The following is a 144,179-nucleotide window of genomic DNA, read 5'->3' as shown; positions in this document are numbered from 1 at the left end:
CCTGCGAGACTATGGTTGCTTGAGCCCATGGCAGCCGCGTTTGAAGGGCGGATTAAGTCTGCCCAACTCCGATGCCCCCTCAGGTCTTAATGGGAGACAAAGGGAAATCCGAGACAGGGTGATAACAAGGGGCCCTCTGACTAAACAACCAGGCCAGGGGCTACAAGCTAACTGACAAAACCTAAAGTATGTGCGGAAACCCGCCAGGGAAAAGGACAACCAAAATCCACTTGTCCAATACTCCTACCCGGCACCGCCGGATACCAGAGTGGACCTGTGGAAGCGGAACCCTCCGCAAAAAGCACCAAAACATAAATAAATAATAAAGCGGACAAGCCGCAACACATGGCAAGGCCGTGACTCACGAACACCACTGGATGTTATAAGGTGATTAGTCAGGACTCCAGGAATAAGATGACAAACTTCCGAGTTCAGAGCTTCCAATACTGGAATGACCGTATACAGCAAGACTGGAACAGACTCTCAGCAAACAAAGACAGGCATGCAGGAAGCTATTACCGGCGTCTGTGAGAAGCCCTGGGAGTGTATTTAACCAGGAGTCCTCTAATCAGCTGCCAAAAGGCTGATTAGAATAAATGCCGTGCAGCTGCCTTGCTACCCGGCCAGAGAGCAGGAGAAAACATTAACCCTTAAAGCCTAGCAACGGGGAACACGGTCCGCCAGTGGCGTCACCGTTGCTAGGGTCCGTGCGGCTCAGCGCGCCCGGCGTCCAGCGTTGCCAGGGAGCCGGCGGCTGTTCGCGTACGGCGTCCCTGGTTGCTAGGCGCCGGGCCGCACCGACGAGCGGACCCTGGCGCCTAACAGTACCCCCCCCTTGAGGAGGAGTCAAGGAGCCCCTAAAGCCAGGCTTCCAAGGAAACTCCCGAAAAAATGCCCTCTTGAGCCTTGGGGCATGAAGATCCTTATCCAGGACCCAGGACCTTTCCTCTGGACCATAACCTCTCCAGTGAACCAGAAAATAGAGCCGGCCCCTGGACAACTTGGAATCGAGAACCTTCTCCACCAGGAACTCCTGTTGCCCCTGTACATCCACTGGAGATCTTCCCTGAGAGATCTTCCGAGGAAATTTATTGGAAGAAATGTATGGCTTCAACAGGGAGCAATGAAACGTATTACCAATCCGAAGAGATTTTGGTAAACGTAACCGGAAAGCAACTGGGTTAACTTTTTTAATGATATGAAATGGTCCAATAAATTTGGGTCCCAACCTAGCTGAAGATTGTCGAAGTCTAATGTTACGAGTCGACAACCATACCCTATCTCCCACCTTAAAACTGCAAGGACGTCGGAGCCGGTCAGAAAAATTTTTCTCTCGAAAGGCCGCTTTTCTGAGAGCAAGGTGCACTTTTTTCCAAATGGCTCTGAGATGGGAGGTTAAGGTTAGCGAGGAAACTGAGGAATGTTGAAAAAAAGAATTAGCTCTGGGGTGAAAACCAAAAACTGAGAAGAATGGAGACACGTTGGTGGAGGAATGACAAGAATTATTGTAAGCAAACTCCGCCAATGGAAGAAACTCGGACCAATCATTCTGGAGTTTAGCTGAATACAAACGCAAATACTGTTTCAATGATTGGTTAACTCGCTCGGTTTGCCCGTTGGACTGTGGGTGGTAACCAGATGTTAATGATAATCTCATCTTTAATGAAGCACAGAAACACTTCCAGAATTGTGCAATGAATTGTGGACCCCGATCAGAAACAATATCAGTGGGCAACCCATGAAGTCTGAAAACATGGCGGAGAAACAACACTGCCAATCCTTGGGCAGATGGCAGTCGGGGAAGGGCAATGAAATGAGCCATCTTGCTAAAACGGTCTACTACCACCCAAATGACTCTGCATCCAGCTGAAAGGGGAAGGTCCACCACAAAATCCATGGAAATATGAGACCATGGCCTGAGAGGGACATTCAAGGGCATAAGTTGCCCGATAGGCAAGGAACGGGGAACCTTATGCTGTGCACAAACCTGACATGAAGAAACAAACTCCTTAACGTCTTTAGAAAGACCAGGCCACCATACTGAGCGGGAGACTAACTCCAATGTCTTAGAGATCCCCGGATGCCCGGAAACTTTGTTATCATGGAACTCATTCAAAACAGTAGCTCTCAAGAACTCAGGGACGTAAAGACGACCAGCAGGAGTATTTCCAGGAGCTTGGTGTTGAAGCTGTTTTAACTGGGTAAATAAATCTTGTGTGAGGCCTGCCCAAATGACTGAAGATGGAAGTATGGGAGTAACAGGACTGTTATCATGAACCGGAAGAAAACTGCGTGACAGAGCATCTGCCTTGGTATTCTTGGAACCTGGCCTGAAAGTTATAATAAATTTGAAACGAGTAAAGAACAAAGCCCAACGAGCCTGCCGGGCATTCAGCCGCTTAGCTGATTCGATGTATTGCAGATTCTTATGGTCAGTCAATACTGAAATGGTATGTGTTGCTCCCTCAAGCCAATGCCTCCACTCCTCGAAAGCCCATTTAATAGCCAGTAACTCCCGGTTACCAACATCGTAGTTGGATTCAGCGGATGAGAATTTCCTGGACATAAAAGGCACAAGGATGTAGTTCCAGAGTGTCCGGATCCTTCTGAGATAGGATAGCCCCCACTCCAACCTCCGAGGCATCAACCTCAACAATGAAGGGCAATTCTGGGTTGGGATGTCTGAGGACTGGAGCTGAGACAAAAGCTTGTTTCAAGGCCTGAAAGGATAACTCGGCTTCATGTGACCAGTTGGTAGGATCCGCTCCCTTCTTAGTCAGTGCAACAATGGGAGCAACCTGGTCGGAAAAAGAATGAATAAATCTTCTATAATAATTTGCAAACCCTAAAAAGCGCTGAATTGCTTTTAAGTTGGTGGGTTGCGCCCAGCTAAGGATGGCTTGGAGCTTCTTAGGTTCCATGCAGAATCCCCGAGGGGAAATAATGTACCCTAAAAAGGATACCTCCGTGACATGAAACTCACACTTCTCCAGCTTGGCATATAGATGATTTTCACGTAATTTTTGAAGAACCTGACGCACCTGGGTAACATGTTGTTCAATTGATTCAGAATAGATCAGGATGTCGTCTAAGTAAACGACCACGAATCTTCCTAGAAAATCACGGAGCACATCGTTAATGAGATCCTGGAATACTGCCGGAGCGTTAGACAAGCCGAACGGCATCACCAGATACTCGTAGTGACCCGACTGAGTACTGAAAGCCGTCTTCCACTCATCTCCCGACTTGATTCGGATGAGGTTATACGCTCCCCTCTGGTCAATTTTAGAAAAAATCACAGCCGAACGCAGCTGATCAAAGAGGACAGAAATCAGCGGCAGAGGGTAAGTATTTTTAACTGAGATCTTATTCAGGGCTCTAAAGTCAATGCAAGGTCTGAGTGATCCGTCTTTTTTCTCCACAAAGAAGAAGCCTGCACTTAAAGGGGATTTAGATGGCCTGATAAATCCTTTCCCTAGGCTCTCCTTAACATACTCATTCATGGCCGCAGTTTCTGGCCCGGATAATGCATATAACCTTCCCTTTGGCAATGTGGCACCAGGAATTAGCTCAATAGCACAATCATAAGGCCGATGGGGAGGCAGAATGTCTGCATTGCCCTTGGAAAACACATCAACAAAGTCCTGGTATTCCACGGGAATGAGTTCGGGAATGGCAGCAGCTATTCTGACGGGAAACGTAATACATTTGTTAGGCGCCGGGGTCCGCTCGGCGGTGCGGCCCGGCGCCTAGCAACCAGGGACGCCGTGCGCGTTCAGCCGCCGGCTCCCTGGCAACGCTAGACGCCGGGCGCACTGAGCCGCTCTGACCTTAGCAACGGGGACGCCACGTTCAGCCGCGTTCCCCGTTGCTGGGTCTGTTTTGATTACCTGATTATGTGCTGGCCGTGCAGCATACAAGCTGCACGGCATGTCAATAGATTACCCTGTCTGGATCTTGATTGGAGGGTCCCTGAATAAAGGCACCCTCAGGACTTCCTACAGACGCCGGTGATAGCTTCCTGTTTGCCTGTGTCTGCTACAGAGAGTTTCCAGTCCTGCTCATCCGGTTGTTCCTGTCCTCAGAGATCCTGTACTCGGAAGTTTGCCATCTATTCCTGGAGTCTGACCGAGCACCTTTAACATCCTGTGGTGTTCGTGAGTCGCGGCTTAGCCGTGTGTTGCGGCGTGTCCGCTTATTGTTTATTATTTAGTTTATTTGTGTTCTGGAGCTTTTGCGGAGGATTCCGCTCCCACAGATCCACTCTGGTATCCAGCGGTGCTGGATAGGAGTAACGGATCAGTGGATCTTTGGTTGTCCTTTTCCCTGGCGGCTAGTCCGCACATACCTTTGGTTTAAGTTAGTTAGTTTGTAACCCCTGGCCTGGTTGCTTAGTCAGAGGGCCCCTTGTTATCACCCTGTCTCGGATTTCCCTTTGTCTCCCATTAAGACCTGCGGGGGCATCGGGGTTGGGCAGACATAATCCGCCCTTCGAACGCGGCTGCCATGGGCTCAAGCAACCATAGTCTCGCAAGGGATCTCTGATAACACGGGCGAGACAACGGAGTTAGGGCGCCAGGGGTTACTAGGCTCTCCTGCTCCCACAACCAGCATATATTCCCAGTACTCAGACCTCTGTCATAAGATCTCTCCTGGTCTGGAGTACGGGAATCATAACAACATTCCTTATTACAGATGGTACCCCATTGTGAAATCTCCCCTGACTGCCAATCAATGGTGGGATTATGAAAGGCCAGCCAAGGGTGACCCAGAACCACTGGAACTGCTGGGCAATGGGTAAGGAAAAACTCGATCTTTTCGGAATGAAGAGCTCCTACCGTAAGTAGTACAGGGGGTGTACAGAGGGAAATAACCCCATTGGACAAGGGACTCCCATCTAAACCATGCATGGTGATACACCTACCCAAGGCTAACTGAGGAATACCTAAGGCCTTGGCCCACGTTAAGTCCATAAAGTTCCCTGCAGCTCCACTGTCAACAAAAGCCGACACAGAGGAACAGAGGCTGCCAAAGGAAACTTTAGCTGGGACTAAAAGGGAGTTCTTCGAGGAGATAAGTTGCAGACCAAAGTGAACCCCCTCACAATTCACTTGGTCGAGGCGTTTTCCTGACTTGATCGGACAATTACGGGCAAAATGTCCCTTACCCCCACAGTACAAACAAAGACCAGAGTTTTGCCTTCTGGCTCTTTCTTCTGGAGACAGCCGGGAGAGACCCATCTGCATGGGCTTCTCTACGTCCTCAGGAATGGAAAATACACATGGAGTAGACATGACAGGTGCTCCTTTTTCAGCCCTCCGCTCTCTGAGACGACGATCAATCTTAATAGAAAGCTCCATGAGTTTATCGAGAGTCTCAGGAGCGGGATACTGAAGGAGACTGTCTTTTATAGACTCTGATAAGCCGAGGCGAAACTGACTGCGCAGGGCTGGGTCATTCCAGCCACAGTCGTTCGACCAACGGCGAAACTCTGTACAAAAAACTTCTGCAGGATTTCTACCCTGTCTGAGAGTGCGTAACTGACTCTCAGCGGATGCCTTTCTATCAGGGTCATCATACAAAAGCCCTAAAGACCCAAAAAAGGCGTCTACTGACAACAACGCCGGATCCTCTACTTTTAAACCGAATGCCCAGGTCTGAGGATCTCGCTGGAGCAAAGAAATAATAATTCCGACCCGCTGAGATTCAGTACCTGAGGAGATCGGTCTTAACCGAAAATAAAGTTTACAGGATTCTTTAAAATTAAAAAACTCCTTCCTATCACCAGAAAAACGGTCAGGCAAGTGCATTTTTGGTTCAGGGACTACCCTCGGGGAAGTTCGTAAAAGATCTTCCTGCGACTTCACCCGAAGGGAAAGATCCTGAAACATCTGAGTAAGTTCTTGAATCTGGCTGACTAGGAGCAGACCAGGATTTGGCCCTAAACCTGTGGGATTCATGAGGCCGATAACTCTTACAAAACATAATAAGGAAAAAATTAAACCCAGTTTAATTTTAGGTTTTGGTATGGCCGGTAATAATGTTATGATTCCAGTACTCCTGACCGGAGGAGATCTCATGGCAATGGTCAGAGTACTGGAAGGGAATGCTGGTTATGGGAGCGGGAATAGAAAATAGCCCCTGGCGCCCTAACTCCGTTGTCTCGCCCGTGCTGTCAGAAATCCCCTGCGAGACTATGGTTGCTTGAGCCCATGGCAGCCGCGTTTGAAGGGCGGATTAAGTCTGCCCAACTCCGATGCCCCCTCAGGTCTTTAATGGGAGACAAAGGGAAATCCGAGACAGGGTAATAACAAGGGGCCCTCTGACTAAACAACCAGGCCAGGGGCTACAAGCTAACTGACAAAACCTAAAGTATGTGCGGAAACCCGCCAGGGAAAAGGACAACCAAAATCCACTTGTCCAATACTCCTACCCGGCACCGCCGGATACCAGAGTGGACCTGTGGAAGCGGAACCCTCCGCAAAAAGCACCAAAACATAAATAATAAATAATAAAGCGGACAAGCCGCAACACACGGCAAGGCCGTGACTCACGAACACCACTGGATGTTATAAGGTGATTAGTCAGGACTCCAGGAATAAGATGACAAACTTCCGAGTTCAGAGCTTCCAATACTGGAATGACCGTATACAGCAAGACTGGAACAGACTCTCAGCAAACAAAGACAGGCATGCAGGAAGCTATTACCGGCGTCTGTGAGAAGCCCTGGGAGTGTATTTAACCAGGAGTCCTCTAATCAGCTGCCAAAAGGCTGATTAGAATAAATGCCGTGCAGCTGCCTTGCTACCCGGCCAGAGAGCAGGAGAAAACATTAACCCTTAAAGCCTAGCAACGGGGAACACGGTCCGCCAGTGGCGTCCCCGTTGCTAGGGTCCGTGCGGCTCAGCGCGCCCGGCGTCCAGCGTTGCCAGGGAGCCGGCGGCTGTTCGCGTACGGCGTCCCTGGTTGCTAGGCGCCGGGCCGCACCGACGAGCGGACCCCGGCGCCTAACAGTGCCACTTCATCAAGGGCACTCTATAGAGTCTGGTTCAGGTGGGATACAGCAGTCTCATGAGAGGAAAATGTGGAAATTGGTGAGAGCAGTTGTTGCAGAGAGGTGGAAAGTTGTTGAAAATGACTAGTGTAAGTATTTCTGCAGGTTAGAGGAGGCTTGCTTGGTTTCAGTGTCATAGGGTTTGGAGTAATGGAAGAGATTGAGAAGGTGATCAGGTTGTGATCAGTGAGAGGGAAAGGAGTGTTAATGAATTCAGAAATTGTATCCACATATGCTTGGCAGCCATAAAATATTGTCCTATGTTAATAACGCACCAATGAAATTTATGCAGCGCTGTACATTCATTTTCTACGCACTTTCCTATGCAGCTGCCATTTTTTTAGGCTACATGTTAGCAAGTAAAGATGCCACCCCGAAATGAGAAGAGACACCCACCGGATCCATTGCAACCTCGTTTACACCTGCGTACACATTCGCAGCCTACATGCAAGAATGAGGAACATCGTAATGGTAGACCTGCGGCAGCGCAGACTGGCCGCAGCAGTAGCGACGCTGGCACAATGTCTCTCTGTGTACATGATCCCAGCTGAAGGCAGATACAGACCCCACAAATGGCCTTGATGCACCGGGGTTGTTGCCGCTGCTCCCCGTTACCTCCCCCAAACGTCCCTTCCTGACAATCACTCTGCGTTGAAGTGCTCACAGCGATCTCGGCACATGCTCAGTCTGCCGATAGTCGCTCTGTTGCGTGAAAATCAGAAAACATGAATCAGGCCCTCACACAAGTCACTGTCACATTGGAGCTTACAATCTAAATTATTAACCATATTAATATTTACATGGTTCCACTTTTACAAAGCCAATTATCCCACAAGGACTGTATGCTTTTGAAATGTGAAAGTAACCCTCACACGTGGAGAGAACATACAAACTAAAGGAAGAACTATCTATGCTTAGATTTGGGCAAAGTGATGTGACGCAGCAATGCTGACTATTCTGCTACTGTGTTGTACATTTCCAATTCTAGGATTATGTCCATTATGATTTCTGTATACCCAGTAGGAAGTTCACACTTGCCTGAGATGTACTAACTGCATGTACAGAATACGTGGTAGTCATATTCCTTGCAGCGGTTCATTGGATGGACCATTGTTTGTGTACATGTGTTATTATTCAATCAGTTTCTATTATAGCATGCTCTGCTCCCAATGGTGGTAACCAACACACACACAGGGAAATCAGGTACTGAGCAGATTTGCATGTCTCCCCTGCTCCGTCCTCCCTCTGCCTGGCATGTAATCATTACACCACTGACACGTTTTCATATCTGTTGTCATTATATTACTAAGAGACACAAGACAAGTTGTCTACATACAGAGAATGCTGCTGCCTGTGCAGATTGTGGAGGCCATCATTATAGCTATAATCGGGGTAAATGGAATCATCATAAACTCCGCCATCCTCTCTATGTACATCAGATACTGGAGAAAGACCACGAGTCTGGCCGCCAGTGACCCAATCCTGCTCTCTATGGCTCTCACCAATCTCCTCCTGCAATGCTCATTGTTGCTCAACAGTTGCTTGCTTGCTTTCCAGACACAAAGAGAAATGAACACACAAACAATCTCAGTTGTTGTTTATGTCCTGCTTGTCCTGTACAATATGAGTTTTTGGAACACCGCCTGGCTCTCCATCTGCTACTGTGTGAAACTCGTCACCGTTACCCACCGGATCTTCCTCTGGGTGAAAATGTGGTTTCCCTCTTCCATCACCAAACTCCTCATAGGATCAGCAATATGGTCAGTTCTGGTGACTTTGCCCTTTTTCTGGACATCACAGATGATGTTTCTACAGAAAACAAATATTACTGATGGGTCAATAGGTTTTGCAATGACGGTAAATGTCCTTTACACTGTGACTAATATGCTGCTCAGTTACATCCTGCCCTTTACCCTGACTGCCATCTGTATTGGGCTCAGTGTGACGTCTCTCCTGCACCATGTCTGGAGGATCAGGCAGAACGTGTCCCAGGACAGCTCATCCCCTCAGCTCCAGGCTCTTGTTCGGGCGGCTGTGACAATGATGCTGCATGTGCTGTTGGACCTGACCTTCCTTATTATTCTTCTTTATACATTTGCTGTGTCTTTCCACCTAGAACCTGTAGTAGGATTCATCTTCTGGTTGTTTCTTATGTCATATCCATCTGTACAATCTTTCATACTAATCTTTGGAAACCCTAAATTGAAGAGAAGACTCTTGAGGCATCAGTCCACCTAGTCATATAATGTGATGAATTGTTATTGAGCAGAAGACATTAGTTCTAGAACACCTTCTTAGTAGCAAAAGGGATCAGATACAGTAGGTGGCGTCAATTTATTAAGATGAAAAAAAAAATAGAAATCCACATTGAGAAGTAGTATTTACTACCATTGTAATTATTTGAGGGTCTTGATAAATCCTTTCCGGAGAACCCAAGTGTCTAAACTAAGGCTTGGAGGGAGACAGGAATATGAAATGTAATATACTGAGCAGACCTCACACCCACCAGAGTAAAGGTTGTGATGGAGAAAAGAGAAAATAAATATAAATTTTTGCACATAAAGGGGGACACACACACACACACACTCTCTCTCTCTCTCTCTCTCTCTCTCTCTCTCTCTCTCTCTCTCTCTCTCACTGCAGCATAGTAACAGTAGGGCAATTCACAAGGGCTGGATTAAGGTGTGTGGGGTCCCCTGGGGAACAAATTTTTTCATAGCAATAAAATTGTCAAAATTATATATTTATATATATGATGAAATAAAAAGCCAGCAACATCCAATGAAAAGCAGGTAATAGTTTGTATTCATTTAATGTGCATATTTAATAAAAAATGCAAAACAGCTGAAGCCGGAGACTTGTAAATTTGAGTTTAAGCAACATGGAGTACTTTATGGGCAGGTCCCAAGTGCATGGTGCCCTCCATCTTGACCCTCTAAGCATACAATGGTAATTATTCTATATGTTCCAAGGGCGGCACTCTGACGATTAATATAATTATTTAAAGAACCATCTTTTTATTATCAATGTTTCAGAAGTATTTATTTTTTTCTCATCAGGACACAAAAATTAAATGACAGAGCTTACCGTATATGCACTTTAACACTAGAAAGTGAACACACTATGTCCAGTTCAGATACAGGTGTATAGACATATATTTAAATTAAATAAATATCACTGTGCTGTTTATTGTTATTTTAGAACATGGAAAGAAAATATATAGCCTTCTGTGATGCAGAACTGTATAAAACACAACTGTATCGATGTGTCCCTCTTTATAAATGTATCCAAGAGGATTCTCTATAATGCAACACTGTATCAGTTAAAACTATACAATATGCCGTGGTAAACGCAGGATTTCTAGAGGGGGTTTCCAAATTCACCCTACAATCTCCCACTATGCGGAACATTGGAGCAAGTGCGGGAGTCTGGGGGAGTGGTAGAAGAACCTAGTAATGACTATGGAATACAGTATTAATAATTAACACTATAGATGATCTTTAGTATAGGCTGTATCAAATATATTTAAATAATATAAATAAGATAAGTGGTCAGGAAAAGGTTAAACATACCATAAAAAATACACAAACATAATAGAACCAGTACTGCACTTTCTAAGCACACATTCTCCCACCTCATAGTAAGGTTCCTGTCTCTTCTTCCTGTTAGATACTCTCTGGTCCAGTTTACTGATTGAGGTAGAAGAAGCAACATACCACTGGGCATGTGCAGCATCTCTGCTCTGTTCCTTAAATTGCAGCTCTAGTAATACTATTACATACCATTGCTATTGTTGTTATAATTTGAGCCACTTTTCAAGATGAGGGGGGTTTATGGGCAACCAGAAACCCCCCGTGCGTTTGCCTATGATATGTCCCGCTATAAAAATGTGTCCCACAGAGCTTTCATACTGCATGTGAAGAATTAAAAAATGTTTATTCCAAAAGATTACTAGTAGTCACATTGGAGGTTCCCGTACAGATTAACAGCAGATTAATTAAAGAGGAGCTCACCAAACCTCTGGAAGTCTTATACACACAGGGTATTCCACACTTCAGGAAGATCTTATTCCCAAGATTCCTGCTCAATTACACTGCTGGTTTCCAGATTTCAGTTGTTTAGCGCACAGTTGTGCTTCCAGCTGCTCTATCACCACAGTTGTGTAACCTAGCTATGCCGCTGGCTGATGGCTCTCACCGCAGATAGTGGACACAGCTGTGCCACCTGCTGATGGCTCCTTGTGCATCTATGTGATCATCTGCTCTCTCACCGCAGTTTATAGAGGTGACTGTACTGTTGGATAATGCATCTCCGCATGGCTATACTGTCGGCTGCTCAATTGCAACAGCTTCCAAGAGTCCCGTGCTGCCAATCTCCCACACTGCCCCAAATAGACCCAGAGATCTGTCTTTATTCTTAGTGACCGCTGCACCAGCTGCTTGGGGGGTGCTACTATCTCCAGACCGAAGGAACCACTATGGGCAGTAACAGTGCACCATCCTATGCAAACCTGCATATGGATGCATCTGAGAGCACCTATTTTGTACCATGATTTGGAGAAAATAAATTGAGTTAAAGCCAATTTATTGATGATATCGTCATGATATGGTGAGGCTTTTATGAGTCTCTTATACCCTTTTCACATTGCACAAATAACCCGGTATCGACCCGCTATATTGCCGGGTTGACATGGGTTAGTATGCGATGTAAAAGGGGCCATAGAATATTCCCGGGTCGGCTGACCTGGTAATTCAACCTGGGTTAGAAGAAGGGTTATTCCGGGTCAGTGGCAGTGTAAATGGGTTCCTAGGTCGATGGCGACCTGGGACCCGTTCCCTACATAGGGAGAGTTGGTGCGCAGATGAGCTCATCTCCCAGTACCGCATCTGCCCCTGCTGCTGGATCCACCCACCGCTGCTGTGGCAACCGAGTCGGGAAGCCTGACGAAGTTGGGAAGCCTGCCGGGTCAGGAAGCCTGCTGAAGCCTGCTGATAGGGTCCAATGCCAGATCCCACCCAGGAAAGACCTGTTTCCAATTCCCATTGGGATTCGGCATTGGAGATGTGAAAGGGGTATTAATGACATGTTGTTTTATCTCTACAGAATGGAGACACCAACTAGGTTGACTATGAATGCTAATGTTGAACAAATTTAATTTATGGATGCTCCACAAGAGGGGCATCATTTTAACATTTGTACCCGCTAACCCCACCATTCTGCGCAACTGGCTATATAGAAAACTGACTGACCGCAACACCCTACTCTTGTTTGATAGTAATCGTCCAGAAGGTTTAAACAACAATCATCCAGTCTCAAAATTCCTTAGGGTCCTACATAATAACTCAGATCTAAACAGAGCTGAAGAACAATTAGCGGTCATAACGGAGCGGTTTACGCAGATGGAATATGAGAACTTAGTTGTCAGATCATGTCTCATGAAAGCATGAAAAATATACAAAAATGGTAATATGAAGAGATGGACCACTACAGAAGATCCTTTTGTCATTACCAGTACCTATGATACGGCAGGTTCACTGGCGCATAGTAGAATCAGACACCGGTGGTCGATTCTCACAACTAGCTCAATTTTACAAGGTAAAGTACCACAAAAACCACTTATTGGCTATAAGAGAGTTTGGAAATTAAAGGACCTACTGATGTTTCCAGAGCTCTATCCGAAGCCAACAGTCCAGACATGGTTGAAAATGCAAAACTAGGGGTGCTATATATGTGCTGGGTGCATCACATGCAGAAGTATACTCACGGATGACACATTCACCATCCGTATTCTGGACGTAGGCTGAAAATCTAATACTGATTGACCTGTACTGCTGACCATGTTATTTACATTCTAAGCTGTCCAGGCTCCTTATTCTATGTCGGTAACGCCATTCGGCCCTTTCGTGTATGCATGGCCAAGCATACAGCAATGGAGTATTGCAAAATGTCAGGTGTGTGAAATTAGTTACTCCGTGTAGAGCATGTTATAAGAATAAAGAGTATGTGAAAAAATACATAGAAAAACTCACAAAGGTAGCGATATAAAATGTGAACATAAGTGTTAAGGTTTGATGCCCTGGAGTGGCCCAGACAGAACAGCTCAGGGGGGCCCCACACCCCAATGTTCACCCCAAAAACACTGACACTATATGAACATAAATAGGATTTACTTTGGATTATGATTTTGGATTATGCATTCTCTGCCTGACTCCCAGCCTACAGCCAGACAGTGAATGTCTGTCAGTATGCTGATTGGTGGATGGCTGGAACTATTCTCCAATCAGAGTGCAGCATTCTCTGTCTGCCTCCCAGCATGCAGCCAGACAGTGAATGTCTGTCAGTATGCTGATTGGTGGATGGCTGGAACTATCCACCAATCAGAGTACAACATTCTCTGTCTACCTCCCAGCCTGCAGTCAGACAGTGCATGCAGAGCCGGCCCTAACCATTATGATGCCCTAGGCAAAATTTTGGCTGGTGCCCCTTAGCACCACCGCTAGTTCCGCCTCTGACCTTGCACCTCTTTCCCAGCTTCATCACCCCTCACTCATAGCAGTCCTTATTTTTGGTTTGTACCCCCTATATTTTAAATAGGAACAGTTTGCACATTTGGCGCACAGACCAAAAAGGAGTGTGTTTTTGGTGGCAAGGGGCATGGCTACACAATAGTAACCACAATTCCAATTACGCCACACAGTACTGCAACATAGTGTCCATAATTCATATTACATCCCACAGTAGTATCACTTTACCTTATAAACGTTACTCCTCACAATAGAGCCCCTTATTCACATTACATGACACTGAATTGCTCCTTATTCACATTACACCACACCCTATTGCTATTTATTCACATTAGACGACACAGTGGTGTCCTTTTTATACGCAACGCCACATAGTAGAGCACCGTATACACATAATGCCACACATTAGTAATGTATTTATATACATAATTCCACACAGTAATGCCCCTTACACATATTCTTTACACTACTGCACAACCAACCCACTCACATGCACACAGCACTCACACTGCCACTAACACTGTGACCTCTGCCTCTGCTTGGATACAGATGTGTCCTTTATAAATCTTGCCTCAATGCTAATGTCGGGCACCTTTTTTATATGAAAATGCATCTTATTTGCATTGTTATGTGGCTAGGATGCACAAGCAGCTTCTGCTGATTAAAATGATATGCAGCACGCCTATATACTGTGTGAGACTGTGGCTGTATCTGCATAAGAAATAATACACACAGTATATAGGCATGCTGCATATCATTTTAATCAGCAGTAGCTGCTTGTGCATCCTAGCCATATCAAATGCCCTAGGCAATTGCCTAGTTTGCCTATGCCTATGGCCGGCTCTGAGTGCATGTATGTCAGCATGCTTACTGGTGGATAGCTGGAGCTGTCCACCAATCAGAGTGCTGATAGCTATTCACTACATTGGAAAAGAGGAGACTAAGGGGTATATTTACTCCCGATTTTGACCGAGATGGTGTTTTTTCTTCAAAGTGTCATCTCGGGAATTTACTAAACTCATATCACAGCAGTGAAGAGTGCATTCGTATTTTTATTACGGCTGTGTAGTAAAAGTATGAATGAATACACCATCGGTCAAACGCGGCTGATTAGATATAGAACTCGGTCATTTACTAAGCATTGATATTTGTATTTTCTACCGTGAAAATGGTTTTGCGGTCGTAATAATTTACTAATCGTACAAAAAGCCTAAAAATAAGTATACCTGCTTTTGAGAAGCGCGTTTACATGTGTTGTCAATTCTACATTACTCACACCTGACGTTTTTGCCCTTTAAAAGGGGCCCCAACACATTTCTCAACACTCCCAATCTGAAATGGCTGCTACTGTGTGTAGTACTGCTGTCTTGTTTGCTGGGGGATACCTGACACTGCTCCATGAGGCTACAATAAACCCAGGCAAGGAAAATCAACAGGGTCAGCAGGTTGTACATGTTCCGCGTAGGCTGGCCATGCCTTTATTTTTTATTGGTATTTTAAACGAGATCAAAATTGCTGATGACCATGTTATACAGATGCTCAGACTAAATGTAACTAATATTTTCCCTCTGTATGACCTTGTCAAACTGACCCTAGACCCTGAGACAGCACGCTCTCGCCCTGTCTCAGGCCTGCACAAACTCCTTCCTGTGTTGCACTTTATGGCTACTGGCAGCTTCCAGCCTGTGACTGGCGAAGTAATTAGTATTTCACAGGCCACCTTCTAGAAATATGTTAATCAGGTGAGTGAAAACATACATACACGTCTACGTCTAAGTGTTGCTTCTGTAATGTAATTGAACTCAATTTTTACTTGCAAACAGGTCATGACACTCACCTTTATTTTTTGAAGGGCCACTCAGGTTTTGGATGTCTTGGCTGGCTACATAGATGCCTCTCTCTGCTTCCCTACCCAGGAGTCGCAGTGGCCTGCAGTCAGGGTAGCTTTATGTGATCTTGCGGCCATGGCCAATGTGCTGAGTGTCATAGATTAGACATACGTTGAGCTGAGGACACCTAGGGGCAGGCAATATATTTATACCAATACTCATCTAGCCCTAGACACTAATGTGGTGTTTGTTTTTGTAGCTAATTAAGCAATACACATATTTGTTGATAACAATTTATTTTTTAGAACATACCAATTTTGGCATAACAGAAAAATTAACTAATTAAATGGCCACCATATTCTGGCCAGTCATTATTATTTTTTTCTTTTTTGGGTGCTGGGTGTGGAGGATTGTGGTTGCTCGTGGGCGCGGCTTCGACTTGAGCGTCGAACTGGGGATTGAACTGGGGTGTGGCTTGGGGTTGTTGTCCCTGAGCTCGAGGTCACATGGTGTGAGCCCAACACACTTAGACTTTCGCTCAGAATGTTCAAACTTGCCGTTAGCTGTGTATTAGCGGCAGTGTTGTTTCCAATCATTATAGACAGATTGTCATTGATCAATTGATTATGCTGTATCATCTGGATAAGTGTTTGTTGCTGCCGCTGCTGATCATCCAAGATGCGTTGTAGGTTAGCCTGCATTTGGGTGTTGTCTGCCCTCATCTGCTCCATAGTGTACGCAATTCGGCCCAACTGCACTATGAGTCTGCCTGAGTTGCGACTCAGTCTTGACAAATGATGGGGCAGACTTGACAGGTATTGGCTTTGGGTGGTGAGGCACGCGTAGTGTTGTGCCTGTTGTGAGGACCAACTTGACCAAAACTCTGGGCCCATTTGTGTTGGACCTGGTGTTGGGCTCATTTGGGGGCTTTGGAATGTTTGTGGTGGTTGGGGTATGTCCTGAGGCATGTTTGGCTGTGTTGGATCGATGGGCTGCAGGTGGAGTGTGAAGGACTCCTGGTCACGGTCCTGCTGGACATGCTCTCTCATGATGGCTGGGTCTGTATGGGGTTGAACGCAGGCAATATTTAGTACATATGTCGCATTGGTCTTACGATAGTTTTTCCACAACATGCATTACTTCATAATATTAATGTAATAGCTAAATAGATTGTGAACTAAACGTAACTATGTTGGTGACCTTTTAGTTAAATGATATGGCTTAAAACCTATACTACTCAGTTGTTTTAAAGTTTGTTGAAATAGTAGGATTCAGAGTCATAATTACAGTTTAAACTCCATGAACTGTAACAAAATCAAAGTAATACATTTTATTTTGGATTATGAAGCTTCCTTTGGAGCAACACACACAAATCAAAAAATGTGTGGAACAATACACTCATACATTGGTCAAGGCAGTCAGTGGTCTGTTCAAAACGTTTACTAACATAGTGGAATAAAATGTACACATTATCATTGTTATTTTCATTTTTAAGTTTCCCTATGTTTTGAAGTGGTATTTTTGCCCATGTCAATGTTTTTTTATTTTTTTAAGGTAGCAAAAAAGCAATTGCGTAAATGTGTTGATATGGGCAACATCAAATTTGACACTTAACATCCTAAAAATACGTTAACAGCATCTGCTTGTAGTTGTTTATTATTGCAAGTATGAGTGGTCATTTTGTGTTTTGTTTTTACAGTACTAACAGTGGTGCAGATGTATAAACCTGGAGAAGGCATAAGGAAGTGAGAAACCAGTGATATGTGCAAGGTGCTAAAGGCACAAGGCCATCAGCTCCAAAATGTACCTTAACATTTTTAAAACATTTTGTACTGCTGCCTTTATCATCTTGCACATAACAGTGTTTTTTCACTTCCTTATGCCTTCTCCTGGTTAATAAATCTACTCCACTGTATTCTAACTTAATTTAATTAAAAAAATCTATTTACTCACCAGACAACTGTGGGGATTGTGGATCCTCACTTTGGGGGCTGGCCAAAAGAGCGAGTGGTGGCACGGTAGACACTGCGGAGATGCGCCTTTGGGGTGGTGATGCTGGTGCTGGAGCAGGAGCTGGAGCATCAACACGGGGCCTCTTGGGTGGCCTTGGAGCCACAGTAACCGTGTCCTGTGATGGGCGCCTTAGTGGAGGCGGAACAGACGAAGAACCTGTGTGATAAGATCTTCATTATCATTTTGTGTTTCTTTGTGTTTGCAGAACATGTGGTTACAGTTAAATCTTACCTGCATTCCCACCATCTGCAGCTCTAGGCAGTGTGGGATGTGGCCTGGCTGTGCTGCTTCTCTGGCGTACTGTAGAAAGAAGAAGAATGTCGATATGAACATACTCTTTGGTTGTTATGTTTTTTCTAAATTTTTAAAGGAATGAAAACATATGTGGTAGCTGCTGTGACTTAAACTAAGCGATGCTTAGCCTTGAATGCATGACTACATTGGGTGTGTATACTTTAAATTCTAAAAAAAATGACCATACAATACATACACAAATGGCGCAATATTATACTACTTAAAACACATACGTCGTAGCTTTACACAGCCACAATATTGCATGCTCAGTTACCAATTTTTAACGCAAACAAGAATACAGTAGCCACAAATATCTGCACTAAAATGAAATCATCAAACCTACAAATGCATGCAAATACACATAATCAACACAAATGAGAACCCAGAACAACACAAAATAAGCATACATCCATTGAAAATGAAATTATCTGAAAACATATGCATAAAACACAGTCATCACACTTCATTTAAAAACACCGACTAATATTTACTTGGAAAAGCAGACAGCAGAAAAAGGCCAACACAACCAGAAACATTGACAATACATAATGTAAAAAAACAAGAATTAAGACTAACACTACATTAGCCCTGGCCAACCTGTGTTTCTCCAGATGTAGTGAAACTACACATCCCAGCATGCCCGCCAACACATTTGTCATACACTAAGTTAAAAACTGTGGCAAGGCATGATGGGACTTGTAGTTTGACAACAGCTGGAGAGCCACAGGTTGACCAGGCCTGCACTACATCACCAACACATTAGAAGAAATAACCAAATAACAAACACAATTAGCGTAAATACATTTCACACAACTAAGGACAAAGCACAGATGTTTCAAATAAAGGCAGAAAATTAAAAAACTCACCATCCTGCTTTGGCCGGTCCGAATCCCGGACATGAGTTGCAGAAACCACTTCAGCCGGAATCAGCGTACGCACAGGCTCCTCCCAATCTTTATAAGACGCTCGGAAGGGGTGTCCACCCCCGGTTTGGCGGACAGATTTTGCCTCCTTCGCTATCTTCGCCTTCACACGGTGCTTGATGTCGTAGAAGCGTTTAGGACAGGTGTCCTCGGTCTGCCTCACCACACCCTCACTGTTCACAACAGAACAGTCTTCCTGCATGTCGACACTTTGCTGCATCAGACCCAAACAACTGGCGATGATGCCTCATCAGCTCCCGCACCAGAGCCATATTTTCAGCGTAACTGAACTTAACATTGCGGCCCGTCTTTGTAGTGGTGCGTGGCAACCTCCCCCTCCTCCTCACTATCCTCCTCCCTCTCACTCACCTCCTCCACCTCACTAACCTACTCCCTCTCACTCACCTCCTCCACCTCACTCACCTCCTCCACCACACTCACCTCTGACTGGGACATAATCTGGACAAACCACAAATAACACTGAGAAAAAAAAACAAATAACACACTCCTCCACTACCACTACACACCACACACACACACTCACTCACAAACAATGACAATAGACTTAACAAAAAAAAACAAAGACAAAAAAATAGACAGACTTTTAAATAACTACACAACAAGTATGACAAGACTACTTACACACACAGTACAGCACTCAACAATCACAAAACTCTGCCTCAAATCCTCCACAAACTCCACAAAACTCTCCAACTCCTAACACACCTTCCTCTCTCCTCTCCACTAGCTAAACCCACGAGGTGCGGCCGGTTTGGGGCGTTTTTATAGTAATGGGCACAGACACTCCTCCATCACGAATCAAACCAATCACGGACGAGTGACAAAAACGAAACTTAGGAAAAAAACGCGGCAGTGTACGTACAAACACTGCCGTAACCGAAATGTGACGCAGTCGTAACAAAAACCTCAGAACGCGGCTGACAAACCTTATACCTTACAAAAATACGAATGACATCGACATCGGACAACAGGAAAAAAAAAATACGACAGCTTAGTAAATGAGGCGTAACAAATTCAAAAAGTTGCCCAAATACACTTTCGATGTCATTCGTGATGAATCTCACTCCAAATCGGTACTAATACGAATCTTAGTAAATATACCCCTAAGAGGGGACATGATCAACATCTACAAATATATACAGTAAGGGGTCAATACACAGAGCTTGGGAGGGACCTGTTTTCTATAAGATCAGCACAGAGGACACGTGGTCACTCGCTTAGGTTAGAGGAGAGGAGTTTCCGCACATTGAGGTGAAAAGGTTTGTTCACAGTAAGGACAATACATGTTTGGAATTCCCTGCCTGAGAGAGTAGTAACAGCGGACTCAGTCAACACCTTTTAGAATGGGTTCGATAAATTCCTATTGGATAAAGATATTCAGGGTTATGGTGTATAGGCACGCATTATAGTTACTATAACCAGTCCTAACATAAAAATAACTAGTCCTATAATAAGACTGCATAGGAGACCACAAATAGGTTGAACTTGATGGTCAGATTGTCTTTTATCAACCTTAGATACTATATTATTATATGGAAGCATGAGGAGAGACAGCGCCGGACCACGGAAGAGGTAAGTGTGATTTTGGGTTGGTAGGGGCCCCAGTGTAATGCTTTGTCCAGGGCATACAATGTAGTAAAAACAACCCTGATATAACTCGCAGTGAGAACGATCTGAGCGTCTCATTTGTTTGTCATACAGTGTAACACAAAGCCCTGACATTTGCATAGTTACATGTGATTTGTATTGTAAGCGTTGGGGATTTGTTTTGTGGAAAGAACACAATGAATAATTTCCCTATGTCTAAATGTAATGAGGCAAAGCACACAACAATATAGCGGATTCATCTGCTGGGAATTGTTGTTACAGTGTGATATGACAGTGTTAGTGTGTGTATGTGGTGCTGTGCGATGCCGCAGCCTCATTATAACCTCTGCGCTGGTGCTCCATATCACCCGAATAATGATAATTGCCGTACAGAGAGATTCTGAAAAAATAAAAAACAAATCACTTAACCATTTAAAATAAAACACATAATGAAATTATATACAGTAATGAATAATTCTGATAAAATAAATGTGTATATATATTGTGGGCTTATTATAATAAATGTGGGCTTGTTTCATTATGGCTACAAAGCTGCTCAGTCTTTTATTCTGTGCGTGGTCAGAGGGCGTGGTGTGTTTGCCTGTAGCCCGGGACTACTGCAGGATGCTCAGACGTTCTGCAATAATGGAAAATAACACATTTTGTTACTCTATCTTTTAAAAGTTGGGAGAGAGAGAGAAAATTGTGACAGATAGCATACCAGCCAATCAGCTTCTGCCTTACATTTTATAAGCTGTGTTTGAAAAATGACAGAAGCTGATTGGTTGATATTTTATCACTGACAATTTTATCTCTCTTCAAGCTTTGCTAAATACATATTTGAGTGGCACTATTATGCTGATACCTTTTCACCCCCATAACAGTGATTAATACATCTACCCCTATGTAACGCTTTCAGATCCGGCTGGCAGAGCTGTAATACGGTATCGCTGCTGCGCAGCGTCACATAAAGTAGCTTTATGTTGCTCTGCAGCTAAAGGAAATCAGGCGGACAGATCTTACGCTTCTTTCACAGGGTGTTTTCTTTACTACGGGAATAGTAACTATTATGTTTGTTTCAAAGGGCATGTGACATACCGCGGGGACCTGTTTGAAAAATATTATTTTAAAACTATATGTCGATTGCAATTCTGCAGAAACCCAGGTAATTGAACTGAGCCAAAAGACATTTAGTTGGTCTATGTACCTCCCAGTGTGTTAGAATGTGTGTGTATTATACACCGCAGGAGTTCTTGTGAAGTGCTCACTCTCTCCCTTACAACGTCCACTCAAAGGACACTCAGGGGGATATTCAATTAGTGTCGGATCCTCTCCGACACTGAGGATCCGACACTGCACTATTCTATTGCAGAACTTTTCCATCCATTTCCCCTCCGTTTCCGACCATCCATTTCCGCCCTCTCTTATTGGCGAAAATGAATGGTTGAAAACAGACTTGTTTTCGACCATGGCGGGGTCGAAAACACATGGATGATCAGAGATTCCACTCACCCATGTGTTTTTCGACAGGGAGGAAAAATGGCACTTCAGTTGAATATTGAAATGCTGAAAAGTTCTTATTATCGTCGGAAAGTGCCATTATTCCGCCCTGTTGAAACTTCTGACCCTAATTGAATACTCCTCTAAGTCTACAAAGTTGACAAATCCTTTTGAAGCCAGAGGAAGGTGCAGATAACAGGTTCCAAAGGTGCTTTATACTATGCTAGAGGATATGTGAAGACTTGTAGCAGATATGGTGTAACTTCTCTGTAGACCCTGCTAGTTTGACAAGGTGACCCTGTACTGGAAGACCCAGCGATCATCTATTGATCTTAGGCCCTGCTAGCTTGACAAGTAGAAACTGTCTGAGGGGGAACAAGGGAAGTGGTGTATCCATAAAAAGCAATGTCACCTAACAATAAATATTCATTCCTTGGGGGAGCATCTACGAGCTGGGGAAGCTACACACGTCTTAGCCTTGTGAAACCCCCACAACAGACGTTACTAAGGCATCTGCCATAAGTCCTGGATTTCTGAAAGTTATTCCATTTTATTTCATCTCTGGAACCATTCTGCAATTATAACTTGTATGCCATTTTACTACGTAAGTGCTTTGCTGATTAAGGCAAGGAGGATAGATTGGGGACCATTGTACTTTGCCTAGCTGGCATATGTGGTCTTCTGAGGAATCTGGTTTTCTTCTGTATTGCAGTTTATAGACCATTCTGGTGAGATTCCAATCTAAACCTGTTTTTGCATCACATGTATTATTATTATTTATTGTCTTTTTGTTTGGACTATTTTTAATACAGTTTTACTATGTTGAGTTCTCCCATCTATTTTCCATACATGCATTAGAGGGATCGGTGGTGATGACCAGGGCAGTAGAGAGTCGAACTGGGCCCCAGACACTTTTCAGGGGTGTGGCATAATCACGGGGGCGTGGCCATGCACCCTTAGAAATAAAATAGCACTTTAAGCGCCTCCATGGACACAGTGCAGCACAGCACACAGCAGCGTGTCCCGGGCTGAGGAGATGAGCTGCTTCTTTTGCTTCCAGGTAAGTTGGGGAGGGGGATGGGACCTGGGCCACTCCATAATACTTGGGCCAAGGTAATTAGTACCCTCTACCCTCCCTCCCGGTGCCACTGGTGACAATGGTTGAGTAGAGTGAAGAAGCAGTGTGGCCTGGGATAGAACTAGAGATGAGTGGGTTCAGTTCTCAGAGAACCGAACCCTACTGAACTTTGCCTTCCGAGCCTGGATCCGAGTCCGGCTCGGGTTTTCCCCCTTGACTCTGAAACCTGAACGCGGCAAAACGTCATCATCCCGCTGTCGGATTCTCGTGGGATTTGGATTCAATATAAGGAGCAGCGCGTCGCGGCCATTTTCACTCCAGTCTCGGAGAGTGTATAGAGAGGATGTGTCCTCAGTGTTCAGTGTCTGTGTGTTGGGGTGGGAAAGTGGGGTGGCAAGTGTTGTGCTGCTCAGTCCAGTCCAGTGTAGTCACTCAGTGTATTGTGCGGCATCAGTCCAGGCAGTCACAGTGTTGGTGTTCTCTGCTGCCATATCTCCAGTGTAGCTGTATAAAGTGGTGCTGTGTTGTGCAGACCATTGGTAGTGTCCTGTGTCATCTGTAATTCCAGTGATGATATACACTGCTGCTATATGTCCACTGCTGCAGTATAACAATTATAACAACAACCTGTTGGGCTGCATCAGACCAGTGGTAGTGTCCTGTGTCATCAGTAACTCCAGTGACGATATATGCTGCTGCTATATGTCCACTGCTGCAGTATAACAATTATAACAACAACCTGTTGTGCTGCATCAGACCAGTGGTAGTGTCCTGTCCATCAGTCATTCCTGTGCCGCATATTGTCTCATATAACTCCCAAAAAATAATGGAAAACAAAAATTTTGAGGAAAAAAATAGGGAAAGATCAAGAAGAACCACTTCCCCCTAGTGCTGAAGCTGCTGTCACTAGTCATGACACAGATAATGAAATGCCATCAACGTCATCTGCCAGGGCCGATGCCTAATGTGATAGTGGAGGGCGTGTAAAATCCAAAAAGCCAGAGTTCAGTAAAAAGAACCAAAAAAAGAAATTTCAATTGTCTGAGGAGAAACGTAAATTTGCCAATATGCCATTTACAACACGGAGTGGCAAGGAACGGTTGAGGGCCTGGCCTATGTTCATGGCTAGTGGTTCAGCTTCACATGACAATGGAAGCCCTCATCCTCCCGCTAAAAAAATTAAAAGAGTTAAGCTGGAAAGAGCACAGAAAAGAACTGTGCGCTCTGAGATGGTATCACAAATCCCCAAGGAGAGTCCAAGTGTGTCGGCGGTTGCGATGCCTGACCTTCCCAACACTGGATGGGAAGATTTGGCTCCTTCCACCATTGGCACGCCCCCTGCAAGTGCTGGAAGGAGCACCCACAGTCCAGTTCCTGATATTCAAATTGAAGATGTCACTGTTGAAGTACATCAGGATGAGGATATGGGTGTTGCTGGTGCTTAGGAGGAAGATGACAATGAGGATTCTGATGGAGATGTGGTAAGTCAGGCACCGGGTGAGACACCTGTTGTCCTTGGGACGAAGAAGCCCACTGTTATGCCTGGGCAAACTACCAAAAAAGCCACCTCTTCGGTGTGGAATTTTGTCTCCACAAATTTGGACAACAGGTGTCAAGCCATCTGTTGCCTCTGTCAATCTGTAATACGTAGGGGTAAGGATGTTAACCACCTAGGCACATCCTCCCTTATACGTCACCTGCTGCACATTCATCAGAAGTCAGTGTCAAGTTGTGAAACTTTGGGTAAGAGTGTAAGCAGTCCACTGACACCTAAATCCCTTCTTCTTCCTGTACCCAAGCTCCTGCAAGCCACACCACCAACTCCCTCAATGTCAACTTCCTCCTCAGTCAGGAACGTCCGTAGTCCTGCAGGCCATGTCACTGTCAAGACTGAGGAATCATCTCCTAACCGGGATTCCTCCGTAGGATCCTTGAGTGTTACGCATGCTGTTGCTGCCACTGCTGTTGTTGCTACTGGGAGTCTATCGTCATCCCAGAGGGGAAGTCGGAAGACCACTTGTACTACTTCCAGTAAGCAATTGACTGTCCAACAGTCCTTTGTGAGGAAGATGAAATATGACAGCAGTCATCCTTTTGCAAAGCGGATAACAGAGGCCTTGACAGCTATGTTGGTGTTAGAGGTACGTCCGGTATCCACCATTAGCTCAGTGGCACTTAAAGATTTGATGGAGATTTGTGTCCCCGGTATCAAATCCCATCTAGGTTCCACTTCTCTAGGCAGGCGATACCGAGAATGTACACAGACATCAGAAAAAGAGTCACCAGTGTCCTACAAAATGCGGTTGTATCCAGTGTCCACTTAACCACGGACATGTGGACAAGTGAAAAAGGCAGATTAAGGACTATATAACTGTAACAGCCCACTTGCTAAATGTATGGCCTCCCGCAGCGGCACCAGTAGCAGCATCTTGCAAACACCAACTCGTTCCTAGGCAGGCTACGCTATATATCCCCGCTTTCCATAAGAGGCACACAGCTAACAACCTCTTACGGAAACTGAGGAACATCATCGCAGAATGGCTTACCCCAATTGGACTCTCCTGGGGATTTGTGATATCGGAAAACGCCACCAATATTGGGGGTCATTCCGAGTTGTTCGCTCGCTAGCAGATTTTAGCAGCATTGCACGCGCTAGGCCGCCGCCCTCTGGGAGTGTATGTTAGCTTAGCAGAATTGCGAATGAAAGATTAGCAGAATTGCAAATAGAAAATTCTTAGAAGTTTCTGAGTGGCTCGAGACTTTCTCCTACATTGCGATCAGCTCAGCCCGTTTCGTTCCTGGTTTGACGTCACAAGCACGCACTGCGTTCGGTCAGCCACTCCCCCGTTTCTCCAGAAACTTCCGCATTTTATTCTGGCACGCCTGGTTTTTCCGCACACTCCCAGAAAACGGTCAGTTTCCGCCCAGAAACACCCAATTCCTGTCAATAACACTCCGATCACTTCAACGATGAAAATTCTTAGTTTGGACGTGAATAAATCTACTAAGTTTTGTGCTAAAATACTTAGCGCATGCGCACTGCGTACCATGCGCATGCGCATTTTTTACTTAATCGCTCCGTTGCGAAAAATCATCAACGAGCGAACAACTCAGAATGACCCCCATTGTGCGTGCATTACATCTGTGCAAATTCCAGCATGTCCCATGTGTTGCACATACAATTAATTTGGTGGTGCACAATTTTTTTAAAAAGGAGAGGGGTCTGCAGGAGATGCTGTCGGTGGTCCGAAAAATTGTGGGCCAGTTTTGGCATTCTGCCACTGCGTGCCGAAGACTGGAGCACCAGCAAACACTCCTGAACCTGCCCCGCCATCAACTGAATCAAGAGGTGGTAATGGGGTGGAATTCAACACTCTACATGCTTCAGGATGTAGGAGCAGCAAGAGGCCATTCAAGCCTATACATCCACCTACGATATAGTCAAAGGAGGGGTAATGCACCTGACTCAAGCGCAGTGGAGAATGATTTCCGTCTTGTGCAAGGTTCTCCAACCCTTCGAACATGCCACACGTGAAGTCAGTTCATGCACTGCCAGCTTGAGTCAGGTCATTCCCCCCATCAGGCTTTTTCAGACGCAGCAGGATAACTTGAAGGAGGAGCTAAGATGGAGCGATTCTGCAAAGTATGTGGGACTTGTGGATGGAGCCCTTCATTCGCTTTGCCAGGATTCAAGGGTGGTCAATCTGTTGAAATCAGAGCACTACATTTTATCCGCCGTGCTCAATCCTAGGTTTAAAGCCTACGTTGTATCTCTCTTTCCAGCAGACACAAGTGTGCAGAGGTGCAAAGACCTGCTGGTTAGTACATTGTCAACTCAAGCGGAACGTGACCCGTCAACAGCTCCTCCTTCAATTTCTCCCACCACTGGGGCTGCAAGGAAAAGGATAACATTTCCTAGCCCACCCGCTGGCAGTGATGCAGGACAGTAAGGAGCGAAAGCTGACATCTGGTCCGGCCTGAAGGAGCTGCCAACGATTACTGACATGTCTACTGTCACTGCATATGATTCTCTCACCATTGAAAGAATGGTGGAGGATTATATGAGTGACAGCAACCAAGTAGGCATGTCAGACAGTCCGTACGTATAATGGCAGGAAAAAGAGGCAATTTGGAGGCCCTTGCACAAACTGGCTATATTTTAACTAAGTTGCTCCCCATCCAGTGTGTACTCCGAAATAGTGTTTAGTGCAGACGGTAACCTTGTCAGCGATCGGCGTAGGAGGTTACTTCCACTAAATGTGGAGAAGATGATGTTCATCAAAATGAATTATAATCAATTCCTCCGTGGATACATTTACCAGCAATTGCCTCCAGAAAGTACCCAGGGACCTGTGATGGTGGATTCCAGTGGGGATGAATTAATACTCAGTGAGGAGGATGTACACGGTGAAAGGGGTGAGGAATCGGAGGAGGATGATGAGGTAGACATCTTGCCTCTGTAGAGCCAGTTTGAGCAAGGAGAGATTGATTGCTTCTTTTTTGGTGGGGGCCCATACAAACCAGTAATTTCAGCAACAGTCGTGTGGCAGACCCTGTCGCTGAAATGATGGGTTTGTTAAAGCGTGCATGTCCTGTTTATACAACATAAGGGTGGGTGGGAGGGCCCAAGGAAAATTCCATCTTGCACCTCTTTTTCTTCTTTGCATCATGTGCTGTTCGGGGACTAGTTTTTTTAAATGCCATCCTGTCTGTAACTGCAGTGCCACTCCTAGATGGGCCAGGTGTTTGTGCCTCACACTTGTATCGCTTAGCTTAGTCATACAGCCACCTTGGGGAAACTTTTAGGCCTAAAAACAATATTGTGAGGGGTGAGGTGTTCAAAATAGACTGGAAATGAGTGGAAATGATTGTTATTGAGGTTAATAATACTGTAGGAGCAATATTACCCCCAAATTTTGTGATTTTAGCTGTTTTTATGTTTTTTTTTTAAAAATCATCCAGATCCAAAACCAATACCAAAACACGAAACACGACAAGTGCCAGCCGCACATCTCTAGATAGAACAGGGTTTTATTCTCTCCTTAAGTTTGTCTACTATGTTATGTAGACCACTCTCTCTGGTATGAGCTCATCTTTGCTGCAATGCGTTATGCTGCAACACAGCTTGCTGCATAGCACACCGGGCTGTGACTATTTGCAGCCGGCGATTACTCCTTTTTAATTACTAATGGAATTAATGCAGCAATTGTTGACTGTAGATGCAGCATGCTGGTTACTGTACATTATATGAGACTATTTATAGCAATATTATACTACTGTATGTTTTTTTCCCCTGTATTTTAAATATATTTCTGAAGATTCGCAGAGTGATTTGACCTACAGTCTAACCTCAACCATTGAGGACTTCATTTGTGGGACACTTCGTGTATAAGTGAGTGTAGGTTGTTAGTGCCTGTGGACCTGTTGATATTTATTTTGTTTAGTGATGTGCACCGGACATTTTTCGGGTTTTGTGTTTTGGTTTTGGGTTCGGTTCCGCGGTCGTGTTTTGGATTCGGACACGTTTTGACAAAACCTCACCGAAAAATGTTTGTCGGATTCGGGTGTGTTTTGGATTCGGGTGTTTTTTTCAAAAAACCCTAAAAAACAGCTCAAATCATAGAATTTGGGGGTCATTTTGATCCCAAAGTATTAATAACCTCAATAACCATAATTTCCACTCATTTTCAGTCTATTCTGAACACCTCACACCTCACAATATTATTTTTAGTCCTAAAATTTGCACCGAGGTAGCTGTGTGACTAAGCTAAGCGACCCAAGTGGCCGACACAAACACCTGGCCCATCTAGGAGTGGCACTGCAGTGTCAGACAGGATGGCACTTGAAAACAATAATCCCCAAACAGCACATGACGCAAAGAAAAAAAGAGGCGCAATGAGGTAGCTGTGTGACTAAGATAAGTGACCCAAGTGGCCGACACAAACACCTGGCCCATCTAGGAGTGGCACTGCAGTGTCACGCAGGATGGCCCTTCAAAAAATACTCCCCAAACAGCACATGACGCAAAGAAAAAAAAAGAGGCGCAATGAGGTAGCTGTGTGACTAAGCTAAGCGACCCAAGTGGCCGACACAAACACCTGGCCCATCTAGGAGTGGCACTGCAGTGTCAGACAGGATGGCACTTGAAAAAAATACTCCCCAAACAGCACATGACGCAAAGAAAAAAAGAGGCGCAATGAGGTAGCTGTGTGACTAACGCAATGAGGTAGCTGTGTGACTAAGCTAAGCGACCCAAGTGGCCGACACAAACACCTGGCCCATCTCTGAGTGGCACTGCAGTGTCACGCAGGATGGCCCTTCAAAAAAATACTCCCCAAACAGCACATGACGCAAAGAAAAATGAAAGAAAAAAGAGGTGCAAGATGGAATTGTCCTTGGGCCCTCCCACCCACCCTTATGTTGTATAAACAGGACATGCACACTTTAACGAACCCATCATTTCAGCGACAGGGTCTGCCACACGACTGTGACTGAAATGACTGGTTGGTTTGGGCCCCCACCAAAAAAGAAGCAATCAATCTCTCCTTGCACAAACTGGCTCTACAGAGGCAAGATGTCCACCTCATCATCATCGTCCGATTCATCACCCCTTTCACTGTGTACATCCCCCTCCTCACAGATTATTAATTCGTCCCCACTGGAATCCACCATCTCAGGTCCCCGTGTACTTTCTGGAGGCAATTGCTGCTGGTGAATGTCTCCACGGAGGAATTGATTATAATTCATTTTAATGAACATCATCTTCTCCACATTTTCTGGAAGTAACCTCGTACGCCGATTGCTGACAAGGTGAGCGGCGGCACTAAACACTCTTTCGGAGCACACACTGGAGGGAGGGCAACTTAGGTAGAATAAAGCCAGTTTCTGCAAGGGCCTCCAAATTGCCTCTTTTTCCTGCCAGTATACGTACGGACTGTCTGACGTGCCTACTTGGATGCGGTCACTCATATAATCCTCCACCATTCTTTCAATGGTGAGAGAATCATATGCAGTGACAGTAGATGACATGTCAGTAATCGTTGGCAGGTCCTTCAGTCCGGACCAGATGTCAGCACTCGCTCCAGACTGCCCTGCATCACCGCCAGCGGGTGAGCTCGGAATTCGTAGCCTTTTCCTCGCACCCCCAGTTGCGGGAGAATGTGAAGGAGGAGATGTTGACGGGTCACGTTCCGCTTGACTTGGCAATTTTCTCACCAGCAGGTCTTTGAACCTCTGCAGACTTGTGTCTCCCGGAAAGAGAGATACAACGTAGGTTTTAAATCTAGGATCGAGCACGGTGGCCAAAATGTAGTGCTCTGATTTCAACAGATTGACCACCCGTGAACCCTGGTTAAGCGAATGAAGGGCTCCATCCACAAGTCCCACATGCCTAGCGGAATCGCTCTGTTTTAGCTCCTCCTTCAATGTCTCCAGCTTCTTCTGCAAAAGCCTGATGAGGGGAATGACCTGACTCAGGCTGGCAGTGTCTGAACTGACTTCACGTGTGGCAAGTTCAAAAGGTTGCAGAACCTTGCACAACGTTGAAATCATTCTCCACTGCGCTTGAGTCAGGTGCATTCCACCTCCTTTGCCTATATCGTGGCCAGATGTATAGGCTTGAATGGCCTTTTGCTGCTCCTCCATCCTCTGAAGCATATAGAGGGTTGAATTCCACCTCGTTACGTCCTCTTGCTTCAGATGATGGCAGGGCAGGTTCAGGTGTTTTTGGTGGTGCTCCAGTCTTTTGTACGCGGTGCCTGTACGCCGAAAGTGGCCCGCAATTCTTCTGGCCACCGACAGCATCTCTTGCACGCCCCTGTAGTTTTTTAAATAATTCTGCACCACCAAATTCAAGGTATGTGCAAAACATGGGACGTGCTGGAATTTGCCCAGATGTAATGCACGCACAATATTGCTGGCGTTGTCCGATGCCACAAATCCCCTAGAGAGTCCAATTGGGGTAAGCCATTCTGCGATGATCTTCCTCAGTTGCCGTAAGAGGTTTTCAGCTGTGTGCGTATTCTGGAAAGCGGTGATACAAAGCGTAGCCTGCCTAGGAACGAGTTGGCGTTTGCGAGATGCTGCTACTGGTGCCGCCGCTGCTGTTCTTGCAGCGGGAGGCAATACATCTACCCAGTGGGCTGTCACAGTCATGTAGTCCTGAGTCTGCCCTGCTCCACTTGTTCACATGTCCGTGGTTAAGTGGACATTGGGTACAGCTGCATTTTTTAGGACACTGGTGACTCTTTTTCTGAGGTCTGTGTACATTTTCGGTATCGCCTGCCTAGAGAAATGGAACCTAGATGGTATTTGGTACTGGGGACACAGTACCTCAATCAAGTCTATAGTTGGCTCTTAAGAAACGATGGATACCGGAACCACGTTTCTCACCGCCCAGGCTGCCAAGGCCTCAGTTATCCGCTTTGCAGCAGGATGACAGCTGTGATATTTCATCTTCCTCGCAAAGGACTGTTGGACAGTCAATTGCTTACTGGAAGTAGTACAAGTGGTCTTCCGACTTCCCCTCTGGGATGACGATCGACTCCCAGCAGCAACAACAGCAGCGCCAGCAGCAGTAGGCGTTACACTCAAGGATGCATCGGAGGAATCCCAGACAGGAGAGGACTCATCAGACTTGCCAGTGACATGGCATTCCTGGGTAAGGAGGAAATTGACACTGGGGGAGTTGGTGGTGTGGTTTGCGGGAGCTTGGTTACAAGAGGAAGGGATTTACTGGTCAGTGGACTGCTTCCGCTGTCGCCCAAAGTTTTTGAACTTGTCACTGACTTATGATGAATGCGCTGCAGGTGACGTATAAGGGAGGATGTTCCGAGGTGGTTAACGTCCTTACCCCTACTTATTACAGCTTGACAAAGGCAACACACGGCTTGACACCTGTTGTCCGCATTTGTGTTGAAATAATTCCACACCGAAGAGCTGATTTTTTTTGTATTTTGACCAGGCATGTCAATGGCCATATTCCTCCCACGGACAACAGGTGTATCCCCGGGTGCCTGACTTAAACAAACCACCTCACCATCAGAATCCTCCTTGTCAATTTCCTCCCCAGCGCCAGCAACACCCATATCCTCATCCTGGTGTACTTCAACACTGACATCTTCAATTTGACTATCAGGAACTGGACTGCGGGTGCTCCTTCCAGCACTTACAGGGGGCGTGCAAATGGTGGAAGGCGCAAGCTCTTCCCGTCCAGTGTTGGGAAGGTCAGGCATCGCAACCGACACAATTGGACTCTCCTTGGGGATTTGTGATTTCGAAGAACGCACAGTTCTTTGCTGTGCTTTTGCCAGCTTTATTCTTAACATCGGCCTTGGCAGACGATGTTGATGGCATTTCATCGTCTCGGCCATGACTAGTGGCAGCTGCTTCAGCACGAGGTGGAAGTGGATCTTGATCTTTCCCTATTTTTTTAACCTCCACATTTTTGTTCTCCATATTTTAATGCACACAACTAAAAGGCACCACAGGTATACAATGTAGAAGGATGGATACTATAGTATACTTATGGACGACGAGTGACGACACAGAGGTAGGTACAGCAGTGGCCTACCGTACTGCTATATACAGTATAATGGACCTGGTGGACACTGTCAGCAGACTGCGTTTATAGTATAAAAAAAAGACACCACAGGTATACAATGTAGATGGATGGATAGTATACTTATGGACGACGAGTGACGACACAGAGGTAGGTACAGCAGTGGCCTACCGTACTGCTATATACAGTATAATGGACCTGGTGGACACTGTCAGCAGACTGCGTTTATAGTATTAAAAAAAAAAGACACCACAGGTATACAATGTAGATGGATGGATACTATAGTATACTTATGGACGACGAGTGATGACAAAGAGGTAGGTACAGCAGTGGCCTACCGTACTGCTATATACAGTATAATGGACCTGGTGGACACTGTCAGCAGACTGCTTTTATAGTATATAAAAAAAAAGACACCACAGGTATACAATGTAGATGGATGGATACTATAGTATACTTATGGACGACGAGTGACGACACAGAGGTAGGTACAGCAGTGGCCTACCTTACTGCTATATACAGTATAATGGTCCTGTCGGACACTGTCAGCAGACTGCGTTTATAGTATAAAAAAAAAGACACCATAGGTATACAATGAAGATGGATGGATACTATAGTATACTTATGGACGACGAGTGATGACACATAGGTAGGTACAGCAGTGGCCTACCGTACTGCTATATACAGTAAAACGGACCTGGTGGACACTGTCAGCAGACTGCGTTTATAGTATATAAAAAAAAGACACCACAGGTATACAATGTAGATGGATGGATACTATAGTATACTTATGGACGACGAGTGACGACACAGAGGTAGGTACAGCAGTGGCCTACCGTACTGCTATATACAGTATAATGGACCTGGTGGACACTGTCAGCAGACTGCGTTTATAGTATAAAAAAAAAAGACACCACAGGTATACAATGTAGATGGATGGATACTATAGTATACTTATGGACGACGAGTGACGACACAGAGGTAGGTACAGCAGTGGCCTACCGTACTGCTATATACAGTATAATGGACCTGGTGGACACTGTCAGCAGACTGCTTTTATAGTATATAAAAAAAAGACACCACAGGTATACAATGTAGATGGATGGATACTATAGTATACTTATGGACGACGAGTGACGACACAGAGGTAGGTACAGCAGTGGCCTACCTTACTGCTATATACAGTATAATGGACCTGGTGGACACTGTCAGCAGACTGCTTTTATAGTATAAAAAAAAGACACCATAGGTATACAATGTAGATGGATGGATACTATAGTATACTTATGGATGACGAGTGACGACACAGAGGTAGGTACAGCAGTGGCCTACCGTACTGCTATATACAGTATAATGGACCTGGTGGACACTGTCAGCAGACTGCGTTTATAGTATATAAAAAAAGACACCACAGGTATACAATGTAGATGGATGGATACTATAGTATACTTATGGACGACGAGTGACGACACAGAGGTAGGTACAGCAGTGGCCTACCGTACTGCTATATACAGTATAATGGACCTGTACACTGTACACTGTACACTGTCAGCAGACTGCGTTTATAGTATAAAAAAAAGACACCATAGGTATACAATGTAGATGGATGGATACTATAGTATACTTATGGACGACGAGTGACGACACAGAGGTAGGTACAGCAGTTGCCTACCGTACTGCTATATACAGTATAATGGACCTGGTGGACACTGTCAGCAGACTGCGTTTATAGTATAAAAAAAAAAGACACCACAGGTATACAATGTAGATGGATGGATACTATAGTATACTTATGGACGACGAGTGACGACACAGAGGTAGGTACAGCAGTGGCCTACCGTACTGCTATATACAGTATAATGGACCTGGTGGACTGTCAGCAGACTGCTTTTATAGTATATAAAAAAAAAGACACCACAGGTATACAATGTAGATGGATGGATACTATAGTATACTTATGGACGACGAGTGACGACACAGAGGTAGGTACAGCAATGGCCTACCTTACTGCTATATACAGTATAATGGACCTGGTGGACACTGTCAGCAGACTGCTTTTATAGTATAAAAAAAAGACACCATAGGTATGCAATGTAGATGGATGGATACTATAGTATACTTATGGATGACGAGTGACGACACAGAGGTAGGTACAGCAGTGGCCTACCGTACTGCTATATACAGTATAATGGACCTGGTGGACACTGTCAGCAGACTGCGTTTATAGTATATAAAAAAAGACACCACAGGTATACAATGTAGATGGATGGATACTATAGTATACTTATGGACGACGAGTGACGACACAGAGGTAGGTACAGCAGTGGCCTACCGTACTGCTATATACAGTAAAATGGACCTGGTGGACACTGTCAGCAGACTGCTAAACTAGTATAAAAAAAAGCCACCACAGGAGTGTTTTTCAGGCAAACAAACGTATACTGGTGGTCACTGTCAGCAAAACTGTGCACTGTACTCCTGCTATAACTGCTCCCCAGTCCCCACAATTAGGCAGTGTGAGCACTCAGCACAGATATATATCATGCAGCACACTGAGCTCAGATATGGTATGGAGCGTTTTTTTCAGGCAGAGAACGGATAAAAAACTAGCAAAACTCTGCACTGTACTCCTCCTAACAGCTGCTCCCCAGTCCCCAATCCTCCCCACAATAAGCTAAGCAATCAGATCAACTGTGTAGTATACTATTAATAATTAACTATATAAACGGAGAGGACGCCAGCCACGTCCTCTCCCTATCAATCTCAATGCACGTGTGAAAATGGCGGCGACGCGCGGCTGCTTATATAGAATCCGAATCTTGCGAGAATCCGACAGCGGGATGATGACGTTCGGGCGCGCTCGGGTTAGCCGAGCAAGGCGGGAGGATCCGAGTCTGCTCGGACCCGTGTAAAAAAATGTAAAGCTCGGGTGGGTTCGGTTTCTCGGAAACTGAACCCGCTCATCACTAATTTTGTTTCACTTGATACATCAACCCAAGAACATTGGTACTGTCATTTTTATAAACAAACTGTAAAGTATAGCAATGGTGGAATTAAGATGTAATGGTAACAAGGAAAATTACCAGGAAAAATGATTTCTAATTAATCGCTGCCGGACCTTCCTCCAACTTTCTGTGCCTGATGCAACAAATGCCACTGCCTGCTCACTGTCTGTTGCATAATCTGGTGGGGGAGGTTAATGTAAACACAGATTATGCAATAAACAGCAGCTGAGCACACTGGGGGTCATTCCGAGTTGATCGTAGCCCTGCAAAATTTTGCAGGGCTTCGATCATGTCCATAAACATGCGGGGGGACGCCCAGCACAGGGCTATCCTGCCCCGCATGTCAGTGCAGGCTCCCCCCCACCCCGCAGAAGTGCGAAAGCATCACACAGCAGCGATGCTTTTGCACTTAAGGAGCAGCTCACGGCCAGCGCAGCTTTAGCGTGCTGGCCGGAAGCTACTCGTTGCTCCCTGGCCCGCAGCAGCTGCATGTAACATCACACAGACGCTGCGGCCCACCACCGGCACGGTTCGGCCATGCCTGCGTTGGCTGGACAGCGCCCACAAAACGACGACCAAACGCCGCCATTTCATCCCCCCTGCCCAGCGAATGCCTCTGCCTGTCAATAAGGCAGATGCGAACGTAGTGCAGTTCGGCCATCTGGCATGCGCCAACGCATGCGCAGTTCTGACCCAATCGCACCGCTGCAATAAACTACAGAGTGCGATAGGGTCAGAATGACCCCCAATGTTCCACATTTTAGTAGGTGAATACAGCAAAATCCCACCAGATTTGTCAAGACATTTGAACCTAGAATTTAATAGGCCAAAATTACATTCTATCATTCATCAAGTGGTCGTATGTGCTGATAATGTTGATATTATCTTAAACCATAAAGCTATACCTTTAAACACACCTTTACCATGGAGCTGCTGCGGTCGCTAGCTCACGCTACGTACTTCGTACGCTATTTGCCTACAGAGTCCCGTACCGTATACGCACTCAGCGTACAAACGCTGCACTGTGGGTACAAAGCACACACAGCGTGCGCACACACAATTGATAACCTTTAAACCTGGTTAATGATACAATGTAATGATATGCTTATACTTTAAACCTTTGGCAGCAATGTACTGCAGCGATGTTAATACCTTTAAACCTTAAGTAGCGCTGGCGATACAACGTATCCGCAGTGCATACACCTTAACAATGCTTATACACCTTAAACTGGTTAATCTACTTTAAAGCCCAGGCAGGAAAGTGAAAACACAACACCGTTTGTAGTTTAAACCACAGGGTTCTAAGGCCTCCGTGGATTGATTCCAAAAAGGTAATACAATACAAGTTATACACTACATGCTAACAAGTAAATCTAAACAGAATAATGGCTACAGAGAATGTACATACGTGAGAATGTTTCGCAAGCGCAACCCAAATCCGGTCCTCCGCTTACCAGGTAGATAGCGTTCAGAGTCTTTGATAGTGACCTGGCCTGCTGCTCGCTCTTTATTCAGTAGCTCAAGACATAATACAATAGACACTGTGTGCTCTTCTTCCATTGGTTAGGGGGTGGGACATGTCCTGCACCGCGGACCATTGGTTAGTTCAAGAAGTGGGTCAGTTTAAACCCATCACATTAAACATAAATCTGGTATTATTAATATCTTAATGAGGTAAATTTTAACAATGTTCTTATTCCCACCAGATTAATGTTCACGTGACTCTGAACAATATGATCCCACACATGATATTACTATCTATCTCAATCTTCAAGATATTCATATATCCACATATTCATATATATATATATATATATATACACACACATATATATATATATATATATATATACACACACACACACACACACACACACACACACTCCTGCTATTACAGTTTGTTAGGAATTATATATTTATTCACACATATATATATATATATATATATATATATATAATATATATAAATGAATACCTCTATCTCCATGGATTTTGGACTAGGAATGTTAGTATCCTAAATTCCTATCTGTCTGGTTTTATTGTGGTTAGCTATTGTTTCTGGTCTTCCAAACATACTCTGCTCCTGGGCATTGTTCACCCTTGTTTGTCCCTTACTTTCAGGTGAGACAATGACAACTCAGCACTCATTATTCTGGAGAGAAACCTGGCCCTCTTCATAAACAAAGGTGTATGCCCTCTTCATAGAATCTCAAAGCTTAGTGTAAATAAGGCCATTGTATCTCAGTCTGTGGGAAATTTATGTGTGACTGGGTTCCATTCTCGTTCCCTCCACATTCGTAATATATTTTAAATACAATTTATATCTATATTCTACTTCTGCACATAACTATAAGCAGGAACATGCAATTTTTCTCTAACCAACACCAGTATGTTTTCCTTAAAATACCCTACAGCTGGATACTAGACATCACCTTCTAACCTTAGTCTGACCCTTCCTATCATGCAAAGGCGAATCCCTCTGTCCAGGAACTGTTTAAACTAATAATACTCGCAGACATGGACTAGGTGAACTATATCTAAAATGTACGCTATATGGGTTAAATATGCAATGTTCTAATAACATGCTACACGCTCACAAACTCCGCCGTAAATACTCATATCATGCGCACGTTCACCGGAGCGATCTTACGCAAATTGCGGATATGTGCACGTACGGCAGACTGAGTGCACGAGCAGCGGGCACGTGCATGGGGTTAGTACAAGGCATATGCATTATGATATTTTTCGACTTTGACAGTCCACCCTTTGGCAGTCAACAATAACTGCCACTATCTGAACATTTAAACAGAAAAATATACAATACAATACCTATAAATGATTGGGTGGTAGGAGAAGAGGAGTAGGCGGGAAATGTATGACCTAGTGGGATAGTAAAAGCATGTAGGTATGAAATTCCTGTCTGAGGGGCATGTATCATTGTGCCTTACATGTTCTAGATAAGCTTCGAGGTATTGCGAAGTATACATTAAATCCTTCTTATCCCGTATTAAGGGTCTGTAAGTGGGCCAACAAACACTACCGAGCTCTTTTCGGCTTCTTGTTCCAACAAATGGGGTGCACATTTAGTTGATGATACATGGAGGGGGGAAAACATGTGAATGCTATTATATGTATCTGTATCACCTGTCGACTATGTGTGTCACTACCTGAAGGTTGTAGAGATGAAGATAAGACACGTGTTACAAATACATTCACATAATAATGTGTGCAATTGTCCTTGGGTGTTGGTTGAAGTCTTGTCCGGATGGGTGTATCCTTGCTGTGGGTGGTAATCAAAGTCTTTAGAGTGTCCATAAAAAGTCTTTAGAGTGTCCATTAAAGTCTTTAGAGTGTCCATTAAAGTCTTTAGAGTGTCCATTAAAGTCTTTTCCGGATGGATGTATCTTTGGTTTACGTGTTCGTCAAAAGTCTTGTCTGGATGGATGTATTTTTGCTGAGGGGAAACAAAGGAGAAACGGGTGAAAGAAACGGACCATGGAATCACATCTTATCACAACATTGTCTCGATTGATGGGTCATAAATTAAATCAGTTTGTGTAACAATGCCCCCGCTCCTCAAACTCATCACTTTGGTACTGTGCTTGCACTGCATTAAAATACGAACACATCTAAATATCAAACCAATCATTATGACAACTCCCAGGATACAAAGGAGAAACTTTCCTACACTCACGATAACATTTTGAACCCTTTCTCCTAAACCTGAGAACCAATTGCGTGGGTTCAACCATGAGACCCTGCCGGTCAGTTCATTACTCACAGCAGTAAGGGTAAGGTTGTGTCTCCTTCGGAACTCCCATTTCAACTGCAAGATATCGTCCATCTTTTGATATATGACCTCGGTGGGGTCATCAGTGCTGTTTGTAATGTACGTGCAGCACTTCACACCATACTGAGTTGCTAGGGTGACACAATACCCGCCTGTCACCGCTGTGATGTAATTGAGAACCATCCTGTGCTGGATCAGTTCCGTTTTGTAAGCTTGCAATTCCCTCCCAGTATACCTGAAGGTGTCATCATACATCTCGGTGATATTATCTATCAGGTTCGCTAGCGCATGAATATACCTAAAATTTATAATTCCTCTGGCGGTACGGGTGATATCTAACGCGAGTAGGAATTGAATCCCGGTGGATTCGTGGATCAAATCAGAGGCTACGTGCTCTGTCCTATCTATAAGGTGTCTCTTAACGGTGTGTTCATAGTGAGTGTGGGTGTAAGGAGCTTGAGCATTGCGGTGAATGTCTTTCATCTTATTATGGGTTATGGTCATTACTTCTGGCAGCACTCTTCCAATGTAACACAATCCCTCTGAGTTTGGGGCAAGCCACTTATACGCCTTCCTCCCGCATATGAAATATGCATCATCGGGGAGAACATAGGGGACAGAATATGACATTACCATATTGCAAACCTTCCAAGTGAAAAATCCTATCCCTAACTCTCTCATCTGTTCAGTACACGTATCAGGCTGTATGATATGCGCACAGTATCCCGGTGATACTTCTCCAACCCGCATGGTCCTACTTCCTAAAGTATACCTGTACCGAAAATATCTTCCACCGTCGGCTATTTGGCGTATAAGTTCAGTGTCTACGGGCATTCTGTCGGCTCTGTGTGAAAATGCCAAGGTTTGGTTATTCCATGTCACTTCCCAATTTCCCGGCTTTCGGGAATTGGAAATGTTGAAACATACTAAGGATCTATCCACATGATATTGGTGGAGCTTCAAACTAGGGGGCTTAGAAATATTAAATTTCTTGTCCACCGGTCTCCCACCCCTTAATTCAAGTACCTCATCTATTGTTAATGGATACAGTACTAGTCCTGACTTGCTCTGACCTTGAGGTACTTGTGAGCACACCCAGCATTCTGTTTGGTTTAAAACCTTACCCACTAATGAGTGATAGTCACTCAATGGATGACGGTCCATGTTGATATTAAGGCTGGACTGACATCTCTGGATGCACCCGTCCTCAACTATGTTTTCACAGTTTCTACAAATACAATTTTCCTCAGCCAATAACCCTTCACAGTGCCTCCTAGTTTCTTGACTACTAGATCGTTTTCTGACACTTGCCTTTGCTCAGTGAATGTGTTGCTCTTGGAATTCTACAAATCCGTCCTTGCCATCAGAACACATTCCAGATCCTTTCTCGACCTCTCTGGTACTCTCACCGAAACAGACTGCTCTGGTCAACAACAGGGTCAACAGGACAATCCGGAAAGCAGTCTCTTGGGGTAAGTCCATCTTGTTAAGGGGAGAGAAAAAGGAGCAAGGAAAGGGGGAGGAAAGGAGGGTAATGGAAGATGGAGAAAATAATAAAAAGGAAAAAGAAAACTGGTACGACAACCGCCTCTAGTCTTGTTGTTCTACTTGCTCAGATGCCGTCTCAACAGTGCTGCCTCTCAGTCTTCCTGGAACAGACACCCCAGTGATACGATGTTCTCTCCGAGTCAGCGACCTTTCTGTAGGGAACATAAATCTTGCATTACCATGTGTTCAACTGTTGTGTGAAATAAACCATCCGTAGAACATGAAAAAAACAAAAAGAGAGAGTGATAAAAGAAAATTTGTCAGATTTGCGTTCACCATCAGGCTGTCACACCATCATGTCTATCGGTATCTCTGCACAGTCTTCCTCCACCAGTATTTCCACTCTTCACCCTCTGTGCATGGCCAGGCACAATGATGCTGGTGAGATATACTGGGGCTGGGCAGACCTCTGAAAAGACCGAGTAGACATGTGACGTTTGAGCTGTAGTTCTGTCGGTGAACGTCAGAGATGAAAAATAAACTTTAAAGATAAATCACAGAGTTTACCTGGCCGCTCCTGTATCTACAAGGAATGATCTACCAACTACATCAACTGTGACCTCAGGTTCACTTCCAAGGCTAGCAATTAACTTCACTGGCTGCAGACTACAGGTACGGCCCAAAATTTTTCATATGTTATCCCTGATCCCAATTACGTGTGTCATAATGTGGGTCATGTTCTGGTCTAGGGGATCGATATACCTTATGTGGGTCTCTAAAATTACAGTTCCGAGCGTAATGTCCTTCCCTCTGACATTTATAACATTTTACCACATGCGACTTACCATCAGGGGTCTGGGGTTTAGGCTGATGTGGCTTCGTTGTCAGGGCTTTTATACTTACTGTCATCAGCTTATCCCCCTGTGACTCCCTGTGCCTAATGATGTTCCGATCATGCTCAATAGCGGACTCTCTTAATGCAGCCACCGAGATACCTCTCCAGCTAGGTTGAGAGGTTTGTACCCTGGTTCTTAGTGAGAGGGATTGTGTTCAATTACACCATTTTGTGTTGACTCTACAATGTGAGGTGCTATTATCTCTGCATAATGTACAGTACCGTACTTACCTGTGGACACGACCTCACTTATCCCTCCGCTAGGGCGCTTTACTACTGCTCTTACCCGTTGGGCCGTGCCCACCTGGGTGTCCTGTATAGTGGCTGCTAGGGAAAGTGCCGACATCGTGCTGGATTCATCTTCTTGTTTGTAATCCTGAGGGAAGTTTAAAATGGGGTACAACTTGCACGGGTTAGATTTAATACATTTATCAGTTTTACTCTTATCGTCATTAATACATTTATCAACTTTACTCTTATTATATATCAGTATGCCATTCTCTGTAGCCACTTTCTCTCCTGTAATATACGGTGATGGTGCAGTTGCCATCAGTTTCCTGCTAGGGTTGGAACCGGCTGTGTAAGCTAGTTCCCTCTGCATATCACCCTCTTGCTGCCATAAATTTAAACAGTTTGTGTGTCTAATCCTTTGTTTTTGAGATTTTATCAGACAGATCCTAAGCCTTAGATTATACAATACCTCTGAGTCAAAACTACCTATCCCAGGAAATGGTGCTTTATCCCCCACAGTCATTCGTGTCCATTCATCACAAAAGGTCTCAGTGTGGGGACCATACTTCCCCCACATTACTAACCGAACTGACCCCCTGGGTCTGAAATCTGCAGTCTGAACCCTGACTGCTGAACGTCCCTGTGTTGTGCACTTGGCTTCCATTGTGGACCTTTTTAACACGGGAAAACTTCCTAAAATGCACCAAACACAGTAGTCTACGGTGGAAATCCTTAAAGTTCTTCCACTAACTTCTTCTGCTCAGAGTATCACGGATCCGCCTTATTTAGCAGACACGTGTAGCCGTTGCAGGCCCAACTTTGGCCTTTATCCCCTGGGCCTTTTAGGAGTAACTTACCATACCCAGTGAATATCTGCCTCCGGAGATTTTCCTGAGAGACCAGCGAAAACTCCCTAAACCTTTACTTTACACAAATCACGCTTGCATGTGCTTCCCATAACGCGTATGATGACGAGATTTACGCACAAATATGCAAAACTTCGTATGACGTTGCGTCACGTATTGCCCATGCAACCGTGCGGTCCAATCGTACCGCTTATAGACACTTGCTATCTATAAGTGGTAGGATCACTGGAGTCTCCACACTGTGCTCCAAAACAGCCGGAGCGTAATACCATGAAAACTTTATCACACTCCGTTGCACGTATCCACCAAGACCGTGCTCACCACGTATTCACCTAGACCGTGCTTCACCAAGCTTCACCAAGCTTCACCAAGCTCACCAAGAGGGGTTCAATACACTCATACCTTTTTCAGCCCACACTATCATTCTATAGTTTTCTGATCAGAAAAATCCTTTCCTGTTAACTGATAGCTTTCCCCAGAGGTAATACAGAAAAAAAAGGTTTTTAAACTAAATTTTGGAAACTGAATAAATTTGTGCTATTATCGCGTGGCTACCGCCTCGCGCTTAAACTAAAACAATGCTAATGTGTGATTTGTATTTTAGCGGTCATACTGTTACGCATGTTGCATAAACATGCCACGTGCGTAGGCCTTTACGTTGCGTACGCAGTCCCGCACGCTGTCCGAGACACGTGTACAAAGGCCGTACATCCGCAGTACTACAAATCCCACACTTCTATAAATGTAAGCGATATTTAACTATTATCGCTTACTTAACACTACACACAGTTTCTACTGTATAAACCTTTACTAGGCCAGGCTGCGTGTGCGTCTTACACTTATTTCCTTAACTATTAACTCTATATTTTAACTAAATAGCAACAAATTTTCTCAGTACAGGTCAAAATGAATGAAGTAATCAATGCTTATGGCAATAATGCGAGTAGGTATACAGAGTACAAAATACAGGTCTAAATGAATCTAGTAATCAATGCTTCCAATAGTATGATTCATATTGGATAGCTATCTTGCAGAACATACATTGATATAAACACACATAATTATAATATTATATATATGTACCATTCACTGGTCTCCTGAGACTCATTTACTCATTAAGTGCTTCTAATTTGCATATGAATGCTGTGCTTTTGGCTGTCTGTAAAGGTGGTTTTTCACTGCTAGGAAAAAGCAGTTACACAGGTTAATTTGCATTTCAATGGCTATCTTACAACAAGCAGAGTTAACTGAATCCTAGAGGTAAAGAAAAAAACAACTTTGTTTATATCTGTGTGTGGTTCTTACATCACGTATTCATCTTACTATTAACTTTTATTAAGCCCCATCTGAAACTATTTGTAATTGACTATGGCATGGGTTAAATAAATGCATTGGTAACTCATAAATGGTGATTTCTTTTTGACCAAGGACGGCTGATTATTCCGGGCAGTGAAAATCAGCCATTTAGAAAAAATGACCTTCCCAAAATGGCCGCTGCTCCTCCCCCTTCCACATCCATGAGGGTTACATAAAATGGTGGACAGGCCATGTGGTTAGTCCAAAATGGAGGACAAACCATGCGGCTTCCTTTGTCACAAAGAAATCACACACCATGCAAGCCCCTGAAGTCATTTTAGGCCTGAGTTAAAAATAAAACTATATCAAAGCTATGCAAACTTTTAAATATACTTTTACCCTACTTAACAGATAAGCAATCCAATCTGAATCAAACACAACATGACTTATTTGAACCTTGTTTTGCAACAATATGATCAGATATGCAGAGGACAGGTGTATGCTTGTATTGTGTGCGCATTTGGAGCCAAACAGAAATTTACAGATTTAAAATAGCTTTGCGTTCTTACCTTCCGGATCCCACCAGCATCCCAACAAACCTTGCAGAGCAGACACCATGTTATCAGCAATGAAATAGGGTTTACCAGTGTATTCTACAGCCAAAAAAAAGCTTACGTAGGATACCTGTCCGCCCTTTTGCTGATAGATAGAGTCTGGTTTAACCTGCTAGGCTGTGGGTATGAGGAAAACCAGGACATAGCCCCCAATTGATAATGTTGATATTATCTTAAACCATAAAGCTATACCTTTAAACACACCTTTACCATGAAGCTGCTGCGGTCGCTAGCTCACGCTACGTACTTCGTACGCTATTTGCGCACAGAGTCCCGTACCGTATACGCACTCAGCGTACAAACGCCACACTGTGGGTACAAAGCACACACAGCGTGTGCACACACAATTGATAACCTTCAAACCTTGTTAAGGATACAATGTAATGATATGCTTATACTTTAAACCTTTGGCAGCAATGTACTGCAGCGATGTTAATACCTTTAAACCTTAAGTAGCGCTGGCGATACAACGTATCCGCAGCGCATACACCTTAACAATGCTTATACACCTTAAACTGGTTAATCTACTTTAAAGCCCAGGCAGGAAAGTGAAAACACAACACCGTTTGTAGTTTAAACCACAGTGTTCTAAGGCCTCCGTGGATTGATTCCAAAAAGGTAAAACAATACAAGTTATACACTACAGACTAACAAGTAAATCTAAACAGAATAATGGCTACAGAGAATGTACATACGTGAGAATGTTTCGCAAGCGCAACCCAAATCTGGTCCTCCGCTTATCATGTAGATAGCGTTCAGAGTCTTTGATAGTGACCTGGCCTGCTGCTCGCTCTTTATTCAGTAGCTCAAGACATAATACAATAGTCACTGTGTGCTATTCTTCCATTGGTTAGGGGGTGGGACATGTCCTGCACCGGGGACCATAGGTTAGTTCAAGAAGTGGGCGATGGCTAGGACTTGGGATGTGGAGTTCCTGCCCCATGATCAGTTTAAACCCATCACATAAAACATAAATCTGGTATTATTATTATCTTAATGAGGTAAGTTTTAACAATGTTCTTATTCCCACCAGATTAATGTTCACGTGACTCTGAACAATATGATCCCACACATTATATTACTATATATCTCGATCTTCAAGATATTCATATATCCACATATTCATATATATATATATATATATATATATATATATACACACACATACACACACACACACACACACACTCCTGCTATTACAATTTGTTAGGAATTATATATTTATTCACTTTTATATATATATATATATATATATATATATAAATGAATACCTCTATCTCCATGGATTTTAGACTAGGAATGTTAGTTTCCTAAATTCCTATCTGTCTGGTTTTGTTGTGGTTAGCTATTGTTTATGGTCTTCCAAACATACTCTGCTCCTGGGCATTGTTCATCCTTGTTTGTCCCTTACTTTCAGGTGAGACAATGACAACTCAGCACTCATTATTCTGGAGAGAAACCTGGCCCTCTTCATAAACAAAGGTGTATGCCCTCTTCATAGAATCTCAAAGCTTAGTGTAAATAAGGCCATTGTATCTCAGTCTGTGGGAAATTTATGTGTGACTGGGTTCCATTCTCGTTCCCTCCACATTCGTAATATATTTTAAATACAATTTATATCTATATTCTACTTCTGCACATAACAATACGCAGGAACATGCAATTTTTCTCTAACCAACACCAGTATGTTTCCCTTAAAATACCCTACAGCTGGATACTAGACATCACCTTCTAACCTTAGTCTGACCCTTCCTATCATGCAAAGGCGAATCCCTCTGTCCAGGAGCTGTTTAAACTAATAATACTCGCTGACATGGTCTAGGGGAACTATATCTAAAATATACGCTATATGGGTTAAATATGCAATGTTCTAATAACACGCTACACGCTCACAAACTCCGCCGTAAATACCCATATCATGCGCACGATCGCCGGAGCGATCTTATGCAAATTGCGGATATGTGCACATACGGCGGACTGAGGGTTAGTACAAGGCATATGCATTATGATATTTTTCGACTTTGACAGTGCATAATTAGATTCATGCTCAGCGGGAGAATCTGAAAGTAACAACAGAGGCCCTCATTCAGAGTTGATCGCTCGCTAGCTGTTTTTTGCAGTCCTGCGATCGCATAGTCGCCGCCCACCGGGGAGTGTATTTTAGCTGTGCAAGTGTGCGATCGCATGTGTAGCAAAGCTGTACATAAAAACTTTGTGTAGTTTCTGAGTAGCCAAGTACTTACTCAGCTGCTGCGATCACTACAGCCTGTCCGTGGCCGGAATTGCCGTCAGACACCCACCCTGCTAACGCTTGGGAACGCCTGCATTTTCCAACTACTCCCAGAAAACATATATATAAATACAGCTGGAGATTAATCTCAAACTGTATAAATCTGGCGCTATATATAATATATAATAAATTTGCCGGCTGGTGATCAGTATAAAAATCGTGATATTGGAGCTGCTGAGCAAAACAGCTGGCTAGGCTGAAAAACAAAATAAGACACAAACAAAGGAAAATGCTCTGCGCTCCAAAAATCACTTAAAGTTAATTGATTGATCAATTAAATGCAGTCTAGCAAGGAGAATAATTGACTCAATGAGGCTTGACCTTTTGAAAAGAAAATATTTTATCAAACAATTAATACCACAAAGACACATAAGACAGACAATACATAAATATATAGCAGTTTAAAAAATCAGAGGTTTCTACCTCTTGCATATGTGAACAAAAACACTGTATCTATATTTGTAAACGTGCTGTTTAAAACAGCGTACAATGTATCTTTGTGGTATTAATTGTTTGATAAAATATTTTCTTTTCAAAAGGTCAAGCCTCTTTGAGTCAATTATTCTCCTTGCTAGACTGCATTTAATTGATCAATCAATTAACTTTAAGTGATTTTTGGAGCGCAGAGCATTTTCCTTTATTTGACTCCCAGAAAACAGTCAGTTGCCACACACAAATGCCCTCTTCCTGTCAATCTCCTTGCGATCGCCCGTGCAAATGGGTTCTTTGCACAAACCCATCAAAGGGCAGCAAAACGCATTGTACCCGTGCAACGTGCCTGTGCATTGCGGTGCCTACGCATACTCAGTTCAGACCTGATCGCAGCGCTGCAAAAAACGCTAGCGTGCGATCAGGTCTGAATGACCCCCAGAAACAGAAGCTACAGATGTGTCCTTTTACATTGTTGCTACATTGTGTACACATTGCAGCAGAAGCCGTGCATACTCAAGCTACCAATTCCATGAGGCTTTATAGTGTAGAACGTGGGTGCGACTTCTCACAGCCTAGCGTGTCATAGCACTGCCGCGATGTGTATGCCCGTGGTTATACCCTATGGCAATGCTGTAAAATGACACTTCTGTAGGAGCAACAGTCATAGGGGATCATTCCGACCCGATCGCATTCTGCAGTTTTTCGCATCCGTGCGATCAGGTTCGGAATGTGCATGCGCAGCACGTCGCTGCCCGGCGATGGGGAACGGCGGGCAGCGACTGAAATACAGAAGAAAACAATCGCTGAGCAATCGCATCGTGATTGACAGGAGGAAGGCGTTCCGGGGTGTCAACTGACCGTTTTCTGGGAGTGGTGTGGAAAATGCAGGCGTGTCCATATGTTTGCAGGGCTTGTGTCTGAGGTCCATTCAGTTCATTGCACGGGCTGCAAAAAGTGGCAGCGTGCGATCAACTTGGAATGAGGGCCATAGCCCGAATCCTTTGGAAGTCAAAATTCAAAATAGCTAATGGTGTAACAGCTAACATACTGTATATGAATGGATTTTGCCAGTGAAATATGTACTTACCTAGGAGTCACCAGTCTGACATTTGGCCGGCCTCAAATACCTCCTGGAGGAATGACAGATTGAGATAATGGCATTGTGGCATACTTGCCTACCTGCCCCTCTCCATGAGGGAGAAAATGCTCTGTTCCTGGACTCTTCTGGTAATGTATGATTGCCATCACCTGTGGTGAAACACCTTTCTTATCCATTACCTAGCTCACCACAGGTGATGGCAATCATACATTACCAGGAGAGTCCAGGAACAGAGCATTTTCTTCCTCATGGAGAGGGTCAGATAGGCAAGTAAGACACACACACCTACACACGCGCACACACATACACACACGCGCCCATACACGCACACATACACACACCATAAAAACTAGAGATGAGCGGGTTCGATTCTCAGAGAACTGAACCCCCCCCCCCGAACCTAGTGGATCCGGGGACATCGAAACCACAGCTCGGATGTCCCTGCCTGCCCCGGATCCCCAATCGAGGCAAAACCTCAGGATTCCACTGTCGGATCCTGAGGTTTTGCCTCGGACGCTGGTCTCCATAGTAACCTATGAAAGGCCACTGATTGGCTGAGAGGGCTGTCTGTCACGGCTCTCAGCCAATCAGCGTTTCCCCATAGGCTACAATGTCCCCAAGATGAATGCCCCCAAAGTGCTAATAGCGCCGCCGCATGCACTCCCGCAATGCTGACACTGCCGGCACCCCTGCACTGAGGACACACTTCCGGAACTCCCACACTGCCGAGACTGCCACACCCCTGAACTCCTGCACTGAGGACACCTCCAGCACTCCCGCATTGCCAACACTGCCGGCACCCCTGCAGTGAGTACACTGCCAACACTCCTGTACTGAGGACACTTCTGGTACTCCCGCATTGCCAACACTGCCAGCACCCCTGCACTGAGGACACTGCCAGCACTCCCACGCTGCAGACACTGCCGGCACCCTGCACTGGGGACACTGCCAGCACTCCTGCACTGAGGACACCTCCCACACTGCTGACACTGCAGGCACCCCTGCACTGAGGACATTTCCGGCACTCCCACACTGCCTACACTGCCACACCCCTTAACTCCTGCTCCGAGGACACCTCCAGCACTCCCGCATTGCCGACACTGCTGGCACCCCTGCACTGAGGACTCCGCCAGCACTCCTGCACTGAGGACACCTCTGGTACTCCTGCATTGCCAATACTACCGGCACCCCTGCAGTGAGGACACTGCCAGCACTCCTGCACTGAGGACACCTCCGGTACTCCCGCATTGCCAACACTGCCAGCACCCCTGCACTGAGGACACTGCCAGCACTCCTGCACTGCCAACACTGCCACACCCCTGATCTCCTGCACTGAGGACACCTACAGCACTCCCGCATTGCCAACACTGCCAGCACTCCCGCAATGCCAACACTGCCAGCACTCCTGCACTGAGGACACCTCCGGTACTCCCGCATTGCCAACACTGCCGGCACCCCTGCACTGAGGACACTGCCAACACTCCTGCACTGAGGACATGTATGTAATGTAATATATATATATATATATAATATAAGTATAATAATAAGTATATATGTAATGTATATGTAATGTAAGACTGCATGTAATTATATAATTAATAGTCAATCCACACAATACTTTATTTAATACTATCATTTCACAATAAAGATATTATATACACTTACTACAAATGTAAACCCTCACTGCTAGTCATCTTTTACTTTTTTCCGCTGTGCTCTTATTATATACTATGTTCATAGATCCACCTTACACCATTTCTTAATATAAATATGGACCACTTCAAAGACATTAGACACGCAGCAGAATGTGGCTAAAATGCAGAGTGATTGACAACAGGAACAAAAAGTCAAGTGGATACATCAATTAAAATGGACCAATTAAACTTTACTATAACTTCTAAACACAAAGAGACTACACTACCCACAATTCCCAGAAGAAGACCAGTAATTGGTTGAATCGCGTTGGAGAGGGAGGGACCGTGACAACAAGCAAACCAGATCTATGCACGGACCGACCCAGGAAAACCAGCGGCAGCAACAAACCAAGATGAGAAGCTCAGTCCCAGTGGCCGCGTTGCTAAATCCCGCAGCGGAGGACGGATAGTTCAGAGCACACCTGCACCATTTGCTGGCAAACATAACATTCCTCAGTTACCTTCATTTGTCAGCAAACTACGACCTAAAGAGTGTCACACTCCATCCACAACAGGCTGAGCGCAACTCATCAGAAACATTATATTTGGCCACTTGTGGGTTTATTACCTAGTTATGAGCAGCAGCGAGTGTTATTAGCTAAACAACGGCACAGTGCCCAGGTGCATATTACTAATATTTCTATATCTAATGGGGCATAGCTGCACTCACCCCAAGCACTGTGTCTCCCCCCAGCCCCCAGCCCCCCGCCCCATGAACACACACACACACACACACACACACACACACACACACACACACACACACACAATGTCTCTGCTGCCCTGGTTTATTTTGGTTCATTTTTTGGCACATTTATTATCATTTTCATTTTTAAGCAGTATATCAGTTACCCAGTATATCTATATATATATGATACTTGTGATAAAACAAAATAAATCCTACCCCAGCTTCCTCTCCTCCCGTCTCTCCAGTGTCACAGAGGACATTAATACACACACAGGGAAATCCGATATTGCCCAGATTTGCATGTCTCCCCCTGCTCCGTGCTCCCTCTGCCCGGCATGTAATCATTACACCACTGGCACTTGTCACATCTGCTGTCATTATATTAGTAAGGGAAACAGGACAGGTCGCCCGGCTGTGCAGAATGCAGCTGTCTGTGCAGAGTGTGATAATCATCATTTTATCTATAATCGGGATACATGGAATCATCATAAACTCCGCCATCCTCTCTGTGTACATCAGACTCTGGAGAACGAGCAATAGACTCGGAGCCAGTGACACAATCCTGCTCTCTATGGCTCTCACCAATCTCCTCATGTTGTCTCAGTTTTTGGTGATCTATTACTTGTCTACTTTTCTCACTGAAAACACAAAAATATTATTTTTGTGCTTTTATGTCCTATACGTCCTGTATAATATGAGTTTGTGGAACACCGCCTGGCTTTCCATCTGCTACTGTGTGAAACTCGTCACCGTTACCCACCGGATCTTCCTCTGGGTGAAAATGTGGTTTCCCTCTTCCATCACCAAACTCCTCATAGGATCAGCAATATGGTCAGTTCTGGTGACTTTGCCAATTTTCTGGACAGCAGAGATGATGTTTCCACAGAAAACAAATATTACTGATGGGTTAGTAGGTTTTGCAATGACGGTAAATGTCCTTTACACTGTGACTAATATGCTGCTCAGTTACATCCTGCCCTTTACCCTGACTGCCATCTGTATTGGGCTCAGTGTGACGTCTCTCCTGCACCATGTCTGGAGGATCAGGCAGAACGTGTCCCAGGACAGCTCATCCCCTCAGCTCCAGGCTCTTGTTCGGGCGGCTGTGACAATGACGCTGCATGTGGTGTTGGACCTGATATTCCTTATTATCAATATTTACAAGTTTGCTGTGTCGTTCTATATGAGTCCAGTGATGGATACATTATTCTTGGTGTTCCTCTTCTCATATCCATCAGTACAATCTTTCATACTAATCTTTGGAAACCCCAAATTAAGGAGAAGTCTCTTCAGATGAGAATTTACCTTGTTGTCATTAGATGACACAGAGGACCTGTAGCTGAGTATCAGGCAGTAATTATATCTTACACATTCTTAGCAGCTTAAAGAAAAACAGATTTTAGGATTTTTTTTAATCTTTCTTCTATTATGTAGTATATGTGATATTGTTTGTGTAATATATTAAGAAAAGAAATGCACATAAATTACCATTGTAGTCCATTGTGAGTTTCAATATTGTCTCCTACTTGCTGTCTTCAGATAACCCCAGGCTTCTAAGGTAAATCTTGGTGGAAGGCTGTAACCCAAAGTATAGTGCCCCTAGCATTGCGCCCCCCCCCAGCTGGGTGAGAGTAATGATGGAGATGTAGTATAGAAACTGTTAGTCACTTTGTACATCTCTCCGCTCCTGTTACATCACTACATGATGATTGCTGTGTCACACTGTCCTGCAGAAGGCTACATAGTGTCATATTCCCATCACTGCTGTGTCCTGTCACTGACCAATAGCTGCCCTGCACACAACTTCAGACACTAAGTGCCTGGTACTTACCACAACGCTACTAGCCGCCACCTACATTAGGGTGATAATAACTTAACTGACACTAACAAGCTTCTCGCTTCAATAAGGGAAAGATCCACTTAGCACCGAAGGCCCAAATAATAATGTATAGTCCTATACTGCCTGGTGGGGGGGGGGGGGGGGGGGGGGGGCAGCTGTAGACAGAAGTGGCTGTAGACTGGAAGTGATGGGTATTATGGGAAGAAGTGCTGAGATACTCACACTACTGTACATGGCCCAATGTATTGTGTCAGTGGAATCAGGATTAAATACTGATGCCGGGATCCTGATGTATGAAAACCTGACAGGAGTGAGCAAAGGGTATTTCCCCCTCTCCTCTACCCCCTAACCCTCTGGCCCCGCAGACTAAACCTAACTTTTACCTTTAGTGCCTTACCCTAACCAACCCCCAGGGGTGCCTAATCCTAACCCTTCTATCCCACAGCCAAACCCTAACCCCCCCCCCTGCAGCTTAACTCTAACCCTTCAGGGTGGCGCCTAAACCCCATATATTATGTTTTAAAAAATACACCACTTTACTGTTGCCAATTGGTGTTGAATGCTTGTGATGTGTCCCAATCAAATGCACAGAAATTATAAATGTGTTGTCTGTAAATAGATGTTAAATATTTTTAAAATATTGATTATTTTGTCCAATTTAGTTATAAATATGTATTCAAACTTCAAAAAGATATGCAATTAATTGTAATCATTATTTTTAAGTAAAAGTAAATGTACTTATACTGATGGATCCTCATTCATCGTTGCAGTTTCGCCGCCTAAACTGAGTATTTGTCGCGCGTTAGCTATAGCTTGAGTTGTTGAGGTATTGCACAGAGAGACGCGTTAAGGTGCGACAACATACATAGCATGCAATACACATCTTCACCACTGGGTGGCTAATGCTCCACTAATCCAGTACAGTAAAGCGAATAGCAGAAGATGGATATACAGTACAGTACAGTAATCGTACGGTAATAGTGTACTCTCAGCAAGCTATGGCAAAGTGGCAGTTACAACTGTGATGTTATACACACAGACCAAAGGTAACATGGAGAAGGACTATCAGGAACTTGAAGTGTATAGTGTACTGTAAATAAACGAATGCTGTAGAAAATTCTCATTCTCTGTCAGGACCAAAAAAAATAAATCAATTAATAACTTTGTATAAATAGCTGTGTGATTCCAACTCTATGGCTGAGTGTAATGATTTATTTTCCTTTAGAGAGCTGTGTAGAACTCTGAACTGTACTTTTCTTTGTGTGCATTGGAGACGCTGAGCCAATCTACAGATGTGTCCTCTTACATCCGTGCTGCAGTCACGGTAAATAGCCCTTGAAATCACACCATGCCGGCAGCGATGATTATCTTTTTTTTTGTTTTTCCCGCGAGAATGCGTCTTAGACGCAAAGTAATGTAATAGGACGCACAAGCAGCTTCTGCTGATTAAAATGATATGCAGCATGTCTCTATTCTGTGTGTGACTGTGACTGTATTTGCATACAAAATGTCTGCTACAGTGTTTCCCTTGAAAACACTGTAACGTTTCATTTCGGATGCAGATAAGAGCCGCTATTACACACAGAATATTGGCATGCTGCATATCATTTTAATCAACGGAAGCTGCTTGTGCATCCTATTGCATTACATTGTGTCTAAGATACATTTTCAGGGCAAAAGTTGCAAAAAAAGACACTCGGCTCTACCGAGTTCGGCTACAGCATGGCGCAACTTGAATGGCTGTTTAGCTTGACTGCAGCAAGGATGTAAGAGGACACATCTGTAAGATGCATTTACAGCAAGGAAAGATGCCCGACAATAGCAGAGCTGCCCGGCAAATGACGGCTCACTCACGCCAAGCATCTCTAGATCTCTATGTGCATGCACAATGCTGACATGCCTTATAAATGAATGTGCATTCTGTGCCCTCTGGGTTCCCTTCCCCCAACCAAAGCCAGCATGAGCCATTCATTTATATACAGTAGTGTACCGGCCGTGTTGTGTTTGTCATTTACTAAGCAGTACACCCAGTCCGTGATATCACAAGTCTCACAGAGGGAGGGATTAGTGGTGGGGGAGGCTGCATATTAAAGCAATGGGGAGGCCCAGGAAGAAGTGCAGTAACTCAGTCTCATAAAGATAATACTATCGTAATTTGTAGTCACACTTGTATATATGTGTAATAAGTAGCACCTACGTTTTTTTTCTAATTTCGACTGTATACATGTGTGCATGTCTGAGACTGTATACAAAGTATGACATAACTTGTTTTTTCAAAATTAGAAAAAAAAATGGAGGATGACAATTTATACACAGATGTGTCCATTGCGGGATTCGAACCCTAGCTCACGGGCATGGTAATAGGACGCACAAGCAGCTTCCTAATTATAAAGATATGCAGCATGTCTATATTCTGTGTCTGACTGCGGAGTAATGTTGCCCATACCAACCAATCAGATTAAATATATATATATATATATATATATATATTCTTCTAGAAGCAGCTAGATAAATGTTAAGTAGAAACTGAATGGATAGAGATGCTATTACTCACCACATTTCCGCGATACAAAAATGCAGAAAAGACGATCTGTGCTACCGAGTCCCGCTTCCGGCGTGGCGTTACTTCAAGGGCTGTTTAGCGTGACTGCAGCAAGGATGTAAGAGGACACATCTGTAGATTGGCTCAGTGTCTCCAATGCAAGTTTATTGGACACCTTACACATGTGCACTGGTGATTATCAACAGCGACCTCTGGTGGATGATCCCGGTATTACACTCTCAAGTAACGCCATATGCCATGCTAAACTCTATGCGCCACCCTGCGACAAAACACGCCGCCTTGCGACCAGGCACACTGCGACTCTGTGATCGGGAAAATAGCCATAGACGGTATAGATGAGCAAAGGTCCATCTGTATGTGCCAATATCCCTGAAGTGGTTAACCCTAACCTGCCAGCTGTTGTAATGTCGGGATACATATAAATTGAAGAGAAAAATAAAACTTTTTTGGGGGGGCACTCGGTAAACAAATGTTTCTAAAACGTAACTTTTATGAATAGACTAACTTTCAGACAAATACACATTTAACAAATAGAAAAATAGGGGATTTAAAAAGCTAATGCAACCCTATATTAAATTCCAACAATTGTATTGCAGAGTAATGATTCCAACAATTACAGACAAAAGTTTGTTCCATATTTTGCACATGCCTCGGATGGATAATTTTATACAATTAAATGTTTGCATTAAATCCATAAATAATGCAATTACCGCTCTCCAGGATAGCTCTTTAAATCATTGGTTATGCAAAATCAAGAAAAAAGACAATGTATAAATCAGTCTCAAAACAATGTGTCAGAAACATAGTATCTCTGTTAGTTCCAAACAATGGTTTGTTCCCAATGGAGAATTGCAAGATAGAACAATACCTAGGTGGCAACATTGCAACTTAATTACAGTCTCTGTAAATTGTTGCAACTTTAATGGAGTTGTTTCACATTAGTATCAAAATCAACAATATACTAGCTGCAATACAAAAAATATATATATTTATATATACTTGGTAGACCCTTGGCAAAAATACTGTTATATCATCTTCCAATATATATGCATCCAGTCAATTGGATAATAATTAAATAGTTTAAAATTCCATCCATCAAAGAATTATGTAAATTGAGGAATAGGGGTAGGATGTAAGAAAAAGAAAGATCACAAAATGACAATATCTTACACCGCTGCTTCTCACCGTCACACTACCAATTATTGAGACATTGAATGGCCAGTGAGAGAGAGCATATCATGGATCATTGGAACATCAGTCGGTCAGTGAGCGAGTGCAGTTTGTAAACAGTACCTGTTAAAGTACTGTCATGCACCGCTACTTCTCACCATCATATCATAAATCATTGGAACATCGGTCGGTCAGTGAGTGAGTGTAATAAAATTAGAAAGAAGTAAAGTGCTTCTCCTGTCGGTTGCTATTGGTAACCGTCCTAATAAATGTGGTGCAGTCAAAAAGAGAGCAAATTTATAAATAGAGAGAAGCAGTAGTTTAATTTTCTCTAGATGAAAATAAGTCTGAAAAGTGAAAGGCTCTCTAAACATGGCCCTGCACCTCTGCTTCCTGCCATCATGTTTTGAATAATCAAAGCATTGAATGGCAGGTGAGCGAGCGCAAGGGATAGTAAATGAGAGACGAGAAAATGAAAGGAAAAAGTGCTGTAAGTTTAGCAAAATATAAATATAAAATCAGATGATATATGATTGAAACAAATGCAGCATCTGAAATCTCATTAGTATACTGCGTCAATTTAAATCATTATACTCCCCCTAATCTGATTCCTCTCATGATGGATGTTTGAAGGACTTTAGTTGCTGGTATAAGCATGCCTTCTGTCCTTACAAAGCATGGTCAGGTCCACCTACGTGCACAGATGAAGCCATCCTTGCTGAAACAATTTTTGACCCGCATAAACTTTAGTTGGAGCATGACATTGGTCCACTGGAGGATGACCAATGGCTCCAGGTGTTGTGCTCCCTTAAGTACACTACCCCGTGTATCAAGTATCAACAAGTCTTCTTTTTTATCCTTCATAGATCATGTAGAACCCCAGTCTCTCTATGTAAAGCGTGTTTGAGACCTAGCGCAATTTGTCCACGATGTGGTGCCCCTGAAGCCGATTTCTGGCACTTACTATGGTTATGCCCAATGGTGTATGCTTTTTGGGGGGCAGTTTGGACAGATATACTACTCACTGAACCGGCGTTATCCCCCATCTCTCCTAAACTGTGTATATTTGCTCTAGACTTAGCGTAAACCTACTCCCCAGCAATACATAAATATGTTCTCTGCCTGACTACCTTGGGCAAAGTACATCCCCAGCCGTTTCTCTAACATACCCAGTATTTATTTGAACTATCTATTCATGGTTCAGACTAATTCGTTATCTCTTGACCAAGATTATGTGGCACATATACTACTAATGTCCAGGTAGTATACAATACCAAGGAGAATCTAGCAAAAATATGAGGCAACCATTGGCCTACGCTTAATAACTTGGCCTAGGGCAAGGACTAACCTGAGCCTGGGTGCATGGGATTGTCCTAATATGTACTACGCACAATTATCCCGTACGTATGCACGAATATTCCAGGGTGCGGGATAACCAAAATAATTACAATCAAACCCAGAGCGGCTAGTTGCTAAGCAACCGGACGCATGTGTCACAGTCAGACACTATGCGACTGTTTCTGGCCGGCTATTCTAGGCGACGGTTTACACATTGTCGCTATCACCACCAGTGGATAGGCTGCTGCACCTAGGATATAGAGTGCAGCTGCCCTTACCGGCCTATCATTTCGCACCTCACTCTAATATAATAACCCCAGATACAATCTATGTATTAACTACTCCTTTACTCCCGGGCTACCTTTTGAGATGAGGGTGCTTAGTAACCGGACATATGACACTGAATACCGGACATATGACACTGAATACAGCGGAGATATTGAGATCAACTCCGGTAATAATATGATTATGTTTGGCTGGATACACTCACTGATTAGCCTAATTAGAATTATCACCCAGATCAACTGCAATATGATTATGTTTGGCTGGATACATTCACTGATTAGCCTAATTAGAATTATCACCCAGATCAACTGCAAATGTAGTTAACGAACCCGCTGGACGGGTAGATCGGGGTACCTAACAATGAAATGGAAGGTGCGGACCCGCCCCCAATACACAAGGTAACATATGGCATTCGGTTGCTTAGCAACATGACGCATAGGTCCCAGCCGGACATGACGTGGCCGCCTTTGCCTGGATAGTCAGGGTAACGGCACGGACTTTATACAAGTCACGTTTGCTAAAAGGTGACAGATCGGCGGCGGTGGGGAGATCAAGTGTAACTGCCCGCACATGCTAGTATATCATAGCTAATCTGGGACAGTAATCATTTCTCTTCCCCAGGGCCGCTGTACGGCGACCAGGGTTGCCTAGCAACCAGATACATTGCGTCACTTCCGCTGATCACAGCGGAGTTTCTGAAATCAATTCAAGTAATTAATTAGACAACAGTGATTGGCTGTTTGTTACCTAACTGGTATTTAAACCTGGCTCATCACCCAGATGAGTAGCATTGGAAGTGAACAAGCCCGCAGGATGGGTGAAACACGTTTTCCATCTTGGACCAGGGACACTAGGAGTATCACTCAGATCCTGCCAACCCCAGACTGACCCAGGGACCTGGGCAGGGACCGGTATTTTTTGATTTACCAGACATGGCACACCAATTGTAGTAATATTGGTATATGTAATATCTTGCATGGAACAGTATTATTTAACTGCACAGGGCATTTCAAATTGAAATCCCTATGAAACCGACAGGTTTCAGGGACACTGATATTTTCTGGACATACCCTCTTTCAGTGGCTGTCCATTATAATACAAACAGCCCTGCATTGTGATTCAATTGTTTTTCTGTCTGCATGTGGGAACAGTTGGTGCAATTGAGCACTTACCATTGTCTGTGTGCTTCTGTAATAGATTTGTATTGAGGGCAGAATGTCAGAATACTGAATCTCCACACACTCCATGGAATGGTTTCCCAGTATATAACAGTATTGTGAATTACTAGAGTGTGCATCCAAATATAAAATCTGACTGTAGTGTCAGTGCAAAAACTCAGGTTGATACCAGATATTGGTGGTCATTCCGAGTTGTTCGCTCGGTAAATTTTTTCGCATCGCAGCGATTTTCTGCTTAGTGCGCATGCGCAATGTCTGCAGTGCGACTGCGCCAAGTAAATTTGCTATGCAGTTAGGTATTTTACTCACGTTTTTTTCTTCGTTCTGGTGATCGTAGTGTGATTGACAGGAAGTGGGTGTTTCTGGGCGGAAACTGTCCGTTTTATGGGGGTGTGCGAAAAAACGCTACAGTTTCTGGGAAAAACGCGGGAGTGGCTGGAGAAACAGAGGAGTGTCTGGGCGAACGCTGGGTGTGTTTATGACGTCAAACCAGGAACGACAAGTACTGAACTGATCGCAGATGCAGAGTAAGTCTCGAGCTACTCAGAAACTGCACAGAGATGTCTTTTCGCTATATTGCGAATCTTTCGTTCGCAATTTTAAGAAGCTAAGATTCACTCCCAGTAGGCGGCGGCTTAGCGTGTGTAAAGCTGCTAAAAGCAGCTTGCGAGCGAACAACTCGGAATGAGGGCCATAGTTCTATTTGATTTTCTGTAATCTCCTATCATTTTCTTATATCTGCAGACTCTCATCTATGATTCACAGGTAAACCCTGTGCCTAACATAGACAGCAGATCCGCAACCTGTTTCTGTTTCTTTACTAAATCTTTGCAAGGTGCACTCTCATTGGTGAGTAGCCCAATTTGTGTCTAACAATTACTATCATACCCCACCGACAGAGCCCGATCTCGTCCGATCTTGGAAGCAAAACAGTGGTGGGCTGGGTCAGTATCTGTGAGGGTGGGCTGGGTCAGTATCTGTGAGGGGGATACCTGGTGTTGTAATTTGTGACCCATCTCGACCATACACCAACCTGCTGTTGGTGTATGGTCGAGAATGGAAAGGAAAAGAAAAGAGAAAATGTGGTGATCCTGCTGATCACCACATTTTCTATTTTCTTTTCCTTTCCATTCTTCTTCTCTCTTTCTCCTCCTCTTCCTCTGTCCATCTTCTCCCCCCCCCCCCCTTCCTCTTTCCCTCTGTCTTATAATTTAATCTCCTTTTTTCTTGGTTCTCTACCCTCATATCTAGGGTTAAATCTTCAAAGCTCAATACACACAACTACGAGGCACTATAGAAGGCACCTCCCCATGCACACGTAATTTATTAGGATCCATACTCCTGATAATATTAGTCCAGTCAACCATGACCCAATGAGGTCTTATTAAAACAAGCTTTACTGGTGCTGGTTGGATAGCATTTGGGTGTAGAACCATAGTGTCTACATCTCCCTACAACTCTATGAGGATAGACTAACCAGAACATTTCCAATTTTTTATTCTTTATTCTTTATATTTATTCAAATTTTGTTGTCTATATTAAACTTTATTGTTGTCTACATTCTATCCCAAAGAGATATATGTGGAATTTTGTGTGTGTGTGTGTGTGTGTGTGTGTGTGTGTGTGTGTATATATATATATATATATATAAATTACTATCAATTAACTGTGGTGGAATATGAGAGTGTGGATTCATCTTAAAATGATTAGCTAATAAAAGTTAAGTTTTAATAATTAGTCATATATCCAAATAAATACAGGAGTGCACCCACACAAGAATCTTCTGTAAGCCATTTTCTCTGAAAAGTGATTATAGCAAACCGAACCCCCCCCGAACTTCACGCTTTTTACACGGGTCCGAGGCAGACTTGGATCTTCCCGCCTTGCTCGGCTAACCCGAGCGCGCCCGAACGTCATCATCCCGCTGTCGGATTCTCGCGAGGCTCGTATTCTATCGCGAGACTCGGATTCTATATAAGGAGCCGCGCGTCGCCGCCATTTTCACACGTGCATTGAGATTGATAGGGAGAGGACGTGGCTGGCGTCCTCTCCGTTTAGAATAGAAATAGATAGTGAGAGTGAGACACTTGATTTACTGGAGCTTAGGAGTACTCAGAGAGTGCAGAGTTTACTAGTGACTGACCAGTGACCACCAGTGCAGTTTTATTATTATTTAATATAATCCGTTCTCTGCCTGAAAAAAAACGATACACAGTGACACAGTATACCATATCTGTGCTCAGCCTCAGTGTGCTGCATCATCTATGTATATCTGACTGTGCTGAGTGCTCACTGCTCACACAGCTTAATTGTGGGGGAGACTGGGGAGCAGTTATAGCAGGAGTACATATATTTAACAGTGCACACTTTTGCTGCCAGAGTGCCACTGCCAGTGTGACTGACCAGTGACCAGTGACCACCAGTATATTGTGATTGTCTGCCTGAAAAAGTTAAACACTCGTCGTGTGGTGTTTTTATTCTATAAACGCATTCTGCTGACAGTGTCCAGCAGGTCCGTCATTATATAATATATACCTGTCCGGCTGCAGTAGTGATATATATATATTTTTTACATCATTATCATCCAGTCTATATTAGCAGCAGACGCAGTATGGTAGTCCACGGCTGTAGCTACCTCTGTGTCGGCAGTCGCTCGTCCATCCATAATTGTATACCACCTACCTGTAGTGTTTTTTTTTTCTATCTTCTTGATACTAGTAGCTTACTTTAGGAGTCTGCAGCGCTGACAGTGTCCAGCAGGTCCGTCATTATATAATATATACCTGTCCTGCAGTAGTGATATATATATATTTTTTATATCATTATCATCCAGTCTATACTAGCAGCAGATGCAGTACGGTAGTCCACGGCTGTAGCTACCTCTGTGTCGGCAGTCGCTCGTCCATCCATTAGTATACTAGTATCCATCCATCTCCATTGTTTACCTGAGGTGCCTTTTAGTTGTGCCTATTAAAATATGGAGAACAAAAATGTTGAGGTTCCAAAAATAGGGAAAGATCAAGATCGACTTCCACCTCGTGCTGAAGCTGCTGCCACTAGTCATTAGTGATGAGCGGGTTCGGTTTCTCGGAAACCGAACCCCCCCGAACTTCACGCTTTTTACACGGGTCCGAGGCAGACTCGGATCTTCCCGCCTTGCTCGGCTAACCCGAGCGCGCCCGAACGTCATCATCCCGCTGTCGGATTCTCGCGAGGCTCGTATTCTATCGCGAGACTCGGATTCTATATAAGGAGCCGCGCGTCGCCGCCATTTTCACACGTGCATTGAGATTGATAGGGAGAGGACGTGGCTGGCGTCCTCTCCGTTTAGAGTAGACTAGAGAGTAGTAGAGAGTAGAGACACTTGATTTACTAATTTTGGGGAGCATATTAGGACGGAGTACTACTTGCTGATAGTGTGACCAGTGACCACCAGTTAAATTAATCCGTTCTCTGCCTGAAAAAAAACGATACACAGTGTGACACAGTCACATACCATATCTGTGCTCAGCCTCAGTGTGCCCTCAGTGTGCTGCATCATCTATGTAATACTGTATATCTGACTGTGCTGAGTGCTCACTGCTCACACAGCTTAATTGTGGGGGAGACTGGGGAGCAGTTATAGCAGGAGTACATATTTTAACAGTGCACACTTTTGCTGCCAGAGTGCCACTGCCAGTGCCAGTGTGACTGACCAGTGACCACTGACCACCAGTATATTGTGATTGTCTGCCTGAAAAAGTTAAACACTCGTTGTGTGGTGTTTTTATTCTATAAACGCATTCTGCTGACAGTGTCAAGCAGGTCCGTCATTATATAATATATACCTGTCCGGCTGCAGTAGTGATATATATATATTTTTTATATCATTATCATCCAGTCTATATTAGCACTGCAGCAGACGCAGTACGGTAGTCCACGGCTGTAGCTACCTCTGTGTCGGCAGTCGCTCGTCCATCCATAATTGTATACCACCTACCCGTGGTGGTTTTTTTTTTCTATCTTCTTGATACTAGTAGCTTACTTTAGGAGTCTGCAGTGCTGAGCTGACAGTGTCCAGCAGGTCCGTCATTATATAATATATACCTGTCCGGCTGCAGTAGTGATATATATATATATTTTTTATATCATTATCATCCAGTCTATATTAGCAGCAGACGCAGTACGGTAGTCCACGGCTGTAGCTACCTTTGTGTCGGCAGTCGCTCGTCCATCCATAATTGTATACCACCTACCCGTGGTGTTTTTTTTTCTTCTATCTTCTTGATACTAGTAGCTTACTTTAGGAGTCTGCAGTGCTGAGCTGACAGTGTCCAGCAGGTCCGTCATTATATAATATATACCTGTCCGGCTACAGTAGTGATATATATATATATATATTTATTTTATATCTCATTATCATCCAGTCTATATTAGCAGCAGACGCAGTACGGTAGTCCACGGCTGTAGCTACCTCTGTGTCGGCAGTCGCTCGTCCATCCATAATTGTATACCACCTACCTGTGGTGTTTTTTTTTTCTATCTTCTTGATACTAGTAGCTTACTTTAGGAGTCTGCAGTGCTAACAGTGTCCAGCAGGTCCGTCATTATATAATATATACCTGTCCGGCTGCAGTAGTGATATATATATATATATTTTATATCATTATCATCCAGTCTATATTAGCAGCAGACGCAGTACGGTAGTCAACGGCTGTAGCTACCTCTGTGTCGGCAGTCGCTCGTCCATCCATAATTGTATACCACCTACCTGTGGTGTTTTTTTTTTCTATCTTCTTGATACTAGGAGCTTACTTTAGGAGTCTGCAGTGCTAACAGTGTCCAGCAGGTCCGTCATTATATAATATATACCTGTCCGGCTGCAGTAGTGATATATATATATTTTTTTTATATCATTATCATCCAGTCTATATTAGCAGCAGACGCAGTACGGTAGTCCACGGCTGTAGCTACCTCTGTGTCGGCAGTCGCTCGTCCATCCATAAGTATACTAGTATCCATCCATCTCCATTGTTTACCTGAGGTGCCTTTTAGTTGTGCCTATTAAAATATGGAGAACAAAAATGTTGAGGTTCCAAAAATAGGGAAAGATCAAGATCGACTTCCACCTCGTGCTGAAGCTGCTGCCACTAGTCATTAGTGATGAGCGGGATCGGTTTCTCGGAAACCGAATCCCCCCGAACTTCACGCTTTTTACACGGGTCCGAGGCAGACTCGGATCTTCCCGCCTTGCTCGGCTAACCCAAGCGCGCCCGAACGTCATCATCCCGCTGTCGGATTCTCGCGAGGCTCGTATTCTATCGCGAGACTCGGATTCTATATAAGGAGCCGCGCGTCGCCGCCATTTTCACACGTGCATTGAGATTGATAGGGAGAGGACGTGGCTGGCGTCCTCTCCGTTTAGAGTAGACTAGAGAGTAGTAGAGAGTAGAGACACTTGATTTACTAATTTTGGGGAGCATATTAGGACGGAGTACTACTTGCTGATAGTGTGACCAGTGACCACCAGTTTAATTAATCCGTTCTCTGCCTGAAAAAAAACGATACACAGTGTGACACAGTCACATACCATATCTGTGCTCAGCCTCAGTGTGCCCTCAGTGTGCTGCATCATCTATGTAATACTGTATATCTGACTGTGCTGAGTGCTCACTGCTCACACAGCTTAATTGTGGGGGAGACTGGGGAGCAGTTATAGCAGGAGTACATATTTTAACAGTGCACACTTTTGCTGCCAGAGTGCCACTGCCAGTGCCAGTGTGACTGACCAGTGACCACTGACCACCAGTATATTGTGATTGTCTGCCTGAAAAAGTTAAACACTCGTCGTGTGGTGTTTTTATTCTATAAACGCATTCTGCTGACAGTGTCAAGCAGGTCCGTCATTATATAATATATACCTGTCCGGCTGCAGTAGTGATATATATATATTTTTTATATCATTATCATCCAGTCTATATTAGCACTGCAGCAGACGCAGTACGGTAGTCCACGGCTGTAGCTACCTCTGTGTCGGCAGTCGCTCGTCCATCCATAATTGTATACCACCTACCCGTGGTGTTTTTTTTTTTTTCTATCTTCTTGATACTAGTAGCTTACTTTAGGAGTCTGCAGTGCTGAGCTGACAGTGTCCAGCAGGTCCGTCATTATATAATATATACCTGTCCGGCTGCAGTAGTGATATATATATATATATATTTTATATCATTATCATCCAGTCTATATTAGCAGCAGACGCAGTACTGTAGTCCACGGCTGTAGCTACCTTTGTGTCGGCAGTCGCTCGTCCATCCATAATTGTATACCACCTACCCGTGGTGTTTTTTTCTTCTTCTATCTTCTTGATACTAGTAGCTTACTTTAGGAGTCTGCAGTGCTGAGCTGACAGTGTCCAGCAGGTCCGTCATTATATAATATATACCTGTCCGGCTACAGTAGTGATATATATATATATTTATTTTATATCTCATTATCATCCAGTCTATATTAGCAGCAGACGCAGTACGGTAGTCCACGGCTGTAGCTACCTCTGTGTCGGCAGTCGCTCGTCCATCCATAATTGTATACCACCTACCTGTGGTGTTTTTTTTTTCTATCTTCTTGATACTAGTAGCTTACTTTAGGAGTCTGCAGTGCTAACAGTGTCCAGCAGGTCCGTCATTATATAATATATACCTGTCCGGCTGCAGTAGTGATATATATATATATATATATTTTATATCATTATCATCCAGTCTATATTAGCAGCAGACGCAGTACGGTAGTCCACGGCTGTAGCTACCTCTGTGTCGGCAGTCGCTCGTCCATCCATAATTGTATACCACCTACCTGTGGTGTTTTTTTTTTTCTATCTTCTTGATACTAGGAGCTTACTTTAGGAGTCTGCAGTGCTAACAGTGTCCAGCAGGTCCGTCATTATATAATATATACCTGTCCGGCTGCAGTAGTGATATATATATTTTTTTTTTATATCATTATCATCCAGTCTATATTAGCAGCAGACGCAGTACGGTAGTCCACGGCTGTAGCTACCTCTGTGTCGGCAGTCGCTCGTCCATCCATAAGTATACTAGTATCCATCCATCTCCATTGTTTACCTGAGGTGCCTTTTAGTTGTGCCTATTAAAATATGGAGAACAAAAATGTTGAGGTTCCAAAAATAGGGAAAGATCAAGATCGACTTCCACCTCGTGCTGAAGCTGCTGCCACTAGTCATTAGTGATGAGCGGGATCGGTTTCTCGGAAACCGAACCCCCCCGAACTTCACGCTTTTTACACGGGTCCGAGGCAGACTCGGATCTTCCCGCCTTGCTCGGCTAACCCGAGCGCGCCCGAACGTCATCATCCCGCTGTCGGATTCTCGCGAGGCTCGTATTCTATCGCGAGACTCGGATTCTATATAAGGAGCCGCACGTCGCCGCCATTTTCACACGTGCATTGAGATTGATAGGGAGAGGACGTGGCTGGCGTCCTCTCCGTTTAGAGTAGACTAGAGAGTAGTAGAGAGTAGAGACACTTGATTTACTAATTTTGGGGAGCATATTAGGACGGAGTACTACTTGCTGATAGTGTGACCAGTGACCACCAGTTAAATTAATCCGTTCTCTGCCTGAAAAAAAAACGATACACAGTGTGACACAGTCACATACCATATCTGTGCTCAGCCTCAGTGTGCCCTCAGTGTGCTGCATCATCTATGTAATACTGTATATCTGACTGTGCTGAGTGCTCACTGCTCACACAGCTTAATTGTGGGGGAGACTGGGGAGCAGTTATAGCAGGAGTACATATTTTAACAGTGCACACTTTTGTTGCCAGAGTGCCACTGCCAGTGCCAGTGTGACTGACCAGTGACCACTGACCACCAGTATATTGTGATTGTCTGCCTGAAAAAGTTAAACACTCGTCGTGTGGTGTTTTTATTCTATAAACGCATTCTGCTGACAGTGTCAAGCAGGTCCGTCATTATATAATATATACCTGTCCGGCTGCAGTAGTGATATATATATATATATTTTATATCATTATCATCCAGTCTATATTAGCACTGCAGCAGACGCAGTACGGTAGTCCACGGCTGTAGCTACCTCTGTGTCGGCAGTCGCTCGTCCATCCATAATTGTATACCACCTACCCGTGGTGTTTTTTTTTTTTTTCTATCTTCTTGATACTACTAGTAGCTTACTTTAGGAGTCTGCAGTGCTGAGCTGACAGTGTCCAGCAGGTCCGTCATTATATAATATATACCTGTCCGGCTGCAGTAGTGATATATATATATATATTTTTTATATCATTATCATCCAGTCTATATTAGCAGCAGACGCAGTACGGTAGTCCACGGCTGTAGCTACCTCTGTGTCGGCAGTCGCTAGTCCATCCATAATTGTATACCACCTACCTGTGGTGTTTTTTTTTTCTTTCTATCTTCTTGATACTACTAGTAGCTTACTTTAGGAGTCTGCAGTGCTGAGCTGACAGTGTCCAGCAGGTCCGTCATTATATAATATATACCTGTCCGGCTGCAGTAGTGATATATATATATTTTTTTATATCATTATCATCCAGTCTATATTAGCAGCAGACGCAGTACGGTAGTCCACGGCTGTAACTACCTCTGTGTCGGCAGTCGCTCGTCCATCCATAATTGTATACCACCTACCCGTGGTGTTTTTTTTTTTCTTCTATCTTCTTGATACTAGTAGCTTACTTTAGGAGTCTGCAGTGCTGAGCTGACAGTGTCCAGCAGGTCCGTCATTATATAATATATACCTGTCCGCTGCAGTAGTGATATATATATATATATATATATATATATTTTATATCATTATCATCCAGTCTATATTAGCAGCAGACGCAGTACGGTAGTCCACGGCTGTAGCTACCTCTGTGTCGGCAGTCGCTCGTCCATCCATAATTGTATACCACCTACCTGTGGTGTTTTTTTTTCTTCTATCTTCTTGATACTACTAGTAGCTTACTTTAGGAGTCTGCAGTGCTGAGCTGACAGTGTCCAGCAGGTCCGTCATTATATAATATATACCTGTCCGGCTGCAGTAGTGATATATATATATATTTTTTATATCATTATCATCCAGTCTATATTAGCAGCAGACGCAGTACGGTAGTCCACGGCTGTAGCTACCTCTGTGTCTGCAGTCGCTCGTCCATCCATAATTGTATACCACCTACCCGTGGTGTTTTTTTTTTTTTTCTATCTTCTTGATACTAGTAGCTTACTTTAGGAGTCTGCAGTGCTGAGCTGACAGTGTCCAGCAGGTCCGTCATTATATAATATATACCTGTCCGGCTGCAGTAGTGATATATATATATATTTTATATCTCATTATCATCCAGTCTATATTAGCAGCAGACGCAGTACGGTAGTCCACGGCTGTAGCTACCTCTGTGTCGGCAGTCGCTAGTCCATCCATTAATTGTATACCACCTACCTGTGGTGTTTTTTTTCTTTCTCTATCTTCTTGATACTACTAGTAGCTTACTTTAGGAGTCTGCAGTGCTGAGCTGACAGTGTCCAGCAGGTCCGTCATTATATAATATATACCTGTCCGGCTGCAGTAGTGATATATATATATTTTTTAATATCATTATCATCCAGTCTATATTAGCAGCAGACGCAGTACGGTAGTCCACGGCTGTAGCTTACCTCTGTGTCGGCAGTCGCTCGTCCATCCATAATTGTATACCACCTACCTGTGGTGTTTTTTTTTTTTTCTATCTTCTTGATACTACTAGTAGCTTACTTTAGGAGTCTGCAGTGCTGAGCTGACAGTGTCCAGCAGGTCCGTCATTATATAATATATACCTGTCCGGCTGCAGTAGTGATATATATATATATTTTTTATATCATTATCATCCAGTCTATATTAGCAGCAGACGCAGTACGGTAGTCCACGGCTGTAGCTTCCCTCTGTGTCGGCAGTCACTCGTCCATCCATAAGTATACTAGTATCCATCCATCTCCATTGTTTACCTGAGGTGCCTTTTAGTTGTGCCTATTAAAATATGGAGAACAAAAATGTTGAGGTTACAAAAATAGGGAAAGATCAAGATCGACTTCCACCTCGTGCTGAAGCTGCTGCCACTAGTCATGGCCGAGACGATGAAATGCCAGCAACGTCGTCTTCCAAGGCCGATGCCCAATGTCATAGTACAGAGCATGTAAAATCCAAAACACCAAATATCAGTAAAAAAAAGGACTCAAAAATCTAAAATAAAATTGTCGGAGGAGGAAGCGTAAACTTGCCAATATGCCATTTACCACACGGAGTGGCAAGGAACGGCTGAGGCCCTGGCCTATGTTCATGGCTAGTGGTTCAGCTTCACATGAGGATGGAAGCACTCAGCCTCTCGCTAGAAAAATGAAAAGACTCAAGCTGGCAAAAGCACAGCAAAGAACTGTGCGTTCTTCGAAATCACAAATCCACAAGGAGAGTCCAATTGTGTCGTTTGCGATGCCTGACCTTCCCAACACTGGACGTGAAGAGCATGCGCCTTCCACCATTTGCACGCCCCCTGCAAGTGCTGGAAGGAGCACCCGCAGTCCAGTTCCTGATAGTCAGATTGAAGATGTCAGTGTTGAAGTACACCAGGATGAGGAGGATATGGGTGTTGCTGGCGCTGGGGAGGAAATTGACCAGGAGGATTCTGATGGTGAGGTGGTTTGTTTAAGTCAGGCACCCGGGGAGACACCTGTTGTCCGTGGGAGGAATAGGGCCATTGACATGCCTGGTGAAAATACCAAAAAAATCAGCTCTTCGGTGTGGAAGTATTTCAACAGAAATGCGGACAACATTTGTCAAGCCGTGTGTTGCCTTTGTCAAGCAGTAATAAGTAGGGGTAAGGACATTAACCACCTCGGAACATCCTCCCTTATACGTCACCTGCAGCGCATTCATCATAAGTCAGTGACAAGTTCAAAAACTTTGGGCGACAGCGGAAGCAGTCCACTGACCAGTAAATCCCTTCCTCTTGTAACCAAGCTCACGCAAACCACCCCACCAACTCCCTCAGTGTCAATTTCCTCCTTCCCCAGGAATGCCAATAGTCCTGCAGGCCATGTCACTGGCAATTATGACGAGTCCTCTCCTGCCTGGGATTCCTCCGATGCATCCTTGCGTGTAACGCCTACTGCTGCTGGCGCTGCTGTTGTTGCTGCTTGGAGTCGATGGTCATCCCAGAGGGGAAGTCGTACTCGTAAGACCACTTTTACTACTTCCACCAAGCAATTGACTGTCCAACAATCCTTTGCGAGGAAGATGAAATACTACAGCAGTCATCCTGCTGCAAAGCGGATAACTGAGGCCTTGGCATCCTGGGCGGTGAGAAACGTGGTTCCGGTATCCATCATTACTGCAGAGGCAACTAGAGACTTGTTGGAGGTACTGTGTCCCCGGTACCAAATACCATCTAGGTTCCATTTCTCTAGGCAGGCGATACCGAAAATGTACACAGACCTCAGAAAAAGACTCACCAGTGTCCTAAAAAATGCAGTTGTACCCAATGTCCACTTAACCACGGACATGTGGACAAGTGGAGCAGGGCAGGCTCAGGACTATATGACTGTGACAGCCCACTGGGTAGATGTATGGACTCCCGCCGCAAGAACAGCTGCGGCGGCACCAGTAGCAGCATCTCGCAAACGCCAACTCTTTCCTAGGCAGGCTACGCTTTGTATCACCGCTTTCCAGAATACGCACACAGCTAAAAACCTCCTACGGCAACTGAGGAAGATCATCGCAGAACGGCTTTCCCCAATTGGACTCTCCTGTGGATTTGTGGCATCGGACAACGCCAGCAATATTGTGTGTGCATTAAATCATGGCAAATTCCAGCACGTCCCATGTTTTGCACATACCTTGAATTTGGTGGTGCAGAATTATTTAAAAAACGAGAGGGGCGTGCAAGAGATGCTGTCGGTGGCCAAAAGAATTGAGGGACACTTTCGGCGTACAGGCACCACGTACAGAAGACTGGAGCACCACCAAAAACGCCTGAACCTGCCCTGCCATCATCTGAAGCAAGAAGAAGTAACGAGGTGGAATTCAACCCTCTATATGCTTCAAAGGTTGGAGGAGCAGCAAAAGGCCATTCAAGCCTATACAACTGAGCACGATATAGGAGGTGGAATGCACCTGTCTCAAGCGCAGTGGAGAATGATTTCAACGTTGTGCAAGGTTCTGCAACCTTTTGAACTTGCCACACGTGAAGTCAGTTCAGACACTGCCAGCCTGAGTCAGGTCATTCCCCTCATCAGGCTTTTGCAGAAGAAGCTGGAGACATTGAAGGAGGAGCTAACACAGAGCGATTCCGCTAGGCATGTGGGACTTGTGGATGGAGCCCTTAATTCGCTTAACAAGGATTCACGGGTGGTCAATCTGTTGAAATCAGAGCACTACATTTTGGCCACCGTGCTCGATCCTAGATTTAAAACCTACGTTGTATCTCTCTTTCCGGCAGACACAAGTCTGCAGGGGTTCAAAGAACTGCTGGTGAGAAAATTGTCAAGTCAAGCGGAACGCGACCTGTCAACATCTCCTCCTTCACATTCTCCCGCAACTGGGGGTGCGAGGAAAAGGCTCAGAATTCCGAGCCCACCCGCTGGCGGTGATGCAGGGCAGTCTGGAGCGACTGCTGATGCTGACATCTGGTCCGGACTGAAGGACCTGACAACGATTAAGGACATGTCGTCTACTGTCACTGCATATGATTCTCTCCCCATTGAAAGAATGGTGGAGGATTATATGAGTGACCGCATCCAAGTAGGCACGTCAGACAGTCCGTACTTATACTGGCAGGAAAAAGAGGCAATTTGGAGGCCCTTGCACAAACTGGCTTTATTCTACCTAAGTTGCCCTCCCACAAGTGTGTACTCCGAAAGAGTGTTTAGTGCCGCCGCTCACCTTGTCAGCAATCGGCGTACGAGGTTACATCCAGAAAATGTGGAGAAGATGATGTTCATTAAAATTAATTATAATCAATTCCTCCGTGGAGACATTGACCAGCAGCAATTGCCTCCACAAAGTACACAGGGAGCTGAGATGGTGGATTCCAGTGGGGACGAATTGATAATCTGTGAGGAGGGGGATGTACACGGTGATATATCGGAGGATGATGATGAGGTGGACATCTTGCCTCTGTAGAGCCGTGCAAGGAGAGATTAATTGCTTCTTTTTTGGTGGGGGTCCAAACCAACCCGTCATTTCAGTCACAGTCGTGTGGCAGACCCTTTCACTGAAATGATGGGTTGGTTAAAGTGTGCATGTCCTGTTTATACAACATAAGGGTGGGTGGGAGGGCCCAAGGACAATTCCATCTTGCACCTCTTTTTTCTTTCATTTTTCTTTGCGTCGTGTTGTTTGGGGAGTAGTTTTTGGAAGGGCCATCCTGCGTGACACTGCAGTGCCACTCCTAGATGGGCCAGGTGTTTGTGTCGGCCACTTGGGTCGCTTATCTTAGTCACACAGCTACCTCATTGTGCCTCTTTTTTTCTTTGCGTCATGTGCTGTTTGGGGGGTGTTTTTTTGGAAGGGCCATCCTGCGTGACACTGCAGTGCCACTCCTAGATGGGCCAGGTGTTTGTGTCGGCCACTTGGGTCTCTTATCTTAGTCACACAGCTACTTCATTGCACCTCTTTTTTTCTTTGCGTCATGTGCTGTTTGGGGGGTGTTTTTTGGAAGGGCCATCCTGCGTGACACTGCAGTGCCACTCCTAGATGGGCCAGGTGTTTGTGTCGGCCACTAGGGTCGCTTATCTTAGTCACACAGCTACCTCATTGCGCCTCTTTTTTTTCTTCTTTGAGTCATGTGCTGTTTGGGGAGAAGTTTTTTGAAGGGCCATCCTGCGTGACACTGCAGTGCCACTCCTAGATGGGCCAGGTGTTTGTGTCGGCCACTTGGGTCGCTGAGCTTAGTCATCCAGCGACCTCGGTGCAAATTTTAGGACTAAAAATAATATTGTGAGGTGTGAGGTATTCAGAATAGACTGAAAATGAGTGGAAATTATGGTTATTGAGGTTAATAATACTTTGGGATCAAAATGACCCCCAAATTCTATGATTTAAGCTGCTTTTTAGGGTTTTTTGAAAAAAACACCCGAATCCAAAACACACCCGAATCCGACAAAAAAAATTCGGTGAGGTTTTGCCAAAACGCGCTCGAACCCAAAACACGGCCGCGGAACCGAACCCAAAACCAAAACACAAAACCCGAAAAATTTCCGGTGCTCATCACTAGCCTCCAGTGTCCCACCAGCCCTAGCCCACCAGTGTCCCTCTAGTCCTAGACCCACAATGGCCCTCCAGCACTAAAGGGGTCTGCAGCAGATATTGGAGATATATGCTGCTGACCCCCTTTTTTTCATGCAAAAGTAGCCACCATAGATTATGCAAAGGTTATCTAATGGGGCATATATATAGTTTCTGATGAGCAGCGCTCAACCTGTTGTGGAAGGAGTGTGACACTCTTAAGGTCGTAGTTTGCTGACAAATGAAGGTAACTGAGGAATGTTATGTTTGCCAGCAAATGAGGGTATTTTAGAGATGTTTTATAAATATGTCACTTGTTGAAAAACGAAAATAGTCAGAGATGTTAAAATAGATACTTTACTCAATTGATTAAAAGTTTATACAAGTTCTCAACTTGGCAAATATGTACTAATTGATAAATAACAATAACTATTGTGGATACAAAGCGCTTTGGGAGTGAACCTGTATGTGATTGTATAACTGGGATGAGTGAGTGATAAAAGAAAATGTGGGAAATGAAAAGAGGAAAGAATGGGCAAGAAGAGGGGTGAATGATAGTTTCGGACATTGGTATCTAGTGATGAGCACCGGAAATTTTTCGGGTTTTGTGTTTTGGTTTTGGGTTCGGTTCCGCGGCCGTGTTTTGGGTTCGAACGCGTTTTGGCAAAACCTCACCGAATTTTTTTTGTCGGATTCGGGTGTGTTTTGGATTCGGGTGTTTTTTTCAAAAAACCCTAAAAAACAGCTTAAATCATAGAATTTGGGGGTCATTTTGATCCCAAAGTATTATTAACCTCAATAACCATAATTTCCACTCATTTTCAGTCTATTCTGAACACCTCACAATATTATTTTTAGTCCTAAAATTTGCACCGAGGTCGCTGGATGGCTAAGCTAAGCGACCCAAGTGGCCGACACAAACACCTGGCCCATCTAGGAGTGGCACTGCAGTGTCACGCAGGATGGCCCTTCCAAAAAACACTCCCCAAACAGCACATGACGCAAAGAAAAAAAGAGGCGCAATGAGGTAGCTGTGTGAGTAAGCTAAGCGACCCTAGTGGCCGACACAAACACCTGGCCCATCTAGGAGTGGCACTGCAGTGTCACGCAGGATGGCCCTTCCAAAAAACACTCCCCAAACAGCACATGACGCAAAGAAAAAAAGAGGCGCAATGAGGTAGCTGTGTGAGTAAGCTAAGCGACCCTAGTGGCCGACACAAACACCTGGCCCATCTAGGAGTGGCACTGCAGTGTCATGCAGGATGGCCCTTCCAAAAAACACTCCCCAAACAGCACATGACGCAAAGAAAAAAAGAGGCGCAATGAGGTAGCTGTGTGAGTAAGCTAAGCGACCCTAGTGGCCGACACAAACACCTGGCCCATCTAGGAGTGGCACTGCAGTGTCACGCAGGATGGCCCTTCCAAAAAACACTCCCCAAACAGCACATGACGCAAAGAAAAAAAGAGGCACAATGAGGTAGCTGTGTGAGTAAGCTAAGCGACCCTAGTGGCCGACACAAACACCTGGCCCATCTAGGAGTGGCACTGCAGTGTCACACAGGATGGCCCTTCCAAAACCCCCCCCCCCAAACAGCACATGACGCAAAGAAAAATGAAAGAAAAAAGAGGTGCAAGATGGAATTGTCCTTGGGCCCTCCCACCCACCCTTATGTTGTATAAACAGGACATGCACACTTTAACCAACCCATCATTTCAGTGACAGGGTCTGCCACACGACTGTGACTGAAATGACGGGTTGGTTTGGACCCCCACCAAAAAAGAAGCAATTAATCTCTCCTTGCACAAACTGGCTCTACAGAGGCAAGATGTCCACCTCATCATCATCCTCCGATATATCACCGTGTACATCCCCCTCCTCACAGATTATCAATTCGTCCCCACTGGAATCCACCATCTCAGCTCCCTGTGTACTTTGTGGAGGCAATTGCTGCTGGTCAATGTCTCCACGGAGGAATTGATTATAATTAATTTTAATGAACATCATCTTCTCCACATTTTCTGGATGTAACCTCGTACGCCGATTGCTGACAAGGTGAGCGGCGGCACTAAACACTCTTTCGGAGTACACACTTGTGGGAGGGCAACTTAGGTAGAATAAAGCCAGTTTGTGCAAGGGCCTCCAAATTGCCTCTTTCTCTAACGTCCTAGTGGATGCTGGGACTCCGTCAGGACCATGGGGATAGCGGGCTCCGCAGGAGACAGGGCACATCTAAATAAAGCTTTTAGGATCACATGGTGCGTACTGGCTCCTCCCCCTATGACCCTCCTCCAAGCCTCAGTTAGGTTTTTGTGCCCGTCCGAGAAGGGTGCAATCTAGGTGGCTCTCCTAAAGAGCTGCTTAGACAAAGTTTTTTTAGGTTTAAATCTCAGTGAGTCCTGCTGGCAACAGGATCACTGCATCGAGGGACTTAGGGGAGAGATTTCCAACTCACCTGCGTGCAGGATGGATTGGAGTCTTAGGCTACTGGACACTTAGCTCCAGAGGGAGTCGGAACACAGGTCATCCTGGGGTTCGTCCCGGAGCCGCGCCGCCGACCCCCCTTACAGATGCTGAAGATCGGAGGTCCGGAAGCAGGCGGCAGAAGACTCCTCAGTCTTCATGAAGGTAGCGCACAGCACTGCAGCTGTGCGCCATTGTTGCTACACTTCTCACTGATCAGTCACGGAGGGTGCAGGGCGCTGCTGGGGGCGCCCTGGGCAGCAATATTACATACCTTTAGTGGCGAAAAATACATCACATATAGCCATTAAGGCTATATGTATGTATTTAACCCAGGCCAGTTTTCTTAAAACCCGGGAGAAAAGCCTGCCGAAAAGGGGGCGGAGCTTATTCTCCTCAGCACTCAGCGCCATTTTCCTGCTCAGCTCCGCTGGTGAGGAAGGCTCCCAGGACTCTCCCCTGCACTGCACTATAGAAACAGGGTAACAAAGAGAAGGGGGGCATAATTTGGCGATATTTATATATTAAAAGCGCTTATAACAAAAACAACACCTTTTAGGGTTGTTTATATACATTTATAGCGCTTTTGGTGTGCGCTGGCAAACTCTCCCTCTGTCTCCCCAAAGGGCTAAGAGGGTCCTGTCTTCGATTAGAGCATTCCCTGTGTGGCTGCTGTGTGTCGGTACGTGTGTGTCGACATGTATGAGGACGATGTTGGTGTGGAGGCAGAGCAATTGCCGGTAATGGTGATGTCACCCCCTAGGGAGTCGACACCGGAATGGATGGCTTTAGTTATGGAATTACGTGATAATGTTAGCACATTACAAAAGTCAGTTGACGAAATGAGACGGCCGGAAAACCAGTTAGTACCGGCTCAGGCGTCTCAGACACCGTCAGGGGCTGTAAAACATCCCTTACCTCAGTCAGTCGACACGGGTACCGACACAGATGAATCTAGTGTCGACGGTGAAGAAACAAACGTATTTTCCAATAGGGCCACACGTTATATGATCACGGCAATGAAGGAGGCTTTGCAGATCTCTGATACTGCTGGTACCTCAAAAAGGGGTATTATGTGGGGGGTGAAAAAACTACCTGTAGCTTTTCCAGAATCAGAGGAATTGAATGACGTGTGTGATGAAGCGTGGGTTAACCCAGATAGAAAACTGCTAATTTCCAAGAAGTTATTGGCATTATACCCTTTCCCACCAGAGGTAAGGGCGCGCTGGGAAACACCCCCTAGGGTGGATAAGGCGCTCACACGTTTATCAAAGCAAGTGGCGTTGCCATCTCCTGATACGGCCGCCCTCAAGGATCCAGCGGATAGGAGGCTGGAAACTACCCTAAAAAGTATATACACTCATACTGGTGTTATACTGCGACCGGCAATAGCCTCAGCCTGGATGTGCAGTGCTGGGGTAGTGTGGTTGGATTCCCTGACTGAAAATATTGATACCCTGGATAGGGACAGTATTTTATTGACTCTAGAGCAATTAAAGGATGCGTTTCTTTATATGCGAGATGCTCAGAGGGATATTTGTACTCTAGCATCAAGAGTAAGTGCGATGTCCATATCTGCCAGAAGAAGTTTATGGACGCGACAGTGGTCAGGTGATGCGGATTCCAAAAGGCATATGGAAGTATTGCCATATAAAGGAGAGGAATTATTTGGGGTCGGTCTTTCGGACCTGGTGGCCACGGCAACTGCCGGCAAATCCACTTTTTTACCTCAGACCCCCTCCCAACAGAAAAAGACACCGTCTTTTCAGCCGCAGTCCTTTCGCTCCTATAAAAACAAGCGAGCAAAAGGACAGTCTTATCTGCCGCGAGGCAGAGGAAAGGGTAAGAGAGGGCAGCAAGCAGCCCCTGCCCAGGACCAGAAGCCCGCCCCGGGTTCTACAAAGCCATCAGCATGACGCTGGGGCTTTACAAGCGGACTCAGGAGCGGTGGGGGGTCGACTCAAGATTTTCAGCAATCAGTGGGCTCGCTCACAGGTGGACCCGTGGATCCTGCAGATAATATCTCAGGGTTACATGTTGGAGTTCGAAAGGTCTCCCCCTCGCCGGTTCCTAAAGTCTGCTTTACCAACGTCTCCCTCAGAAAGGACGACGGTATGGGAAGCCATTCACAAGCTGTATTCTCAGCAGGTGATAGTCAGGGTACCCCTCCTACAACAGGGAAAGGGGTATTATTCCACACTTTTTGTGGTACCGAAGCCGGACGGTTCGGTAAGACCTATTCTAAACCTGAAATCCTTGAACCTGTACATACAGAAATTCAAGTTCAAGATGGAGTCACTCAGAGCAGTGATAGCGAATCTGGAAGAAGGGGACTTCATGGTGTCCCTGGACATAAAAGATGCTTATCTGCATGTCCCAATTTACCCCTCACACCAAGGGTATCTCAGGTTCGTGATACAAGACTGTCATTATCAGTTTCAAACGCTGCCGTTTGGTTTGTCCACGGCACCTCGGGTCTTTACCAAGGTAATGACCGAAATGATGGTTCTTCTACGAAGAAAAGGCGTATTAATTATCCCTTACTTGGACGATCTCCTGATAAGGGCAAAGTCCAGAGAACAGCTGGAAGTCGGTGTAGCACTAACCCAGGTAGTGCTTCAGCAACACGGGTGGATTCTGAATTTTCCAAAATCTCAATTGACCCCGACAACACGTCTGCTGTTCCTGGGAATGATTCTGGACACGGTTCAGAAAAAGGTGTTTCTCCCGGAGGAGAAAGCAAGGGAGTTATCCGAACTTGTCAGGAACCTCCTAAAACCAGGAACTGTGTCAGTACATCAAAAAGATGGTGGCTTCTTACGAAGCAATTCCATTCGGCAGATTCCATGCACGAACATTTCAGTGGGATCTGCTGGACAAATGGTCCGGATCGCATCTGCACATGCATCAGCGGATAACACTGTCACCAAGAACAAGGTTGTCTCTCCTGTGGTGGTTGCAGAGTGCCCATCTGTTAGAGGGCCGCAGATTCGGCATACAGGACAGGGTCCTGGTGACTACGGATGCCAGCCTACGAGGCTGGGGAGCAGTCACACAGGGAAGAAACTTCCAGGGAGTGTGGTCAAACCTGGAGACGTCCCTTCACATAAATATACTGGAGCTAAGAGCGATCTACAATGCTCTAAGCCTGGCAAAACCGCTGCTTCAGGGTCAGCCGGTGTTGATCCAGTCGGACAACATCACGGCAGTCGCCCACGTAAACCGACAAGGCGGCACGAGAAGCAGAAGAGCAATGACAGAAGCTGCAAGGATTCTGCGCTGGGCGGAAAATCATGTCATAGCACTGTCAGCAGTGTTCATCCCGGGAGTGGACAACTGCGAAGCAGACTTCCTCAGCAGACACGACCTTCACCCGGGAGAGTGGGGACTTCATCCAGAAGTTTTCCACATGATTGTGAACCGTTGGGAAAAACCAAAGGTGGACATGATGGCGTCTCGCCTCAACAAAAAATTGGACAGATATTGCGCCAGGTCAAGAGACCCTCAGGCAATAGCTGTGGACGCTCTGGTAACACCGTGGGTGTACCAGTCAGTGTATGTGTTCCCTCCTCTGCCTCTCATACCAAAGGTACTGAGAATTATACGGAAAAGGGGAGTAAGAACAATACTAGTGGCTCCGGACTGGCCAAGAAGAACTTGGTATCCGGAACTTCAAGAGATGCTCACGGAGGATCCGTGGCCTCTACCTCTAAGAAGGGATCTGCTTCAGCAGGGACCTTGTATGTTCCAAGACTTACCGCGTCTGCGTTTGACGGCATGGCGGTTGAACGCCGGATTCTAAAAGAAAAGGGCATTCCAGAGGAAGTTATTCCTACCTTGATTAAGGCTAGAAAGGAAGTGACTGTACAACATTATCACCGCATTTGGCGAAAATATGTTGCGTGGTGTGAGGCCAAGAAGGCCCCAACGGAAGAATTTCAATTGGGTCGATTCTTACATTTCCTGCAAGCAGGATTGTCTATGGGCCTAAAATTGGGGTCCATTAAAGTTCAAATTTCGGCCTTATCAATCTTCTTCCAGAAGGAATTGGCGTCAGTGCCTGAAGTACAAACTTTTGTCAAAGGTGTACTACATATACAACCCCCAATTGTGCCTCCAGTGGCACCGTGGGATTTGAACGTAGTTTTGAATTTTCTCAAATCTCATTGGTTTGAGCCTCTAAAATCGGTAGATTTAAAATACCTTACATGGAAGGTAACCATGCTATTGGCCCTGGCTTCAGCCAGGAGAGTTTCAGAGTTGGCGGCTTTATCGTACAAAAGCCCATATCTGATTTTCCATTCGGACAGGGCAGAACTGCGGACACGTCCTCATTTTCTCCCTAAGGTGGTTTCGGCTTTTCACTTGAACCAGCCTATTGTGGTGCCTGCGGCTACTAGCGACTTGGAGGACTCCAAGTTACTGGACGTTGTCAGAGCATTAAAAATATATATTTCAAGGACAGCTGAAGTCAGAAAATCTGACTCGTTGTTTATATTGTATGCACCCAACAAGATGGGTGCTCCTGCGTCTAAACAGACGATTGCACGTTGGATCTGTAGCACAATCCAACTTGCACATTCTGTGGCAGGCCTGCCACAGCCTAAATCTGTAAAGGCCCACTCCACAAGGAAAGTGGGCTCATTTTGGGCGGCTGCCCGAGGGGTCTCGGCATTACAACTCTGCCGAGCAGCTACGTGGTCAGGGGAGAACACGTTTGTAAAATTTTACAAATTTGATACTCTGGCTAAGGAGGACCTGGAGTTCTCTCATTCGGTGCTGCAGAGTCATCCGCACTCTCCCGCCCGTTTGGGAGCTTTGGTATAATCCCCATGGTCCTGACGGAGTCCCAGCATCCACTAGGACGTTAGAGAAAATAAGAATTTACTTACCGATAATTCTATTTCTCATAGTCCGTAGTGGATGCTGGGCGCCCATCCCAAGTGCGGATTGTCTGCAATGCTTGTACATAGTTATTGTTACAAAAATCGGGTTATTACTATTGTTGTGAGCCATCTTTTCAGAGGCTACTTCGTTTTTGTTATCATACTGTTAACTGGGTTCAGATCACAAGTTGTACGGTGTGATTGGTGTGGCTGGTATGAGTCTTACCCGGGATTCAAGATCCTTCCTTATTGTGTACGCTCGTCCGGGCACAGTACCTAACTGAGGCTTGGAGGAGGGTCATAGGGGGAGGAGCCAGTATGCACCATGTGATCCTAAAAGCTTTATTTAGATGTGCCCTGTCTCCTGCGGAGCCCGCTATCCCCATGGTCCTGACGGAGTCCCAGCATCCACTACGGACTATGAGAAATAGAATTATCGGTAAGTAAATTCTTATTTTTTCCTGCCAGTATAAGTACAGACTGTCTGACGTGCCTACTTGGATGCGGTCACTCATATAATCCTCCACCATTCTTTCAATGGGGAGAGAATCATATGCAGTGGCAGTAGACGACATGTCCGTAATCGTTGTCAGGTCCTTCAGTCCGGACCAGATGTCAGCATCAGCAGTCGCTCCAGACTGCCCTGCATCACCGCCAGCGGGTGGGCTCGGAATTCTGAGCCTTTTCCTCGCACCCCCAGTTGCGGGAGAATGTGAAGGAGGAGATGTTGACAGGTCGTGTTCCGCTTGACTTGACAATTTTGTCACCAGCAGTTCTTTGAACCCCAGCAGACTTGTGTCTGCCGGAAAGAGAGATCCAAGGTAGGTTTTAAATCTAGGATCGAGCACGGTGGCCAAAATGTAATGCTCTGATTTCAACAGATTGACCACCCGTGAATCCTTGTTAAGCGAATTAAGGGCTCCATCCACAAGTCCCACATGCCTAGCGGAATCGCTCTGTGTTAGCTCCTCCTTCAATGTCTCCAGCTTCTTCTGCAAAAGCCTGATGAGGGGAATGACCTGACTCAGGCTGGCAGTGTCTGAACTGACTTCACGTGTGGCAAGTTCAAAAGGTTGCAGAACCTTGCACAACGTTGAAATCATTCTCCACTGCGCTTGAGACAGGTGCATTCCACCTCCTATATCGTGCTCAGTTGTATAGGCTTGAATGGCCTTTTGCTGCTCCTCCAACCTCTGAAGCATATAGAGGGTAGAATTCCACCTCGTTACCACTTCTTGCTTCAGATGATGGCAGGGCAGGTTCAGGCGTTTTTGGTGGTGCTCCAGTCTTCTGTACGTGGTGCCTGTACGCCGAAAGTGTCCCGCAATTCTTTTGGCCACCGACAGCATCTCTTGCACGCCCCTCTCGTTTTTTAAATAATTCTGCACCACCAAATTCAAGGTATGTGCAAAACATGGGACGTGCTGGAATTTGCCCAGATTGAATGCACACACAATATTGCTGGCGTTGTCCGATGCCACAAATCCACAGGAGAGTCCAATTGGGGTAAGCCATTCTGCGATGATCTTCCTCAGTTGCCGTAAGAGGTTTTTAGCTGTGTGCGTATTCTGGAAAGCGGTGATACAAAGCGTAGCCTGCCTAGGAAAGAGTTGGCGTTTGCGAGATGCTGCTACTGGTGCCGCCGCAGCTGTTCTTGCGGCGGGAGTCCATACATCTACCCAGTGGGCTGTCACAGTCATATAGTCCTGAGTCTGCCCTGCTCCACTTGTCCACATGTCCGTGGTTAAGTGGACATTGGGTACAACTGCATTTTTTAGGACACTGGTGAGTCTTTTTCTGAGGTCTGTGTACATTTTCGGTATCGCCTGCCTAGAGAAATGGAACCTAGATGGTATTTGGTACCGGGTACACAGTACCTCCAACAAGTCTCTAGTTGCCTCTGCAGTAATGATGGATACCGGAACCACGTTTCTCACCGCCCAGGATGCCAAGGCCTCAGTTATCCGCTTTGCAGCAGGATGACTGCTGTGATATTTCATCTTCCTCGCAAAGGACTGTTGGACAGTCAATTGCTTGGTGGAAGTAGTAAAAGTGGTCTTACGAGTACGACTTCCCCTCTGGGATGACCATCGACTCCCAGCAGCAACAACAGCAGCACCAGCAGCAGTAGGCGTTACACGCAAGGATGCATCGGAGGAATCCCAGGCAGGAGAGGACTCGTCAGAATTGCCAGTGACATGGCCTGCAGGACTATTGGCATTCCTGGGGAAGGAGGAAATTGACACTGAGGGAGTTGGTGGGGTGGTTTGCGTGAGCTTGGTTACAAGAGGAAGGGATTTACTGGTCAGTGGACTGCTTCCGCTGTCGCCCAAAGTTTTTGAACTTGTCACTGACTTATGATGAATGCGCTGCAGGTGACGTATAAGGGAGGATGTTCCGAGGTGGTTAACGTCCTTACCCCTACTTATTACAGCTTGACAAAGGCAACACACGGCTTGACAAATGTTGTCCGCATTTCTGTTGAAATACTTCCACACCGAAGAGCTGATTTTTTTGGTATTTTCACCAGGCATGTCAATGGCCCTATTCCTCCCACGGACAACAGGTGTCTCCCCGGGTGCCTGACTTAAACAAACCACCTCACCATCAGAATCCTCCTGGTCAATTTCCTCCCCAGCGCCAGCAACACCCATATCCTCCTCATCCTGCTGTACTTCAACACTGACATCTTCAATCTGACTATCAGGAACTAGACTGCGGGTGCTCCTTCCAGCACTTGCAGGGGGCGTGCAAATGGTGGAAGGCGCATGCTCTTCATGTCCAGTGTTGGGAAGGTCAGGCATCGCAAACGACACAATTGGACTCTCCTTGTGGATTTGTGATTTCGAAGAACGCACAGTTCTTTGCTGTGCTTTTGCCAACTTGAGTCTTTTCATTTTTCTAGCGAGAGGCTGAGTGCTTCCATCCTCATGTGAAGCTGAACCACTAGCCATGAACATAGGCCAGGGCCTCAGCCGTTCCTTACCACTCCATGTGGTAAATGGCATATTGGCAAGTTTACGCTTCTCCTCCGACAATTTTATTTTAGATTTTTGAGTCCTTTTTTTACTGATATTTGGTGTTTTGGATTTTACATGCTCTGTACTATGACATTGGGCATCGGCCTTGGCAGACGACGTTGCTGGCATTTCATCGTCTCGGCCATGACTAGTGGCAGCAGCTTCAGCACGAGGTGGAAGTCGATCTTGATCTTTCCCTATTTTTGGAACCTCAACATTTTTGTTCTCCATATTTTAATAGGCACAACTAAAAGGCACCTCAGGTAAACAATGGAGATGGATGGATACTAGTATACTTATGGATTGACGAGCGACTGCCGACACAGAGGTAGCTACAGCCGTGGACTACCGTACTGCGTCTGCTGCTAATATAGACTGGATGATAATGATATAAAAAATATATATATATATCACTACTGCAGCCCGACAGGTATATATTATATAATGACGGACCTGCTGGACACTGTCAGCTCAGCACTGCAGACTCCTAAAGTAAGCTACTAGTAGTATCAAGAAGATAGAAAAAAAAAAAAACACCACAGGTAGGTGGTATACAATTATGGATGGACTAGCGACTGCCGACACAGAGGTAGCTACAGCCGTGGACTACCGTACTGCGTCTGCTGCTAATATAGACTGGATGATAATGATATAAAAAATATATATATATATATCACTACTGCAGCCGGACAGGTATATATTATATAATGACGGACCTGCTGGACACTGTCAGCTCAGCACTGCAGACTCCTAAAGTAAGCTACTAGTAGTATCAAGAAGATAGAAAAAAAAAAAAAACACCACAGGTAGGTGGTATACAATTATGGATGGACTAGCGACTGCCGACACAGAGGTAGCTACAGCCGTGGACTACCGTACTGCGTCTGCTGCTAATATAGACTGGATGATAATGATATAAAAAAAACATATATATATCACTACTGCAGCCGGACAGGTATATATTATATAATGACGGACCTGCTGGACACTGTCAGCTCAGCACTGCAGACTCCTAAAGTAAGCTACTAGTAGTATCAAGAAGATAGAAAAAAAAAACACCACAGGTAGGTGGTATACAATTATGGATGGACTAGCGACTGCCGACACAGAGGTAGCTACAGCCGTGGACTACCGTACTGCGTCTGCTGCTAATATAGACTGGATGATAATGAGATATAAAATATATATATATCACTACTGCAGCCGGACAGGTATATATTATATAATGACGGACCTGCTGGACACTGTCAGCTCAGCACTGCTGACTCCTAAAGTAAGCTACTAGTATCAAGAAGATAGAAAAAAAAAAACCACCACGGGTAGGTGGTATACAATTATGGATGGTCGAGCGACTGCCGACACAGAGGTAGCTACAGCCGTGGACTACCGTACTGCGTCTGCTGCAGTGCTAATATAGACTGGATGATAATGATATAAAATATATATATATATCACTACTGCAGCCGGACAGGTATATATTATATAATGACGGACCTGCTGGACACTGACAGCAGAATGCGTTTATAGAATAAAAACACCACACGACGAGTGTTTAACTTTTTCAGGCAGACAATCACAATATACTGGTGGTCAGTGGTCACTGGTCAGTCACACTGGCACTGGCAGTGGCACTCTGGCAGCAAAAGTGTGCACTGTTAAAATATGTACTCCTGCTATAACTGCTCCCCAGTCTCCCCCACAATTAAGCTGTGTGAGCAGTGAGCACTCAGCACAGTCAGATATACAGTATTACATAGATGATGCAGCACACTGAGGGCACACTGAGGCTGAGCACAGATATGGTATGTGACTGTGTCACACTGTGTATCGTTTTTTTTCAGGCAGAGAACGGATTAATTTAACTGGTGGTCACTGGTCACACTATCAGCAAGTAGTACTCCGTCCTAATATGCTCCCCAAAATTAGTAAATCAAGTGTCTCTACTCTCTACTACTCTCTAGTCTACTCTAAACGGAGAGGACGCCAGCCACGTCCTCTCCCTATCAATCTCAATGCACGTGTGAAAATGGCGGCGACGCGCGGCTCCTTATATAGAATCCGAGTCTCGCGATAGAATACGAGCCTCGCGAGAATCCGACAGCGGGATGATGACGTTCGGGCGCGCTCGGGTTAGCCGAGCAAGGCGGGAAGATCCGAGTCTGCCTCGGACCCGTGTAAAAAGCGTGAAGTTCGGGGGGTTCGGTTTCCGAGAAACCGAACCCGCTCATCACTATTGGTATCTGAAATGGTGTATTTAGGGGATAACCGCTTTTTGCAGAAGTGGTATGTAGCAGTCCCAGAGATGTTTCTAGTTTTATGTCTAATATGGATACAGTCTCTTGCTGAACCGTTGCGGTTACTAAGTCTCTGTTAGTGAATGGACTGTGAACTTGATCGTTGTAATCTTTCAAAAAAGGATAAACGAATTGATGTTGTGGAGTTAGGTGAGTGATGGCGTCCCGCTCACTTACCAGTACCTTGTGATCGTGGTTTACCGCCGAGCTGTCTGCCTGCCACTGGGTGCCTGTGTGCTCCGGACTATCCGTACTCTGCTGTGGGACCGCCGTCCAGGGTATCGTTCACAGAGTGAACGTCCACTCAGACACAGACCAAGCAGAGAGTCGGATGTGGTCTGGGGAGAGGGGTTGGTGCAGTCTGGCTTGTGCAGCCTTTGCTGGCCAGCTCCTATCCACTATGGAGTCTTGCCAACGGCGGCCACAGGGACTGAGCTTCTCCTCTCGGTTTGTTGCTGCCGCTTGATTTTCCTGGGTCGGCCCGTGCACGGATCTGCTTTGCTTGTTGTCACTGTCTCTCCCTCTCCAACGAAATTCAACCAATTACTGGTCTTCTTCTGGGAATTGTGGGTAGTGTAGTCTCTTCGTGTTCAGTAGTTATAGTAACCGGAGCTGTTTAATTGCTCCATTTTAATTAGTGATGAGCGGGTTCGGTTCCTCGGGATCCGAACCCCTCCGAACTTCACCCATTTTACACGGTTCCGAGGCAGACTCGAATCTTCCCGCCTTGCTCGGTTAACCAGAACGCCCCCGAACGTCATCATCCCTCGGATTCTCGCGAGATTCGTATTCTATATAAGTAGACGCGCGTCGCCGCCATTTTCATTCGTGCTTTGGAGATGATAGCGAGAGGACGTGGCTGCGTTCTCTCAGTTTCTGTGTTCAGTATGCTGCAAATATCTGTGCTCAGTGTGCTGCAAATATCTGTACTCAGTGTGCTTGTAAATATCTGTGCTCAGTGTGCTGAAAATATCTACGTTCTCTGCCTGAAAAATGCTCCATATTTGTGCTGCATTGTAGTATATAGTAGGAGGACAGTGCAGAATGTTGCTGTGACCACCAGTATATATATAGCAGTACGGTACAGTAGTCCACTGCTCTACCTCTGTGTCATCAAGTATACTATGCATCCATACCTGTGCTGCATTTTAGTTGTGCGCAGTACTATATAGTAGTAGGGGACAGTGCAGAATGTTGCTGTGACCACCAGTATATATATAGCAGTATGGTACAGTAGTCCACTGCTCTACCTCTGTGTCGTCAAGTATATTGTGGCCGGAGAGAACCCCAGCCCACGTGGACAATGGCTGCCGCGGCACTGAAGGGGTTAACCCCTAGTGCCCGGCACCATTATGAGGACAATGGGCGCTTGCAGCGATCTGTGTGAGCCGCTGACCGCCGTAGTCCGGGAGCTCCGCTCCCGGCAACGGCATCGGTGAGCACAGCCCCCGGCGCACTGAGCTGTGTGTGCGCCGGGGGAGAAGGGTGAGCAGCTGCGGGTGGGAGATCGGCTCCCGCTGCAGCGCTCTCTGTGGTTGCCTCTGCTTGGGGGCTCGGGAGCTCTGCTCCCGGCGCTTCAGCACGCTAGTGGTAGCCAGCCGCGGCAGCCGGGACGAGCATCCCCGGCTGCTGGGCGGCAGGGGGGGTGCGCTGCAGCCCGGCTCCCCGCCAGACGCTACGACGAGGCCACAGGATACCGCACCGCACACAGGGGACCGGGTTAGCCGGATCCCTGCTTGGTGGGGGCACCAGAGTGCGCCGCTCAGGGGGGTCCGGGCTAGCCGGCTCCCTAGCGACGGGGTGTGTGTGTAGGGCAGTGAGTGCTGGGGACCGGGAGCTAAGCTCCCGGCACCTCAGTGCTGAAAAGGGCACAGAGCCATGGCAGCCGGGACCAGTGTCCTGAGCCGCCAGGCTTCAGATCAGGGGGGTGCGCCGCACTGTGCGGCGAGGCCACCAAGTAAGTGCCACACTGGGGGGACAGGGAGAGCCAGCTCCCTGGACCCTAATGGCAGGCAGGCTGGAGGAGGGGGGAAGCCAGCCCCATACCTCTAGCACTGAGAGAGAGAGCCCTAGCAGCCAGGCTGCAGGGCTAGGGGAGCCAGCGCTTGGCACAGTATTTAAAACAAAAACATTGTGTTTTAAATGTAATAAAAAGTGTATTGTGCTGGGAGGCACTGCAGTGCCTAGGTATGTGGAGCCTGTGCACAGCACAGGCTCAGTGTATATTTAAAGGGGAATGTACAGTGTATTTTAAATGTGATGTATTTAAAGGTAAAATGCACTTACTTGGTTGTGTGTCCCAGGAGGGGGGAATCCATGGCTGTGCAGGCTGATGGATTCTCCCAGACCTTTTCCCCAAAAACGGAATCCTTTCCCTTCCAGCCTCACACTTGAAAGTTGGCTTGGAAGAGAGAGGAGAAGCTCAGCTTTGAAACAAGCTGAGTGGTTTTCTGGAGCTCCATGGAGATCACCCGTAGTGGCCAGGAAACCTTGACCGGGGATCTAGGCTGCCCAGCTCTGGAGCCCAAATCCAGGCTGCAGGCAGTGGGCTAGGTCCCGGGCAGGTTTCTGGAAGTCAGTTTAGGCGGGAAAACTTCATCCAGCCTAGACTGAACGGCACCGGGGCGTATCCTGATCCTCCAGGATGGGACAGTCAAAGGAGAGTGACCACTCCCCACTGTCCATAGAGAACAATGTTAGCTGTGCATATGACCAAGGCATGCACAGCCCATGGGTAAACATTGATTGGTTGTACACCACAGGGCGGGCTTACCTCCTGTGGTAATGTGTATTGGAGTAAGATAAAAGGAGGGCAGTTGCCCCATGAAAATTGTATTGTACCATCTTTATTCTGCTGGAACATCTTGCTGTATGCTGTTGCCCCTAGCAATAGGGAAGTCTTTTTTTAAGGCTATTATTGAGCAAATAAACCTCATCTGCCTCAGGAAGATTGCTTCATCTTGTGACCTACAGGGTTATGCCAAACATAGCCCCGTCCTCCGGCTGTCCAGGGAAGCACCTAACGTCTCCAAGTTCCGCCTTCCGCCACCTACCGGTTGAGGCCTAGCAAGTGGCTAGTGGGGATTCGTCAACACCACACAGGTGTGGAAAGGCAGTGCATCGGCACATACAGAGCAGAACCGTGGTTCCAAACGCCACGGCAGGTTAGGAGTTTGGTGGTGGCAGCATAAACCCGCCCACAGTGCAGTGGGTGGAGTCAGTAACAGGTGGTTACTGACGATAAGCTGGAATCCCCTATGTGGTCAGGTCCCGTGTGACCTAACCTTCCATTCTGTGCACAGGGGATGGGACTCGAAAGCAGTGAGGTCTTTCGTACGGGACCGTCCTGTCACAGAAACTATGCATCCATACCAGTGCTGCACTTTAGTTGTGCGCAGTTTATAGTAGGAGGACAGTGCAGAATGTTGCTGTGACCACTAGTATATATATAGCAGTACGGTACAGTAGTCCACTGCTCTACCTCTGTGTTGTCAAGTATACTATGCATCCATACCTGTGCTGCATTTTAGTTGTGTGCAGTACTATATAGTAGGAGGGGACAGTGCAGAATGTTGCTGTGACAACCAGTATATATATAGCAGTACGGTACAGTAGTCCACTGCTCTACCTCTGTGTCGTCAAGTATACTACAAAAGTTCAGTAAAATGACCCGAAAATCTAAATTAAAAGCGTCTGATGAGAAGCGTAAACTTGCCAATATGCCATTTACGACACGGAGTGCAAAGGAACGGCTGAGGCCCTGGCCTATGTTCATGGCTAGTGGTTCAAATTCACATGAGGATGGAAGCACTCATCCTCTCGCTAGAAAACTGCAGTGCCACTCCTAGATGGGCCAGGTGTTTGTGTCGGCCACTTGGGTCGCTTAGCTTAGTCACACAGCTACCTTATTGCACCTCTTTTTTTCTTTGCATCATGTGCTGTTTGGGGACTATTTTTTAAATCTGCCATCCTGTCTGACACTGCAGTGCCACTACTAGATGGGCCAGGTGTTTGTGTCGGCCACTTGGTTCGCTTAGCTTAGTCACACAGCTACCTCATTGCACCTCTTTTTTTCTTTGCATCATGTGCTGTTTGGGGACTATTTTTTAAATCTTCCATCCTGTCTGACACTGCAGTGACACTCCTAGATGGGTCAGGTGTTTGTGTCGGCCACTTGGGTCGCTTACTGTAGCTTAGTAACACAGCGACCTTGGTGCACCTCTTTTTTTCTTTGCATCATGTGCTGATTGGGGACTATTTTTTGAAGTGCCATCCTGTCTGACACTGCAGTGCCACTACTAGATGGGCCAGGTGTTTGTGTCGGCCACTTGGGTCGCTTAGCTTAGTCACACAGCTACCTCATTGCACCTCTTTTTTCTTTGCATCATGTGCTGTTTGGGGACTAATTTTTTAAATCTGCCATCCTGTCTGACACTGCAGTGCCACTCCTAGATGGGCCAGGTGTTTGTGTCGGCCACTTGGGTCGCTTAGCTTAGTCATCCAGCGACCTCGGTGCACATTTTAGGACTAAAAATTATATTGTGAGGTGTGAGGTGTTCAGAATAGACTGGAAATGAGTGGAAATTATGGTTATTGAGGAAAATACTTCTATGGGATAAAAATGACCCCCAAATTCTATGATAGAAGCTGTTTTTGAGGGGTTTTTGTAAAAAAACACCCGAATCCAAAACACACCCGAATCAGACAAAATAATTTCAGGGAGGTTTTGCCAAAACGCCTCCGAATCCAAAACACGGCCGTGGAACCGAATCCAAAACTCGAAAAATTTCCAGTGCACATCACTAGTTTTAATTGATGTATCCACTTGACTGGCTGTTCCTGTTGTCATTCACTCTGCATTTTACTCACATTCTGCTACGTGTCTAATTTCTTTGAAGCAGTCTAAATTTATATTAAGAAATGGTGTAAGGTGGATCTATGAACATAGTATAGAATAAGAGCACAGCGGAAAAAAGTAAAAGATGACTAACAGTGAGGGTTTAAATTTGTAGTAAGTGTATATAATATCTTTATTGTGAAATTATAGTGTTAAATAAAGTATTGTGTGGATTGACTATTAATTATATAATTACATGCGGTCTTGAAACTATAAATATTATAATAAATATATAATCAATATATAATCATATGCGATCTTGAGATTATAATATGTTATTAAATTATTGATAAATGTGTATAATCCTGCTATCATGAGGTTAAAGTGAACATACTGTCCTGAGACTATAATAAATCTATATTTATATGCGGTCTTGAGACTACAATATGCTATTGGTGGATGTATAATCTTGTGTCTAGTCCTAGTGTTGTATGGCTAAGGTAAAATGCTACACAAACACAAAACCAGCAGAAATAAGAAATAACAAAGAAACATCCTTTTCAAACATACAGAACTGAAGCCCCCTTCAGATTTTTTTCTAAGCCACCTCAAAGGACCACAGATAGAAACATTTACACAAATGGTAGAACAAGATATAGAGAAGATAACTACAAGCAAAAAGATACATCGAAATATGACCAAGAAGGAATCCCTGGCACTTAAAGAACTACAAGAAAACCACTCCATCATAATCAAACCTGCGGACAAGGGTAGGGGAATAGTTATCCTCAACAAGACAGATTACATGGAGGAATCAAATCGGATTCTGAATGACACTACAACCTACAAATTAATGAAACAAGATCCGACAAAAGCATTTAAGAAACAATTAAATATTCACCTCCAAGATGGATTAGAAACAGGAATACTCAAACCACAAGAATTCAAGTACATATCCACCAGTAATCCAGTGATCCCAGTATTCTGTAACTTACCAAAAAATTCATAAAGACCCATTACATCCACCCGGAAGGCCAATCATTTCAGGAATTGGATCACTAACCTCGAACCTATCAGAATACCTGGACAATTTTCTACAACCCTATGTACAACAACAGCCCTCATATTTAAGAGACACTACCCACATCCTTAACATTTTGAAAGATTTAGTATGGGAAGATGACTACTGGATGTTCACGGCAGACGTCACTTCACTTTATTCAGTCATTATCCACAATCAAGGACACCCGAATCCAAAACACACCCGAATCAGACAAAAACATTTTCAGGGAGATTTTGCCAAAACGCGTCCGAATCCAAAACACGGCAGCGGAACCGAATCCAAAACACAAAACTCAAAAAATTTCCGGTGCACATCACTAGTTTTAATGTATCCACTTGACTGGTTGTTCCTGTTGTCATTCACTCTGCATTTTACTCACATTCTGCTGCGTGTCTAATGTCTTTGAAGCGGTCTATATTTCTATTAAGAAATGGTGTAAGGTGGATCTATGAACATAGTATAGAAAAAGAGCACAGCGGAAAAATGTAAAAGATGACTAACAGTGAGGGTTTAAATTTGTAGTAAGTGTATATAATATCTTTATTGTGAAATGATAGTGTTAAATAAAGTATTGTGTGGATTGACTATTAATTATATAATTACATGCGGTCTTGAAACTATAAATATTATAATAAATATATAATCAATATAAAGTCATATGCGGTCTTGAGATTATAACATGTTATTAAATAATTGATAAATTTATATAATCCTGCTATCATAAGGTTAAAGTGAACATACGGTCCTGAGACCATAATAAATCTATATTTATTGTATGTGCGGTCTTGAGACTACAATATGCTGTTGGTGGATGTATAATCTTGTGTGTAGTCCTAGTGTTGTATGGCTAGGGTAAATTTATATTGGGTATGTGTTAAGTGGAAAAATAAATGTTTCATTGTCAGTGGATAGTGTATCTGTTGACTGAGTATATTGCGTCAATTGTGAATAATGTATCAACTTGACAATTGCTAAAGTGTTGAATGCTATGTTTCTAATGTGAAAGGTTTACAATATTGCACTGTATTGGGAATATTGCATTGTGTTGGAAGCTTGATGGTCTTTGTGATATAAGCAAGTTTACACATAAAAGGGGAAATATTGGTTCCCAAATTAGGGATTGTCAATATTCTATCTCTATGTGTGGTATACCTCTGTACTTAAGCTTTGTTAGATAGATATGGTTGAACAATATCAAAAGAAATTAGTTGATGATTTTTCTGCTTCTATATATGAGATTGTGTCACTGTGTATATGTATATGAAATGTCCTTGATAGATCAGACTGGTTAATAGGTGTATATAAGGTTGATATGTCATGTATAATATAGGAAGTAGGTTTTAGCTTTCTTGTTTAATTCCATGTGTATGTGTTGATCTATCGTTTTCCATTTTCCTTTTGTTTTCATTTTCAATTTTACTTCTTGTATGTGATTGATTTAATTTCATTGTCTAAGTTCAGTCCTTTTGGTGCAATAGTTTTTAGTTCGTACATCCATCTTAATTCAAGTTTATTTATTTTCTGTATGAAGTCGCCCCCTCTCCAGTTCGGTTTCACTTCCTGTATACCCACAAATGGTAGTGTGCTTGGATCGCTGTTGTGATTCTCTTTGAAATGTCTAGATAGGTTATGATCCGCTAAGCCTTTCCTTATATTTCTTAGGTGTTCATTGATGCATATCTTCAGTTTCCTGGTGGTTCTTCCTATGTATTGGTGAAGACATCCACATTCTAATAGATAAATAATTCCTTTGCTGTTGCATGTAATGTTATCTCTGATCTTGTATTCTTTGTTCGTGATGGAAGAGTTGAATGTTGTCATCGGTTTTGTGCTGTTGATCTTCTGATTTTTGCAGCCTTCACATGTGCCACAAAAGTAAAACCCTCTTGGTGCTGGAATGTTGTTTATAGTCTTCTGTTTGGATGTGCTGGGTTTGATGTGGTTCTGGAACAGTTTCTGTCTCAAATCCGGAGCTTTTCTAAATACGGTTTTGGGTATTTCAGAAAGATCATCTGCCAGTGTGTCACCTTCCATCAGTATGGGCCAGTTCTCTTTTAAGACTTTTTTGAAGTTGTTTTGATTGCTGTGAGTAGTCTGTAATGAATAGAACTTCTTTATTTTCTTTTTCTTTTTGTTCTTCATGTTCTTTCCATCTGTTCCACCTCTTGGTAGGCTTGTTCAATTAATTGTCTGTTATATTTATTTACCTCAAATTGTAGCGCTAGTTCTTGTCCTTGTATTCTGTAGTCTTCTATCTTTGTGCAGTTTCTTCTAAATCTTACAAATTGTCCTCTGGGTACTGTCTTCAACCAGTTTGGATGGTGACAACTTGATGATAAAATGAAGCTATTCACATCTACTGTTTTTCTAAATGTATTTGTGTGGATCCTGCCTTCTTCTAGGTAAATCTTGAGATCTAGACTCTCAACTTCTTTTTTGCTATATTGTGTGGTGGATATCAAATTGTTGTCGTTCTTGTTCAGGGTTTTGACAAATTCTAGCAGGGTGTGTTCTTCCCCTCGCCAAACGCAGAAGACATAATTTATATATCGGGTCCAGAGTACGAGATTTGTCCCAAGGTCTTTGGACCATATATGGTGGTCCTCCCACCAACTCATGAATAAGTTGGCGAAGCATGGCATAAATCTCATAACCGTTGCTGTGCCGTTTATTTGTAAAAAGTACCTGTCATCAAACCAGGCATAGTTCTGTGTAAGAATGAAATTTATACTTTCCAAACTGAAGTCTCGGTATTGTTGAGTCTTTATCTAGATGGTTTTTGATGCTGTAAATGCCTTGATTGTGGTTAATGACTGAATAAAGGTGGTCATTCCGAGTTGTTCGCTCGCAAGCTGCTTTTAGCAGCTTTGCACATGCTAAGCCGCCGCCTACTGGGAGTGAATCTTAGCATAGTAAAATTGCGAACGAAAGATTAGCAGAATTGCGAATAGACACTTCTTAGCAGTTTCTGAGTAGCTCCACACTTACTCGGCAACTGCGATCAGTTCAGTCAGTTTCGTTCCTGGTTTGACATCACAAACACTCCCAGCGTTCACCCAGACACTCTCCCGTTTCTTCAGATACTCCCGCGTTTTTCCCAGAAACGGCAGCGTTTTTTCACACACACCCATAAAACGGCCAGTTTCCGCCCAGAAACACCCACTTCCTGTCAATCACATTACGATCACCAAAACGAAGAAAAAACCTCGTAATGCCGTGAGTAAAATACCTAACTGCATAGCAAATTTACTTGGCGCAGTCGCAGTGCGAACATTGCGCATGCGCAATTAGCGGAAAATCGCTGTGATGAGAAGAAAATTACCGAGCGAACAACTCGGAATGAGGGCCAAAGTGAAGTGACGTCTGCTGTGAACATCCAGTAGTCATCTTCCCATACTAAATCTTACATAATGTTAAGGATGTGGGTAGTGTCTCTTAAATATGAGGGCTGTTGTGGTACATAGGGTTGTAGAAAATTGTCCAGGTATTCTGATAGGTTTGAGGTTAGTGATCCAATTCCGGAAATGATTGGCCTTCCGGGTGGATGAAATGGGTCTTTATGAATTTTTTGGTAAGTTACAGAATACTGGGATCACTGGATTACTGGTGGATATGTACTTGAATTCTTGTGGTTTGAGTATTCCTGTTTCTAATCCATCTTAGAGGTGAATATTTAATTGTTTCTTAAATGCTTTTGTCGGATCTTGTTTCATTAATTTGTAGGTTGTAGTGTCATTCAGAATCCGCTTTGAATCCTCCATATAATCTGTCGTGTTGAGGATAACTATTCCCCTACCCTTGTCCGCCGGTTTGATTATGATGGAGCGGTTTTCTTGTAGTTCTTTAAGTGCCAGGGATTCTTTCTTGGTCATATTTCGATGTATCTTTTTGCTTGTAGTTATCTTCTCTATATCTTTTTCTACCATTTGTGTAAATGTTTCTATCTGAGCTCCTTTGAGGTGGCTTAGAAAAAAATCTGAAGGGGGCTTCAGTTCTGTATGTTTGAAAATGGATGTTTCTTTGTTATTTCTTATTTCTGCTGGTTTTGTGTTTGTGTAGCATTTTACCCTAGCCATACAACACTAGGACTAGACACAAGATTATACATCCACTAATAGCATATTGTAGTCTCAAGACCGCATATAAATATAGATTTATTATAGTCTCAGGACAGTATGTTCATTTTAACCTTATGATAGCAGGATTATACACATTTATCAATAACTTAATAACATATTATAATCTCAAAATCGCATATGATTATATATTGATTATATATTTATTATAATATTTATAGTTTCAAGACCGCATGTAATTATATAATTAATAGTCAATCCACACAAGACTTTATTTAACACTATCATTTCACAATAAAGATATTATATGCACTTACTACAAATTTAAACCCTCACTGCTAGTCATCTTTTACTTTTTTCCGCTGTGCTCTTATTATATACTATGTTCATAGATCCACCTTACACCATTTCTTAATATAAATTTAGACCGCTTCAAAGACATTAGACATGCAGCAGAATGTGGCTAAAATGCAGAGTGATTGACAACAGGAACAAAAAGTCAAGTGGATACATCAATTAAAATGGACCAATTAAACAGCTCCGTTTACTATAACTACTAAACACAAAGAGACTACACTACCCACAATTCCCAGAAGAAGACCAGTAATTGGTTGAATCGCGTTGGAGAGGGAGAGACAGTGACAACAAGCAAACCAGATCTATGCACGGACTGACCCAGGAAAACCAGCGGCAGCAACAAACCAAGATGAGAAGCTCAGTCCCAGTGGCCGCGTTGCTAAGTCCCGCATCGGAGGACGGATAGTACAGAGAACACCGGCACCCGGGGGCAGGCAGACAGCTCAGCGGGACACCGCGATCACAAGGTACTGGTGAGTGAGCGGGACGCCGCCACTCACAACTCCTCAACTTAAATTCATTTATCCATTTATGAAAGATTACCACGATCAAGATCACAGTCCATTCACTAACAGACACTTAGTAACCGCTACGGTTCAGCAAGAGACTGTATCCATATTAGACATAAATCTAGAAACATCTCTGGGACTGCTACATACAACTTCTGCATAAAGCGGTTATCCCCTAAATACACCGTTTCAGATATCAATATCCAAAACTATCATTCGCCCCTCTTCTTGCCCATTCTGTTCTCTTTTCATTTCCCACATTTTATCACTGACTCATCCCAGTTATACAATCACATACAGGTTCACTCCCAAAGCGCTTGGTATCCACAAGATTTATTGTTATTTATCAATTATTACATATTTGCCAAGTTGAGAACTTGTAGTAACTTTTAATCAATTGAGTAAAGTATCTATTTTAACATCTCTGACTATTTTCGTTTTTCAACAAGTGACATATTTATAAAACATCTCTAAAATACCCTCATTTGCTGGCAAACATAACATTCCGCAGTTACCATCATTTGTCAGCAAACTACGACCTAAAGAGTGTCACACTCCTTCCACAACAGGCTGAGCGCAGCTCATCAGAAACATTATATTTGGCCACTTGTGGGTTTATTACCTAGTTATGAGCAGCAGCGAGTGTTATTAGCTAAACAACGGCACAGTGCCCAGGTGCATATTACTAATATTTCTATATCTAATGGGACATAGCTGCACTCACCCCCAGCACTGTGTCTCCCCCCAGCCCCCCGCCCCCTCCCCCCATGAACACACACACACACACACACACACACACACACACATACACACACACACACACACACACACACACACACACACACAATGTCTCTGCTGCCCTGGTTAATTTTGGTTAATTTTTTGGCACATTTATTATAATTTTCATTTTTAAGCAGTATATCAGTTACCCAGGATATCTGATACCAGTGATAAAACAAAACAAATCCTATCCCAGCTTCCTCTCCTCCCGTCTCTCCAGTGTCACAGAGGACATTAATATACACACAGGGAAACCAGATATTGCCCAGATTTGCATGTCTGACCCTGCTCCGTGCTCCCTCTGCCCGGCATGTAATCATTACACCACTGGCACTTGTCACATCGGCTGTCATTATATTAGTAAGGGAAACAGGACAGGTCGCCCGGCTGTGCAGAATGCTGCTGTCTGTGCAGAGTGTGATAAACATCATTTTATCTATAATCGGGATACATGGAATCATCATAAACTCCGCCATCCTCTCTGTGTACATCAGACTCTGGAGAACGAGCAATAGACTCATAGCCAATGACCCAATCCTGCTCTCTATGGCTCTCACCAATCTCCTCCTGGTGTGCCAGTTGTTGGTGAGCAATTACTTGTCTTTTCACACTCAAATGAACACAAGAATTTTATTGTTTTTGAGTTATGTCCTGTTTGTCCTACAGAATATGAGTTTTTGGAACACCGCCTGGCTTTCCATCTGCTACTGTGTGAAACTCGTCACCGTTACCCACCGGATCTTCCTCTGGGTGAAAATGTGGTTTTCCTCTTCCATCACCAAACTCCTCATAGGATCAGCAATATGGTCAGTTCTGGTGACTTTGCCATTTTTCTGGACAGCAGAGATGATGTTTCCACAGAAAACAAATATTACTGATGGGTCAATAGGTTTTGCAATGACGGTAAATGTCCTTTACACTGTGACTAATATGCTGCTGAGTTACATCCTGCCCTTTACCCTGACTTTCATCTGTATTGGTCTCAGTGTGACGTCTCTCCTGCACCATGTCTGGAGGATCAGGCAGAACGTGTCCCAGGACAGCTCATCCCCTCAGCTCCAGGCTCTTGTTCGGGCGGCTGTGACAATGACGCTGCGTGTGGTGTTGGACCTGATCTTCCTTATTATCATTATTTACATGTTTGCTGTGTCGTTCTATATGAGTCCAGTGATGGATACATTATTCTTGGTGTTCCTCTACTCATATCCATCAGTACAATCTTTTATACTAATCTTTGGAAACCCCAAATTAAGAAGAAGTCTCTTCAGATGAGAAGTTACCTTGTTGTCATTAGATGACACAGAGGACCTGTAGCTGAGTATTATGCAGTAATTATATCTTACACATTCTTAGCAGCTTAAAGAAAAATAGATTTTAGGATTTTTTTTAATCTTTCCTCTATTATGTAGTATATGTGATATTGTTTGTGTAATATATTAAGAAAAGAAATGCACATAAATTACCATCGTAGTCCATTGTGAGTTTCAATATTGTCTCCTACTTGCTGTCTTCTGATAACCCCAGGCTTCTAAGGTAAATCTTGGTGGAAGGCTGTAACCCAAAGTATAGTGCCCCTAGCATTGCCCCCCCCCCCCCCCCCAGCTGGGTGAGAGTGATGATGGAGATGTAGTATAGACACTGTTAGTCACTTTGTACATCTCTCCGCTCCTGTTACATCACTACATGATGATTGCTGTGTCACACTGTCCTGCAGAAGGCTACATAGTGTCATATTCCCATCACTGCTGTGTCCTGTCACTGACCAATAGCCGCCCTGCACACAACTTCAGACACTAAGTGCCTGGTACTTACCACAACGCTACTAGCCGCCACCTACATTAGGGTGATAATAACTTAATTGACACTAACAAGCTTCTCGCTTCAATAAGGGAAAGATCCACTTAGCACCGAAGGCCCAAATAATAATGTATAGTCCTATACTGCCTGGCGGGGGGGGGGGCAGTCGTAGACAGAAGTGGCTGTAGACTGGAAGTGATGGGTATTATGGGAAGAAGTGCTGAGATACTCACACTACTGTACATGGCCCAATGTATTGTGTCAGTGGAATCAGGATTAAATACTGATGTCGGGATCCTGATGTATGAAATCCTGACATGGGTGAGCAAAGGGTATTACCCCCTCTCCTCTACCCCCTAACCCTCTGGCCCCGCAGACTAAACCTAGCTTTTACCTTTAGTGCCTTACCCTAACCAACCCCAAGGGGTGCTAATCCTAACCCTTCTATCCCACAGCCAAACCCTAACCCTAACCCCCCCCCCCCCCCGCAGCTTAACTCTAACCCTTCAGGGTGGCGCCTAAACCCCATATGTTATGTTTTAAAAAATACACCACTTTACTGTTGCCAATTGGTGTTGAATGCTTGTGATGTGTCCCAATCAAATGCACAGAAATTATAAATGTGTTGTCTGTAAATAGATGTTAAATATTTTTTAAATATTGATTATTTTATCCAATTTAGTTATAAATATGTATTCAAACTTCAAAAAGATATGCAATTAATTGTAATCATTATTTTTAAGTAAAAGTAAATGTACATATACTGATGGATCCTCATTCATCGTTGCAGTTTCGCCACCTAAACTGAGTATTTGTCGCGCGTTAGCTATAGCTCGAGTTGTTGAGGTATTGCACAGAGAGGCGCATTAAGGTGCGACAACATACATAGCATGCAATACACATCTTCACCACTGGGTGGCTAATGCTCCACTAATCCAGTACAGTAAAGCGAATAGCAGAAGATGGATATACAGTACAGTACAGTAATCGTACGGTAATAGTGTACTCTCAGCAAGCTATGGCAAATTGGCAGTTACAACTGTAATGTTATACACACAGACCAAACGTCATATGGAGAAGGACTATCAGGAACTTGAAGTGTATAGTGTACTGTAAATAAACGAGTGCTGTAGAAAATTTTCATTCTCTGTCAGGACCAAAAAAATAAATCAATTAATAACTTTGTATAAATAGCTGTGTGATTCCAACTCTATGGCTGAGTGTAATGATTTATTTTCCTTTAGAGAGCTGTGTAGAACTCTGAACTGTACTTTTCTTTGTGTGCATTGGAGACACTGAGCCAATCTACAGATGTGTCCTCTTACATCCGTGCTGCAGTCACGGTAAATAGCCCTTGAAGTCACACCATGCCGGCAGAGGGACTCGGCAGCGCTGATCATCTTTTTTTGTTTTTCCCGCGAAAATGCGTCTTAGACGCAAAGTAATGTAATAGGACGCACAAGTAGCTTCTGCTGATTAAAATGATATGCAGCATGTCTCTATTCTGTGTGTGACTGTGACTGTATTTGCATAGAAAATGCTCTGCTACAGTGTTTCCCTGGAAAACACTGTAACGTTTCATTTCGGATGCAGATAAGAGCCGCTATTACACACAGAATATTGGCATGCTGCATATCATTTTAATCAACGGAAGCTGCTTGTGCATCCTATTGCATTACATTGTGTCTAAGATGCATTTTCAGGGCAAAAGCTGCAAAAAAAGACACTCGGCTCTACCGAGTTCTGCTACAGCATGGCGCAACTTGAATGGCTGTTTAGCGTGACTGCAGCAAGGATGTAAGAGGACACATCTGTAAGATGCATTTACAGCAAGGAAAGATGCCCGACAATAGCAGAGCTGCCCGGCAAATGACGGCTCACTCACGCCAAGCATCTCTAGATCTCTATGTGCATGCACAATGCTGACATGCCTTATAAATGAATGTGCATTCTGTGCCCTCTGGGTTCCCTTCCCCCAACCAAAGCCAGCATGAGCCATTCATTTATATACAGTAGTGTACCGGCCGTGTTGTGTTTGTCATTTACTAAGCAGTACACCCAGTCCGTGATATCACAAGTCTCACAGAGGGAGGGATTAGTGGTGGGGGAGGCTGCATATTAAAGCAATGGGGAGGCCCAGGAAGAAGTACAGTAACTCAGTCTCATAAAGATAATACTATCGTAATTTGTAGTCACACTTGTATATATGTGTAATAAGTAGCACCTACGTTTTTTTTCTAATTTCGACTGTATACGTGTGTGCATGTCTGAGACTGTATACAAAGTATGACGTCACTTGTTTTTTCAAAATTAGAAAAAAAAATGGAGGATGACAATTTATACACAGATGTGTCCATTGCGGGAATCGAACCCTAGCTCACGGGCATGGTAATAGGACGCACAAGCAGCTTCTGAATTATAATGATATGCAGCATGTCTATATTCTGTGTCTGACTGCGGAGTAATGTTGCCCATACCAAACAATCAGATTAAATATACAGGTTGAGTATCCCTTATCCAAAATGCTTGGGACCAGAGGTATTTTGGATATGGGATTTTTCCGTATTTTGGAATAACTGCATACCATAATGAGATATCATGGTGATGGGACCTAAATCTAAGCACAGAATGCATTTATGTTACATATACACCTTATACACACAGCCTGAAGGTCATTTTAGCCAATATTTTTTATAACTTTGTGCATTGAACAAAGTGTGTCTACATTCACACAATTCATTTATGTTTCATATACACTTTATACACACAGCCTGGAGGTCATTTAATACAATATTTTTAGTAACTTTGTGTATTAAACAAAGTTTATGTACATTAAGCCATCAAAAAACAAACGTTTCACTATCTTATTCTCACTCAAAAAAGTCTGTATTTCGGAATATTCCGTATTTCGGAATATTTGGATATGGGATACTCAACCTGTATGTATATATATATATATATATATATATATATTCTTCTAGAAGCAGCTAGATAAATGTTAAGTAGAAACTGAATGGATAGAGATGCTATTACTCACCACATTTCCGCGATACAAAAATGCAGAAAAGACGATCTGTGCTACTGAGTCCCGCTTCCGGCCTGGCGTGACTTCAAGGGCTGTTTAGCGTGACTGCAGCAAGGATGTAAGTGGACACATCTGTAGATTGGCTGAGTGTCTCCAATGCAAGTTTATTGGACACCTTACACATGTGCACTGGTGATTATCAACAGCGACCTCTGGTGCATGATCCCTGGTATTACACTCTCAAGTAACGCCATATGCCATGCTAAACTCTATGCGCCACCCTGCGACAAAACACGCCGCCTTGCGACCAGGCACACTGCGACTCTGTGATCGGGAAAATAGCCATAGACGGTATAGATGAGCAAAGGTCCATCTGTATGTGCCAATATCCCTGAAGTGGTTAACCCTATCCTGCCAGCTGTTGTAATGTCGGGATACATATAAATTGAAGAGAAAAAGAAAACTTTTTTGGGGGGGCACTCGGTAAACAAATGTTTCTAAAATGTAACTTTTATGAATAGACTAACTTTCAGACAAACACACATTTAACAAATAGAAAAATAGGGGATTTAAAAAGCGAATGCAACCCTATATTAAATTCCAACAATTGTATTGCAGAGTAATGATTCCAACAATTACAGACAAAAGTTTGTTCCATATTTTGCACATGCCTCGGATGGATAATTTTATACAATTAAATGTTTGCATTAAATCCATAAATAATGCAATTACCGCTCTCCAGGATAGCTCTTTAAATCATTGGTTATGCAAAATCAAGAAAAAAGACAATGTATAAATCAACAGTCTCAAAACAATGTGTCAGAAACATAGTATCTCTGTTAGTGCCAAACAATGGTTTGTTCCCAATGGAGAATTGCAAGATAGAACAATACCTAGGTGGCAACATTGCAACTTAATTACAGTCTCTGTAAATTGTTGCAACTTTAATGGAATTGTTTCATATTAGTGTCAAAATCAACAATATACTAGCTGCAATACAAAAAATATATATATTTATATATACTTGGTAGACCCTTGGCAAAAATACTGTTATATCATCTTCCAATATATATGCATCCAGTCAACTGGATAATAATTAAATAGTTTAAAATTCCATCCATCAAGGAATTATGTAAATTGAGGAATGGGGGTGGGATGTAAGAAAAAGAAAGTTCACAAAATGACAATATCTTACACCGCTGCTTCTCACCGTCACACTACCAATTATTGAGACATTGAATGGCCAGTGAGAGAGAGCATATCATGGATCATTGGAACATCAGTCGGTCAGTGAGCGAGTGCAGTTTGTAAACAGTACCTGTTAAAGTACTGTCATGCACCGCTACTTCTCACCATCATATCATAGATCATTGGAACATCGGTCGGTCAGTGAGTGAGTGTAATAAAATTAGAAAGAAGTAAAGTGCTTCTCCTGTCGGTTGCTATTGGTAACCATCCTAATAAATGTGGTGCAGTCAAAAAGAGAGCAAATTTATAAATAGAGAGAAGCAGTAGTTTAATTTTCTCTAGATGAAAATAAGTCTGAAAAGTGAAAGGCTCTCTAAACATGGCCCTGCACCTCTGCTTCCTGACATCATGTTTTGAATAATCAAAGCATTGAATGGCAGGTGAGCGAGCGCAAGGGATAGTAAATGAGAGACGAGAAAATGAAAGGAAAAAGTGCTGTAAGTTTAGCAAAATATAAATAGAAAATCAGATGATATATGATTGAAACAAATGCAGCATCTGAAATCTCATTAGTATACTGCGTCAATTTAAATCATTATACTCCCCCTAATCAGATTCCTCTCATGATGGATGTTTGAAGGACTTTAGTTGCTGGTATAAGCATGCCTTCTGTCCTTACAAAGCATGGTCAGGTCCACCTACGTGCACAGATGAAGCCATCCTTGCTGAAACTATTTTTGACCCGCATAAACTTAAGTTGGAGCATGACATTGGTCCACTGGAGGATGACCAATGGCTCCAGGTGTTGTGTTCCCTTAAGTACACTACCCCGTGTATCAAGTATCAACAAGTCTTCTTTTTTATCCTTCATAGATCATGTAGAACCACAGTCTCTCTATGTAAAGCGGATTTGAGACCTAGCGCAGTTTGTCCACGATGTGGTGCCCCTGAAGCCGATTTCTGGCACTTACTATGGTTATGCCCAATGGTGTATGCTTTTTGGGGGGGCAGTTTGGACAGATATACTACTCACTGAACCGGCGTTATCCCCCATCTCTCCTAAACTGTGTATATTTGCTCTAGACTTAGCGGAAACCTACTTCCCAGCAATACATAAATATGTTCTCTGCCTGACTACCTTGGGAAAAGTACATCCCCAGCCATTTCTCTAACATACCCAGTATTTATTTGAACTATCTATTCATGGTTCAGACTAATTCGTTATCTCTTGCCAAGATTATGTGGCACATATACTACTAATGTCCAGGTAGTATACAATACCAAGGAGAATCTAGCAAAAATATGAGGCAACCATTGGCCTACGCTTAATAACTTGGCCTAGGGCAAGGACTAACCTGAGCCTGGGTGCATGGGATTGTCCTAATATGTACTACGCACAATTATCCCGTACGTATGCACAAATATTCCCGGGTGCGGGATAACCAAAATAATTACAATCAAACCCAGAGCGGCTAGTTGCTAAGCAACCGGACGCATGTGTCACAGTCAGACACTATGCAACTGTTTCTGGCCGGCTATTATAGGCGACGGTTTGCACATTGTCGCTATGACTACCAGTGGATAGGCTGCTGCACCTAGGATATAGAGTGCAGCTGCCCGTACCGGCCTATCATGTCGCACCTCACTCTAATATAATAACCCCAGATACAATCTATGTATTAACTACTCCTTTACTCCCGGGCTACCTTTTGAGATGAGGGTGCTTAGTAACCGGACATATGACACTGAATACCGGACATATGACACTGAATACAGCAGAGATATTGAGATCAACTCCGGTAATAATATGATTATGTTTGGCTGGATACACTCACTGATTAGCCTAATTAGAATTATCACCCAGATCAACTGCAATATGATTATGTTTGGCTGGATACATTCACTGATTAGCCTAATTAGAATTATCACCCAGATCAACTGCAAATGTAGTTAACGAACCCGCTGGACGGGTAGATCGGGGTACCTAACAATGAAATGGAAGGTGCGGACCCGCCCCCAATACACAAGGTAACATATGGCGTTCGGTTGCTTAGCAACATGACGCATAGGTCCCAGCCGGACATGACGTGCCGCCTTTGCCTGGATAGTCAGGGTAACGGCACGGACTTTATACAAGTCGCGTTGGCTAAAAGGTGACAGATCGGCGGCGGTGGGGAGATCAAGTGTAACTGCCCGCACATGCTAGTATACCATAGCTAATCTGGGACAGTAATCATTTCTCTTCCCCAGGGCCGCTGTACGGCGACCAGGGTTGCCTAGCAACCAGATACATTGCGTCATTTCCGCTGATCACAGCGGAGTTTCTGAAATCAATTCAAGTAATTAATTAGACAACAGTGATTGGCTGTTTGTTACCTAACTGGTATTTAAACCTGGCTCATCACCCAGATGAGTAGCATTGGAAGTGAACAAGCCCACAGGATGGGTGAAACACGTTTTCCATCTTGGACCAGGGACACTAGGAGTATCACTCAGATCCTGCCAACCCCAGACTGACCCAGGGACCTGGGCAGGAACCGGTATTTTTTGATTTACCAGACATGGCACACCAATTGTAGTAATATTGGTATATGTAATATCTTACATGGAACAGTATTATTTAACTGCACAGGGCATTTCAAATTGAAATCCCTATGAAACCAACAGGTATCAGGGACACTGATACTTTCTGGACATACCCTCTTTCAGTGGCTGTCCATTATAATACAAACAGCCCTGCATTGTGATTCAATTGTTTTTCTGTCTGCATGTGGGAACAGCTGGTCAAATTGAGCACTTACCATTGTCTGTGTGCTTCTGTAATAGATTTGTATTGAGGGCAGAATGTCAGAATACTGAATCTCCACACACTCCATGGAATGGTTTCCCAGTATATTACAGTATTGTGAATTACTAGAGTGTGCATCCAAATATAAAATCTGACTGCAGTGCCTGTGCAAAGACTCAGGTTGATACCTGATATAGTTCTATTCGATTTTTTGTAATCTCCTATCCTTTCCTTATATCTGCGGACTCTCATCTTTGATTCACAGGTTAACCCTGTGCCTAACGTAGACAGCAGATCCGCAACCTGTTTCTGTTTCTTTACTAAATCTTTGCTAGGTGCACTCTCATTGGTGGGTCGACCAATTTGTGTCTAACAATTACTATCATACCCCACCGACAGAGCCCGATCTCGTCCGATCTTGGAAGCAAAACAGTGGTGGGCTGGGTCAGTATCTGTGAGGGGGACCCCCAGAGAATACCTGGTGTTGTAATTTGTGACCCATCTCGACCATACACCAACAGCAGGATCACCACATTTTCTATTTTCTTTTCCTTTCCATTCTTCTTCTCTCTTTCTCCTCCTCTTCCTCTGTCCATCTACTCCCCCCCCCCTTCCTCTTTCCCTCTCTCTTATAATTTCATCTAATTTTTTTCTTGGTTCTCTTCCCTCATATCTAGGGTTAAATCTTCAAAGCTCAATACACACAACTACGAGGCACTATAGAAGGCACCTCCCCATGCACACGTAATTTATTAGGATCCATACTCCTGATAATATTAGTCCAGTCAACCATGACCCAATGAGGTCTTATTAAAACAAGCTTTACTTGTGCTGGTTGGATAGCATTTGGGTGTAGAACCATAGTGTCTACATCTCCCTACAAGTCTATGAGGATAGACTAACCAGAACATTTCCAATTTTTTATTCTTTATTCTTTATATATATTCAAATTTTGTTGTCTATATTCAACTTTATTGTTGTCTACATTCTATCCCAAAGAGATATATGTGGAATTTTGAGTGTGTGTGTATATATATATATATATATATATAAATATATATATATATATATTACTATCAATTAACTGTGGTGGAATATGAGAGTGTGGATTCATCTTAAAATGATTAGCTAATAAAAGTTAAGTTTTAATAATTAGTCATATAACCAAATAAATACAGGAGTGCACCCACACAAGAATCTTCTGTAAGCCATTTTCTCTGAAAAGTGATTATAGCAAGGAACTGGTTTGCTACATCCTCTCTTAACCTTTATAACTTGCGGGCTTTGGATAACGAGGTATCTGGGCATGAAAGGTTTACACACAGATCTAGAGCGACCCTGCCTCATTATTTTAATAAATAGGATAGATGGAACACCTCCAGTCTGGCTACAGCTACGGCGTCTCCATCTCAAATCTCTGATTAATTGAATGTAGGATGAGAAGGCGCCTGATATATTTCTGAGATTTCTAATGTGGTAATTTCTCCTTTTATTTTCTGGTCTACTTTGGCACTTTTTTTCGTTGCTCTGCTTATCTATACTCAATGCTTCCTATGTATGTTATTTTATATATATTTGTGATTAATGACCACGGACAACTTTTCTTATATTCTATATATAAATCTTTGTACTAGTGACAGATTTTCTATGTGTGTGGGTGTCAATATGGATGTGCTGTGCCAACACGCTCACATGAATACTAATTACATTAACTAACTAGGGCAGTATGGATGGTATTCTGGTGAGCATTGCTGCCTCACAGCACCCAGGGTTCAATTCCCACCATGGTCCCACCTGTGTGGTGTTTGTATATTCTCCCAGTGCCTGCGTAAGTTTCCTTCGGGTACTCTGGTTTCTTTCCACAATCCAAAAATGTACTGGTAGTTTAATAGACTCGCCAAATGTTTATCTGCCATCAAATTTCTAAGTTAATCCTTCTTTCTTTTTTTTTACAGCAACTGAGAAAAGAAAAGGCCATGAATGAAGAATTTTCTATCATTACCATAACCAATGCCCCCATTCATTAACATTTTTAGAATAAAAAAATTAAAATTAAATTGCAACTCAATCTTTCCTTACATCCTCTTGTTCTACAGATGTAAAATGCTCATTGCACCTACAGCATGGCCACACGAGCACATGAGGCATGTTGCAGGTGTGACTTAATATGCCATGCTGTGACTAGCCGCAGCCTCCACATTTCTCTATGGCTGTGCGTGTGCAAGCACACTCTCATGTCATAGTTGCGGACACACTAGTCATGTCAGCTTGACAGCAAATAGGATGCACAGTGGCAAAGCTGAGCATGGATACAGCTGTAGCTCTTTATTAATGAAAACATTCTTGGTTTCACTTTTCAAAGGGGGTGTATAGTTTCTTAACCTGCCACTCTGCCTGCCACTGCAGCGCCACTCTGTTTTCTAGATGTGCCATGTTTGAAGTTAAACTGGCAAGTTTGTTCCACGCCCTCGGCTGTCACTGAGCTTAGTCATCCTCCTACCTCGGTGCCACCTTTGACCTAAACTGGATGAAAACAATATTATGAGCCGTGAGGTGGTGAAATGAACTGGCAATGACTGGAAATGAATGTTTTTGTGGTTGATAATACTGTGGGAACAAAAACAGGGCCACATTATGTGATTTTAGTTGTGTTTAGTTGTGTTTTATCAATTTTTGAAGGAAAAAAAGTACTGATCCAAAACCAAAACACGAAGGCGGTTTTGGAAAAACCAAAGCACGAAGTTAACACAGATCCAAAACCAAAACACCGGAGTCGGCGCACATCTCTATAACCAATGTCAATGGACTGTAGCAGAGGTTCAGCAAGAAAGTTTGTATGTCATACGTATGGCACTGTTCAGTGTTGTAGTCGTAAGGTAATTGATAACAAGGAAAAAAAGGTCAATTCATATCAACGCAATTCAAGATGAATCATGAGGTAATGGGTGACAAGAGAGAGAAAATAAATTCATATTTATGCAATTTGAAAGTAAATGCAATACAGTTATTGATACAAAAGCACACTTGGTTCCCACAGGATGTCTATGTACAAAAATGAAAGTTACAAGTGAAGAGCGGGCGTGCTTGGGGTATTCTTAGTCAGGGTCGGACTGGCCCACAGGGGAACAGGGGAAACCACCGGTGGGCCCCGCTGACTGTGGGCCCTCCTCCTCCCCTGGGGATAAGGTTCCAGACTTTATCCAGGTGCACTTGAGTTATGCATTATACATATGTTACATTATACTTCACAAGAATATGGGTTATTATATATTTACCAAGGGGCACAGAACATGTACTCTGTAATGGTTAGCCAAACCTCTGTGGTGGCTGGCCACACCCCCACTGTAGCCTTGCCACACCCTTAAGCATGGGCCCCTACAACAGCATTCCCCGGGTGGGCCCTTAATGCCTCAGTCCGACACTGTTCTTAGTATTCTTAATATTCACAAGAGAAATATTTTGCATATTTAGGCAATAAAAAGCACAGGAAAACATATATGATAATTAAAGAGGTAGCACTCTTAAATGTTCATAAAAACTGGATTGTACCCCAAGTGGATAGGGGGAGCCGCAGGTATTGAAGAACGCAGAGAACTCGGTATACCCTGCATAGGCTGCTAGGCTTGTACCAGATGGGATGTTGTCCAGGGTCCAGCGGTGTGTAGTCCAAATAGTGCAGGTAAGAAGGACCAACGCGTTTCGAGACCACCAGTCTCTCTTCTTCTAGGCTTGTGTAGTAGAGGTTCGACCAGATAATAAATAGTAACAGAAGTTTTGCTGCAAGGCAAAATGTGAACTTCCCTGATCAAACTATTTTATATTATTAATCTTAATTTTCTGCTATTTGTATCAGTAATGTTTCTTTAGAATGAAGATTACTGTTCTTGAGCCTTCTCCTACTAATCCTGACAGTAGTTAATAATCTCCAGCCATATACCCTCCCTTCAGCTTCATCCCCCCTTGTGTCTCTCAAGCCTTATTCCCCTGTGCCTCTTCAGCTGCCTTCTGTCTCTCCAGCCCTAGCTCCCCCAAAGTCTATTTCCAGCAAGCTCCACAGTGTCTTTAGCACTAGCCTCCAGTGTCCCACCAGCCCTAGCCCACCAGTGTCCCTCTAGTCCTAGACCCACAATGGCCCTCCAGCACTAAAGGGATCTGCAGCAGATATTGGAGATATATGCTGCTGACCCCTTTTTTTCATGCAAAAGTAGCCACCATAGATTATGCAAAGGTTATCTAATGGGGCATATATATAGTTTCTGATGAGCTGCGCTCAGCCTGTTGTGGAAGGAGTGTGACACTCTTAAGGTCGTAGTTTGCTGACAAATGAAGGTAACTGAGGAATGTTATGTTTGCCAGCAAATGAGGGTATTTTAGAGATGTTTTATAAATATGTCACTTGTTGAAAAACGAAAATAGTCAGAGATGTTAAAATAGACACTTTACTCAATTGATTAAAAGTTTATACAAGTTCTCAACTTGGCAAATATGTACTAATTGATAAATAACAATAACTCTTGTGGATACCAAGCGCTTTGGGAGTGAACCTGTATGTGATTGTATAACTGGGATGAGTGAGTGATAAAAGAAAATGTGGGAAATGAAAAGAGAACAGAATGGGCAAGAAGAGGGGTGAATGAAAGTTTTGGATATTGATATCTGAAATGGTGTATTTAGAGGATAACCGCTTTATGCAGAAGTGGTATGTAGCAGTCCCAGAGATGTTTCTAGATTTATGTCTAATATGGATACAGTCTCTTGCTGAACCGTTGCGGTTACTAAGTCTCTGTTAGTGAATGGACTGTGAACTTGATCGTTGTAATCTTTCGAAAAAGGATAAACGAATTGATGTTGTGGAGTTAGGTGAGTGGCGGCGTCCCGCTCACTCACCAGTACCTTGTGATCGTGGTTTCTCGCCAAGCTGTCTGCCTGCCACTGGGTGCCTGTGTGCTCCGGACAATCCGTACTCTGCTGTGCGACCGCCGTCCAGGGAATCGTTCACAGAGTGAATGTCTACTCAGACACAGACCAAGCAGAGAGTCGGATGTGGTCTGGGGAGAGGGGTTGGTGCAGTCTGGCTTGTGCAGCCTTTCCTGGCCAGCTCCTATCCACTACGGATGCTTGCCAACGGCGGCCACAGGGACTGAGCTTCTCCTCTCGGTTTGTTGCTGCCGCTTGATTTTCCTTGGTCGGCCCCTTCACGGATCTGCTTTGCTTGTTGTCACTGTCTCTCCCTCTCCAACGAAATCCAACCAATTACTGGTCTTCTTCTGGGAATTGTGGGTAGTGTAGTCTCTTCGTGTTCAGTAGTTATAGTAACCGGAGCTGTTTAATTGCTCCATTTTAATTAGTGATGAGCGGGTTCGGTTGCTCGGGATCCGAACCCCTCCGAACTTCACCCATTTTACACGGTTCCGAGGCAGACTCGAATTTTCCCGCCTTGCTCGGTTAACCAGAACGCCCCCGGACGTCATCATCCCGCTGTCGGATTCTCGCGAGATTAGTATTCTATATAAGGAGACGCGCGTTGCCGCCATTTTCACTCGTGCTTTGGAGATGATAGCGAGAGGACGTGGCTGCGTTCTCTCAGTTTCTGTGTTCAGTGTGCTTGTAAATATCTGTGCTCAGTGTGCTAAAAATATCTACGTTCTCTGCCTGAAAAATGCTCCATATTTGTGCTGCATTGTAGTATATAGTAGGAGGACAGTGCAGAATGTTGCTGTGACCATCAGTATATATATAGCAGAATGGTACAGTAGTCCACTTCTCTACCTCTGTGTCGTCAAGTATACTATGCATCCATACCTGTGCTGCATTTTAGTTGTGCGCAGTATATAGTAGGAGGATAGTGCAGAATGTTGCTGTGACCACCAGTTTAAATATAGCAGTACGGTACAGTAGTCCACTGCTCTACCTCTGTGTCGTCAAGTATACTATGCATCCATACCTGTGCTGCATTTTAGTTGTGCGCAGTACTATATAGTAGGAGGGAACAGTGCAGAATGTTGCTGTGACCACCAGTATATATATAGCAGTACGGTACAGTAGTCCACTGCTCTACCTCTGTGTCGTCAAGTATACTATGCATCCATACCTGTGCTGCATTTTAGTTGTGCGCAATACTATATAGTAGGAGGGGACAGTGCAGAATGTTGCTGTGACCACCAGTATATATATAGCAGTATGGTACAGTAGTCCACTGCTCTACCACTGTGTCTTCAAGTATACTATGCATCCATACCTGTGCTGCATTTTAGTTGTGCGCAGTATATAGTAGGATGACAGTGCAGAATGTTGTTGTGACCACCAGTATATACATAGCAGTACGGTACAGTAGTTCACTGCTCTACCTCTGTGTCGTCAAGTATAATATGCATCCATACCTGTGCTGCATTTCAGTTGTGCGCAGTATATAGTAGGAGGGGACAGTGCAGAATGTTGCTGTGACCACCAGTATATATATAGCAGTACGGTACAGTAGTCCACTGCTCTACCTCTGTGTCGTCAAGTATACTATGCATCCATACCTGTGCTGCATTTTAGTTGTACGCAGTACTATATAGTAGGAGGGGACAGTACAGAATGTTGCTGTGACCACCAGTATATATATATATATATATATATATATAGCAGTATGGTACAGTAGTCCACTGCTCTACCTCTGTGTCATCAAGTAAACTATGCATCCATACCTGTGCTGCATTTTAGCTGTGCGCAGTATATAGTAGGAGGACAGTGCAGAATGTTGCTGTGACCACCAGTATATATATAGCAGTACGGTACAGTAGTCCACTGCTCTACCTCTGTATTGTCAAGTATACTATGCATCCATACCTGTGCTGCATTTTAGTTGTGCGCAGTATATAGTAGGAGGACAATGCAGAATGTTGCTGTGACCACCAGTATATATATAGCAGTACGGTACAGTAGTCCACTACTCTACCTCTGTGTCATCAAGTATACTATGCATCCATACCTGTGCTGCATTTTAGTTGTGCGCAGTACTATATAGTAGGAGGGGACAGTGCAGAATTTTGCTGTGACCACCAGTATATATATAGCAGTATGGTACAGTAGTCCATTGCTTTAACCTCTGTGTCGTCAAGTATATTGTGGCCGACGAGAACCCCAGCCCACGTGGACAATGGCCGCCGTGGCACTGAAGGGGTTAGCCCCTAGTGCCCGGCAACATTATGAGGACAATGGATGCTTGCAGCGATCTGTGTGAGCCGCTGACCGCCGGAGTCCGGGAGCTCCGCTCCCGGCAACAGCATCGGTGAGCACAGCCCCCGGCGCACTGAGCTGTGTGTGCGCCGGGGGAGAAGGGTGAGCCGCTGCGGGTGGGAGATCGGCTCCCACTGCAGCGCGCTCTGTGGTTGCCTCTGCTTGGGGGCCCGGGAGCTCTGCTTCCGGCGCTTCAGCACGCTAGTGGTAGCCAGCCGCGGCAGCCGGGACGAGCATCCCCGGCTGCTGGGCTGCAGGGGGGGTGCGCTGCAGACCGGCTCCCCGCCGGACGCTGCGGCGAGGCCACAGGATACCGCACCGCACACAGGGGACCGGGCTAGCCGGCTCCCTGCTCGGTGGGCGCACCAGAGTGCGCCGCTCAGGGGGGTCCGGGCTAGCCGGCTCCCTAGCGACGGGGTGTGTGTGTAGGGCAGTGAGTGCTGGGGACCGGGAGCTACGCTCCCGGCACCTCAGCGCTGAAAAGGGCACAGAGCCACGGCAGCCGGGACCAGTGTCCTGAGCCGCCGGGCTTCAGATCAGGGGGGTGCGCCGCACTGTGCGGCGAGGCCACCAAGTAAGTGCCACACTGGGGGGACAGGGAGAGCCAGATCCCTGGACCCCAGTGGCAGGCAGGCTGGAGGAGGGGGGAAGCCAGCCCCATACCTCTAGCACTGAGAGAGAGAGCCCTAGCAGCCAGGCTGCAGGGCTAGGGGAGCCAGCGCTTGGCACAGTATTTAAAACAAAACATTGTGTTTTAAATGTAATAAAAAGTGTATTGTTCTGGGAGACACTGCAGTGCCTGGGTATGTGGAGCCTGTGCAGGGCACAGGCTCAGTGTATATTTAAAGGGTAATGTACAGTGTATTTTAAATGTGATGTAAATAGATTGTTAGCTCTTCAGAGCAGGGCCCTCTTTCCTCTTGTTATCTAAGCCCTCGTCTCAACACATTTCACTCACAGCTCTCCCCTACTCAACGACCATCTTTATCCTGCTAGTTAAGGCTCATCTCCATCTATGGCCACTAGCCTCTAGTAGTACGATGATCACTCCCTCAATACTTACATCTTAGCTGTACTATGTCTTGAGAATGTGTGGTGCTCTGTTACCTGTACTCTATTTCTGTTATTTATTTACTGTAATGCAATGTTTTGTCCCCTGTACTGTCCTTTGTACGGCGCTGCGAAACACATGTGGCGCCTTATAAATAAAATGTAATAATAATAATAATAATAATAATGTATTTAAAGGTAAAATGCACTTACTTGGTTGTGTGTCCCAGGAGGGGGGAATCCATGGCTGTGCAGGCTGATGGATTCTCCCAGACCTTTTCCCCCAAAACGAAATCCTTTCCCTTCCAGCCTCACACTTGAAAGTTGGCTTGGAAGAGAGAGGAGAAGCTCAGCTTTGAAACAAGCTGAGTGGTTTTCTGGAGCTCCATGGAGATCACCCGTAGTGGCCAGGAAACCTTGACCGGGGATCTAGGCTGCCCAGCTCTGGAGCCCAAATCCAGGCTGCAGGCAGTGGGCTAAGTACCGGGCAGGTTTCTGGAAGTCAGTTTAGGCGGGAAAACTTCCCCCAGCCTAGACTGAACGGCACCGGGGCATATCCTGATCCTCCAGGATGGGAAAGTCAAAGGAGAATGACCACTCCCCACTGTCCATAGAGAACAATGTTAGCTGTGCATGTGACCAAGGCATGCACAGCCCATGGGTAAACATTGATTGGTTGTACACCACAGGGCGGGCATACCCCCTGTGGTAATGTGTATTGGAGTAAGATAAAAGGAGGGCAGTTGCCCCATGAAAATTGTATTGTACCATCTTTATTCTGCTGGAACATCTTGCTGTATGCTGTTGCCCCTAGCAATAGGGAAGTCTTTTTTAAGGCTATTATTGAGCAAATAAACCTCATCTGCCTCAAGATGATTGCTTCATCTTGTGACCTACAGGGTTATGCCAAACATAGTCCCGTCCTCCGGCTGTCCAGGGAAGCACCTAACGTCTCCAAGTTCCGCCTTCCGCCAGCTACCGGTAGAGGCCTAGCAAGTGGAGGTCTTTCGTACGGGACCGTCCTGTCACAGAAATTGGTTGCATAGCGGTGGGATCATCCCAGGCGGCTTTTCGGTCACCCGATTGGAGAAGCCGAGTTACTCAGGAGAGGAGTAACTGCAGCGCAGGAGAATGCACAAGATGGCGGACTTCAGCGGAATGTCTAAGGACGATTTGGAGATCGTTTGTCAGCAGAAGGGTGTGCAGATCCCTTCCAACGCATCCAAGAGCGTCATGAGGGCGGCGCTCATGAGTTTGGAGGAGTCCCGCCGGGCGGAGGTGGAAAGCGCTGAGGGCATCAGCATCGGAGAAGACGGCCCACCAGTGGACCTTCATAAGGAACCGGTGAGACCCACAAGCCCCGCCCCCTCTAACAACAGCCATGTTTCCCAGCAATCCCTAGCAGGGCCATGATCCCAACGTCCCAGGGGGGGTGGCACGGATACCCTAGCAGATCGGCTAGCGGAATTGGGGGAAAGGGCAATGGAGCAAGAACGCATGCTTGCCATTTGGATGTGGCATGCGGCGCGGGCACCACAGGCCGTGGTACCCCAGGAGCCGTTGACCATTGCTTTACACAGATCGGGACGTACTCAGTTTGCTAAGTTTGCAGACAGTGATGGGGACATTGATGGACATTTACAAGTTTTTGAAAGGACTTGTAAACTACATGATTTACCCATGTCAGAGTGGGTGAGACACCTTGTGCCCACTCTGCATGGAGAGGCCTTGGAGGCCTATCGATGAGTGGCCATGGAGGACTGTGGGGATTACGACGAAGTCACGAAGGCCCTCCTCCAGCGATTCTTCATCACTCCAGAGTCTTACAGGAAGAAGTTCAGACACTTGCCTTAGAATCCTGGCAGCACCCATGAGCGTTCGCCACCCAGCTGCGGCAGTACGTGGTGAAGTGGGTGAAGGATTCGGAAGCCACTACATGGGACGCACTGATCGACCTGATCTGTAGGGAGCAGTTCTATCGTAGGTGCGCCCCAGAAGTGAAGGAGTGGGTGCTAGACCGGGAGCCACCCAGCTTAAAGATGGCTGCCCAGTTAGCAGACAAGTATGTGGCAATTCGGCCACATGGGCAGAAGCGCCCTACCAGCAGCCAGCCCCAAAAGACTGTATCACCAGGGGGACACCCCTCTTCAGCTCATCGCCCCCCAAAGCAATCATCTTCCAACCTGGGTGCTTTTGGCCAGCAACCGCCCCGCAGTGCCCCTGCCAGTAATCAGAGGACATAGGAGCCACGCCTGGACAAAAAGTGCTATGGCTGTGGGACAATCGGACATCTGAGGATGAACTGTCCTGCATCCCAAGCACCCCAGACTCGTGCCCCAAATACGAGTGCTGGAGCCCGGATTGCTTGCTTAACCCGTGGAGGTGAGCCTTCAGAGACTGTACCCCCTCCTGTCAGTCCGATGAGTGTGGCGAGGAACAGGTAGGCTCTGCGGAGAGAGTCACCTGTATGGCTAAGAATCCCCCACCAAATATGTGGCGGCACCTGCAGCCGGTCCAAGTGGGGTCCCCGCAGGGCGAAGGCTTAAGAGACTCTGGGGCCTCCATAACCGTTGTGAGCCCCCACCTTGTAGATCCTGCTGCAGTACTGCAGGGTTGCACTGCAAAAGTTACCGTGGCCGATGGGCTAGAGTGAGAAGTGCCCATAGCCAGAGTCTACCTCGACTGGGGAACTGGACAAGAACTAAGAGATGTTGCCATAACGGATGGCCTCCTAACTTATGTCGTCTTTGGGAATGATCTCGGTGGAGGAATCGTTACTGCCTTTGCGAACGCCATCACCCGGAGTCAAGCGGCCAGACTACAGTCTTCATTGTCTATGCCAGCACAGCCCAGCCCAGAGGAAAAGACCACAGCGGCTGAACAACTGCCAACCACAGCGTCAGCCAACCCAGAGGAAAAGACCACAGCGGCCAGATCAGCACATCTGCCCCTTGCCTCTGGTGGGCCTACGTCCCCTAGCAACGCAGAGGATGTCGGTTCCAGTTTGTTGAATCCTGTGGGGGTGCCCAGTGATGCTCCTGTCCCTAGTGGTTTTCCAACTCCGGCGGTGAGTATGAGCGACCACCCCGACCCTACCATGACTGACCCCAACTTGACTGACCCAATATTCCCCCTGTAGAGTGTCCAGACTTGGGAGAAAGTGAGTGCTGCAGGCAGGAGTTTAGGGAAGCTAAGCTCTCTGACCCATCCCTGTAAGGTATGAGGCGCCAAGCTGGCCGCGGCCTTGCTGGAATGGGGGCAGGGAGTGTGACCTGGTGGAAAGGGTTACTGTACCCGGTTAGCCAAGGTAGAAGGGGATAGGCCAGTGCAGGAGCAAGTTTAACTGGTGGTTCCCAGGAGTCTCTAGGCGAGGTGCAAAGTGCGTCAACTCCGCACTGCCCCCTATCATCCCCAGACTAATTTACTTTGCGAGAGATTCAATGGCAGTCTGAAGCAGATGCTACGGGCATTTGTGACTTCGGAGGGGGGAGACTGGGAGTGATACCTGCCACACCTCCTGTTTGCATATCGGGAGGTGCCCCAGGAGTCGACCGGATTCTCGCCATTCGAGTTACTATATGGCCGCAGAGTCCGTGGACCTCTTCTACTGTTCCGGGAGTCTTTTGAGGGGGAGCTGATCCACCAGGAGGAGTCCGTGGTGGAGTATGTGTTGAAGCTCAGAGATCGGTTAGAGAATCTCATGGGACTAGCGCAAGCGAATCTTGTGGAAGCACAGACCAAGCAGAAGACTTGGTATGACCAGGGCGCGCGTGCTCGGGTCTTTGGAGTAGGGCAGAAGATGCTGGTTCTGGTGCCCACACATCAGAACAAGCTCCTGGCTGCCTGGGCGGGACCGTACACGGTCGCAAAATGCCTAAGCGACATCACCTACGTGGTGTAATTTGACAGCGATGGTAGGAGGCAGCGTAGCTACCATGTAAACATGTAAAAGGCATACCACAAGCGTGTGGAGTCGGTAGCCGCTGTGTGCTGCCTGCCGATGGAGGAACCAGGAAAAGATCCCATTCCTGACCTCCTCGCAGATGCCAAGGGTGAGGGTGGTGTAGAGGAAGTTAGCTGGAGCAGTGAGCTTGGTAGCCCCAAGAGGGAGCAGCTGGAGTCAGTGCTGTATTCCTTTGAGGCCCAGTTCAGCAGGAAGCCCGGCCTGACTTCCCTACGTGCCCACCATGTAGACACTGGTGAGCATAGGCCGATTCGGCAACCCGCGTTTCGGGTCTCACCAGAGGCGCAGGCGAGAATCTACCAAGAGATGCAGGAGATGTTAGCGCTAGGCGTAATCACGCGCTCCAACAGTCCGTGGGCCGCCTTCGTTGAACTGGTTCCCAAAAAGGACCGGACAACCAGGTTCTGCATAGACTACCGCCAGTTGAACGAAGTGACCAAATCTGACGCCTATCCCCTACCCCGCACTGACGCACTGTTAGATGAGTTGGCTGGAGCGAAGTACATCTCTACGTTCGACCAGAGCAAGGGGTATTGGCAGATACCAATGACTCCCGAGGCTCAGGAACGGTCCGCCTTCATCACCTCCTTTGGCTTGTTTGAGTTCAAAACCATGCCATTTGGGATGAAGAATGCACCAGCCACCTTCCAGAGTGTGGTCGATGACCTGCTGAAGGGGTTCAGAGGTTTCGCCCAGGCCTACTTGGATGACATTGCTGTCTTCAGCCGAACCTGGGAAGAGCACCTGAGGCACGTGGGGTTGGTGTTAGAGAGGATTCGGTGGGCAGGTCTGACCATCAGGGCAGACAAGTGCCAAATGGGGATGTCAGAGGTACAGTACCTGGGACACCGTGTGGGGGGAGGTAAGGTGAAGCCCGAAACAGCAAAGGTGGAGGCAATCCGTGACTGGCCCCGGCCCACAACCCAGAGACAGGTCCTGGCTTTCTTAGGGATCGCAGGGTACTACAGACGTTTTGTCCCTGACTTTAGTTCCGTGGCCAAACCCCTGACTGATCTTACTAAGAAGAAACTCCCCAAGATAGTTGACTGGACGACTGCATGTGAGTTGGCATTCCAGTCGTTGAAAACAGCTCTAGTACAAGCCCCAGTACTGATGGCGCCGGACTATAGTAAAAACTTTGTTGTACAGACTGATGCGTGACAGTACGGACTCGAGGCAGTACTGAGCCAGGAGGGGCCGGATGGACAGGAGCACCCTGTGGCCTATTTGAGCAGAAAGCAGCTACCTCGGGAGGTGGGGTATGCCACAATTGAAAAGGAGTGTTTGACTGTTGTTTGGGCTGTGAAGAAGCTTCAGCCCTATTTGTATGGCCGCCATTTTATGGTGGTAACGGACCACAATCCATTACGGTGGCTCCAGCACACCACGGGGGAAAATGGCAGACTGTTGCGGTGTAGCCTTGCTCTTCAGGTTTATGACTTTCATATTATCCACAAGCAAGGCAAGGCTCATAGCAATGCGGATGGACTGTCACGTCAGGAGCCTGAACCCCTAAAGAACTCCCGGTAACCCCATTAAGGACTGCGGTACCAGAGACCAAATCGTTGGGACATGGCTCTCTGGTTGACCCGCTTGAATGGGGGGGGGTGTGGCCGGAGAGACCCCCAGCCCACGTGGAGAATAGCCACAGCAGCACTGAAGGGGTTAACCCCTAATGCCCGGCGCCATTATGAGGACAATGGGCGCTTGGCACCATATTTAAAATTGTGTGGGCGCTAGGCGCCGTGTGTTTACCCATGTTTAAAAATGTGTTTTGAAGGTATGCCGCGGTCCCGGACCTCCCCGGCGACCACGGCAGTGAGGTCATCCCCCGGCGCACTGAGCAGTGTGTGCGTGCCGGGGGAGAGGGGAGCCGCTGCAGCAGCCGGGGCGAGCATTCCTGGCTGCTGGGCGGCAGGGGGGGTGCGCCGCAGCCCGGCTCCCCGCCGGACGCTGCGGCGAGGCCACAGGATACAGCGCCGCACACAGGGTACCGGGCTAGCCGGCTCCCTGCGCTACGGGGGGCACCAGAGTGCACCGCTCAGAGGGTACCGGGCTAGATGGCTCTCTAGCGGCGGGGTGTGTGTGAGTACTTGGGACCGGGAGCTACGCTTCTGCCACCTCAGCACTGAAAAGGGCACAGAGCCACGGCAGCCGGGACCAGTGTCCTGAGCCGCCGGGCTTCAGATCAGGGGGGTGCGCCGCGAGGCCACCAAGTAAGTACCACACTGGGGGGACAGGGAGAGCCAGCTCCCTGGACCCTAATGGCAGGCAGGCTGGAGGAGGGGGGAAGCCAGCCCCATACCTCTAGCACTGAGAGAGAGAGCCCTAGCAGCCAGGCTGCAGGGCTAGGGGAGCCAGCGCTGGGCACAGTATTTAAAACAAACACATTGTGTTTTAAATGTAATAAAAAGTGTATTGTGCTGGGAGGCACTGCAGTGCCTGGGTATGTGGAGCCTGTGCAGGGCACAGGCTCAGTGTATATTTAAAGGGGAATATAAAGTGTATTTTAAATGTGATGTATTTAAAGGTAAAATGCACTTACTTGGTTGTGTGTCCTAGGAGGGGGGAATCCATGGCTGTGCAGGCTGATGGATTCTCCCAGACCTTTTCCCCAAAAACGAAATCCTTTCCCTTCCAGCCTCACACTTGTATGTTGGCTTGGAAGAGAGAGGAGAAGCTCAGCTTTGAAACAAGCTGAGTGTTTTCTGGAGCTCCATGGAGATCACCCGTAGTGGCCAGGAAACCTTGACCGGGGATCTAGGCTGCCCAGCTCTGGAGCCCAAATCCAGGCTGCAGGCAGTGGGCTAGGTCCCGGGCAGGTTTCTGGAAGGCAGTTTAGGCGGGAAAACTTCCCCCAGCCTAGACTGAACGGCACCGTGGCGTATCCTGATCCTCCAGGATGGGACAGTCAAAGGAGAGTGACCACTCCCCACTGTCCATAGAGAACAATGTTAGCTGTGCATGTGACCAAGGCATGCACAGCCCATGGGTAAACATTGATTGGTTGTACACCACAGGGCGGGCTTACCCCCTGTGGTAATGTGTATTGGAGTAAGATAAAAGGAGGGCAGTTGCCCCATGAAAATTGTATTGTACCATCTTTATTCTGCTGGAACATCTTGCTGTATGCTGTTGCCCCTAGCAATAGGGAAGTCTTTTTTAAGGCTATTATTGAGCAAATAAACCTCATCTGCCTCAGGAAGATTGCTTCATCTTGTGACCTACAGGGTTATGCCAAACATAGCCCAGTCCTCCGGCTGTCCAGGGAAGCACCTAACGTCTCCAAGTTCTGCCTTCCGCCACCTACCGGTAGAAGCCTAGCAAGTGGCTTGTGGGGATTCGTCAACACCACACAGGTGTGGAAAGGCAGTCCGTCGGCACATACATAGCAGAAACGTGGTTCCAAACGCCACGGCAGGTTAGGAGTTTGGTGGGGCAGCATAAACCCGCCCACAGCGCAGTGGGTGGAGTCAGTAACAGGCGGTAACTGACGGTAAGCTGGAATCCCCTATGTGGTCAGTTCCCGTGTGACCTAACCTTCCATTCTGTGCACAGGGGACGGGAATCGAAAGCAGTAAGGTCTTTCGTACGGGACCGTCCTGTCACAGAAACTATGCATCCATACCAGTGCTGCATTTTAGTTGTGCGCAGTATATAGTAGGAGGACAGTGCAGTATGTTGCTGTGACCACTAGTATATATGTAGCAGTACGGTACAGTAGTCCACTGCTCTACCTCTGTGTCGTCAAGTATACTATGCATCCATACCTGTGCTGCATTTTAGTTGTGTGCAGTACTATATAGTAGGAGGGGACAGTGCAGAATGTTGCTGTGACCACCAGTATATATATAGCAGTACGGTACAGTAGTCCACTGCTCTACCTCTGTGTCGTCAAGTATACTACAAAAGTCCAGTAAAATAACCCGAAAATCAAAATTAAAAGCGTCTGATGAGAAGCGTAAACTTGCCAATATGCCATTTACGACACGGAGTGCAAAGGAACGGCTGAGGCCCTCGCCTATGTTCATGGCTAGTGGTTCAAATTCACATGAGGATGGAAGCACTTATCCTCTCGCTAGAAAACTGCAGTGCCACTCCTAGATGGGCCAGGTGTTTGTGTCGGCCACTTTGGTCGCTTAGCTTAGTCACACAGCTACCTTATTGCACTTCTTTTTTTCTTTGCATCATGTGCTGTTTGGGGACTATTTTTTAAATCTGCCATCTTGTCTGACAATGCAGTGCCACTCCTAGATGGGCCAGGTGTTTGTGTCGGCCACTTGGTTCGCTTAGCTTAGTCACACAGCTACCTCATTACACCTCTTTTTTCTTTGCATCATGTGCTGTTTGGGGACTATTTTTTTAAATCTGCCATCCTGTCTGACACTGCAGTGCCACTCCTAGATGGGACAGGTGTTTGTGTCAGCCACTTGGGTCGCTTAGCTTAGTCATCCAGCGACCTCGGTGCAAATTTTAGGACTAAAAATTATATTGTGAGGTGTGAGGTGTTCAGAATAGACTGGAAATGAGTGGAAATTATGGTTATTGAGGTTAATACTATGGGATAAAAATGACCCCCAAATTCTATGATTGAAGCTGTTTTTGAGGGGTTTTTGTAAAAAAACACCCGAATCCAAAACACACCCGAATCAGACAAAATAATTTCAGGGAGGTTTTGCCAAAACGCCTCCGAATCCAAAACACGGCCGTGGAACCGAATCCAAAACTCGAAAAATTTCCAGTGCACATCACTAGTTTTAATTGATGTATCCACTTGACTGGTTGTTCCTGTTGTCATTCACTCTGCATTTTACTCACATTCTGCTGCGTGTCTAATGTCTTTGAAGCGGTCTAAATTTATATTAAGAAATGGTGTAAGGTGGACCTATGAACATAGTATAGAATAAGAGCACAGCGGAAAAAAGTAAAAGATGACTAACAGTGAGGGTTTAAATTTGTAGTAAGTGCATATAATATCTTTATTGTGAAATGATAGTGTTAAATAAAGTATTGTGTGGATTGACTATCTCCTATATATTTGTCTAAATCTGTGACTCGGTGCCTGTAACGCTGGGCGGAGTTACAGTGGTGGGTGGAGTTATTCAAATGAGTCACAGAACTGGGCAAATCTACAGGAGAGCAGCAGCAGAAGCAGATGGTATGGACATTCCCAGCTTTCTTCAGACAGAAGGAGGGACACACACACACACACACACACACACACAACACCACACAGCGAAAAGGGGGCGTGGGCAACGAAAGGGGGCGTGGCTTCACCGGAGGGCACCCGTTTTTGTCAGTGAGGGGGCATGCCCAGCGCTCTGTGAGCTGCTGGCATGCCCCCAGGTGCAGATTATGAGTCTGGGGTCCCAGGGCACTTAAGACAAGGGGCCCTATCTCATTGCTGTGGGATTGGGGGCGTGGCCTAATCGCGCCAGCGAAGCCACGCCCCCCTATGCAAATTCCAGGATTTTTTTTTTTAATGGAATTTTGGCCCCTCAGCTAGAGGTAAATCCAGAGGAGGTGGTCGCTCCCCCCTACACACCCGCACAGGCAGAAGAAAGCAGGGAGACTGCTGCCTCCCTGCAACACCACAGACCTGCCAATATGCAGCAGCGTGTGCTGACTGTAACACAATGCTGCCGCTGTTGCTGGCAGGACGGGGGAGCTTCTGAGCTGGGACAGAGCTACTCCAGCCGGGGGGCCCCCTAAAACTGTGGGGCCCATGGTACGTACCCCCTGCCCCCCCTTAATCCGGCTCTGCTGCTGGAACCCCCCCTTAATCCGTACCCCCTGATGCCCCCTCTCCCTCTGTCTCCACTAAATTCACAGCTGCTCTAAGCAGAACAGTGAGTACAGGAGCTTCCCAACTGACCCCCCCCCCCAACACCACCACCACCGCGGGACACTGTGGCCCACGGGTGGGACAGCGGGACAGACCCTAAAAAATGGCACTGTCCCGCGAAAATCGGGACGGTTGGGAGGTGTGGGGGTGTGTGAGGGGGTATGCCGTACTGACAGACGGGCACCGGCTCACTGTGTGCTTGACCCTCCACATCAGCATACTCAGCAGGGTCTCTCTGGTGCGGAGGAGCGTCACTTTCTGGCACAGTCCACGCTTCTTAGCTGCAGTTTTGTGGGGCACCTGCCGCTGTGCAGGTTCCGTACTGCCTCTGTTATCTCCAGCCCCGGCAACCCCACCGCTAGCTGCAGCGCTGCCACCCGCAGTGAGGTGCGCCCAGCTTCTTCACACACTTTAGCCGGCGGGTAGCGCTGCAGAAGTCCGAGCTGCTTGTAGGCTCTGACCCCCTCCTCCCTCCAGCCGCAGCGTCTCCAGGGAGCTAACCAGTCACTCCCAGTCTCCCCTTACCACAGTGCCCAGCAGCCGCGAGGTCCGCGCCACGTGCATGCTATGACCCCCTCCTCCCTCCAGCTGCAGCATCTCCTGGGGGCTAACCAGTCACTCCCAGTCTTCTCTTACCACAGTGCCCGGCAGCTGCTCGAGGTCTGCGGTGTGTGACTGAGGAGGGGGGGAGGGATGCGGACGGGCAGAGGAAGCAGGACTCCAGCCTGAGAGAGTCAGCCATGCCAAGTCTCCACCAGCAGCAGATCCCAACAGGTTGGAGTGGAACAGCAGCAGCCAGCAGCAGTGACTCCGGTAAAACACATCTGTCTGTCACCACTGTTCTGTCCCTAATACCAATCTCTCCCGTGCCCTGTGTTCTGTCATGTCCCTGTCACCGTTATCCTGGCCCTGTCTCCCTTATCCTGGCCCTGTCACCCCTATCCAGGCCCTGCAGAGCTGGCCTTAGGCATAGGCAAACTAGGCAAATGCCTAGGGCATTTGATATGCTTAGGGGCACCAGCAGCTTCTGCTGATTAAAATGATATGCGGCATGCCTATATTCTGTGTGTATTCCTGGAAATCACTGTAATGTAGCATTTCATACACAGATACAGCCGCATTTTCATACAGAATATAGGCATGCTGCATATCATTTTAATCAGCAGAAGCTGCTTGTGCATCCTAGCCACATAGTAATGCAAATACGATGCATTTTTATAAACAAAAAGCGCCCGACGTTAGCAGAGCTGCCAGCTGACTCATGTCAGGCATCTGTTGCAGAATTAGCGGCGGTGCTAGGGGGCACCAGCCAAAATCTTGCCTAGGGCATCATATTGGTTAGGGCCGGCTCTGAGGCCCTGTCACCCCTGTGCTTGCCCTGTCAACCCTATACTGGCCCTGTCAACCCTGTCCTGGTCCTGCCGCCCCTACCATGGCCATGTCACCCCTATCCTGTCCCTGTAATTTCTGTACTGGCCCCGTTGCCCCTGTTTTGGCCCTGTCACCCCTGTCCTGGCCCTGTCACCCCTGTTCTGACCCTGTCACCCATATTCTGACCCTGTCACCCCTGTCCTGACCCTGTCACCCCTGTCCTGGCCCTGTTACTGCATACCCTCCAACTACCTTTTTTGCCGGTACAGTACCCGTAGTGCCTCCAGACTCCTCCCCAATGCACCACACCTCCGCAACTTCCCCTCTACCACATACGGCACCCCACCCCTCCCCCACACGCTGTGCCTCCAGACCCCCTACACCACCCGCGGCTTCCACTCCTCCGCCCCTCCACCACCCACAGCACCTCTAGACCCCCTCCACCATCCACCCCCCATATATGTCTCCCCCAACACCTGCCCCCCCTCCACCCGCAGCATCTGCAGACACCCTCCTCCATCCGCGGTGCCCCCCTCATCCACCCCTCCCCCACCTGCCCCTCCACCACCTGCAGCACCTCTGGACCCCCTTCCCCATCCGCCGCACCACCTGTACTTGCCCCTCCCCTACTCACGGCACCTCCGGACCCCCTACCCCACCCCCACCCCTTCCCATCCCACAGCACCTTTGGAACCCTTCACCCATCCGCAACATCCCTGCACCTGCCCCTCTCCCACCCTTGGCACCCCTGCCCTTCCCCCACTGGCAGTGCCTCGGGACCCCATCCCCCATCTGCAGCCCCCACTCCTCTGCCCCTCCCCCACCCGCAGCATCCCCGACCCTTCCCCATCCGGGCCCCCCCGCTTCCACCCCCTCTCTACCCACAGCATCTACAGACACCCTCCCCCATCCACAGCCCCCCCCGCACCTGCTACATTCTGTACATTATGCCCTGCAGGTGCTGTTCACACCGTCGCAAGGGGCTGCACCTCCTTCACCATCGCACGCCCTTTCATTGTGCAATATTTAACCACTAACAAAGGAATGCAGGTGATACTCCATATAACACAAATATTGAACACCAGAAAGGCATGCAAGGGTTAAGGGGGTGTAGCCCCTTGCGACGGTGTGAAGAGCGCCCGTAGGGCGCGATGAAGCACCTAGTTAATTATATAATTACATGCGGTCTTGAAACTAGAAATATTATAATAAATATATAATCAATATATAATCAAATGCGATCTTGAGATTATAATATGTTATTAAATTATTGATAAATGTGTATAATCCTGCTATCATAAGGTTAAAGTGAACATACTGTCCTGAGACTATAATAAATCTATATTTATATGCGGTCTTGAGACTACAATATGCTTTTGGTGGATGTATAATCTTGTGTGTAGTTCTAGTGTTGTATGGCTAAGGTAAAATGCTACACAAACACAAAACCAGCAGAAATAAGAAATAACAAAGAAACATCCTTTTCAAACATACAGAACTGAAGCCCCCTTCAGATTTTTTTCTAAGACACCTCAAAGGACCACAGATAGAAACATTTACACAAATGGTAGAAAAAGATATAGAGAAGATAACTACAAGCAAAAAGATACATCGAAATATGACCAAGAAGGAATCCCTGGAACTTAAAGGACTACAAGAAAACCGCTCCATCATAATCAAACCGGCGGACAAGGGTAGAGGAATAGTTATCCTCAACAAGACAGATTACATGGAGGAATCAAAGCGGATTCTGAATGACACTACAACCTACAAATTAATGAAACAAGATCCGACAAAAGCATTTAAGAAACAATTAAATATTCACCTCCAAGATGGATAAGAAACAGGAATACTCAAACCACAAGAATTCAAGTACATATCCACCAGTCATCCAGTGATCCCAGTATTCTGTAACTTACCAAAAAATTCATAAAGACCCATTACATCCACCCGGAAGGCCAATCATTTCAGGAATTGGATCACTAACCTCGAACCTATCAGAATACCTGGACAATTTTCTACAACCCTATGTACAACAACAGCCCTCATATTTAAGAGACACTACCCACATCCTTAACATTATGAAAGATTTAGCATGGGAAGATGACTACTGGATGTTCACGGCAGACGTCACTTCACTTTATTCAGTCATTAACCACAATCAAGGACACCCGAATCCAAAACACACCCGAATCAGACAGAAGCATTTTCAGGGAGATTTTGCCAAAACGCGTCCGAATCCAAAACATGGCAGCGGAACCGAATCCAAAACACAAAACTCAAAAAATTTCCGGTGCACATCACTAGTTTTAATGTATCCACTTGACTGGTTGTTCCTGTTGTCATTCACTCTGCAATTTACTCACATTCTGCTGCGTGTCTAATGTCTTTGAAGTGGTCTATATTTATATTAAGAAATGGTGTAAGGTGGATCTATGAACATAGTATAGAAAGAGAGCACAGCGGAAAAAAGTAAAAGATGACTAACAGTGAGGGTTTAAATTTGTAGTAAGTGTATATAATATCTTTATTGTGAAATGATAGTGTTAAATAAAGTATTGTGTGGATTGACTATTAATTATATAATTACATGCGGTCTTGAAACTATAAATATTATAATAAATATATAATCAATATAAAGTCATATGCGGTCTTTAGATTATAACATGTTATTAAATAATTGATAAATGTATATAATCCTGCTATCATAAGGTTAAAGTGAACATACGGTCCTGAGACCATAATAAATCTATATTTACTGTATGTGCGGTCTTGAGACTACAATATGCTGTTGGTGGATGTTTAATCTTGTGTGTAGTCCTAGTGTTGTATGGCTAGGGTAAATTTATATTGGGTATGTGTTATGTGGAAAAATAAATGTTTCATTGTCAGTGGATAGTGTATCTGTTGACTGAGTATATTGCGTCAATTGTGAATAATGTATCAACTTGACAATTGCTAGAGTGTTGAATGCTATGTTTGTAATGTGAAAGGTTTACAATATTGCACTGTATTGGGAATATTGCATTGTGTTGGAAGCTTGATGGTCTTTGTGATATAAGCAAGTTTACACATAAAAGGGGCAATATTGGTTCCCAAATTAGGGATTGTCAATATTCTATCTCTATGTGTGGTATACCTCTGTACTTAAGCTTTAGAAAGATATGGTTGAACAATATCAAAAGAAATTAGTTGATGATTTTTCTGCTTCTATATATGAGATTGTGTCACTGTGTATATGTATATGAAATGTCCTTGATAGATCAGACTGGTTAATAGGTGTATATAAGGTTGATATGATAATATAGGAAGAAGGTTTTAGCTTTCTTGTTTAATTCCATGTGTATGTGTTGATCTATCGTTTTCCATTTTCCTTTTGTTTCCATTTTCAATTTTACTTCTTGTATGTGATTGATTTAATTTCATTGTCTAAGTTCAGTCCTTTTGGTGCAATAGTTTTTAGTTCGTACATCCATCTTAATTCATGTTTATTTATTTTCTGTATGAAGTCGCCCCCTCTCCAGTTCGGTTTCACTTCCTGTATACCCACAAATGGTAGTGTGCTTGGATCGCTGTTGTGATTCTCTTTGAAATGTCTAGATAGGTTATGATCCGCTAAGCCTTTCCTTATATTTCTTAGGTGTTCATTGATGCATACAGTATCTTCAGTTTCCTGGTGGTTCTTCCTATGTATTGGTGAAGACATCCACATTCTAACAGATAAATAATTCCTTTGCTGTTGCATGTAATGTTATCTCTGATCTTGTATTCTTTGTTCATGATGGAAGAGTTGAATGTTGTCATCGGTTTTGTGCTGTTGATCTTCTGATTTTTGCAGCCTTGACATGTGCCACAAAAGTAAAACCCTCTTGGTGCTGGAATGTTGTTTATAGTCTTCTGTTTGGATCTGGTGGGTTTGATGTGGTTCTGGACCAGTTTCTGTCTCAAATCCGGAGCTTCTCTAAATACGATTTTGGATATTTCAGAAAATGATCTGCCAGTGTGTCACCTTCCATCAGTATGCGCCAGTTCTCTTTTTAGACTTTTTTGAAGTTGTTTTGATTGCTGTGAGTAGTCTGTAATGAATAGAACTTCTTTATTTTCTTTTTCTTTTTGTTCTTCATGTTCTTTCCATCTGTTCCACCTCTTGGTAGGCTTGTTCAATTAATTGTCTGTTATATTTATTTACCTCAAATTGTAGCGCTAGTTCTTGTCCTTGTATTCTGTAGTCTTCTATCTTTGTGCAGTTTCTTCTTAATCTAACAAATTGTCCTCTGGGTACTGTCTTCAACCAGTTTGGATGGTGCCAACTTGATGATAAAATTAAGCTATTCACATCTACTGTTTTTCTAAATGTATTTGTGTGGATCCTGCCTTCTTCTAGGTTAATCTTGAGATCTAGACTCAACTTCTTTTTAACTATATTTTGTGGTGAATATCAAATTGTTGTCGTTCTTGTTCAGGGTTTTGACAAATTCTAGCAGGGTGTGTTCTTCCCCTCGCCAAACGCAGAAGACATAATTTATATATCGGGTCCAGAGTACGAGATTTGTCCCAAGGTCTTTGGACCATATATGGTGGTCCTCCCACCAACTCATGAATAAGTTGGCGTAGCATGGCATTAATCTCATAACCGTTGCTGTGCCGTTTATTTGTAAAAAGTACCTGTCATCAAACCAGGCATAGTTGTGTGTAAGAATGAAATTGATACTTTCCAAACTGAAGTCTCGGTATTGTTGAGTCTTTATCTAGATGGTATTTGATGCTGTAAATGCCTTGATTGTGGTTAATGACTGAATAAAGGAGGTCATTCCGAGTTGTTCGCTCGCAAGCTGCTTTTAGCAGCTTTGCACACGCTAAGCCGCCGCCTACTGGGAGTGAATCTTAGCATAGTAAAATTGCGAACGAAAGATTAGCAGAATTGCGAATAGACACTTCTTAGCAGTTTCTGAGTAGCTCCACACTTACTCGGCAACTGCGATCAGTTCAGTCAGTTTCGTTCCTGGTTTGACGTCACAAACACTCCCAGCGTTCGCCCAGACACTCTCCCGTTTCTTCAGACACTCCCGCGTTTTTCCCAGAAACGGCAGCGTTTTTTCACACACACCCATAAAACGGCCAGTTTTTGCCCAGAAACACCCACTTCCTGTCAATCACATTACGATCACCAGAACGAAGAAAAAACCTCGTAATGCCATGAGTAAAATACCTAACTGCATAGCAAATTTACTTGGCGCAGTCGCAGTGCGAACATTGCGCATGCGCAATTAACGGAAAATCGCTGCGATGCGAAGAAAATTACAGAGCGAACAACTCGGAATGAGGGCCAAAGTGAAGTGATGTCTGCTGTGAACATCCAGTAGTCATCTTCCCATACTAAATCTTTCATAATGTTAAGGATGTGGGTAGTATCTCTTAAATATGAGGGCTGTTGTTGTACATAGGGTTGTAGAAAATTGTCCAGGTATTCTGATAGGTTCGAGGATAGTGATCCAATTCCTGAAATGATTGGCCTTCCGGGTGGATGTAATGGGTCTTTATGAATTTTTTGGTAAGTTACAGAATACTGGGATCACTGGATGACTGGTAGATATGTACTTGAATTCTTGTGGTTTGAGTATTCCTGTTTCTAATCCATCTTAGAGGTGAATATTTAATTGTTTCTTAAATGCTTTTGTCGGATCTTGTTTCATTAATTTGTAGGTTGTAGTGTCATTCAGAATCCGATTTGATTCCTCCATGTAATCTGTCTTGTTGAGTATAACTATTCCCCTACACTTGTCCGCCGGTTTGATTATGATGGAGCAGTTTTCTTGTAGTTCTTTAAGTGCCAGGGATTCCTTCTTGGTCATATTTCGATGTATCTTTTTGCTTGTAGTTATCTTCTCTATATCTTTTTCTACCATTTGTGTAAATGTTTCTATCTGAGCTCCTTTGAGATGTCTTAGAAAAAAATCTGAAGGGGGCTTCAGTTCTGTATGTTTGAAAATGGATGTTTCTTTGTTATTTCTTATTTCTGCTGGTTTTGTGTTTGTGTAGCATTTTACCCTAGCCATACAACACTAGGACTACACACAAGATTATACATCCACCAATAGCATATCGTAGTCTCAAGACCGCATAAATATAGATTTATTATAGTCTCAGGACAGTATGTTCACTTTAACCTTATGATAGCAGGATTATACACATTTATCAATAACTTAATAACATATTATAATTTCAAGATCGCATATGATTATATATTGATTATATATTTATTATAATATTTATAGTTTCAAGACCGCATGTAATTATATAATTAATAGTCAATCTACACAATACTTTATTTAACACTATAATTTCACAATAAAGATATTATATACACTTATTACAAATTTAAACCCTCACTGCTAGTCATCTTTTACTTTTTTCCGCTGTGATCTTATTATATACTATGTTCATAGATCCACCTTACACCATTTCTTAATATAAATATAGACCGCTTCAAAGACATTAGACACGCAGCAGAATGTGAGTAAAATGCAGAGTGATTGACAACAGGATCAACCAGTCAAGTGGACACATCAATTAAAATGGACCAATTAAACTGCTCCGATTACTATAAGTACTAAACACAAAGAGACTACACTACCCACAATTCCCAGAAGAAGACCAGTAATTGGTTGAATCGCGTTGGAGAGGGAGAGACAGTGACAACAAGCAAACCAGATCTATGCACGGACTGACCCAGGAAAACCAGCGGCAGCAACAAACCAAGATGAGAAGCTCAGTCCCAGTGGCCGCGTTGCTAAGTCCCGCATCGGAGGACGGATAGTACAGAGAACACCGGCACCCGGGGGCAGGCAGACAGCTCAGCGGGACACCGCGATAACAAGGTACTGGTGAGTGAGCGGGGCGGCGCCACTCACAACTCCACAACTTAAATTCATTTATCCATTTTTGAAAGATTACCACGATCAAGATCACAATCCATTCACTAACAGAGACTTAGTAACCGCTACGGTTCAGCAAGAGACTGTATCCATATTAGACATAAATCTAGAAACATCTCTGGGACTGCTACATACAACTTCTGCATAAAGCGGTTATCCCCTAAATACACCGTTTCAGATATCAATATCCAAAACTATTATTCACCCCTCTTCTTGTCCATTCTTTCCTCTTTTCATTTCCCACATTTTATCACTCACTCATCCCAGTTATACAATCACATACAGGTTCACTCCCAAAGCGCTTGGTATCCACAAGAGTTACAGATGTAGCCACCTTTATCTTGACTGTTTCTCCGCCGAGACGGGCGTTTAGTCACGCTAAGGCGATAGCTGAGTTTAATCACAGGTAGGCGCGTTGAGGCGATCTAGATACTCATCATGCATTACACATCACCACTGTGTGGCTAATGCTCCACTAATCCAGTACTTTCAATCGTACAGCATAGCAGCGGATTGATCTACAGCTCTGGCAATACTGTAGGCGTAACGGGAGGCGGTGGAAAAAGATGGTGACCTACAGTACTGTATGTAGAGTACTGTACTGTATTGTATGGAGACGTAACTACAGTAATTGTGTAAAAGGAAGAATGTACAGGACAATGTATAAACACCGTGCTTTTAAAATACAGGAGCGTCTGAGTTCGCTAATGCATAATGGGAATGGAGGGCTAGCAGGAGGCGGTGGAAAATACCGTGCTTTACAAATGCGAGCGTCCTTTAAGGCATAAAGCAACACCAATGGGGTGGGGGCCGGGCGCTGTGTGCAGTACTTTCACACATGAAATTGGGAATCTCTCATGAGGCGTCGTGGGCTAGGGGTGAAGGCTCCCACCTCCCACGCTGGGGGTCCAGGGTTTGAGACCTGATGTGCTTTCTTTTTTTTTTTTTTTTTAATTGTAAAAATACACTGTATTATTTTATTTACATTGTAAGACAGTCAATGGAAAGGTGCACACAAGTTACATATAAATCAGAGTACATCAGCAGGAGCGATTCTTTACGCTAAATGCAACTACACAGCGGGAATGAAATGAGTGTATTCTGACGCTACTAACTGAGCAAAACAGTACTGTACTGTAGATCTTCAGCGTTTGTGTATTGCACAGGACCTGAATTTCCTCCCTGTGCAGGCTCCCAGGGGGGAAGGGCGATGGGGGTAGGGGGAGACGATGGAAAATACTGTGCCTTTGAAATGCAATTATATGAGCGTCCGAGTCCACTACGGCATACTTTAAACCAACACCAATGGGAAGGAAGTGCCAACCTTTTTTTTTTATGTGTTCCTGTGACATTCATTTTAAAAAATTCTTTTTTCTCTCTAATACTGTACATCCAATGGAAGGATGAACACAGGTTTCACATAAATCAAAGTACATCTGCAGGAGCGATTCTTTATGCTAAATGCAACTGCACAGCGGCAATGAGTAGGAATGAGTGTATTCTGACGGTACTAAGTGAGCAAAACAGTACTACAGTATACAGACAGTAGATATTCGGCGTTTGTGTATTGCACATGACCTGAATTCCCTCCCTGTCTCTTGCATGATCTGTGCAGGCTCCCATGGGGGAAGGGCAACAGGCTAGCAGGAGGCGGTGGAAAATACCGTGCTTTACAAATGCGAGCGTCCGAGTCCTCTAAGGCATAAAGCAACACCAATGGGGTGGGGGCCGGGCGCTGTGTGCAGTACTTTCACACATGAAATTGGGAATCTCTCATGAGGTGTCGTGGGCTAGGGGTGAAGGCTCCCACCTCCCACGCTGGGGGTCCAGGGTTTGAGACCTGATGTGCTTTCTTTTTTTTTTTTTTTTAATTGTAAAAATACACTGTATTATTTTATTTACATTGTAAGACAGTCAATGGAAAGGTGCACACAAGTTACATATAAATCAGAGTACATCTGCAGGAGCGATTCTTTACGCTAAATGCAACTACACAGCGGGAATGAAATGAGTGTATTCTGACGCTACTAACTGAGCAAAACAGTACTGTACTGTAGATCTTCAGCGTTTGTGTATTGCACAGGACCTGAATTTCCTCCCTGTGCAGGCTCCCAGGGGGGAAGGGCGATGGGGGTAGGGGGAGACGATGGAAAATACTGTGCCTTTGAAATGCAATAATATGAGCGTCCGAGTCCACTACGGCATACTGTAAACCAACACCAATGGGAAGGAAGTGCCAACCTTTTTTTTTTATGTGTTCCCGTGACATTCATTTTAAAAAATTCTTTTTTCTCTCTAATACTGTACATCCAATGGAAGGATGAACACAGGTTTCACATAAATCAAAGTACATCTGCAGGAGCGATTCTTTACGCTAAATGCAACTGCACAGCGGCAATGAGTAGGAATGAGTGTATTCTGATGGTACTAAGTGAGCAAAACAGTACTACAGTATACAGACAGTAGATATTCGGCGTTTGTGTATTGCACATGACCTGCATTCCCTCCCTGTCTCTTGCATGATCTGTGCAGGCTCCCAGGGGGGAAGGGCAACAGGCTAGCAGGAGGCGGTGGAAAATACCGTGCTTTACAAATGCGAGCGTCCGAGTCCTCTAAGGCATAAAGCAACACCAATGGGGTGGGGGCCGGGCGCTGTGTGCAGTACTTTCACATATGAAATTGGAAATCTCTCATGAGGCGTCGTGGGCTAGGGGTGAAGGCTCCCACCTCCCACGCTGGGGGTCCAGGGCTCGAGACCTGATGTGCTTGCTTTTTTTTTTTTTTTTCATTGTAAAAATACACTGTATTATTTTATCTACATTCAATGGAAAGGTGCACACAAGTTACATATAAATCAGAGTACATCTGCAAGAGCGATTCTTTACGCTAAATGCAACTACACAGCGGGAATGAAATGAGGGTATTCTGACGTACTGTACTGTACATCTTCGGTATTTGTGTATTGCATAGGACCTGTGCAGGCTCCCAGGAGGGAAGGGTGTAGGGCAAGACAGTGGAAAATACCGTGGTCAAAGAAAGGGTATATTCAAAACTAAGGGAAACTGTCACAAAGTACAGTAACTACGTTGAATGCCTGGAACGCACGACGTCTGAGACGCCCATTGAGCATAAGGACGGTGTCATGGCTGCTGGAAGGGACCGTCCTTACTCTCTGGGTGAGCTGCGTCTCCTCGTTTGCTGGCGGGACAGAACTCTCGCCAGCAACGAGGAGAAAATGAGGGCGTACCGGAGGGCCAGCAGGGACATCCTCCGGAGGTATAACCGGAGGAGAACAGTGAGGTCACTCCAGAGGAGGTGGAGTGACCTCGTCAGGAGGACCCCAAGACTCCTGCAGGCCATAAGGGATTGTAAGTACAGTACATTACTGTAGATTACTGTACTTTAAGTTACTGTAGTTACAGGTACAGTACATTATAGCAGGGGCTGCTGTAGCAGCAGGTATCTGGTCTATACAGCTCTGTATCTGTGGTAAACAGATGGTTAAACAAGGACCAAACATTAACCCGGGTCAAAAGGTCAATTTGTTTTTTGGTGTCGACCTAGATGGTGCGGCTTTTGAAATTGGTTGACACCAGTTACTGTAGGTTGACATGGTCGTTAAGTTGACATGGAAGAAGATCGACATGAGTTTTACAAAAACAATTATTACTTTTTTAAACTTGTATATACAGTATACAGTAGTTCTTTACAATCCACGTGGTCTACGATTGTGCAGTGTACAGTATCATGCAGTGTACAGTATATGCAGTGTATCACAGTGTATTGTGCTGCGTAATTGCAGCGTGTCATGCAGTGTACATTCAGTATATGGTATTGTGCAGTGAGTGTAATGCATAGTGAATCACATCGTGCAGTGTACTGTATACACATGTGGTACTGTAATTGCAGTTTTTTGTGCAGTGTACATTGTATCATATTTTGCAGGGAAATGTTGTCGTATCACGCATTGCATACAGTATGCAGTGTCGTGCAGTGCATTGTGTGGTTTAATTGCAGTGTGTCATGCAGTGTACCTGCAGCGTATTGTGCAGTGTACTGTATCACATAGTGCAGTGCGTATGCAGAGTCGTGCAGTGCATCGTGTGGTGTAATTGCAGTGTACCTGCAGCGTATTGTGCAGTGTATCGTACATTATCATTCAGTGTAACGTGCAGCTGTAATTACAGTCTCCTGCCTCCCACGCTGAGAGTACCGATTTTTATACCCAAAGTTCAAGTACAGTAACTATTTTTTTAGTAGATTTGTGTTTCAGATAGTACAGTGTTCTAAGGGACGTTACTGTGGTAGTAATTATTCTAAGGGATGTTACAGTGGCCTAATGTGTTCTGACGTGCATTACTCTTGCATAATGTGTTATAAGGTTCATGACTGTGGCAGATCTCTACTTTGTGACGTCATGTGGATATACTACTGCACTACTGTGACGTACAGTACAGTAACGTGAATAAGGTGCTCTACTGTGTGACACAACGTGAATCAAGGACAGTACTGTGACGTGAATACGGTGCTCTACTGTGTGACACAACGTGAATCAAGGACAGTACTGTGACGTGAATACGGTGCTCTACTGTGTGACACAACGTGAATCAAGGACAGTACTGTGACGTGAATAAACTGCACTACTGTGACATGACGTGAATAAGATGAATTCAGGTGAGTACTGCATCATCTGTCATGGAATCAATTTATACTGTAATGAACAGTACTGAGATGGTTAAGGGTGGGAGGGCTGCATGCTGATGAGTGTCATCATGTTTATAAGGGCAATGCTTATGTGTGTTACAATGTCTATAAAGGTAGTGTTCTGTCTAATACCCTGGACCTACTGTACTGTAGCGATACTGTAAGTGTACTGTATGTCACATTTATAAATGTCCCCCTTAAGTTTTGAAGACAGTACAGTACACTATGCCCGCCTGAGTGATTAGGTGCAGGGTACTAGAATGAACAATTCCATTTATTGGGATGTCATAAAGATGCTGTCAATGTTGAATTTCATTGACTGTACAGTATGCTGCCATTATACTGTATATATATATTTTTACAGGGCTGGTAGCACGACGGCACAGGAGGCGGAACAGGCGCCGCCAAGCTGGTAAGTATTGTCAAATACAGTAGTGTACAGTACATAGTGATTTCTATAGTCCCACCCCCCTGTCCTGACCATCACAGATAACTCGCTGCAATCCGGATGGGAGAGAGGGTGGGACACTTCCTGTGAGATCTGGTTGCCCGTGATGTTAAGAATGTCTGTTTACAAAACTAACTGTAAATATTAAACACACAGTATAAATAACATTGTAGATAGCTAAATACCCGTGCTTCGCTACGGGATGAGGATGGTAAATTACATCATCGTTACACTACTGTACATGTGTCCTGGATACTGTATAGTACATGTTACAAATTGACAGCTTCACTTACAGCACTGTTGTTTTTTTTCTCGCAGTACCACCACCACCACCACCACCACCACCACCACCTGCGCTGCCAGGTATTGTGTAACGAGAATTCTGGTGCGACTGTCATCGTTACACTACTGTACAAGTGTCCTGGATACTGTATAGTACATGTTACAAATTGACAGCTTCACTTACAGCACTGTTGTTTTTTTTCTCACAGTACCACCACCACCACCACCACCTGCGCTGCCAGGTATTGTGTAATGAGAATTCTGGTGCGACTGTCATCGTTACACTACTGTACATGTGTCCTTGATACTGGATAGTACATGTTACAAATTGACAGCTTCACTTACAGCACTGTTGTTTTTTTTCTCACAGTACCACCACCACCACCACCTGCGCTGCCAGGTATTGTGTAACGAGAATTCTGGTGCGACTGTCATCGTTACACTAATGTACATGTGTCCTGGATACTGGATAGTACATGTTACAAATTGACAGCTTCACTTACAGCACTGTTGTTTTTTTTCTCACAGTACCACCACCACCACCACCACCTGCGCTGCCAGGTATTGTGTAATGAGAATTCTGGTGCGACTGTCATCGTTACACTACTGTACATGTGTCCTTGATACTGGATAGTACATGTTACAAATTGACAGCTTCACTTACAGCACTGTTGTTTTTTTCTCACAGTACCACCACCACCACCACCACCACCACCACCTGCGCTGCCATCTGACCAGCAGAGCTCCGGAAGTGGTAATCATTATTTTTGTTACAGACACACTAGTTTCCTACAGTATTACTGTAATTTTTTTATTTTACAATACTTGTTATCTTGTACACACAGACCGCCTCGTTATTGATACGGAGCCAGAGGAGGAGGAGGAGGAAATGGGGAGCCTTCAGGCCAGCCTGGTAAGAATTGTAATCTACTGTACAGTACTCTACTGTACTGTATTGCACATTTATTATTTATTGATTTATTAACAGTACCAATGGCTTGGGTTTGCGTGACCAGTGGTCAGGATTCCAGCAGTCAAGTGACCGACAGCGGTATCCTGATTGCAGAAATCCCATTGACTTTTCTTTTTGTTTTTTTTTATATTCAACACAGATGTCACTTACGTGGGCTCTGAGTCGGAGGAGGAGCCACAGTATAGTAAGTACAGTAGGATTTTCTCAAGCCCATTCTTAAAAGTATTGACCAAGTCCACTTTTATTACTTTTCAGGCAGGGAATTCGAAACGTACAGTATTTCCCTCACTGTGAAGACCCCTTTTCGCCTCTGTATGCAAAATCTCCTCTCCTCCAACACGAGTGACTGTGCACGTGTCCTCTGTGTCGATCTTATCAAAAACAGTTCCTGTGTATTGTCCCCTTACTGTATATATTTGTAAAGGTTAATCATGTTCCCTCTTAATCTCTTTTCCAATGTAAACATGCCTAGCCTAGCAAGCCTTTCCTCGTATTCCAGCTTCTCAATACACTTGATCACTTTGGTCGCCCTCCTCCTAAACCTTTTCTAGTTCCACGATATCCATTTTGTAGTATAGTGCCCAAAATTGTGCATCCTACCCACCCTCCACTAGCCTAAACCTCCAATCATACTCTGAATCCAGACTCTGCATTCTGAATGTAGGGATCCAGACAGCAGGTGTTTTAAATACAGGTACAGTATGTCCCCTACCGCTGGACAGTCATTCTGCTCCTACTGTATTATGAATATCTCTCTGCCTCCTGTACTACTGTAGACTACTATGCAATTTTGTAGTAACTGTACTCTACTGTATTTTGTTTATAATCTTTTTTTTATTTTCCACTCAGTAATTATTGACAGTCAGGAGGACGAAGAGGAAGAGGAAGAGGAGAAGCCCTCTCCCCAACTTGGTAAGTAAACTGCAGTATTGTACTGTACTGTACTGTACATTGTGTTAAACCAATGCATTGGGTTTACGTGACCAGCAGTCAGGATTCCAGCGTTCAGGCGACAGACAGTGGCATCCTGATTGCAGCAATCCCAACAGGGTGAGGTACGGTATCCTAAACCTCCTCCACTACCCCCTGATTCTGGCCTCGACATTCTCGTCTCTGTGTGCAAAATCTACTCTCCTCCAACCTGACTGAATTTTTGTTATACTGTATTCAACACAGAATACAAAAGTACAAAAGTATACAGTATTTCATGTATCTTTTGTTTTCACAGGCCCTATACTGTCACAGGCCGTGGTGGAGGAGGAGGAGGAGGAGTACTCCCTGTCCCCCACCACACTGCACCCATCAAGTAAGTCCAGTCTGGTACATCTTGACTCTGTAGAGCCAGTTTGAGCAAGGAGAGATTGATTGCTTCTTTTTTTGGTGGTGTCCCAAACCAATCAGTCATTTCAGCCAGAGTCGTGTGGCAGACCCTGTGGCTGAAATGATGGGTTTGTTAAAGTGTGCATGTCCTGTTTATACAACACAACGGTGGGAGTGCCCAAGGACAATTCCATCTTGAGCTTCTTTTTTTTTTTTTATTTATCTTTGCATCATGTGATGTTTGTGGCAAATTTTTATAAGTGCCATCCTGTCTGACACTGCAGTGCCACTCCTAGATGGGCCAGGTGTTTGTGCCGCCCTCTTGGGTTACTTACAGTAGCTTAGTCATCCAGCGACCTCGTTGCACATTTTAGGACTAAAAATAATATTGTGAGGTGTGAGGTGGAAATTATGGTTATTGCGGTTAATAATACTATAGGCTCAAAATTTAACACAAATTCTATGATTTAAGCTGTTTTTGAGTATTTTTTTTTTTAAAAAAACACCCACATCCAAAACGCATCTGAATCCGACAAAAATTCGAAAGGGTGGTTTTGGCAAAACACGTCCAAATCCAAAACCAAACCACAAAACCCGAAAAATTTCCGGTGCACATCTCTAGTTTTAATAAAGTCCAGGAGGGAAACATTCTCCTAATGAAGACACTGCAAGCAATAGGACACGAGGATGTGCACTGAGACTGGAGGGGGGGAGGTTCAGGGGGAATTTTAAGAAAAATTACTTCACAGAAAGTGCAGTGGACAAGTGGATTAGCCTCTCATCAGAGGTGATAGAGCCTAAAACAGTAGAGCTACAGTATTTAAACATGCATGGAAGAGACATACATAAGGATATCCTTACAAAGAAATAAGGATCAAATAAGGTTTGATGTAAAAAAAGGGTAAAAAAAAGAGGCAGATTAGATGGGCAAAGTGGTTCTTACAGTATTTGTCGTCAAATTCTATGTTTCTGTATGCAGACCCTCCAACATGACCCGCCCCACTGCTCTGTTTCTAGACTTCGCCTCTTAATTTATGATTTCCATCACCTGTGTTGAACTAGTTAAATGATAAGAATGCTGTTTCTTCACAGGTGATGGCAACAATAAATTAAGAGGGAAGTCCAGAACCAGAGCATGTTGTACCTAGTGGGGCGGGTCATGTTGGAGGGTATGTGTATTTCCTGGAATGAACCTTTTTTTTCTCATTAATGTTTTTTTTCACAGGCCCTACACTGGAACAGGCCACTGAGGAGGAGGAAGATGATGATGAGGCGGCATTTAGTGGTAAGAATTATTACTGACATTGATCTGATGCCATCAGAGTAGCACTTTTCATCAGATTTTTCTGGCAAATGCGTAGAAATCGGATGACAATTGTTTTTGTTTGAACTGGTGATATTGCCCATACAGTAGCAACCGATCACATTCCACATTAACATTTACAGTATCTAGTTACACTTACAGACGATAATACAGTACAGTAGGTAATATTTGATTGGTTGCTACTGTATGGACAACATCCTGTTCTAAAAAAAACACCCATCTTACTCAATTTCTCTCTCTCTCTCTCTCTCTCTCTCTCACCCCTTGTCACTGTCTCTCCATTCATCTCTCTAGATACTGTCAGTGATGAATTTCCCATTAGGCACGAGAGGCACGTACTGTACCTAGTGGCGGCATCTGTTTGGGGGCCTCAGTTGGATGCTTACAGTATGCTAATACTGTCATCCCAAAAATTACCACTACAGTAACTGCTAAATATTTTAAGTGTACTGTACAATATGCACATACAGTACTGTACAGTATACATAATTCAAAAGAAAAAAGAGTTGCTACCTTATTCTAGTCATAATCACCGGCATACGGGTCACTCACAAATTTTCTGATGGTCTCGGTGGGGTCCCTTGGAATCACCATGCCTGTCACAAGCATACCTTTTTTTACCCACCTGTCACTGGGCCTGGACACTAGTGTACTATTACTATACTTTTTACTGTATACTGTATCTTATAATATTCTTCTCTTTTCCCACAGACGACGAGCCAGAATACATTTTTGGTAAATATACTGTACAGTAGCAATAGTTGGTACTGTAATTACAGTATTTTTTTTCTCCAACATTATTTTAAGTCAAACTGATATGACTAACTGTATTTTATCTTTTTACAGTCCGTCGCCAACCAGTGGAGGAGACACCTGGTAATAAAATATAAATACATAATGCACTGTACTGTATTCTAACTTACTGTAACATGTATAACACTGAGCTGATCATCTTCACACCCTCTGACATAACCTTACAGTACATACTGTACTTTCTCTCTTTTTTTCACCCTCTTCACTCCACAAATGCATGCTGCGTTTCCTGACTACTGATATAATAGTGTGCAGAGCGTAGCAAGGCACCGTGCCCACCGCGTGGCGAGCGAAGCAAGCATGCAAGGGGCTGCGTTCCGCTCGCCGCCCCTGTCGGGATTGTGTGGTCGGGATTCCGGCGTCTGTATTTTGACCACCGGGATCCCGTCCAGCGGGATTACGTACTGATCTCCAGTCTGAGCCTGCCCTAGGCATAGGCATACTTGCCAAATGCCTAGGGGCACAAGCAGCTTCTGCTGATTAATATGATATGCAGCATGCCTACAGTATATTCTGTGTGTGACTGCGTCTGTATCTGCATACAAAATGCATTACTAATGTGCAGCATTATGTGTATAAGGGGTACTACAGTACTTTGTTGTGTAACATACTGTAGCAAGGGCACTACTGTGTGGTCTAATGTGAACAAAGAGCAATATGATGTGATGCAATGTGAATAAGTGGGAATACTTTGAGGAGTAATGTGGTACTATCCTATGATGTAACGAGAATAAGAGACACTATTGCATGATATAATGTGAATAAAGTTGCAGTACTGTGTGGCGTCATTTCAGATTGGGGAATTACTGTGTGGCCATGCCCCTTCCCAGCAAGAACATGCACCGTTTTGGGATGCACACCGAATGTGCACACTGTTGCTATTTTAAACATACAGTAGGTTGGAGGAGCACCAAAATGAGGACTGCTATGGTTGAGGGGTGATGGTGCTGGGAAAGGGGTACAGGGACAGAGGCGGAAATAGTGTCTGTGCAAGGGAGCAGCATCCAAAAACTTGACTAGGGAATCATATTGGTTATGGCTGGCTCTGAGTACAGTCCACTATTATGGATAGTACTCCCTACAACACCACCTACAGTACTGTAACCCTCTTTTTTCTGAAGCTGTCATGAAATGTCATGACTGCTAATACATAAATGTCTACAGTATTTGTACTGTGGTGTTTTATTCCTTTGACAATTTGTTTATGACCTATTGAAGCTAAACTCTTGTACAGTACTTTCTATTTTGAATACCAGCAATACAGTATAATACTGTACCTACAGTATACAGTAGTAATTGTATAGTATTTGAATGTGACTAATGTTTTTTTTATCCAATATAGAGCCAATGATTTATGGGGGCCCAAGACAGGGCCATGAACGGTGGGCTGGCCCAGAAGCGGGCAGGCAGCAGCCCACTTACACAAGAGGTAAACTATAG

At 44.9% G+C, this 144,179-nt stretch overlaps 1 protein-coding gene and 1 long non-coding RNA gene across 2 annotated transcripts; both read left to right on the top strand.

Moving 5' to 3' along the window:
• Positions 1 to 8,395: 8,395 nt before the first annotated feature.
• On the top strand, positions 8,396 to 9,292 carry LOC134944378 (taste receptor type 2 member 41-like). Its single transcript, XM_063932959.1, has one exon. It carries the CDS (start codon positions 8,396 to 8,398, stop codon positions 9,290 to 9,292), a length of 897 nt encoding a protein of 298 aa, XP_063789029.1.
• Positions 9,293 to 45,982: 36,690 nt separating this feature from the next.
• On the top strand, positions 45,983 to 108,546 carry LOC134943887 (uncharacterized). Its single transcript, XR_010181811.1, has 2 exons — positions 45,983 to 46,049; positions 108,445 to 108,546. It is a non-coding gene; the product is annotated as an uncharacterized LOC134943887 (long non-coding RNA).
• The last annotated feature ends 35,633 nt before the right edge of the window (positions 108,547 to 144,179 follow it).

Source organism: Pseudophryne corroboree, chromosome 7 (genome assembly GCF_028390025.1).
Source record: "Pseudophryne corroboree isolate aPseCor3 chromosome 7, aPseCor3.hap2, whole genome shotgun sequence".
Lineage (NCBI taxonomy): Eukaryota > Metazoa > Chordata > Amphibia > Anura > Myobatrachidae > Pseudophryne > Pseudophryne corroboree.
Note: the sequence above shows the minus strand (reverse complement) of the source record. Positions and strands in the feature narration are given on the sequence as shown.

Excerpts from the sequence above, each read along its gene's own strand:
- LOC134944378 (XM_063932959.1), top strand. The coding sequence starts at position 8,396 with ATGCTGCTGCCTGTGCAGATTGTGGAGGCCATCATTATAGCTATAATC.